The 123290-nt window shown below is 51.1% G+C and overlaps 4 protein-coding genes and 1 non-coding gene across 21 annotated transcripts; 3 read left to right on the top strand and 2 right to left on the bottom strand.

The window, feature by feature from the left end:
* The first annotated feature begins 14462 nt into the window (after nucleotides 1-14462).
* On the top strand, nucleotides 14463-14534 carry TRNAE-UUC. Its single transcript has one exon. It is a non-coding gene; the product is annotated as a tRNA-Glu (tRNA).
* A 3118-nt stretch (nucleotides 14535-17652) lies between these two features.
* On the top strand, nucleotides 17653-29224 carry HPD (4-hydroxyphenylpyruvate dioxygenase). The gene is made up of 14 exons (XM_043441345.1): nucleotides 17653-17721; nucleotides 18028-18054; nucleotides 18589-18651; nucleotides 18989-19093; nucleotides 19845-19887; nucleotides 20080-20162; nucleotides 21510-21599; nucleotides 22973-23076; nucleotides 23704-23781; nucleotides 24950-25112; nucleotides 25243-25314; nucleotides 26712-26834; nucleotides 28653-28769; nucleotides 28845-29224. The coding sequence occupies exons 1-14, from the start codon at nucleotides 17719-17721 to the stop codon at nucleotides 28953-28955; spliced, it is 1182 nt and encodes a 393-aa protein (XP_043297280.1). The 5' UTR covers nucleotides 17653-17718; the 3' UTR covers nucleotides 28956-29224.
* A 3457-nt stretch (nucleotides 29225-32681) lies between these two features.
* Nucleotides 32682-56240, bottom strand: SETD1B (SET domain containing 1B, histone lysine methyltransferase). Of its 2 annotated transcripts, none has more exons than XM_043441323.1 (17): nucleotides 56019-56240; nucleotides 55337-55524; nucleotides 54997-55095; nucleotides 54059-54329; nucleotides 51906-52018; nucleotides 49705-50943; nucleotides 45210-46037; nucleotides 44487-44748; nucleotides 44076-44410; nucleotides 43884-43989; nucleotides 42726-43208; nucleotides 40212-41474; nucleotides 39177-39343; nucleotides 37546-37677; nucleotides 37340-37459; nucleotides 37118-37255; nucleotides 32682-35332 (listed from the first exon to the last, which is right to left on the bottom strand). In XM_043441323.1, exons 2-17 carry the CDS (start codon nucleotides 55508-55510, stop codon nucleotides 35159-35161), a joined length of 5904 nt encoding a protein of 1967 aa, XP_043297258.1. In that variant the 5' UTR covers nucleotides 55511-55524; nucleotides 56019-56240; the 3' UTR covers nucleotides 32682-35158. The 2 variants fall into 2 exon arrangements, with proteins under 2 accessions (XP_043297258.1, XP_043297268.1); XM_043441333.1 differs by lacking the exon at nucleotides 56019-56240 and adding an exon at nucleotides 55637-55768.
* A 235-nt stretch (nucleotides 56241-56475) lies between these two features.
* RHOF (ras homolog family member F, filopodia associated) lies at nucleotides 56476-80564 on the top strand. Of its 16 annotated transcripts, none has more exons than XM_043441486.1 (11): nucleotides 57219-57646; nucleotides 58463-58567; nucleotides 58670-58706; nucleotides 60518-60617; nucleotides 64308-64357; nucleotides 64831-64887; nucleotides 65503-66867; nucleotides 67184-67271; nucleotides 77403-77512; nucleotides 77602-77736; nucleotides 79016-80564. In XM_043441486.1, exons 7-11 carry the CDS (start codon nucleotides 66718-66720, stop codon nucleotides 79178-79180), a joined length of 648 nt encoding a protein of 215 aa, XP_043297421.1. In that variant the 5' UTR covers nucleotides 57219-57646; nucleotides 58463-58567; nucleotides 58670-58706; nucleotides 60518-60617; nucleotides 64308-64357; nucleotides 64831-64887; nucleotides 65503-66717; the 3' UTR covers nucleotides 79181-80564. The 16 variants fall into 16 exon arrangements, with proteins under 16 accessions (XP_043297379.1, XP_043297354.1, XP_043297371.1 ...); XM_043441455.1 differs by having other exon boundaries at nucleotides 64701-64887; XM_043441444.1 differs by lacking the exons at nucleotides 57219-57646; nucleotides 58670-58706 and adding exons at nucleotides 56476-56612; nucleotides 57027-57069 and having other exon boundaries at nucleotides 61052-64887.
* Nucleotides 78587-122824, bottom strand: TMEM120B (transmembrane protein 120B). Its single transcript, XM_043441354.1, has 12 exons — nucleotides 122600-122824; nucleotides 103200-103318; nucleotides 101103-101219; nucleotides 97964-98023; nucleotides 97268-97363; nucleotides 94129-94218; nucleotides 85659-85724; nucleotides 85089-85150; nucleotides 83949-84041; nucleotides 83091-83155; nucleotides 82683-82751; nucleotides 78587-82160 (listed from the first exon to the last, which is right to left on the bottom strand). The coding sequence occupies exons 1-12, from the start codon at nucleotides 122666-122668 to the stop codon at nucleotides 82047-82049; spliced, it is 1020 nt and encodes a 339-aa protein (XP_043297289.1). The 5' UTR covers nucleotides 122669-122824; the 3' UTR covers nucleotides 78587-82046.
* Between the last annotated feature and the right edge of the window lie 466 nt (nucleotides 122825-123290).

The following is a 123290-nucleotide window of genomic DNA, read 5'->3' as shown; positions in this document are numbered from 1 at the left end:
GTGTGTCCCACGTACTTAGGACTCAGAGGACGTGGACCGAGGCTTAGCCTCAGTTGTTTGACTGAGTGGGGTTTTTGCTCATTTGGGGGGTCTTGTTTGTTTGGGGGGGATTTGGGGGCCATCCCCACCACACAGTACCTGGGATCTTAGTTTCCTGACCAGGGATCAAACCCGCACCCCTTTATTGGAAGCTTAGAGTCTTAACCACTGGACTGGCAGGGAAGTCCAAGTGAGTGTTGAATCAAGGATTCTAAGGGAACCAACAGGGAGAATAATCTGCTCCTTCCCCATTCTGATTGTTCTGCAGGTTCAGCTTACCTGCGGTGGCCATAGGCAAGCAAGAGAGCCTTTGCTTTACAAAGCTGCCAAGATATAGGAGAACTTACATTGTTTGCCTCTTCCAGACATCCATGTCTTTCTCATTTTCATTTCAGGAGGAGGCCAGGAGAGATGGAATTGAGATAAAGACCTAAGAGCTACCTACAATACCTGGGGAGTCACAATCATACTGCCAGCCTCCAGGACTCTGCAAATCTTCCATATTTTCCATCTGCCCCAGCCTCCTGGGAACCGAAAGTCAATTACCCTCAGTTCCTGCATCTGTAAACCAACAGGCTGAACTCCAAGGTGTTTTAGTTTTTTCATTTTTGTTTTTTGGCTGCACTGCGAGGCTTATGGGATCTTAGTTCCCAGACCAGGGATTTAACCCAGGCCCTCAGAAGTGAAAGTATGGAATCCTAACCACTGGACTGCCAGGGTGTTCCCAAAAACAAAGCCATTTTTAAATGAATGGATTTCACATAAAAATTCACATTTTCAGCTTCTCTTGAACAAAATCTGGCGAAACTGGGCTGACATTCCTGCCGGGGATAAATGGCTAAAGCTGAATAATCATTGTCCTTGTTGCCAGGACGTGAACCTGTGACTCCACAATCCCACCCAGCTCTTCTCTCTTCTCTGTCACTCTCCTGGCTTCTAGGGCATTTGGGTTTCAAGTTTCAGAACTAATAATTTCTCAGACTCCTATCACTGTAAAAATCTTGGAGATCTCCAGATGCAGGGAGACACACCAGAAAAAAATAAATGAGAAATTTGGACTTGGAGTAGACAGAATGAATCCCAACTCTACCACTTACTAGTATGAACCACTTAGCTTCTCTGAGTCTCAGTTTCCTTAACTGTAAAATGGGTATAACAATAACACCTACTTCATAAGGCTGTTATATAAAATGCCAAGCATTGGACACATAGTCACTCCTATCCCTGTAGGTACAAGAGACTCACCACAGCTCTCCCTAATATTCAGGTATAGAGAAAGGCAGTTCAGAGAGATTAAGCAATATACTGAAGGCAACATAGCAAATTGAAGGCCAAAGCTAACTCTTCTGTTATCCTTGTGAAGAATGAAAGTCAGCTTTCCAAGCTGAAGGATAGCAGATGTTCAAAAGCTGAGGGACTCTGGATGATGGGGTCACAGGTTCAGTCTGGAAGGGATCAATGGCTGATCTTGAGTAACTTCACCCTCAGTTTATGCAAATAATGGAGCGACTGACATCATAGTTGTTTGGCCGGAGAGGAAAGAGAAAACCTCTTTGATGTGCGCTGGGCCTTGATGCTATAGCAGCTTCTCCTCCTCCAGGGCCGCAGATGGCCTTTGCCCTTTCCCTGGCCATGGGGGGCCTCCTGCCTCCTACACACCTCGCAGAGCAGTTCACACAGGCTCAGGAGAGGCCACTGTGAATTCTTCAGGAAGTTTGGGAGACTTTTTCTTAAGACACCAGATTACTTAAAATTAAATTATGTATATTAAAATTTACATTAAAAAGCAGAAAAATGTTTAATATACACTTACAACTAAACTTTCATGAAAACAAACAGACAAAATGTTCAAATCTCATCACTTCCTATTTATTTATTTTACTACATTTTCATCTTTTTTTTCTTGCCACACAGCTTATGGGATTTTAGTTCCCCAACCAGGGACTGAACCAGGGCACTCAGCAGTAACATCACAAAGCCTTAACCACTGAACCTCCAGGGAATTCCCGATTTTATTACATTTTAGTACTACCTAGACTTTTGTCTATTTTTCTGTGTGATATATTACTGCACGTATGGTTCTCAACTCCAAGTTCAAACTACCTTCTGTTAGCAGTTTGTAACTGGCCATAAGGAGTCCTTTTATCACAGAATTCAACACTGCTACAAACTAAAGCTTAATTGTTTTATTGATTGTCTAGGGCTAGAGCAAGCAAACTATATTAACTCTCAGTCCAAATATGAATGCTTGTCTCTTTCTGCTCATTGCCTGTTTTTGCAAATAGTTTTTGTAAATAAAGTTTTATTGGCACGCCATGATGTCAATTCATTTACATACTGCCTCTGGCTGCTTTTGAAATAACAGTTGCAGAGTTGAATAGTTTCAGCAGAGGCCATATGGTCTTCAAAGCCTGAAATATGTATTACCTAGCTCTTTATAGAAAATGCCGGCTAGAACCTGCTTTTGACTTTAAAAATGATTAAGTTCGGTCACAGCCTTCAAATACATGTTCCTCCAATGGTTGCTAAACTTCTTGACACCTTGAAATAAAGGGATTGGTTTTGTTTTGACAGGAGCAAACATAGTGATATAAAGGTGATCTGGCTCCACCTTCTGGTTCAGCATTTTCTAATCACAGTGAACAATTGATCACTTAGGCAAGTCTTCATCTTTCTGAGTCTTAGTTTCCTCATCCATAAAATGGGAGAACTAACAGTGAGCTGAGAGGATAAACAGGCCCAGTGCTTGGGAACGGCACACCCAGTGGGGAGAGGCAAGGAGTCCTGCCCACTCCAGGTGCAGGTAGTAAGGCTGGTCACAGAATAGGTTCTTCAGAAGCAGAGACTGAGACAGAGCTTGGGGTACAAGCTGTTTTTAAGGATGCACACCAGTGAAATGAACGTGGAGAAGCCCGACCGGGGAAAAGGGGAAGTCAGTGGTGGAGGCCCAACAGGACTTGATCAGTCCCAAAAGGGACTCTGGAGACAGACTTGCTGGTCAGAGTTGTCCCCTACTGAGCTGAAATGGCCACCTTTACTCCTGCCATGTTCAGCTACCACATGGAGGCTGCTCTGGGCAGAGGCAGCCTGGGGCAAAGTCTGCAACGGCAGGAGATCCCGTAGGAACTGACAGCCAGCCACTTCCCTCATCCCCCCAAGTCCTCCCTTGAAAGGACTTTCCATGCCCATCACAGAGGAAAATCGTCCATAGAGAATTTTAAAATAATAATCAAAACTGCCATAAGTCTGTTGACTTTATCATTTTGTGCCAGCAAATCTACATCTATAATTTTTTTTTGGGGGGGGGCTGTGCTGGGTTGCTATGCGTGGGCTTTCTCTAGTTGCTGGTGAACGAGGGCTACTTTCTAGTTGTGGGGTGCAGGCTTCTCATTGTGGTGGCTTCTCTTGTTGGGGAGCACGGGCTCTAGAGTGCAGGCTCAGTGGTTGTGGAACACGGGCTTAGATGCCCCGTGACATGTGGGATCTTCTCAGACCAGAGATCGGACCTCTGCATTGGCAGGTGGATTCTTAACTACCAAACCACCAGGGAAGTCCAATGCCAGCAAAGCTAATCAATATCAATGCCAGTTGCTGAACAGACGGCTGCCAACCAACGTTGGTGCTTGATATTGAATATGTGCTCATAGACAGTTATTGTTGTTGCTATTATATTCTTTGTGTCAGGATTAGTGGTTGTAAATGCCAGAAACCCAACTCAAAGGAGCTTATGCAAAGGAGGAAAAATTCTTGACTTACCCAGAAGTATGTCTAAAACAGGTCTCCTTCTCCCATCACTGCTTTCTCTGTGCCAGCTCCACACACAGGCACGTTTTCCCTCCATGGAGTCAGACATGGGCACCGCAGCAGCATTCCATTGGCTCAGCAAACCCAGACCTCACAGAGAGCCTCTTTCTCAAGCAAAAGTCCCAGGGCAAACCCACACTGGCCGGCTCTGGTCAGGCACCCAAACCTGAACCAATCGCAGGGATTCTCATTGGCCAGACCTGGCTCGTGCGTGCTCAGATGCTTCAGTTCTGTCCAACTCTTCATGACCCTATGGACTGTAGCCCACCAGGCTCCTCTGTCCATGGGATTCTCCAGGCCAGAATACTGGAGTGGATTGCCATGCCCTCCTCCAAAGGGATCTTCCCCACGCAGGGATTGAACCTGTGTCTCTTACGTCTCCTGCATTGGCAGGCAGGTTCTTTACCACTAGCACCACCTGGGAAGCCCCCCACACGTTCCCAAACCACATGGGCAGAGAGGGAGAAGGGATGGTTCCCCAAAGGAAGAGTGAGAGGCTAGAGGAGCAATGGATGCTGGACAGGCAAAACCAACAAAATCCAGGACAGCGCTCAACGCTCCAAAGCTGAGCACAGAGGACAGTCTTCTGTCCTGGGCACCTCAGATCCTGGGCGCCCATGGTTTGGGACACTGAGACTCAGGGAGGAGCTGGAAGTGACCCAAGATCACAGAAGTTACCAGGACTTCCCTGATGGTACAGTGGATAAGAATCCACCTGTCAGTGCAGAGGACCTGGGTTCCATCCCCGGTCTGGGAAGATTCCACAAGCCTTGTAGCAACTAAACACATGAGCCATAGCTACTGAACCCATCTGCTGGAACTACTACTGAAGCCCATGTCCTACAACAAGAGAAGCCACCACAATCAGAAGCCCGTGTACTGCAACTGGAGAGAAGTCCCCACTCGGAATTCTCTGGACCCTCCAGGCCATCACTGATACCTGGTGATACAGCTGCCCATCACCCCAAAGTTCAAGCATGTGGGCCCTGTGCCCCAAGAGATAGAGACAAGCCCCACCCAGCTGGCCCTGCCCAGCTGCACCAGCCCTGATAATAGCTGGGCACACTGGCCAGCCCACATGCCCTCTGTTCCCCAACTGTTATCTCAGCCCTTGTTGGGGAGTCTATGGAGCCTGGCAGGGGATGGGCTTTTGCCCCTGAATCCTCATTTGTTCTGTTTGGAGGCCTACAGTTGTAGATCCTAGAAAACAGAACACAGGACTGTTTGACTGTTTTGGCAGTCCAATTTTCAAATGAAACTAAAGTCTTTTAGTTTATTTACATTCCCCAGATATAATATTGTTGTTTAGTCACAAAGTCATGTCCAACTCTTTCATGACCCCATGGACCATAGCCCACCAGGCTCCTCTGACCATGGGATTTCCCAGGCAAGAATACTGGAGTGGGTTGCCATTTCTTTCTCCAGGGGATCTTCCCAACCCAGGGATCAAACCCAAGTCTCTTGCATCTCCTGCATTGGCAGGCAGAATCTTTACCACTGAGCCACCAGGGAAGACCCCAGATACAATAAAGAATCATAAATAGGCCACTCCAGTTCAAGCACAACAGTTATCCACAACTTTTCCCCACATTGACCTTGAGCAGTGAAGCCTTTAAAGTCTTGACAATGTTGCAACTCTGCTACAAAACCTTCAAAAGCTTCCCCATTGCCTCAAAGATAAAGCCCAAACCCCCTAACCTGACATTTGCAACCCTCCCACATTCCTCATAGACTTCCTAGGTAGAGCTAGTGGTAAAGAATCCACCTGCCAACGCAGGAGACACAAGAGACGCAGGTTACACCCCTGGGTCGGGAAGATCCCCTGGAGAAGGACATGGCACCCCACTCCAGTATTCTTGCCTGAGAAATCCCACTACAGAGAAGCCTGGCGGGCTACAGCCCATGGGGTCACAAAGAGTTGGACACGACTAAGCAACTAAGCACACACATTCCTTATAAGCATCAGTCAGTCAGTTCAGTCGCTCAGTCGTGTCCGACTCTTTGCGACCCCATGAATCGCAGCACACCAGGCCTCCTTGTCCATCACCAACTCCCGGAGTCTACTCAAACTCATGCCCATTGAGTTAGTGATGCCATCCAGCCATCTCATCCTCTGTTGTCCCCTTCTCCTCCTGCCCCCAATCCCTCCCAGCATCAGGGTCTTTTCCAATGAATCAACTCTTTGCATGAGGTGGCCAAAGCATTGGAGTTTCAGCTTCAGTATCAGTCCTTCCAATGAACACCCAGGACTGATGTCCTTTAGGATGGACTGGTTGGATCTCCTTGCAGTCCAAGGGACTCTCAAGAATCTTCTCCAACACCGTAGTTCAAAAGAATCAATTTTTAGACACTCAGCTTTCCTCACAGTCCAACTCTCACATCCATACATGACCACTGGAAAAACCATAGCCTTGACCAGACAGACCTTTGTTGGCAAAGTAATATCTCTGTTTTTTAATATGCTATCTAGGTTGGTCATAACTTTCCTTCCAAGGGGTAAGTGTCTTTTAATTTCATGGCTGCAATCACCATCTGCAGTGATTTTGGAGCCCCCAAAAATAAAGTCTGACACTGTTTCCACTGTCTCCCCAAATCTATTTCCCATGAAGTGATGGGACCAGATGCCATGATCTTAGTTTTCTGAATGTTGAGCTTTAAACCGACTTTTTTACTCTCCTTTTTCACTTTCATCAAGAGGCTTTTTAGTTCATCTTCACTTTCTGCCATAAGGGTGGTGTCATCTGCATATCTGAGGTTATTGATATTTCTCCCGGCAATCTTGATTCCAGCTTGTGCTTCTTCCAGCCCGGCGTTTCTCATGCATAATTGGTAACTATTAACTGTCTATACAGGTAGCCATTAATTGAGTCATGCCAGGCATCAAGCAAAGCACTCTGCGTGCATTAGCTCAGATGATTCTCATAACAACCCTACGAGGGAGGTACTACTGTAATTCCCATTTTACAGATGAGGCTCAGAGAGGTGAAGTGACTTGCCCATGGTTGCTCAGCAGGAGCCCCCACCTCTGTCTACACAAAGGCTTTGCTCCTCACCAGCCTGTCCACAAAGCCTCTCCGCAGACTTGCAGTGCTCCTACCGTCCCCCTCTTTTCCCCTCCTTCGCCCCTGCCAAGCCAGCCCTTCCCACTCAGCCACAGGCCAAAGGAAGAGGAAGCTTCTCCAGGGTCCAGGAGGCTGGTTTCCTCCTGCTGCTTGAAAACAGACTCAGGGGTCATTTCCGAAGCATTTTCCAAAAGCAGTGGCAGCATGTCAGGCAGTGGCTAGCATATAGACTTTGGAGAGAGTCAGGTGGTTATGGCAGTTTAGCCGCTAAATCACGTCTGACTCATAACGACCTCATGGGCTGTAGCTCACCAGGCTCCTCTGTCCATGGGACTTTTCAGGCAAGAAAACTGGAGTGAGTTGCCGTTTCCTTCTCCAGGGGAATCTTCCTGACCCAGGTATTGAACCTGAATCTCCTGCATTGCAGGTGGATTCTTTACCGCTGATCTACCAGGGAAGCCTGAGAGAGTCAGGTTTGGGCTCAATTCTCTGTCACTTTTTAGCTGTGTTCCTCGGACACCTCTCTAAACCTCCATTTTCCAATCTGTAAAATGGGGATGACAGCACCTACCTCCTAGGGTTGTTAGAGGATTTAATAATTAAAGGGCATAAAAGCAACTATATTCCAATAAAAATTAATTTAAAAAAAGAAAAAAGAAAGGTCATAGCATCTAGTGTGTTTAGCACAGTGTCTGGCTTATAAAACAAAATGACCAGAAAAATCTAAGTTTTTGTTGTTGCTGCTATTATTATTATTATTTTGAAAAAGTGCTCTGCCTCCAAAAGTGACAACTTGAGACAGATCACACTCCTTCAGCTGAAGATATTTTAAGTTAAAAAATCAGCTCCCCTTCTTACATACAATACCAAAAGCACAAGTGACAAAAGAAAAAAATAATAAGTCAGACGTCATTAAATTTAAAAAATCTGTGCTGCCTGTCATTCCATCAAGTGAAAACACAACCCACAGAGTGGGGAAAAAAAATTTGTAAATCACATATTTGATAAGGGACTTGATTCCTGATAAGGGACCACATAAGGAACCATTACAACTAAGTGACAGAGGACGAGATGGTCGGATGGCATCACTGACTGCATGGTCATGAGTTTGAGTAAGCTCTGGGAGATGGTGAAGGACAGGGAAGCCTGGCATGCTGCAGTACACGGGGTTGCAAAGAGTCAGACATAACTGAGCAACTGAACAACAACAACTCAGTAATAAAAAGACAAATAATACAATGAAAAAGTAGGAAAAGGATATGAGATATTTCTCCAAAGAATGTATGAAATTAACAATAAGCACAGAAAAATTTCAATATCATTAGCCACTAGGGAAACGCAAATCAAAATCACAATGAGACAGGGCCAAAACAAAAAAAACAAACAAAAACAACAACAGCAAAACTCTGGGAGACCAGTGCTATGAAACTCTGCTCAGCAACAAAAAGACACACAATCTATATAGAGCCAACAACATGGAAGACTCTCAAATGCATTATGTTGGATGCTAGAAGCCAGACTCACAAGGCTGCTTACTGTCTGATTCATTTATACAAAATGCTGGAAAAGGCAAAACCCAATCTGTCCACATAACAGAAAATAGATCCCTGACTGTCAGCGACTGGGTGGGGGAGGGATTAACTACAAAGGTACACAGTGGTGAATGGGTTGGTGGATCTGTTTTTGGGTAATGAAATTGTTTTAGATCTTGATCCTGGTTATAGTTATGTGACTGCATATGTTTTTAAAACTTACAGAACTGTGTGCTGAAAAGGGTGAATGTCATTCTTTATAAATTACATTTCAAGAACTACGATTCTCAAAAAAACATATTTACAATTCCTAAAGTCATGTAAATCATGCAAATATTATTTGCTGCAGAATCAGAATGGCAATTAGACCTGAAGAGAAGGAAATAAACTTTTAGGTCACAATAGCCTGGGGTGATCCCAAAAGAAGATTCCAAATGGAAATTGTTGAACTGGTTCTCTTTATTTAAATTCAGGTTCTCTTTATCCAATTCAGAATGGATTAACTTTGCTGCATACCTGAAACTAACAAAACATTGTAAGCCAACTGCACTCCAATTAAACTTGAAAAAATAAACTAATAAAGTCCATTCAATGGCTGACAATCATTGGCATGTTTTGCACTGTAGGAAACTGCCAGCATGTGGGCTCTTAGTTCCCTGACCAGAGATCGAACCTGTATCCCTTGCAGTGGAAGCATGAAGTCTTAACCACCAGATGGCCAGAGAAATCCCTCTTGATCTGTTTTTATAGTTACTTACTGTTTCCTTGTATTTAACTAATACAAGGACATTTAGGTTGTTTACAATATTTTCCACCGTGGTAGATGAACTAAGACAAATGAACAGCCTTATAAATGAGGGTAGGGATTCATGTGCATATTATCTAGAGCGTGAGATCTTGTACCTTTTTTTTCCCTCTCTTTTTTTGCCATGGACATCTTTGGATGTCTTGTGAAACCTCTGCATGGTATGATGTGCCAAAATTCCAGATTCTCAGAAGCACGCAGGTGATCTGCATAAACCACATTGTCCAGTTTAGACCCGATGAGCTTCTCTCATCAGTAATTTGTCAATTATTCCTCGATAAAGTTGGGGGTTGGAAGGGGGAGTAGCAGCATCTCTTCTGCTGCAGCCAAGCCAGACAGTCACGTCCCAAGTTCAAAAGACAACCAAGGCTTTCCCACACCCTTTTTGTCATGTTGGTCTTAGAATACAAGCCAAGTCCCACAAAGATGTGCAAATCATGGCACATCATGTCTAAAGGTCAGGCATATGATTTCACAGGAGCTCATTAGCAACCAAAGACTGTGTTTCCAAACCTCAAAAGTGCATCTCCATTTAGAGACTGCCTCTTTTTCACACTGTCTCTGTTAAAAAATATATTTATTTATTTGGATACACCGGGTCTTATTTGCAGCACGTGTGATCTAGCTTCCTGACCAGAAATCAAACCCAGGACCCCTGCATTGAGCGCTCGGAGTCTTAGCCACTGGATCACAAGGGAAGTCCCACGTTGTTTTTTTTTTTTTTTCCCAGAAGGAGCCAATAGACAAGGGCTCATAGGATGAACTGTTCTGTTTTCGATACTCAAAGAACTCAAATTCCAAGCTGCCCATATGGTGAAATGCAAGAAAGTTGTGTCCCAGTGATGGCTTTTCTCCTTGCAGCTCTTCCTAATTGTGACCATCCCTCTCGTATTTATGAAATTACAGTCATATAACACTTTGTATCTGCTTTAATCATATATCCATATGTAATAGCTATAAAATACACACACACACAAAGCCCTTAAAAAATTCCTCCCCGTTTGGCACTTTCCTGGTGGTCCAGTGCATAAGACCGTATACTGCCACAACTAAAGATCCTGCATGCCACAATAAAGACTGAAGATCTTGAGTGCGGCAAATAAGACCCGGTGCAGTCAAAAAAATAATTTTTAAAAAAATTCCTCTCCCTCCCTAGTCTTCCCTGATGGTCCAGCGGTTAAAAATCTGCCTGCCAATGCAGGGGACACGGGTTTGAACCCTGGTCTGGGAAGATCGCACATGCCTCAGGGCAAAAGAGCCCTGTGTCACAACTACTGAGCCCATGTGCTGCAACTACTGAAGCTCGTTCACCTAGAGCTCACGCTCCAAAACAAGAGAAGCCACCACAGTGAGAAGCCACGCGCCACAACTAGAGAAAGCCCCCTCACAGCAAAAAAGATGCAGCACAGCCAAAAATAAATAAATAATAAAAAAATTTTAAATAAATAAACTGAGGGTGCACCTAAAAAAAAATTCCTCCCCCTTTATTTTCATTGCAAATGTATTTAAACTCTTAGCAGTAAATTCAACCCTTAGAGTGGGGAGGAGAGAGGGAGGCTATGGCAGCCACAGCTAGAGCATCTCCCTTGCCCCTTTCCCTGCTCTGGTTTATCTAAAGCTTTTCTCCATTCTGGGAAAAGATTTGACATTTTCTTTCCACTTAGTGGAAACAATAATGCAAACTTTCAACATTTGGGGGCCACCTAAAGCTCACTTCTGGGAATGTTTGACCTCTTCTTCCTCCCATCTAGAGGAAAGAACAAAACACCAAAGGCATCGGGACTTCCCTAGGGGTCCAGAGGTTAAGAATCTGCCTTTCCACTGCAGGAGACCTGAGTTTGATCCCTGGTCAGGAAACTAAGATCTTGCATGCAGCACAGTAAGACCCCCAAATTTTTATTTTTTAAATAAATAAGTAAATAAAGGCATCACCCACACTGGGCTTCCCCACCTCATTTCAAGCCATCGCAGTCTCAACAAACCACGGGGATGCAGCTAGTCAACTCTCCTGGGACTCTATCTATTACTGTTGAATCCCAGAAGTAATTTTTACCTCTCACAACAGATTTGGCTGCAGGTAAGCTACTGTCTCACACCATAGGTAACTCCACAGCCATGCAGGCTTTGAAAGGCTGGTCAAGTATTCCAGGAGGCCATGCAGGCCACCCCAAGGCCTCTGGGCAGGTTCTGAGTGCTCAGCCAAGTCTTCAGAAAGGAGCTCAGGACCAAGGCCACCTAGGTCATGGTCATGAAGAAGAAGATAGCCAGTGCTTACACAGCTGGGAAACTCATATGCAAATCTTAGGAAGGACATTCCTTGCCACTCCATCCTTCCTTTCCCCAAACAATGCTTCCACCATCTTTCAGTGAGTCAGGGCCCATAGGTCGAATCCCACTTTGTCAGGGAGGGGTCCCAATGCCACCTCCAAGTTTGATTATGTACTAGGACCCACCATATAGTCATGCTTATGACTAAGACATATTACAGGGACTTCCCTGGTGGTCCAGTGGCTAGGACTCCACACTCCTAATGCAGGGGGCCTGGGTTCCATCCCTGGTCAGGGAACTAGATCCCACAGGCCACAACTGAATGTTTAGATGCTGCAACTAAAGATCCTGCATGCCACAATGAAGATGGAAGATTCTGTGTGCCTCAACTAAGACCTGCCGCAACCAAATAAATAAATATTTTTAAAAAATAAAAAAGGCATATTACAAAAGACGCAAACTCAGTCCAAGGAGAAGGAGTATGGGTGAGGTCCAGAGGATACCAGGGGCCAGCTACTAAGGGTCTTCTCCCAGTGGAGATCACTGGATGCCCTTACTTCCTCCAGCAAGAGATGAAGTGTCTACCAGGGAAGCGTGCCTGACCCTAAAACTCCAGTGTTTCTATTGGAGGCTGGTCTCAAAGGCACCCACTGCACAGTGGGTACCAAAATCCCAGGCTCCCAGGAGTGAAGCAGGTGTCTGGCATAAGCCATATTGTTTGCACAGTTTAGGCCCAGTGAGTGACTCTTACCATTTCTGGGGATAGTGGGGACCTTCCTAAAATACACGTGCCTCAGTGTCAATCAAGGCTCAACCTTGCAAGAAGGCCTTCCTACAAACAGCAGCCTTAAGGGACTTCCCTGGCCATCTAGTGGTTAGGATTCTGCACTTCCAATGCGGAGGGCTCAGGTTCAATCCCTGGTTGGGGAACCAAGATTCCACAGGCCTCGTGGTGCAGCCAAAAAAGGAAAAAAAAAAAAATAGCCAAGATTCTAAATAGATGATTATCAAATCTTCAGGATAATGGCTGGCTCAACTATGTTTAAAGAAAAAAATATATCATATCAGGGGCTTCCCTCATGGTTCAGTGGTAAAGAATCCGCCTGCCAGTGCAGGAGACACAGGTTCGATCCTTAGGCCGGGAGGGTCCCACAGGCTGTGGAGCATCTGAAGCCCTTGCACCACAACTGCTGAGGCTGTACTCTAGAGCCCACATCCCACAACTACTGAAGCCCAAGGACCCTAGAGCCAGTGCTCTGCAACAAGGGAAGCCACCACAGTGAGAAGCCCAGGCACCACAACTAGAAAGTAGGCCCCCAGCTCGCCAAAACTAGAGTAAAGCCTGCACGGCAGTGAAGAACCAGCAGAGCCAAAAATAAATTTTAAAAATTATTTTTTACAAAATGAAAGAAAGAAAATCAGCCTCAAGCCTGCTGGGTTCCCTCTCATCTACACACGAGGGCACAGTGGAGGGTGAGTCACATGAGGACATTTGAGTTGTGAGCTCCTTGAGCAAGCCATCTGGAACCTAGCTCCTAGCACAGGATGGGCATGAACTGGCCACTCAGGAACAAAGAGCCAAGGCAGCCATACCCACCCACTGCCAACCTTCTCCAACTGGGCCCAGCCTGAGACGGAGCCCCTGGAAGGGGGCCAGGGGGGCTCCAAAGACTGGGTCCTGCAGGTTCCCCTCCCCCACCTCTCCCACAGATGGGAGAGGCATGTAGGGGTGACTGAGACCCCACAGTGTTTATGGAAGCAAAGTCCAGGGGGTAGGAAGGACGAAGATACCAACCTTGGTCAGCAGAGCCGGTCACTTACCTTTGGCACCCGAGGCTGCTGCTGACATGTTTCCTTGATTCAGCAAACATTAACTTTGTGCCGAGGGCACAGGGCAGATCAGGTTCCAGGAGTGGGGATTTGAGTCGGCCAGTGCAAGCAAGGGGACACAGTGTTCCTCTGCACCTGGGATGGGAGGGTGCACTGAGACATTCTCCCGTGTGGAAACTTCTGGCCTGTGAGTGCCACTCTGGGCTCCATCCACTCCCGTTTTCAGATGGAAACCTAGACTCAGGGGACCAAGGTGGACCCAGAGGCAGACTGGCCCAGTAGGGGCAGAATAAGGAGGTGGGGCCACCTTGCCTACCTTCGTATTTGCCTAGGAAACAGAGAAAAGGGAAAAGATGTCTGGACTGGTGGGAGGCAAATAGAAGCAAATAGGCCAGAGCTGGGATCTCTGTTCTTACAGCTCCACAACCCTGGGGCATATGTTCCTTTTCTGAGCCTCAGTCTTCCCATCTATCTGGTGGGGGGGGATCAATATCTCTGGGGACTTCCCTGGCATTCCAGAGGTTAAGATTCTGCACTCCCACTACAAGGGTTCTCCAGTTCAAATCCTGGTTGGGGAAGCACATGCCATGCAGTGGTGCAGCCAAAAATAAAAAGTGTAGGCTCTGGAGTTAGAATAATCTGGCTCACATTCCAGTTCTATTCTGATTGGCTTAGGAAAGTCCTCTGATTGTCCCAGGTCCCACCTCCCAGGTGTTTGCTGACTAAGGCTGACCTGTGGCAGCTAAGCAGCTGAACCTCTGACTTGGAGCTGGGGAGTTCTGAGAGGGCTTCCTGGAGGAGGTGGAAATTTGAGAGTGGACCAGGGGACCTAGCAGGTTTTGCTGAGGAAGGTGGGAAGGGGTGCTCCTCCCTGGTACAAGCCTCTCTTTGCTTTCTGGTGGGGAGGGAAAGACAAGAGAGGCAGGGAGGGAGGAGGGGGGCAAGAAAGAATGAGGGGAGTAATGTCAGGCACCTTCTTGCTGTTTGGTCAGTTTTTCTTATCTGAGAAATGGAAACATTGGATTGAATGTTGGACTGAATGATCCTCAAGGTCATAACCTAGCAGGATTATCTGGTTTTCGGTATTTAAAAAAAAAAAAGAAAAGAAAAAAGGCAGGGAATTCCCTGGTGGTCCAGTGGTTAGGACTTAGTGCTTTCATTGCTGGGGCCTGGGTTCAATCCCTGGTCGGGGAACTAAGATCCTGCAAGCCAAAAAAATAGAAGAAGAAACAAACAAACAAAAAAAAAATTGTAAGGCATCTAACACCAAAAAACAAAAGCAAAAATAAACAAATAGGACCACATCAAATTAAAAAGCTTCTGCATAGAAAAGGAAACCATCAACAAAATGAAAAGGCAACCTACTGAGTGGGAGGAAATATTTGCAAATCACATATTTGATAAGGGGCTAATATCTAACATACAGGAAGAACTCACAACTCACTAGCCAAAAAAAAAAAAAAATTATAGGGCTTCCCTTGTGGTCCAGTGGTTAGGAATCTGCCTTGTAATGCAAGGGGCACTGGTTTGATCCCTCGTCTGAGAAGATCCCACGTGCTGGGACACAGCTAAGCCCATGCGCTGCAACTCCTGAGCCTGTGCTCCAGAGCCCAGAAGCTGCAGCTACTGAAGCCTGAGTGCCCTAGAGCCTGTGCTCCAGAGCAAGGGAAGCCTCCTCTAGAAGTCCATGCACTACAACTAGAGAGTAGCTTCTGCTGACCGCAACTAGAGAAAAGCCCACGCGCAGCAATGGAGACCCACCACAGCCCCCCAAAATAAATAAATCTTCAAAATATTTTTAAAACAATGAGCCATAAAAGGGAATGAAAATTTTGCCATTTGCAACAACAGGCATGGGTTGCAAGAGCATTATTCCAAATGAAATAAGTCAGAGAAAGACAAATACTATATGATCACTCTTTCTCTCTCTCTCTTTTTTTTGGCCGTACCATGAGGCTTGCAATGTCTCAGTTCTCTAACCAGGGACTGGATCCTCAGCAGTGAAAGCACGCAGTCCTAACCACTGAACCACGAGGGAGTTGCCGGTGATTTTTTTTTTAGGGTTATTGGTCTTGGCTTATGGTATTTGTTAACTTTAGGACAAAGAGAGCCGTAGGGCAGAGGTAGGGCTACATCCAGTGTTATAATTAGGATTAGTGTTAAAGCCAATGGAATACTCATAATATTCATAATTCATAATGAATGTGAAAAGGTAAAGAAAATCTAGGTGTGAATGTTCTGGATTTCACACCCAAGTTTTCTTTACCTGGCTAATGTGCTTATCCTCCTTTCTCTCGAAATTTACTTTTTTTTTTTTTTTTTTAGCATATGGATCTTAGTTCCCCAACTAGGGATTGAACCTGCACCCCTACATTGGAAGCATGGAATCTTAACCACTGGACCAACAGGGTAGTCTTCCTATGATCTCTCTTACATGCAGTATCTTAACTCATTATTGATAGTGGAATTTTTGCAGAAACTAACACCTGTGACTGGTGATTTGCTATGTAAGTGATACTGCTAGGTCTCCAGTCAATAAGGTTCAGATAACAAAGGGTGTATTAATACGCCTCTGGTCAATAATGTGTTAGAAAATACAAACAACAGAAAAACAAACAAAGAAAGCAAAACACACCATACACCAGGTTCGCAGACAGAGACCTGACCTGTGATTGTCAGAGGTGGGGGTGGGGGATGGGGCAGGGAGTGGGAGAAATTAGTGAACTTTTTTTTAGTTTAAATAAATTGGAAAAAACTATGAATGATTTGTCACTGGGGCAAAATAAACATTACTTTCAAAAGACAACAACAAAGGCTAATGCAGGACATTTGGGGAGCCAAAATGCAAGACAGTGGGTGAGGGGTATAGTCACAGGCTGAGACTGCCAACATCAGGAACCAGAAAGATTTTTTGTTTCAGGCAATGAGGATAGTTGATGAAGTCAGTTCCCTAAGAAGACAGCTCAGCAATGGGGTTTCTGGGGACTGAGGTGGAGTTAGAGGAGGGTGGGGGAGCTGTCCTGGAGCCCTCAGGTAAATGCCACAGCTGGCCAGCAGTCACCACTCCATGTTCCAGGGAACTGAGCTTTGAAGATTCAGGTGTGGGGGGTTCTGGGGAAGAACCCGGGCCTTCCTCCTCCCAGGGCATTAGCTCCCACATCCCACCCACTCCAGGCCAGGGGTAGGGCCACAACCTTTTCCCCAGTACCCAGGCTGGGACTTCCCTGTTGATCCAGTGCAGGGGACACAGGTTCAGTCCCTGGTGCAGAAAGATTCCACATGCAGAAGAGCCATGAAAGCCCATGAGCCGCAACTACTGAGCCCGAGTGCTACAACTACTGAAGCCCGTGTGCCTAGAGCCTGTGCTCTGCAACAGGAGAAGCCACCGCAGTGGGAAGCCCGAGCACCACTAGAGAAAGCCCACGTGCAGCAACAAAGACCCAGTGCGACCAGAATAAATAAATAAATAAACAAACAAACAAACTAAGTTTAAAAAAAAGGAGAGAGAAGCCAAGCACCACAACCAAGAGTAGCCCCTCCTTGCCACAACTAGGGAAAAGCCCATGCAGCAATGAAAGCCTAGTGCAGCCAATAAATAAACATAAATAAATAATACTTTTTGTAAAAAAAACCAGGCTGGGGCAACATCAAGCTCCCCTTATTCTCCATCAGTTCCTCCAACCCCAAAGAAACATAACTAATTATAACCAGCATTAACAGAGATCTTACTGTGTGTTATGTTTATCTCATTTAATGTCCTGCCACACTACCATTGCTCTCATCTTACAGATGGAGAGAATGAGGCTTAGAGGAGTTTGGTAACGTTCCCCAGTCACATAGTATATACTAACAGCAGCTCCAGGATTCAAACCTCCATATCCATGCCTCTAACCACTATGGAATGCAACCATTTTACCTAAATATAAAATGCACACTTGCTATACAAACAGGGCTTCAGGACCAGTCCCTAATGCCCCTCAAATTGCCCTTAATTATGAATTCTGGAGTCACCTCTGCATGCAAGCTGGCCTTGGCTTCTGGGCTTTGAATTCTGGAGGGCAAAGATAGAACGAAATCCCAGCACAGGGTCCTGGAAAGAACGTCGTGCCTTTGGCATCTGGGCCTGGCTCTGTGCCCCACTGGCTAGTGGCCTTGGGTGTGTCACTCCCCCTTTCTAGGCCTTGCAGCATCACCCTGTCCAATGAGGCTGTGGCTGGATTAGAGGTCTCCAGGCCTAGGAGCCTCCAGGATCAGCTCCCACCCCCAGGTAGGCCAGGAAGCCAGGGGCGGAGCCAGCTACATGTTAAATATTTCTGTCCAGCACCCGGCTGGCCTCTAGTCCCAGCCTTCTCAGCAGGAAGTGTGACCACGATCAATCATGGTAAGAGCCTGTCTGGGGTGACAACCTAGAGGGGTGGGATGGGGTGGGAGGTGAGAGGTGGGAGGGAGGCTCAAGAAGGAGGGGACATATGTACACCTATGGCTGATCCATGGCGATGTATGGCACAAACCAACAAAAGATTGTAATTATCCTTTGATTAAAAATACATGACTCAAGAAAGAAAAAAAAAAGCCTAAGCTTAAAAAAAAAAGAGCTTGCCTAGGGCCATGGCAGCCTTACGTGATGGTAGGGATCTGTGGTGAGATGTCCAAATGTCTGTCTTACTGTTCTTTTCTTTCTCCCTAGACAACTTACAGCGACAAAGGAGAGAAGGTAAGCAGGAGGGGAAATGTGGGGTCAGGGCCCTGGGAGCCTGGGATGTCAGCAAAGAGCAGAAGAGGAATAGCTTCAGTGGGTACGTGACATTCTGGATACAGGCTCAGGTTCATCTCTCCACTCCCCTGACCTCATCGTGACTGAACTCAACTCAACCTTGCCTTCCTAAGAAAAACTTTTACCTCTTTTTAAATTCCTGCCAATCCCTTAATCGTGTCTGGAAGTTCTTTCTAAGGTCTAATTTAAATCCTTGCTGCTGTAGCATAAGACTGTTCACCCTGTGAAACCTGGGCAGGCCTCCTCAGTGGGTGGGGCTCACCAATCCCAAGCCCACAGGAACTCACTTTCTACATGAGAACCCTCTTTCGAGGCTTGGCAAGGCTTCAGGGCAGAGGGGTGGGGTGAGGTGACTTGTCCTCACTTCTGGGATTGAGGGTGGCACAAGGGAGGGGGCTAGGGGACCCCTCTCCACTGACACTTTTCTAGACCCACTTCTAGGGACTCAGCCTCGCGCCTTCTCTCCTTCTGCAGCCTGAAAGCGGCCGATTCCTCCACTTTCACTCCGTAACCTTCTGGGTTGGCAATGCCAAGCAGGTAGACGCTGGGGCAAGGTGTTGGGATTGGGCAGAGGGCAGGCAAGGGGGCCTCCAGGACAGGGGCAGGCCTCCGGCCGGGTCTGTGATTGGCCCCTGGGAGGGAGGATCCTGGCCAGTGTTAGGAGTGTCCTGGGAAGGACAGTCACTCTTTGGATCCTAGTTACACAATCTGGGCTGCGGACCCCAGCGGGGAACTTCAGGGACATCAGCATGGGCCAGGGAGCCAGGCTTTTTTCCCAGGAGGAACAGTACCTGGGGCAAGGGGGCAGACATGCTGGGGAGGTGGGGGCCAGCACCTCACCCCTCACAGTCCTGCCTGCAACCCTATGATTCAGGCTGCGTCATATTACTGCAGTAAGCTGGGCTTTGAGCCCCTAGCCTACAAGGGCCTGGAGACCGGTTCCCGGGAAGTGGTGAGCCACGTGGTCAAGCAAGGGCAGGTGAGTCTCCACTCTGGACCCCCACTCCTCCAGGAGGCCCGTCTCTCCCCACGCTGGTCTCGGAGCTCCCTGGTAGCTCTGGCACCTCTGGGTGCAGCAGACCACGAGGTACTTCCTCCCTTGGCTGGGTGCTCTTCCAGGCTGCCTGGTGTGGTTATCGGAGCCTGTGCTGACATCAGCCCCCATGGGCACCTTTGTACGACATGCAACAGGGACCTTTTTGGTTTGGTCTCCTTCTCAGCCTGGCCCAATGCTGGTCTTATGGATGTTCGGGAAAAGTGGGCAAAGGCTTCCAGCATCAGAGCTGGAACTCCGAGCCATGCCCTGGTCCGTAGGTCCCTGGAGCTCTCCCCACAGGCACAGGCAGACCTGACCACCAGCTCATCCTGGGACCCCAGGTGGCTCTGGCACGGGGAAGCCCCCATTCCTCAGGACCAGAGGGGAAACTAAGGCAGAGAAGGGGCAGGAACCCAGGATTAAGAGTCCTTGGGAATTCCCTGGCAGTCCAGTGGTTAAGATTCTGTGCTTCCACTGCAGAGGGCATGGGTTGGAACCCTGGTCAGGGAACTAAGATCCCATATGCCACATGGCATAGCCAAAAAAAAAAAAAAGAGTCCTGCCTGGCAGGAGGAAGTGGTCCTAATGCCCCACCAGGGGTATCTTGCTGGTGGGCAGGGAGAGGGGCTGGGGGTACACCTCCACAAGTTCACCTGACCCACCAGCCACATCCCCCTTCTCCTCTACATCTTAGATTGTGTTCATCTTCTCCTCTGCCCTCAACCCCTGGAACAAAGGTGAGGGGGCCTTGGAGGGTTCAAGATGCCAAGGAGTGGAGATGTGGTACTGTGGGTGGGGGTCAGGGACACAGGGATGGGTTAGGGTTGAGGGAGGGGGCCTGAGCCCAGAAGGAGATGGAACCCAGAAGGCTGAGAGTACAGGGGAGGGGCAGTGACTCCAGCATCACCTGCCTCCCCTGCCGACCACAGAGATGGGCGATCACCTGGTGAAACACGGCGATGGAGTGAAGGACATTGCGTTCGAGGTGGAGGATTGTGACTACATTGTGCAGGTGAGACCTCACCTGGGCTGGTGTGGAGACAAAGCAGGGAGCCTCAGCCTGCCCTCTGTCTGCCACAGGGACCTTCCATCAGTCAGGGCTGGAGGGTACTGCCACGCTGGAGTGATGTGCCCAGATGCTGGCTGACACATACCTGAGTTCCAGTGACATTGGCCCCTTAGTAGCCAAGCAGTCTCTCTCCAGGCCTCAGTTTCTGCATCTGTAAAATGGGAATAACCACCCATTTCACTGAGTTGTTACAAAGAGGGAACGAGATCATAATTATCATTTCATAAGCATGATTCTGTACCAAGCACTGTATTCAAGAGGCAATTTAGGGACTTCCCTGGTGGTCCAGTGGCTAAGATTCTGAGCTCCCAATGCAGGGGGCCTGGGTTCGATCCCTGGTCAAGGAACCAGCTCCCACATGCCACAAGTAAGACCCAGTGCAGTCAAATAAACTAATTAATTCTTTTTTAAAAAGAGGCAGTTTAGAGGTTTAAAAGTGTAGATTCCAGAGGCAGACTACAGTGTCTGAATCTTAATTGCTATGTGACTTTAGGTGAATGACTTACTTTCTTTGTGTTTCAGTGTCCTCATCTTTCAGTGAATGACTCCATTCATAAAAGAGACAATAATAGTGCCTTTCATGTAATGCTGCTGTGAGAATTTAAGAGGTTAATACTTACAACAATGCCTGACATGTGATAAGCATAGACATACAGTAATGAGGTTTTGCTAAATAAACACACAAATCATGCATGTAAGGCAACTGGTAGAGGGTCTGACACATAGTAGGTGCTCAATAAATGCCAGCATGGAGACTTCTGCCTTCCAATGCAGCAGATGTGGGTTCAATCCCTGGTCTGGGAACTCAGATCCCACATGTTGTGGGGCAACCTACATGCTCCAGAGCCCGCCTATTACAAAGAAGACCCCATGGCAACTAAGCGGCAACTAAGACCCGGTGCAGCCAAATAAATAAATGTTTTTTAAAATAAATAAATAAATGCCAGGTGGTATTCAACTTATCCCACTACCCTTTTTCACAAATGAAGAAACTGAGGACTAGAGCAGGGGCAGGGCCACAGAGTGAGTGAGCACAGGACAGGCAGGACAGACCCCACCCTCACCTGGTTTGTCCCCCGCAGCCCCAGGCCTGTTTTCCAATCTGCCAAATGGGCATGAAGCATGAGTGTCAAGGGCAACAGCTAAAGTTGGTTGAAGTTCCTGCCTGGGGCTGGAAACACTGAAAGAAGAGGCTGTGGCAGGACCACACAGAGGGGATCCAGCAGGGGCAGCCAAAGGGCTCCCTGAGGCTCCAGCACTGACTGCCTCCCCACCCCATCTCCTCTGCAGAAAGCCCGGGAACGAGGCGCCAAGATCGTGCGGGAGCCCTGGGTAGAGCAAGATAAGTTTGGGAAGGTGAAGTTTGCTGTGCTACAGACGGTGAGTTAACTTTGGAGCCTCCACCTTGCCTACACCCACAGAGATGCCAGGACCCTCCTTTCCCAACCCCTGACTCCATTATACCATCCCAGCCTTGTGCCTCAAAGCACAAAAATTCTCCCTCGACCCCGATCTCCTGTATTCTTGGCTGGTGTGCAGAGGCTGAGGAGGGCTCCTAGTCACCCCTCTCTGGGCTTTCCTTCCTCCCCAGTGGGGGTGAGAGCATGGGACCGCAAGCAGCAGGTAGGGGCTCCGAAAGAAGGAGATGGGTGGGTCTGGGGAAGGAGATGGGATGGAAGCCCCTCCCCACTCAAGCTGTGTGACTTTGGCCAAATCACTTCACCTCTCTGTGAGTCCATTTAAATGAGCAAGGACCACCTGTGTGACCTGCCACACACTACTTAACAGTTCTGGGCCTGTTCCTTCAGCTGTGATCCCTCCCTCCGGTCATTTTAAGGATCAAATGAGATGATTCATACATAGCACTTAGAACAACAGCACTGGCAGATACCCAACAAAGCCTGTTTAGCACCTGAGACCATCATAGGTTCTTCCTCCTCATGATTTCTGTTTTTATTTTATTTTTTTTTTTTGATGTGGAACATTTTTAAAGTCTTTATCGAATTTGTTACAATATTGCTTCTGTTTTATATTTTGGCTTTTGGCTGCAAGGTATAAGGGATCTTAGCTCCCCAACCAGGGATCCAACCCACACCCCCTGCATTGGAAGATGAAGTCTTAATCACTGGACCACCAGGGAAGTCCCCCTCCTCAAGATTTGCTACAACTTAAGGATTGTTACGGTCTTCCCGGGTGGTGCTAGTGGTAAAGAACCTGCCTGCGAATGCAGGAGATGTAAGAGACGCAGGTTCGATCCCTGGATGGGGAAGATCCCCTGAAGGAGGGCATGGCAACCCACTCCAGTATTCTTGCCTGGAGAATCCCATGGACAGAAGAGCCTGGGAGGCTACAGTCCATAGGGTCCTGAAGAGTCGGACACGACTAAAGCGACGAAGCACACACACATGCAAAGATTGTTAGAGTGATTGAAAGGATCCTTCCATACAATTTAAACTAATGCCCTCGTCATTCTTCAAGCAGACAACATATTTGTATTGAGCACCTACAATGAGCCAGGACAGTATCATGAGCGAGACATCATCCCAACCCCCAAGGAGCTTCTGGTTCTGTGGGGAGACTGTCAAATTCCCAAATGTCAGATTGCAGTTCATTTGGGAAAGGGGAAGTGACTTGCCCAAGATCACACTTGGAGTTAGGGCCAGGTGTGGGCTGGAACCCAGGGCTGTGTGGGCGCCATGCAATGTGGCCTGGGTTCAGCAGGGATGGGACCTCAGGCTGTTTGCCATCCACAGTATGGGGACACGACACACACCCTGGTGGAGAAGATGAACTATACTGGCCGGTTCCTGCCTGGATTCGAGGCACCAGCGTTCATGGACCCCCAACTTTCCAAGCTGTGAGTGCCCCTTGGAACTGGGGAGGGTGGAAAGCAAGGCCCTGTCGTCCATGCAGGGTGGGCAGAGCATCTTGGGACCTGCTGGGGGAACCCCTGAGGATCCCCCAGGATTGGCTTGAAGAGGCAGCATAGAGGCGAAGAGCACGGGCTCTGGAACCTAGCTGCCTTAGTTCAGATCTCAGCTGTTACTTCCCAGCTATTTAACCTGGGCAAGTTACTTTTCTTTCTTCCTTGTTTGGCTGTGCTGGGTCTTCACTGCAGCTCATGGGCTTCTCTAGTTGTGGCTCGCAGGCTCCAGAGCACGCAGGCTCAGCAGTTGTAGCACACAGGCTTAGCTGCCCGGCTGCATGTGGGATCGTAGTCCCCACCAGGGATCAAACCTGCATCCCCCGCATTGGCAGGCGAATTCTTAACCACTGGACCACCAGGGAGTCCCAGCAAGTTATTTTTCTAAGCCTCGGTCTCTTTATTTGTAAAACGAGGCTAGTAATAGTATGTGAGTGGATGCAAATAAAGTGTCTATAGTAAGTGCTATGGAATAATGAGCAGTTATTGTTATTGAGGGGTAGGGAGAAGGAGATTTAGGGAGTAGCTTTCTCCTCACCCGCTAACCATTTCCCTCTCCAGGCCCAACTGCAGTCTTGAGATAATCGATCACATTGTGGGAAACCAGCCTGATCAAGAGATGGTGTCTGCCTCTGAATGGTGAGTTCCTGGCCCAAGCCCTTCCCACACTTGTGACAGACCCACTCCCCAGTCTTATCAGGAAATACAGCACAAGGTGGGGGAGGTTAGCCTGAGGTCACTGGTTCATCTGTTCTCTGTAAAATTGTCACCATGGAGATCTGGTGATTTAAGGCCCAAACTGACCCACCGATCCTCCCTCCAGGAAACCTTGGAGAATCAGCACAGGGGGTGTCACAGTTCAGGGAGGCTTGAAGGAAGGTTTTGTTGTTGTTGCTCAGTCACCAAGTCGTGTCCAACTCTTCACAACCCATGGGATAAAGCATATCAGGCTTCTCTGTCCCTCACCATCTCCTGAAGCTTGCACAATTTCATGTCCAATGAATCGGTGGTGCCATCCAAACATCTCATCCTTTCATGCCCTCTTCTCCACCTGCCTTCAATCTTTCCCAGCATCAGCGTCTTTTCCAATAAGTCAGTAGAGGAAGGCCACCACTACCCAAAGAGCTCATGGGTGCACATTAGAAGCAAGTACCCCTTCTCAAAAGCACCTCCAGGGGCTTCCCTGGTGTTTCAGTGCTTAAGATTCCATGCTTCCACTGCACAACTGGGCACAGGTTTGACAAACGGCGAACTAAGGGGCTTTCCCAGTGACTCAGCAGTAAAGAATCCACCTGTAAGGCAGGAGCTACAGGAGACAAGTGTTTGATCCCTGGGTCAGGAAGATCCCCTGAATGAGGGCATGGCAACTCACTCCAGTATTTTTGCCTGGGAAATCCCATGGACAGAGGAGCCTGGTGGGCTACAGTCCATAGGGTCACAAAGAGTCAGACACAACTGAAGTGACTGAGCACACACACACGTGCAGAGAACTAAGATCCCACATGTGCACAAAGTAACCTAAAAAATAAAAATTATTTTTTAATAAAATAAATGAATGATGCTTTTTTTTTAAAAAAAAAAAGGTCCTCCATCTGTTGGTGTGTCATCATGTATACAGATCTTGTTACCACATGCTTTACTTCCACCCAAAGGAACTCTGTCCTAAAATCTATGATGTGTGTGATGTGAAAGGCAGTTCCCTTTTTAATGCCTGCTCAGGGAGCAAATTCTGGAAGGTGGAGTAAGGGCAGAGGGCCAGTCCTAGGCTGGCACTCAGAGCCAGCGGGCCCTTCCGGCAACCCCACAGGTACCTGAAGAACTTGCAGTTCCACCGTTTCTGGTCCGTGGATGACACGCAGGTGCACACGGAGTACAGCTCTCTGAGGTCCATCGTGGTGGCCAATTATGAGGAATCCATCAAGATGCCCATTAATGAGCCAGCACCGGGCAAGAAGAAGTCCCAGATCCAGGTGGGTTCTGTCTCCCGCCCCAGGGACCTTGGCAGGGAAAGAGGGAAGCAGGGAAGAAGTGTGAGGGCTCTCTCAGCTAAGGCTCTTGGCTGGAGCCACTGACAATGGTTTCCTTGCTTCCCTCCTGCAGGAATATGTGGACTATAATGGGGGCCCTGGGGTCCAGCACATTGCTCTCAAGACCAAAGACATCATCACAGCAGTGAGAAGCCTATCCCTGGTCCTAATTCACCTCCCATTCAGCTCCAGAGCCAAACTCTGCAAACTGAGTCAGGGGCCAGGGGTGGGGGTGGCAAGTGGCAGTCCTGGGTCCCCTTCACTGGCCCAGACAGCTGATGGGGTTCCCTTGCTGGCTCCTGCCATTCATGTGCAGGCACACTGCCACCCCCAGAGAGTTCAGTCTCTCTGCTACAGAAGAAGCAAGTGCCAGAGTAACAGGAAGCCTGGATCTAGACTCGGTTCTACCTGTGACCTGCTGTGTGTCTCCAGGGATTCAACTTCCTCTCTGGGCCTCAGTTGTCTCAACTTGAAAATGAGGATATTAAGTCATAGGATCCAGTAGGTCCTTCCAGTCAAATTAAGTGTTCTGAGTCTATGGCTCCAGCCTCTGGGGAGGCTGGGTGACCAAGTGGACAAGAGCCTGGACTGTACCATTCAGTCCCAGCGCAACCAAGAATTCACTGCATGACCATAGCAACTTCATTTCATTCATTTCTTCATTTGCTCAATAGATGCTTATTGAGGGAACTTCCTGGTGATCCAGAGGTTAAAATTCTCTGCTGCCAACACAGGGGGCATGGGTTCGATTCCCAGTTGGGGAACTAAGATCCCACACACCATGTGGTGTGACATAAAGATTAAAAAGAAAAAAGGAACAGCTAGAACAGAATGAACAAAGGAGAGAGGGATCAGGAATGAGGTCAGAAGGTAGAAGTCGGCAGATGGTGAGAACTTTGAATTTGACTCTGAGACACCACGGTGGGGTAAGTAGAAGAGTGACATACTTTGACTAGTATTTTAATAAACTCCCCTGGCTACTCTGTTGAGAATAGATACTTAATCTTTCAAGGCCTCAGTTTTCCCAGCTATGAAATGGGGAGAATAATCATCCAAATGTCTCAGAAGATCACTGCATCAATGTAAGGAGACAGTACATAGAAAGTGCTTGAGACAGGCACATGCATGTGTGTGTGCTGTCCCTTTAGTCGTGTCCGACTCTTTGTGACCCATGGGCTTTAGCCCACCAGGCTCCTCTGTCCATGGGATTCTCCAGGCAAGAATACTGGAGTGGGTTGCTGTGCCCTCCTCCAGGGGATCTTCCCAACCCAGGGATCGAACCCAGGTCTCCTGCATTGAAGGCGGATTTCTTGTCACTGAGCCACCAGGGAAGCCAAGACAGGCACATCATGAGGTTCCATAAGTGTTAGTGATTGCAGTTCTTCTCATGAGACCCACAAGACCCAGAGGTGGAAGGGGATAAGGTCACATTGCATTGTAGCAGTTGATGGGGCTGGGAAAGGGACCTTGGCTCAGCACTTCTACCTGGTTGGGGGTGTTGAGCATGGAGGGAGGACTGACCTTGACCCTGCGCTGAGACAGATTCGCCACTTGAGAGAGAGAGGCGTGGAGTTTTTGGCCGTTCCATCTACATACTACAAACAACTGCGGGAGAAGCTCAAGTCGGCCAAGATCCGGGTGAAGGAGAATATTGATATCCTGGAGGTGAGGCTTAGGGCCCGATCCTGGGTCAGCCAAGGAGAACAAGCCCTGAGTTCCATCCTACCTCACAAACGTCATCTAAACCTGGCATCAGGCTCTGCGATGTGAGGGAGAGGGAGGAGAGTAAACCAGGGCCCTGCCATCATGAACTTGCATTCTAGTGAGGAGACAGATGACAAACAAATAAATAAGTAATACAAACACCATTACAGAGAGAGAGAGTTGGTGCTTAAACTGGCTATGACAGAGAGTGACCTGGGACTACTACATAGGAGGCAGACAGGGAAAGCCTCTCTGAGGAGGTGACATTTCAGTGAAATCTAATTCAATGGCCCCCAACCTTTTTGGCACCAGAGACTAGTTTCATGGAAGACAATCTTTCCACAGACCAGGGATGGGGGGAGATGATTTGGGAATGATTCAACCACATCATACTTATTGTGCACTTTTTTTCTATTATCATTACATCAGCTCCATCTCAGATCATCAGGCATAGATCCCAGAGGTTGGGGAACCCTGATCTAGATGATGAGAGGCAATTGGCTGCATGAAGCTCTAAAGAAAGAGCAGTCTGGCAGAGGAAATAGCAAGTGCAAAGGCCCTGAGGCAGCAGCAAGCTCTGAGTATCTGAGAACGGAAAGAGGGCCAGAGCGGATGAAGGGAAATGTTTAAGGAGTGGCCCAGGTCACAGGGGTAGGCAGGAGCCAACTCCTCTGGTAGGCTATTTAGGAGTCTGGATTTTTTTTCTTCTGTGGTCAGAAACCACTGGAGGTTTGGGTTTGGTTTTTTTTTTTTTTTTTGGAGGTTTTCTTGGCTTTATTTTTAACAACTTTATTGATATACAAGTCACAGAATATGTCATTTAAAAAAAAATTCAGTGGTTTTTGGCTATTCACTATATTATGCAACAATCATCAAAATCAATTTTGGAACATTTTCATCACTTTCAAAAGAGACCTCAGACTTCTTAGCCACCACCTCCCAATCTCTCTGTCTACCTTCTCCTCACCCCTAGCCCTAAGCAATCACTGATTTCTGTCTCTATAGAGTTGCTTTTTTCTAAACAAGTATATAAATAGAATCATATAATATGTAATCTTTTGTGACTGACTTCTTTCACTCAGCATAAAGTTTTCAAGGTTCATCCAGGACACCTGTGTCAGTACTGTGTTCCTTTTTATAAAACTGAATAATATTCCATTGGATGAAGAGACCACATTTTGCTTATCCATTCATTCACTGACAGATATTTGTTTCTACTTTTTGGCTCCTAGGAATAATGTTGCTATGATCCTTTGGATATGAGTTTTTGTGTGGACGTGTTTTAATTCTCTTGGGTAGATACCCAGGAGTGAAATTGCTGGGTCATATGGTAACTCGACTATTAACTTTCGGAAGAACTCTCAGACTGTTTTCCACAGCAGCTGTACCATTTTACATTCCCAGCAGCCACATGGGAGAGTTCTAGTTTCCACTGGAGAATGGAAACAGGGGAATGAGATGATCTGATTTCTAAAAGATCTCTGTCTGTGTGGAAGATGGATTGTAAGGAGACAAAAACAGAAGCACCGAAGAGCTGTGTGGGCGGTACTTGGGTGGTCCACACCAGCCTTAGGTGGCTGACACAGGGTCTGAAGTGGGGAGGTGCTAAGAGGACAATTGGGGGAATCTATTTGGAAGTGTCTGGAATTGCTGCAGAAAATGGTCTTTTCTTGGCTTTGGGGGTGCAGGAACCCCCATGGCCTTTCTAAGGATCCCACCATTTCAGGCTAGGGGGGCAAGCCAGCCTGCCCCTTACCTAGTCCCCTGCCTCCTACCTAGGAGCTGAAGATCCTGGTGGACTACGACGAGAAAGGCTACCTCCTGCAGATTTTCACCAAACCCATGCAGGACCGGCCCACGCTCTTCCTGGAAGTCATTCAGCGCCACAATCACCAGGTACCATTAAGGACTGCCTGTCCTCAGCAGGTGGCTTTCTGGGCTCCGCAGCTCATCTCCTTTATCCCGCCCCAGGGTTTTGGAGCCGGTAACTTCAATGCACTGTTCAAGGCCTTCGAGGAGGAGCAGGACCTGCGAGGAAACCTCACCGACATGGAGCCCAACGGCGTTGTTTCCGGCATGTAGGCGCAGCAGGTCCCGCAAGAGCCACGGAGGCCCCACCCACCTTCGGGGGCGGGGCGCACGGTGGACCACGCCCCCTCACCCTGTGACTCGCCCACTCCACTGGAGCTGAAGTGAGCCCTCCTTACCGACCACGCCCTTTAGGCCCCGCCCACCACCCGACTCCGGGACCCCTCCCACACACACTCAAGGCTCCGCCCACTACTTACCACGCCCCCTCGTTTGGGCCTCGACCTCTCCTGCCCTCGGGTATAAAGAAAAGCAGAGTCCAAGGCAGTGTCCACGCGTTTGTGTCGGGCTGGAGCAGTGACGTCCTTCGGCCGTCAGGGGGAGCTCAAGGCGGCAGCGCTGTAGGAGGCGTCCGCTTTACGGGTTCAGAAGCTGGGGAAGCTTAGGAGGCTCCTAGTGCAACCCTGTGCTAAGTAGGACCAAGTAGGTCGGAGGGGAGTTATGGAACCAAAGGGTGAAGAGGGCTTACACTCTAAAGGAAAACACAGACAATATCTTTTTGTGGTAAATGCTATTAAGAAAATAAAGCGAGTGATGAACTTGTGTAAAGGTAAGGGTCGGAGGGAGGGCCAATTTCGATCGAGGGCTCTCTGGGAGGTGATATTTGTGAAGCAGCCATGGGAAAATCTGGGGAAAGAGCATCCTAGGAGAAAGGTACAGCAAGGGTAAAGGCCCTAAGGTTCGACATCGCTTGGCAGCATCCTGTCCGATGGCGTTATGATCTCTAAGGATGAGCTGTCCTCAAATTTGCTGCCCTGAGCCCAAACTTCTGGACAGAGAGGTGTTAGCCAAAGGACTTGGGGGCATCATACTTGCTCAACCACGGGACTTGGTTCCTGATGTGAGAGCTGGTAGAAGGGGTCTGAGCCCTTCAGCTTCTGCCCTCTATCCTCAGTGATAAAGAATCCACCTGCTGATGCAAGAGAGGAGGGTTTGATCCCTGGGTCAGGAGGATCCCCTAAAGGGGGAAATGGCAACCCCCTCCAGTATTCTTGCCAGGAAAATCCCATGGACAGAGAAGCCTGGCCAGCTACAGTCCATGGGATCTCAAAGAGTCAGACACAACACAGCAACTGAGTACACACTCAGCAAGGCAGACCCTAGTGCCCCCAATCCCACTCCCAAATGCAGCGCCATTCCCCGTAGCCCTGCTCCTGGTGTGGATTCCATTTGGAAAGAGCCTGGTTCATACTCAAGTGTGAATGAATAGCCCTTGCAAAGTAATGATACAGTTGGGAAAGGATCTACTGGTCCTAAAACACTTGGAAGGAAATTTTTCTTCAAAACCAGAGAAGAGGAGATGGGGGCAAATAGGATCTCTTCTGCTTCTGATGCTTGACAGCCCTCCCTGAGGAGGAGTCAAATCAAAATTATAAGCCCAGTGTAAGAAAAAAAATTGGAGTTGGTATAATGAAGGAGTTGGGATGACATTTTTTTTGGAGGGGGTCAGGTTATAGAAAATCAGGCTTCTAGGATTATGAATTCAGAAATGGAAAGAACAGCAGTGAGAAACCCGAGGAACAATGGCAGGTGCCAGGCCAGTGCTGCTGGTTAAAAATACCCTCCCCCTGTTTTCCCATGGTTTATGCAAAGAAGGAAAATTCTGTGACACAGGAGGTTGCCAACTGGTGGCTCATGGGCCAAAGCTGGCTCACAGATGTATTTTATTTCATCTGCCTTGTTTCAACAAATTCAACATTTCAGAAGATCGGGATATTTCACATACAAATTCTAGGATTCTGGTTCTACTTGGAACAACTGGGCAGGTTTTTTTTCTTTTTCTTTTCTTTCTTTCTTTTTTTTTTTTTGGCTGTACTGGGTCTTTGTTATTTTGTGAGGGTTTTCTCTAGTTGCAGCAAGCAGGGGCTACTCTTCGTGGCAGTCGGTGGGTGGGCTCATTTCGGTGGCTTCTCTTGTTGCGGAGCGCAGGCTGTAGGTATTCAGTAGTTGCAGCACTTGGATTCAGTAATGCAGTGCATGAGCTTAATTGCTCTGAGGTGGGTAGAATCTTTTTTTTTGTGGGGGGGGGGGTAGAATCTTCTTGAACCAGGAATGGAACCCGTGTGCCCTGCATTGGCAGGCAGATTTTTTTTTTTTTTTTAAATACGGTTGTATTTATCCATTTGAAAAACTCCAATTAAGTTGAAGTTTTTAAAACTTTTTATTTTGTATTGGGATAAGGCCAATTAACAAATACTGTGATAGTTTCAGGTGGGTAGGCGGATTCTTATTCACTGTTTCATCAGTGAAGTCCAGTCAGGCCGTTCTGAACTTGCCTTCTTATGCAGAAACGATCAGCTGGTACAAAGCAGTTGTTGCCTCTTTAGATGGGGTGTGGGCAGAGCAGACCCACAGGAACTGAGCATAAACTAGGGGAGCCTGACTACGTGGGTTCACACATATATCAGGTGCTTGCTAGCTACGTGACCTTGGGCAAGCTACTTGGTCCCTCAGTGCCTCAGTTTCCCTCACTGGTTAAATGGGGACAATACTTACCTCCTAGCCCTTGCAGTACTGTGAGTTTAATGTCAAAGATGTTTCAAACTGTGGCTGGCACAGCATCAGGGCTATGTGCCTGCTCTTGTTATTTTTAGAGAGGGGTCTGGGTGAGGGGCTCTCGCCCGAGTCTACCTGGCACTTCCTTCCCCTCTAGCACAGCCCCGCGTGCCCTGTGCATGCAGATGTATGGAGTTGAGACTCCGTTTTTGGCCCCCATAGCAGATGAAGTGAAGAGAGGACTCTGCCTGTGGGACTAAGGGGCAGAGGGAGGGGTGGATGAATCTGAAGAATACAGTAGAAGAAGAACCATCAGCCTTGGGAGCCGAGGGGAAAGGAGTCTAGGATTTCCAGCCTTTGAGCTTAGGTAACCAGCGGCAGCAGTGGTGGGTGGGTGGGTGGAGGCATGGAATAGAAGTGCCATTGATCAAGGTGGAAAACACAGCAGCAGGTTGGAGGGGGAACATGAAGGAGACTGAGATTTGGAAGTGTCTTTGTTGAGCCTTGAACTGGACACCCTGGCGTGTTCCTGTGCTGCCCTGCAAGGCCTTACAGCATCTGCCTCCCCCATGAGGTACCTTTCAGACCTCATTTCCTTGCCTCACCCTTCCTGTCACTCAGCTGCTGCTATACAAGCCTCCTTGCTGGTCCTCAAACATACCAGGCAGGCTCCTGCCGCAGGACCGTTGCACTCACTGTTCCTTCTGCCTCAAACACCTTTTCCCCAGATCTCCACAGAGCTGACTCCCTGATCTCCTTTCTGCTTTGTTCACATGTCAGGTAAGTGGGCTTCCCTGACCATCCTATTTAAAATTTCATCTCAAAAAATAAAAAAGAAAATTTCATCTCCTTCCCCCTGAAACCCCCTTCTCATAGCTATTTTTTCTTTATCATAACATTTCTTTTTTTAAGGAAGTTGTTTTGGGGGTGTATGCTTGGGAAGATCCCCTGGAGAAGGGAAGGGCTACCCACTCCTGTTTTCTGGCCTGGAGAATTCCATGGATCACGGGGTCACAAAGAGTTGGACACGACAGAGCGACTTTCATGCTGGGTGTTAGTTTTGGCACATGGACTCTTAGTTGTAACATGAAAACTTTGGTTCCCCGGGCCAGGGATCAAACCCCAACCCCCAGCCCAGTAAGCACCTACTCCTTTTGAGCATGGTATGCCCCCTACAGAAAGAAAGGAGGAGGAGAGGTAGAGAGGAGAGCAAGAGAGACGGCGTATCTGTAAGAAAAGTCAGTATATTTATGGTTTGCTTTATAAAAGTTACTATAATACAATGGTACATAGTATTGAATTCACAAAAATATGAACAAATATTTACAGCAAGACACACCCACAACGGAAACACTTCTCTTCAAAACAAGTTACATACGATGAGAGTCTATATGCACAAACATCCCTAAAACTTATGGATTCTCTTCTTGGCTGGAGGAAGGAGGGAGGGAGGGACAAGAAAAAGAAAAAGCAGAAACCCCCAACTCTTGAAAAGCAAATTTGTTCAGTAAAAATGAAGGCATTGAAAGAAAAATGACTTGACACATTTTTGGCTATCACAAGCCATTTCAGGGATGGGACAGGGGTTCCTGCGGACAGGGAGGGCCCAGGCCCTTACTTGCCCTTAGGGAAGGCTGGTTGGGCAAGGTGAGGCCAGGGTGAGGGGTGAGGCAGGACCCCGGACCCTGGTCTCCTCACACCCGCTACCTCCACTTATTTTATGGAAGGAAGGGATAGACTGAAGCCAGCCCCTTGGGGACTGCAGAAGTAACTTAAATCAGCCATCTCTACAAACTACACATTTCCTCATGTGAAAAATAAATATTTCCTCAGTTGCACAATGAGGCAGAAAACCGCAAAAGGAAGAGAAGGTTGCCGCTGTACCCAGGTCCCCCTCTGTGTCTTCACGCCACCACCGATTTCATCGACCTTGAAACCAGTGGGCATAGTCTCAGAGAGGCGTTGGGGTGAAGAAATTAGAAAAAGAAAAACACAACAAAACCACCAACGACAAAAAAAAAAAAAGACAGAGAGAAAAATAACAATTCTTTGTACAGAATTTACATGATAACAAGCTTGACACAAGCTGAGATACCAGAGGCTCCGGGCCTGCATCCGCAGGGTGGCGCAGCCGCAGTGGGAGCGCTCCCATCTTGCTGAGGATGACTCTTGGTCACAGCAGTCACTTTCCATAAATTATTTACACGCCTGCTTTGCTTTCTGGGGTGCGGGGGACTTGCTTTGTGTGTGTGTGTGTGTGTGTGTGTGTGTGGTTTTTTTTTGGAAGTACAAAGAAATAAGCAAAAAAGTCTTCCCACGTGTTTCTACAAGAAACAATGTTCCCGAGAAAAAGTCCTTTATGGCAGCCTATGTACAGAAGTCGGTTCTGAACTTCAAAAACCTATTTTTTTTTCCCTTCGTTTTGATTTTATACACGCACAAGAAAAAAAAAATCCATGGAAAGGAACTTGGAAGAGGATGATGTAAAGGGTTAAAAAAAAAAACAAAAAAACACCTGTCAGACTTAGTTGTGAGTTTTTAAATCTTTTCCAAGATTTTCCTTTCTCTGGGAGAAATACATCTTCTCACTCCGAAAATAAATATGCTATTGAGTTCCTGGGGTGAGGGCTTGCTGGCAGGGTGAGTCAGGCTCTATGGGCTGGGGGTGAGCAGGTGAAGCTTATAAGCAAATTAAAAAAAAAATGCCACACGCATTCGGTCAGACACCCGTAGTGGCGGGACTGGGGGACCCGCCTTCCCTGGGAGGTGTATCTCTCTCCCTGGGTGAAGGTGAGGGCCGGAAAGAGTAAACACCCCCTTCCAGCACCCCCTGCCCACACTGGGGCCTCCTGGAGGCTCCCTCGTTGCTGGCATTTGAATGAGAAAGTAAACATTGAACCCAAGATTTTGGGGATGGCGGGTGTGGGGCCGCACGGAGAGCCCCGGAGGGGAAAGTCCTTCCTGGGGCCAGCTTGGCTCCACCACGGTCTGCTGGAGGGCGTTGGGGGGGGAGGCACCCCCAGACTGATGGGGAAGGAACAGACTGAGGAGGGGATGGGAAAGAGGGGGGGTCTTCTTCTCACTGAGTCCGCCAGCAGAGAGGGGGCCTTCCGTAGTGTTCTGAGGTCAAAGCCGCCTGGCCTGACCCCCTCCTCTGCAGCACCTGGCCTAGTGCCCGGGCCTGGAGGGTTCCAGAACGTGGGCCTGGGCCGACGCACAATCAAACTGAGGCCTCTGCAGCCCCCGCCGGGGGTCCCCACTCTCTGATTCTGCTTTCACATTTCAACGGTTAAAATGTCTTTTCTTGTGAAGAGGAAGAAAAGAAAAGAAGACAGAACAATGTAGCAGCATTCATGGGAAGAGGCTGACGGGGCAGGACAGGATGAGAAAACAGAGAGAAAGAGGCGGATGAAGGGGAGAAGGTGAGGGAAGACATTTACACCGGAGTTAAACCAAAGTCCCAAAAGGAGCATTTAAAAAAACAAGAATGAAGGAGACACGGGCTGAGACAGAGAAGCCCTTTCCCACTGAGGGGCCGGAGCTGCGGTGGGACCTGGGGGTAGTGTTGGGGGCGCCAGGCCCTGGCACGGCCACTGGGCAGAGGGACAGCACCTGAAATGGGGGTGGGAGGTGGGACCCAGCCCCAGAGAGCCGGGGTCCACACTTGGGAGCCGGGGTGGCTGACAACCCCGGGTGCCGGCCTAGTTGAGGGTCCCCCGGCAGTTCTCAGAGCCACAGAGGCAGGGGATCTTGACGTCCTCGATGGGGAACTTGTAGTCATAGGTGATCTCCTCATTGACGTTGATGTGCTGCTTGGAATAGATGACGATCTTTTTCTGCGACTCCACTGTGATCACCTTGGCGTAGCAGTTGGGCTGTGGGCGGGACGGGAGTGGGAGAGGTGAGCTGACCCACCCGGGCCCTCAACCGGGCCCTCGCGGGCTGCATTCCCCGAAACTCAACCAAACCCCGTGCTCAAGGCCTGACGCCCTGGCCCCACAACCCCAGTGCCCACTGGTCACCTGCTCTCGGCCTCGGCTCCCCTGTCAGGCAGAGAAGGACCCCTAGCTTCTGATGTTAAATGAGAATGATGATTGTAATAATAATAAATTATTTCCTAGGGAAATATTCTATTATCTTTTATACCGTAGGTGACCCCAAATTTATATTTCTAGCCCAGGCCCTACTTCAGAGCTCTAGAGAAGGGATCAGCAAACTCTGGCCCCCAGCTGCCTGCTCTTGCAAATAAAGTTTTATTGGCACACAGTTGCCCTCATTACACGCTGCCTTTGTTACAATGGTAGTTTACTAGCTGTGAGATGATCTGGGTCACAAAGCCAAAAAAGTTTACTACCTGGCCCTTTACAAAAAGGTTGGCCTGTGCTCCAGAGCCCCAGATCCAACTACCTTCTTGATATCCACCTTTGGAGACATCTTTGGCTCAGTGAACTCAAACTGAGGGAGTGGCCATTCCACTCACCCAGTCCCCCAAGCATTTCTCCCCTGCCTCGCCTCCCCTCCAGCAGCGCTGGATCTGACCTACCACACAGCGGGTTCCATCTACAGGGCCTCTCACCTCTGCCACCATGGGCCTGGACTCCAGTGAGTCCCCGCTGCCTGTCTCTGCTCTGAATAACTCCACTCCTGCCCCAACTGCCAGGAAGTCTTTCCAAAGGGACAGCAAATCCTGTCACCCCCGGTCAGTAGCCTGCCTCAGCTTTTAGAGAAAGTTCTCAGCTATACCTACAAGGCTGAGTGACTCAGCCACCAGTCACCCTGCCAACCTCCTCTTCTCTGACCCTCGGAGAGGCAGGCTTCTCTTCACTCACTCCTGCACCTGGGTAATCCCCTCTCATCCCTCAGGGTTTCACAGGAGACTCTCAGCGAAGTCCCCACCGGCCCCAGGGAATGACCAAGTCACCATGCTGTGAGCTGGCGTGTACTGAACGCCCACTGTGTCTGCACAGGCCTGTGCTCAGCAACCCGCTTGGTCCTCCCAACAACCTACGAGAAGGGACGATTATCATTCCGGTTTTATAGCTTGGGAAACTGAAGTAGCAAGACATTAAGCAACCTGTCTATGGTCACTCACTAAGTGGCAATGCCAAGACTTGACCCAGAGTCAGCAGTATCTGACCTTCCATCTGTGCTCGTCTCCATGAGAGGACCAACCTTGATATCAACATCCACCCCAACACCCCAGACTCAAGCCATGTCAGCTGTTACTAGCCCTGTATCTCTTTAAGTTAATTTAAGACTCAGTTTCTCAGCCACACTGGCCACATTTCTAGTGCTCAGTACCACATATGTACAGGAGTGGACAGCAAAGATGCAGAGAACTTCCTTCACCGTAGAAACTTCGACTAGCCGGCACTAACCCCAGAGGCATCGGAAAAACTCAGCAGGGAGAAGGAACTCTGCAATTATCAACCGTATGGACTGTGTCAGGAACATCTCTGGTCTCATTTGGGCCATTTGACAGATGGAAAAACTGAAGATCAGAGAAGGGCTCCTCAGACAAGGCCTCTCACACCGCCTCCCCCTCCCAAGGCCCCAGTCGTGGGCCCCATGTTTGGGAAGGAGGCCATGCTGGTTCTGCCAGCGGCTTCCAGGTCGTCCCGGCTCGCCCCCAGGGGCGTGGCCCCGAGCCGCGCACTCACGTTGCAGCTGTGGTTGATGAAACGTGCGAAGTTGCCGCACTTGGTGGCGTCGATGATGGTGTCGTGGTCCACCCGGAACATGTAGCTGCTACCGATACCCTCGTCCTCATAACGTTTCTCCCGCATGTCCGCGATCACCTGGCCAGGAAGAGCACTCAGTCTGGGTGGGGCGGGGCTAGCCGCGGCCCCGCCCCCACACCTGTCCTGCCCTGCAGTGCTTACCTGGCGGATGTTCTGGCCCACGTACTCGATGACCATCTCGTCGGCCGCGATGGGCTCCATGGCGAACAGGCCCCAGTCGTGAATGTGACTCTTGCAAAATTTGAGCTTTTTCTTCCGGAACTAGGGGAGGGACGGAGATAGGGGTAAGAGTCATGGCCTCCGGTCCCAAGGCTACCCCAGCCGCCCCAGGTGGGGTCCGGCCTCACCTTGAGCTGGTTGAACTTGAGCAGGTCGCTGTCACAACTGCCAGTGAAGGAAGACAACAGGCGCCGCTGCTCGGATCGCCTCTCCGAGCCTGCCCGTGTGGAGGCGTGCGGCTGCGCGGGAATGCTCATGCCCTGTGAGGGTGTGGCGGCAGGTGACAGATCAGAGAGGAGTCCGGCCGCCTGGGGGACCTGGTCTCACAGACCACGGTACCTGTGTCCCCACGCTGTCCTTGGTGAGCCTACCCTAAGCTCTGTGGCCCCAGCTTCCTTGCTCTGGGCGCACCTATGCCTGTCCTGTCCTAATCATGACCTCTCCTCCACCTGGGTACTTCCTGTCAGACTCTGAACATGCTCAAGTTCCTCTAATCTTAAATGTAACAAAACAGCATCCGCTTCACTCCGGTCATCTTTCCTCTTCTCAATTAGAGATTTGAAGCATCTCCGCTTCTTGGACAGACGATGGCGATCAGGGACTTCCCCGGTGGCTCAGTGGTAGAGTTCACCTGCTAATGCAGGGGACACAGTCCAACCGCACATGCTATGGAGCAACTAAGCCCTTGTGCCGCAGCTCCTGAGCCTGAGCCCAGGACCGGCAACTACTGAGCTCATGTGCCACTACTGAAGCCCACACACCCTAGAGCCTGTGCCCTGCAACAAGACGCCACCGCAATGAGAAGCCTGAGCATACAGCTAGAGAGCTCACCCTGCTCACCACAACTACAGAAAAGCCTTCATAGCAACAAGGACCCAGCACAGCCAAACATAATAAATAAATAAACACTTTTTTTTAAAAGTAAAGATGGTGTTTGTTTACCTACCCTAATAACCCGTGGCTTCATTTGAAATCACGACTCCTCCCAACACCCTTGCATCCCTTCCCTCTCTTGGCTTTCTTGGTCCTGTCCCCGCCATTAATACCTGGAGTTTCATTCCCCTCCAGGCGCTCTCCCTGGGGTCAGCTCATCCCTGCTGTGAGCTTTGGTTAACGCTTCCATCCTGATGATGCCTAAATTTAAATCCTCAGGCTGGAAATCCCCCTCCCAGGTTCTATACTGTACCCATACATCTAACTGTCTACCAGACCTTACTACCTGGATGTTCCACAAACCCCAGAACTGAAGCTGTCCCAACATGATGGTCCCACTTTCCCTCTCACCTCTGTGCTTGGTATCCAGTTACCCAGTGCCCCAGGCTGGACCCAGCAGCGTCATGCCATTCTGCCTCCAGTCAGCCCCCAGTCCCATCCATTAGACTTTCTAATGTTCTAATGATCCTGCTAAGTCTTTCAAAGGAATTCACTTTTCCCCACACAGCCCCCCATGCCCAACCTACCTAATTTATTTGCTAAATTTAAAAAAAGATGAAAAAAAAAAAAAAAAGAAGATGAAGGTAATTTCTGAAGATGCAGTTCAACACTGTTTGCATCCCTGATGAAGACCCTTCACAGTCTCTCCCCTGCCCGCCGCTCACCTCACCTCACCTCTCACACTGAGCACCCAGGGGAGTGGCACCGTGAGCCAGCCCCTCTGGTTCCACAACTGCTCTGGCTGCCTGGAGCCCCTTCTGGGAGGGCCCCCACCCACTGCCCAGCCTGGGAGGCTCCTGGGTGGGCGGGCACCTGATGGCCCTACCTGGGTGTCTGTGGGGGGCTCGTCAGTGCTGGCACGACTGCTGTTGAGGTATCTGAGCTTGTCCTTCTTGTCGATGGTATAGAAGCCCTCGCTGCGGGCACAGCCCGTCACGTGCTCCCGGATGCCGTCGTCCCGTTTCTTCTTCTTAGCTGAAGAGAGGCTGGTGGGTGGGTGTGGGTCAAGGGCCACATGGACATTCTTGGAGAGCCCCATCCTCCCAGGCCTGGTCTCATCCTCAGACCCATCTCCAGGACACTGATGACACCCAGCTCCACCACCCACACCTAGGCCACCTCCTTGAAGCTGCCCACTGCCCAACACCACTGTGGTCAGAACTCTTTCAGGTACCTAGCTGCATGGTCCTGAGTGTGTTTCTTATCCACCTTCTGCCTCAGTTTCCCCATATGCAAATCAGGATAATTATGATGCCCCCTGGAATGATTACAGATGCTTAGCAGAGTTCCTGACACAGAGTAAATGTTTAGTATACTAGTTTGGTACAGCAGGGATAAAGATAGCACCAACTTCATTGGGTTGTGCTAGCACCTGACTATAGGGGCATTGTGATTAGCGCACATGCTCAGATTAGCTCACGGCTCAGATTCTGGAGCCAGATTTGCCTGGGTTCAAATCTCCACTCAGTTATTTTATAGCTGTGTGACTTTGGGAAGGTAACTTAACCTCTCTGAATTCCAGTTTCTTCATATGTAAAATGGGAATAATAATAGCCCCCACCTCCCTAGGCTGTTGGGAAGATTAAATTAGCTGCTGAGGGGAAGCCAGGAAGAGTGAGCCCTCTGTCAGCCCCCGCTTCTGTTGTGTTGTACAATCACACCGTTACGTTTGGCCCCGAGACCTCTTAATTCCGGCACACAAGGCAGAGATGACTCCATAGAGAGCCTGGTGTGGTGCCAGCACATGGACACCATCCACAAATGGTAATGACACGCACCCTCAGAGGAGATGCCGCCCAGAGAGGTAGGGGCGGACCCTGTGTCCTGGGAGGTGTGGCCCCCGCCCCACCTGGCAGGATATAGGGATGGTAGACCCAGAGCGTGTCGTTGAGCCAGTCCATGCCATTGTCCTGCTGCAGCAGCCGCTCGTAGGTAACACACAGGAAGCGGATGTCCTCCTCGTCGATGCCACCATTCCAGATGTCATAGAGGATGGTCATCTCCTCAAACTCTGAGCGGGGCCGGAAGAGAGGCTGTGGTGGCGAGAGCTCGGGCGAAGCTGAGACCACCAGGTCCTCGTGGCGCTTCTTCGGTGGCCGGCGCCAGGACCCCCGCACCTTGGCCAGGTTCATGAACTCGTCGGAGATCTCGTCACGCCCACGGGGACCTGGAGGGATGGCCTCGGAGGGCCACTGGTTCTCTAGCTCCTTAAAGGGCAGTTTGGTGGGCTCAACAGGTGGTGGAGGTGGGGGTGGAGGGGGCTGGGGGGGCAAGGGTGGTGGGGGGGCCGGGATCCCCGCGTTCCGGAAGTCCAGGGTCACGGTCCGGGGATCATGGGTGCTGGGGAAGACAGGGGTCTGTGGCTGGCCTGGCAGAAGCAGTAGGTCCCTGCCCAGGGTGGCCCCTCCTGGCGGTCGGACCAAAGGCCCATCCAAAGTGAGCACAGCTGGCGGGGATCGCCGGGGCCGGCCCGGCTTCCTCTTGATGGGGGGTGGGCAGGGGGCCAGAGGGGCAGGCAGCAGAGGCGGCAGTTGGGTGGGGGCCCGCGACTGAGCCCGCAGGACGGGTACGGGCAACGCCAGGGGCAGGGGCAAGGGCAAGGGCAGAGGAAGCGGCAGGCCTGTTTCCAGGAGCACCGGGGAGGCCAAGGGGCCAGACCGATCGTCACGCCGGCCAGCTGGGAGGGGGCAGACGGGCAGAAGTAGGGGCCCCCCAGGCTCGGGGAAGGTGGGCGTGAAGCTAAAGTCCCGGCCAGGTGTCCTTGGGAGGCCCCCGCTGCTCAAGCTGGGGGATGGGGATGGGTAGGAAAAGGGGCTGCCGGGCAGCTGCGGGGAGCTCAGGGCCAGGCCGCCGCTGCCCACCGTCGGCAAAGGCTCCCCGCTCGGCGTGGCCGGCACCGCCTCTGCACTCTGGGACTTGCCCAGGCTGCCACAGAGGCTCGGAGTACGTGGGGGCTGGTCCTCATGGGGGGGAGGCTCCAGAGGGACGGGTGGGAGGGGGAGGTCTGGGGTCTCGGGCTCTGGTGGTGGGCTGGGTGGCCGGGGCGGTCGAGGCGGCGGCAATGGTGGCTGCAGTGGTAAAGAGAGCAGTGCTGGGGGCTCAGGCTCCGCCTCCAGGTTGTCCTCTGCAGAGCGGTGGGCAGAAAGCAGGCCTTAGTTATTGACTCAAACGGCCCTTGGAGCCCTCCTCATGCTACCCTGCTGTGCCCTGGGCACCCTTTAGGTATGCACTCGTACCCTGTGGATTCCTAGATACACAGCAGGATTTGAGAAATGTTGGTGGGAGTAAATCAAAAATGCAGGAGACACACCTGGCGCCCTTGACACTGTCTTTAGAATGGTGTTCCGGTGAGCAAGGAACATCCCGTGGACCGAGAAAATGAGCTCTGCTACTGAATAAAATTAAACAAGTCCCTCTTCTGCACGACTTGTCAGAGCCTTTAAGGTTTTCTCCTAGCACTTCTCTCTGCTGTCACCTAATATGTTTTCTAACTTATCGGCTGTTATCTATTAACCTGCCCTGAGTGTAAGCTCCAGGAGGGCAGAAATTTTTGCCTGTTTTGGTCCACTTTTGTATTATCAGTTCCTAAAACCATAAAGGAGACAGAAATAGGGGCTTTATAAATACGTTTAACAATTTGCAAAGACCTGTGGTTCTAGAGCCAAATAAAAAACTTAAAATACAACTGGTTGCTCTCCTTAAGGACTATTAGAGGTACAAACTAACCACATGTGGCTAAAGTAGTTTATATTAACTAAAATTAATCAACATTACAAATTCTGTCCCACAGCGGCACTCTCCCCCTTTCTCAAGCTCTAGGCGACGCTGTGTCTAATGGCTTTGGGGCTGGACAGGACACAGAGAACATGCTGATCACTGTTCAAAGTTCTCTTGGACAGCACTGCCAGAGCCTTTCACATGCTTTGTGCAGCTCCACCAAGATGGTGGAGGGGGCAGTGCCCACAGCCCTTTTTAACCCACCCAGCACCCTTCTGGTGAGAGGTACCCAGGGCCCAGAGGCCTTCTCTGCCTGCCTATCACTAAAAGACCATACACATCCACACCTCCTCTTTTGGAAGCATCTCATGGGACTAGCGGTCCAAGGACTAGACCCCAGGGAAATACAGTGAGGAATGGTGACAGCAGCAGACCTCCCTTTGGGGTCTAACAGGTGCCCAGCTTCTCCTGGCAAGTCACCTCACTCCATCCTCCCGTATGACCTTACGGGGGAAGCACCATCCATTGATCCCATTTTACAGATAAGCAAATTACTTGGTAAGTTTAAGTGACGGCACAAAGGAGCCCTGGTTCATTCTGATGGTTAAAGACATCTTGTTTCTATTCCCACTGCCTTCCCACGGGCTGCAAGTGTTACCTGGGGTGGGCTCTGGGGATGGCAGGGGCCGGGCCTCCATCTCTCCTGCAGGGGGGTCTGGAGACAGCAACCTGGCCCCTTCCTGGTTCAGGCCTGGTTCCTCGGGGGGCTCCTTGCAGCCAGTCAGCTCCCCGACACTCACAGGCAAGGGTGTCTCTTCCAGCATTGGGGTCCGCTCCTTAGGGGTCTCGTCCTCAGCCTCAATGTCCACCTCCTCTTCTGGGCCCCGTGACTCCGTTGTGGGTGCTCCTGTGACCACTTCATTCTCAAAGTCCTCGTCAGGAGCAGCGGCAGCCCTGCTCTCGTCTGCAGCTGCCTCCCCTTCCTCCTCCTCCTCTTCCTCCTCCCCAGCTGCCAGCTCTTCTTCATCTTCCGATGATGATGATGAAGAGGACTCGGAGCTTGATGCGAAGTCAGATGACTCAGAACTCTCACTGGAGGACTCAGCTCCAGGCTTAGAGGTGGCGATGCTCACCGTCTCCTCTGCACAGGGGACACGTCAGGGGCCCTGTTATTATCTGCTGTGCCTCAGCCAGAGGCGTCACCAAAGGGCTCAAAACAGGAGGCACTGGGGTGAACGTGGCCCTCGGGTAGGTGGAGGGGTGTGTGTGTATTAACTCACCACCATCTGTTTTTTTAAACGGAGGTGAAATCCACATGACATAAAGCTAACCATCTTAGGGTAGATGACACGGTGGTATTTAGCACCTTCACAATGTGGACAACTGACATTTCTATTTTGTCCCAAAAGATTTTCACAAGCTCAAGAAGCAGCCCGCTTCCTTCAGCTATCACTCCTCTATCCTCACCACCTGACCCCGGCAACCACTAGTCTGCTCTCTGTCCCTACTGCTGTTCAGTTGCTCAGCCCATGGACTGCAGCACACCAGGCTTCCCTGTCCTTCGCCATCTCCTGGAGTCTGCTCAAACTCATGTCCATTGAGTCGGTGATGCCGTCCAACCATCTCATTCTCTACCTCTGTGGACTGACCTATCCTGGACATTTCATAAAAAAGGAATTACACGGCAGGCTGTGTTTGTGTTTTAATGACATCACACTTCATAGTCAAGAAATCCTACCCCTTCAGTACTGCTGACTGTTGTGCAGGCTCTGCTTTCTGCAGAGGGACCCTGGACTGGGCCAGAAGCCACACTCACCTCCATCTGAGTCCCCTTCTTCCTTCTCACTCGCCTCTGACAGGGCTGTGTCCTCGTCATCATTCTCAGACTCATCCCGGTCATCGCTGTCTTCATCATCATCATCCTAGGGAAGAGGGATGCTGGACAGGTGAGCCGAAGGGCTCCCTCACCTGGCCCAGCTCCCCAGGCCTCCCCAAGCCCGAACAATACCTTATCTGACATGGATGAGGTTGAGGAGGAGGAGATCTGGCTCCTGGGGCCCTCCTCCCCCTCCTCCTCCCCCTCCTCCTCTTCTTCCTCCTCCGTGCTTTCTCGCTCCTCCTTGTCGGAGGCTGAGGACGACGGTGAGGTGGTCGAGGAGCCCGAGGACGAGGATGCTGACGAGGATGATGACACTGACAGCGACTCCTTCTCATCCTCCTCCCCGCCGCTGTCCAGCTCCAGGGGCCGGGCTGGCCGCCGCCGCACACCCACACCCTTGGGGTCCCGCTTGGTGAGCTCACAGGGGGCATCGGCCATGTCCCGGTCCCGCTCGCGCTCGGACTCTGCAGGGAGGGAGGGCGGTCAGGGCCGGGTGGGGGTGCGCAGGCAAGGAGGTCCCAGCTCCCGGCAAGGCCCCACCTTCATCCTCCTCATCCACAGAGGTGGAGGGTCGCAACCGCTTCTGGTCACCAGACGAGGCCGTGTCCGGCGGTTCCTTCCTCTTGACCTTGAAGGAGGGCAGACGGATGGCCCCACGCAGCCCGATGCCCAGGCCCAGTCCCTCGTAGCTCAGGCCCTCGCCCTTGCCCCAGGACTCCAGCAGGCAGGAGGCAATGCGGTCCTTGGGCTTCGGCCTGTCCTCATCTTTGTGCTCACCCGACTTCACTGGGGTCAGTGAGGCCTGGGGTGCGAGAGAGGAGGGGAAGGTCAGTGTGGTTAGAGTACAGCCACCAACCCTGTCCCCCGAGTAGCCTGCCATCCTTTCTACAGTGACAGCCATGCACAAACTGGGCACTTCCTTTCCTGGAACCTACTGCATTTCACGTCACTACTCAGGACGCCCCCAGCGCCATACTCTGCTTCCCTGACCCTCAGCTTCCTCATCTGAGAAGCTGTTACTATGGCTGCCCACACATGGCAGGGGCTCTGGAGTTTTGGAGATTGGAATCCAAGAGAAACACATAGTAAGTACACACTTGTGTCATTGACACTCCAGTTTCACAAAATAACACACACTATTCTGTTTGGGGGTCTGGGTGGTGGTGTTTCTGCTAAGGTGCCTGGGGATGACAGAGGCTGCCTGGCCAGGTCTCTGCCTCTGGCCTGCCCGCCCCCCACCAAGGGGACGTGCTGCCCACTCACCTTAGCCATCCGTTCCTTCTTGTCCCACCACTCATCGAAGGCCCTGAAGGCCACCACCTCCACCATCTTGCGGTTCAGGTCCCGCTTCATGATGGCCTTGAGCTCTTTGAGCACCACCAGCAGGACGCCGTCCACAGTGGCCTTGTGTGGGTCCTCCTGGCGGGGCACATAGCCTGGTGGTGGCACTGATGGGTCAAACTTGGGCAGGGGTGGCCAGGGCTGCCCGCGGCCTGGGCCAGTGCTACCAAGGGAGAAGGGGCCCCGGTAGGGCGGCAGGTTGACAAACTGCAGTCCAGCGGAGGCAGCTGCGGCTGCGGCAGCCATGAAGGGGGGGTAGGGGCAAGCGCCCTGGCCCGTCATCAGACGGCTCAGCATCTGCGTTTGCATCTGGAAGGACATGGGCATGCTGCCCCACTGGCCCCCCAGCACGTGGCTCATGTCCACCTGCATCACAGGAAACAGCCCTGGTGGGAAGGGCGGCAGTGGCGGCAGAATGGGTGGGGGTGGGACACCAGGCGGCGGGGCTGGCAGCGGTGGTGGGGGCACCGTCACAGCTGGATGGGCCGGGGGTGGCGGGGGCGGTGGTGGCGGCAGAGGTGGGGGCATGGGGAAGCCGGGCTGGGGTGGGGGTGGGGGTGGGGGTGGGGGCAGTGGTGGGAAGCCAGGGGGCGGGGGCAGTGGCAAGGTTGGGGCCAGCACAGAGGCAGCTGCCACGGCCCCGGCCCCTGGGGTCACCACCATGGGCTTGGGGCAGTCAGCGCTGGTGATGGGGGCCGAGGGCATCTCGTCATCTGAGATCTCCATGTCCTCCCCTGAGGACTGCTGCCCCTGCATGGAGAGCAAGGGGAGAGAAGTAAGGGGGAGCCTGGGAAACCAGGCTCCCAGATTCCCCTTCCCAACACCAGAAGGTCAGAGAAGCACCCTTCTGCAAGACTAGTGAGCAACGTGGCTTCCACAGTCCTGATCCTGGTCCCTTCCTGTCCCAGCCGTGTGGCCTTGAGCAAGTCATTTAACCTCTTTAAGCCTCAGTCTCCCCATCTGCATGTTGGGCATCACAGTACTTGCCTCATGGGGTTATCATGAAGCTTCATTCATTCATTCATTCAACAAACATTTGCTCAGCACCTGCTGTATACCAGGTATTGTCCAGGTGCTGAGGACACGATGGTGAACAAGGCAGACAAACTTGCTCTCTTGGAGCTGAACTTCTAGAGGGATAAAGCAAAGGTTGACTAGGATGAATGTGAAATATATAGTCCTTTGTGGAGAAAAAGAAAGCAGAGAAGGGGGCAGTGAGGCATGAAGAGGAAAAAGATTCTGTTTCAATTTGAAAGATTGTTTCAACTTGTATTCAGAGAAGATAATACTAAAAGTTAATAACATTTCTATAGCCCCTCCCTGCTGGAGGAGGAAATGGCAACCTGCTCCACTATTCTTGGGGGGAGAATCCCATGGATAGAGTCTGGTGGGCTACAGTCCACCCGGCTGCAAAAAGTCAGACATGACTAAAGCAACTTATCACAGCACATAGCCCTTCCTACTGGCAGGCACCTTTCTAAGCACTTTATGTATGCTCATCCAGCTAACCCTCAGAAAACCTGCAGCGTAGGTGTTTATCACCAGTTTTATTGATGAGAAAATTGGAACACTGAGAGCTTGAGTAACTCGCCCAAGGCTGCACGGCCACTGAGACAGAGCCTGGATTCCAACCAGCAAGTGGCTCACCGGCCTCTATTCCCAGCTGGCCTGCAGTCTTCACTGTGGCAGAGAGGGCCTGGCAGAGGTGACAGAAACAAGGGAGGGAGAAGCTTTAGCAGGAGTCAGGGTGCATGAAAAGGAGATAAGTCTGTATGCTTTCCTTAACTATTCCTTTCACATAGTTTTTGTACAGGCTGTGGTGGGGTTGAGTGTTGTGAGCACACAATGTCTCGTGTTTCTTATCTACACCATAACCTCATGAGGAAGGGCTCTATTCGTCTCTTGACAGGTGAGAAAACACCCTCAGAGAGACACATGTAAATCACTGGCCCAAGAGGCGCTGGTCAGAAACAGAGCTGAGATTGGAGCCCAGAGTGCCTACTGAGTGAGGGGTCGGGGCTGCCGTGGGAATCCAGTACAGTGGCACCAGGTCAATGGGGGAGCCAAGTGTGACCTGGCTGTGAAACAGCAAGGTCCTCTTTACATTCAGACCTGGGGCTTTGGGGAGCTGGGTGCACAGGCCTGGAACTGGAGCAGGGCATGGTGTCCACAGGGTAGAGGTGGAGCAAGAAGGCAGAACAGGGGTTGGGAGAGGAGGAATGGACTGCCCCCAGGCTCCTGTGTCAGGACCAGAGACGAAAAGGTGGCTCAGGTGCCATCTGGGGAGACAGGGCCTTTGTCGGTTGCCAGAGACAGGGAGTGCATTTGAAGGTTGAGGAGGTGAGGGGTCCGTGCAGGCTAGAAGGTCAAAGGTCAGACCTACAGGCGAGGGAGGGTTCAAAGGGACATGGAGGGGCAGGGAGAAGAGGAAAACTAAATCCCCGGCAGCAGAAGGAAGCTCGGGCTGTTACTCTGTCCCCTCTACAGACACACACACTCTCCCTGCCTCTCAGGGTCCCATATACATGCTGAGAGGGAGGCACAGGCAGGCTCGCAGCCTGATACTCAGGGACAGCGCCAGATCAGTCCTGGACAGCGCCCAGCAAGGCAGGCGCAGCACGCAGAGGGTTAACCCCGGCCCCGCGGCCAGCCAATCACAAGGAGACCTGGGTCCGCGCTCCAGCTCGAGGCCCTGCCCCTCCCTCCGCCTCTCCCGTGTCCGGGGGGCAAGAACCGGCGGGAACTAGCTGCTGAGCGTTGGGCATCAGTTCGAGCAGTTCCTGGAATTTCTCGTGCAGCACCTCACTTAAGCCGAGACGGCATGAGGCGGATACTCTCACTATCCCACCATTTCACAGATGATGAAACTGAGACTCAGAGAGGGAAAGTGACTTCCCTAAGGTCACATAACCAGTAAGTGACAGAGGTGGGACTCGAGGCTCAAGGCTTAAGGCCTGGAACCGGAATTTCTAACCACCAGCTGCTGTGAAGATAGGGAGTGCCCCTTTGCGCTGCTCTCCCGCCTGGTCAGCCTAGGCTGGGATTCCTTTAGGTTCGGTCCGGAGGGGCCCGGGAGCCGTTCTCCAGACTGCCGGCAGGGGGCTCCCGAGGGCCACCTTGGAGGTTGTCCGTACTCCAGGGCTTCCCTGGACTGATGTCCCCGGGCTTCCAGGACCACCGCTCTCTGGGCCTCAGTCTCCCCTTTCCTCCAGTGCCCCGGTGGGAGAGCCCGTTCCCTCCAGCTACTCTGGGCTTCCTAGCCCTGGATCAGCAAGTGAGCATGGTAAACAAACATCCCCTATCCTAGGGAAGAAAGGAGAATGGCAGAGCCAGCAGCACCCCCACCTCTACACACCTGTCAACTCTCCCTGTCTGAACCCCTTAGCGCCAGAAACCACTTGCCAGATCGGCCCAGAGGCCCCAGGAGCCCCGGCCACCTGCAGTCCCCTCCCAGGCAAGCCAAGTTCCTCTCTGTTCCTCCCTGAGGCAGCCAAATCGGCCTAATCAAAGGACCTGGGAAGGAGGGAGGGACCCTCCTCCCCGCCACCCACAGGGGCACAGAGCTCCTTCTATGCTCCTGGCTGCTCATGCCTTTCAGGCTCACAAGTTCCAAAACAGGTCTCCAGGAGGGCCAGGGCAGGTGCCTGGACCAGGAAGGGGGAGGAACAGAGCCAAGAAAGATGACTTAATCCTCCCCACAAGAAAATGTGGCAGGCAGCATCCCTCACGCTAACCCTGAGGATGGAGCTTGGACAGAGAGACCCCAGATGAAGATCTGTGGGTAGGCAGAGGGTGGGGGTGGGGGTGGGGTCAGCTTTGCCTGCTTCTGGCTGTGGCTCTCCTCTTGAAACTCTTGGAGCCAGGGGAGAAGGAAAATTTCAATGCCCTCCTTGCCCCACGTGGTTTCCAGTCCCTTCAGAGGGCACCAGGTACTAGGAGACAGAGCTCCAGAGCTCCCACCTGACGCAGCTCAGCAGAACACTCTGGCTACTCCCTTTCCCCAAAACTGACTGTCAGGACTAGTCTTGACCAGGCCCTTGCCACCCAACAGAGGAGAGGACCCAAAACCATCACTTGTCCACACTCTGGGATCACAGCAGACTTCAACCAAAGAAGCTCAACTCAGACTTTATCCCCCAGAAAAGTCCCAACTTCCCATAACCTAACATGGAGAGCAACAGATCTAGGTCAAGTTTCTCTTTTCGCCAAAGCTGCTAGGGAGCTCAGAGCCAAACCAGCTGCTCAGTCATGGTCCCTGATGCTTTCTGCACATTCTTTTTATTGTTGACCTGTTCTTTAGGCTGTCCTAGCCCTGCTGCTTCTGTGTCGTAGTTACCCTCAGGGAGGAAAGAGGGTGCCACAAGACAGACCAAAACCAAGCCCAGACAGAGACAGACAGACAGACACAACGTGGTACCTCATCCATCTTCTCTGAGGTTGGGGTCCTGTCTCCAGCCAGGTCCAAGGCCGCCTCACTTGTCTGACCCAGAAGACCGGTAGGGTCTGGCGGACCTGGCTCAGGTGGGGGCCGAGGCCCCAGGCCCAGATCAAGCTCACCATCCTCATCTGAGTCAGGCAGTGGCGTGGGGCTGATATCCTCCAGGCCAGTGCTGGAGGGGCGCGAGGAGGGTGGTGTAGGGCCTCGAAAGCCTGGCTGAGAGTTAGTGCCAAATGGGGCCAGTGGGGAAAGCTGGGAGGAGGAGGAGGAGATGGGGCTGCCCTCCATCTGCAGCTCTGTGTCTGAGTCCTGCTCCCGAAGGAAGGGCAGCTTGGTGCGCTGCTCCTTCAGCAGCATCTCGATCCGTGAGTCCAGGCTGTCATGGGGCTTCTCCGGCCCTGCAGGCGACGACTCCAGCGTAGGCGTGCCGGGGCTGTCACAGGGCTCGGGACTCCAGCCGAAGGTTGGCCGACCACCCAGCTCTATGCTGTTGGCCTCAGGGGGCGGGGGTCCCGGCGGTGTGCCAGGCTTCTCCTTTGTCAGGGGATCGGCAGGTGGGAGGGGTGGGGGCACAGGTGCTCTTCGGAACTCGCTGCTGTCACGGGCCCCAAAGGGGGTTGTGGTGGTGGGCTCCTCGGGGGGCGGGGGGAAAGGGGGCACGGGAGTCTGATATGGAGAGAAAGCCGACTTGAAGGCGACTCCGGGCGCAGGGGTTGCTTGGGTGGGCGGTGGAGTGTGGGCAAACGTGGCTGAATCCTGTGGTTGGGCCTTGAATGGGGGCCCGCTGCTGCCCCCACTGCCGCCAACCGCCCCGAATGGGTGGTCCACTGAGCTCCGGAAGGCGGCTGCGGCCCCCGCCACCGCAGTGACCGCAGACGAGTTGTGGACATAATGGTGCTCGTGGCGGCGGTTGTAGGCATCTGTGAACTTGCTCTCATGGCGCCGAGCCTTGAAGGTCGTTGTGGGGTCCTGGCTGAAGAGGTAGGAGGGCGTGGGCTGGCGGCTGGAGTAGCTCGAGTCCTGCGAGAATGGGGTGCCCAGGCGTGGCGTGAGCGGTGTGCCCTGGCCGTAGGAGTTGGGTGTGTCCAAGCGGCAGCTGGAATAAGCTGTGTCCTGGGAGAAGGGTGTCCCACCACTATTGGGGGTGACAGAAGATGAGCCGGAGCCACAGCCTGCAGACAGGCCACCGTCTTTGAGGCGCTTCAGGGCATCTGACAGCTGGAAAGAGAGGACGGAGAAAGGTCTGAGATTGCTAGGGGGAAAAACATGCACTAGAACGGGATGGTTTTCCCCTCTCACTGCATCTGCCTGGGAGCTCGGAGCCAAACTGGTCACTCAGCATGGTGAACGGAGAGGGGAGGGGAGATTAAAGAAGAATGTCTGGATGGGCCTCACCTTCTCTAATCTTGGGGTAGCCAATTATCCTCAGAGAACCTTTCCTAATCCCTGAAACAGGGTAAAGATAAGACTCTGACATCTTGGTTTGCACTGGGATTTCCTTCCTGCCTCAGGCCGTCAGAAATCAAAGACCTGCCAGGCACAGGTAGCTGAGGCCAATTATGCTTTTGGAAGTGAGGGGGTGGCCACCTTGTTCCCCCAGCCTCTCGATATTTTAGGCTTTAAATAGTGTAACATGGTAAAGTGCCTGACAGACAACCCAGCTGATCAGCGAGTAAGCAAAGACTTTTCACTTGGGAAAAGCTACTCCTGAGAGTGGTCTACTCGAGAGAGGGTGGTCCAGGTGAGTGTTCTGGGGGGCAGTGGTTGGGGAAGGAGGGGAGTCATTCTTGCTCTGGAAGGAGAAACCTGAACGAGGCTTTCGTTGGCAGGGGTTGGGGGGTGGAACGGAGGGGTCCATGGGACGCCAGACAACAGGATCCTGAACACAGCAGTGTTTCAGGATCAGCGTGGAAAGCACATGGACTCTGATCTGTGGGAATCCCAGCGTGTTCAGGGAGAGAGTGGGGGGCCAGGCCATAGGGGTGCTTCAGCAGACAGGGCTTTTAGGACCCTCCCCTGCACCCCACTGGAAGCTGTGGTCAGCACAGCCAGGCTCCTTTCCCTTTCCCTCCTGGGTCCTGGTGTCCCATGCTGGAGCTGGTGAAGTGGGGTGGGGGGCACACTGGGGAACTGGTGATGGGGTGGGGAGGTGGGGGAAGGCCTGACAGTCACACACCCACCTGCAGGGTCTCATTCACGATTGGAGAGACAGCGTCCAGCTCACCCACTGGCAGGGTTTGGGGTGTGTATCGGCCCGTGACCAACAGTTCGTAGAACCGCATGCGGGTTTCCCCTGTGGAAAAGGAAAGGGAGGGAGGCCTCAGTGAGGCTCCAGGATGGGGCAGCCCCCACAGGTGGGCATCCTTGTGGGTCCCTTTGTACCTGGGACCCCACACCTTGGGAAGCTGAGTGACCCTGACCGAGTTCCCACTTCTCTCTTTGTACCTCATTCAGGAGGTACAGTCTGTTCAATGAAGCAGCTAAACTGTATGATTCTCTCATCCTGAGATTCAAGAGTTTAATGTCTCATGACACTGGGACTCCCCCAAATATAGACATGCCACCCCCACCACAAAGCCCCTTCCTGTCACCTGGGCCATGCAAGCCATTACCACAGTCAGGTAATCCCCGTCCTTCTGCCTTCCCATCTAACAGCCAGGGTCCAGTAGCAAGTGAAAAGGAGACCCAGTGACACAGAAGTGACAGTTTGTTGTGAACCCTCTCAGGTGACAGACAGAGTTTGTAAAAGCACTCTAGGACTGACTTACTGTGAACTCCACAGGCCTCCTCCCAGTCCCCAGTCCCCCAGTTGGATAACCCTCCACCCTAGTTCCTCCCCATCCCCAGCCCCCCTCCAGTTGAGAGAGGCCTCGACAGAACAAGGGGCCAGATTATCGATATTTATAGAGCCCTCTGAGGCAGCTGCTTACATATGCAAAGGAGACACATTCCTTGAGCTACTCTTTACCGGTCTCTTTCTTGAAATACAAACTTAGTGGCAGTCTCTAAGGGCCTTTTTTTTTTTTTTTTTTTTTTGCAATTTTGGTGAGGGCTGACTGCTCCTTAAGATAAGCCTACCACCGCCCAAGGGGTCTCCCTTGACAGAGACAAAAGTAGGAGGGGAGGTGAAGGGGGCTGTGGCCTGTGCCCTGAGGCGGCTCAGACCTGGGACAGGTTTGGCAAGAGTTTGTAGGGTAACTGTGCCCAACCAGGAGCAGCCTCCTTCCACACCCCTCAGCAAAGACTTAGAGACTCACTTGACATGTATTCAGTATTTAAGGTAAAAAAGAAGATTTAGATTTTCAGGTCTTAGGTTTGGTATGCCCCAGTTGCCCCTTAAATTCCATGCTCACAGAACCCCTGGAAGTTACCCACCTAAACCCTCCCAGGCAGGGTTCCCCGGGACCCCCCCAAGAGGGGGGGGGGCAGTGGGAAAGACCCCAACAGTGTCTGCCCAGTCACCTCTGGTTGGACCTTAGAGCACCTGGCACTTTCTTCTATATTCTACAGGAACTCTAAGTGGCCACAGGCAAACTTTAGGGGATGCCCTGGAGGTCCGGAGCCCCCCAGCCAGCACGGAGCAGAAGCCTCCCAGGACCCTGAGGGTGGGAGGTATGGCTTCCCCAGCCCAGCTCTCCTAGCAGCTCAGAGGCTCAGAGCGAGCGAAGAGCGGGATTCTGCTGCCTGGGAGGTGATACTGTCTCTTTAAGAGAGAGGAGGGAAGACACAGTGTCAACCCTTGAACACCCAGAGCAGCCCGCCCAGCTCTATCGGGAACATTATCAATGAAACCACACTCCGGGCCCAGATTGGTTCCCACTTCCAGGGGAAGGGGGCGACAAGAGGGGGAGGGGCACTCCCCAGGCCTTTAGGAGGACTTTTTTAGTGGAGAGACCTACTCTGCAAATTTAAAGGCGGCTTCGTGGCTCTCCCTCACCGCCCCCCTCACCCTAATAAACAAACCCTGTCTTCTCTCCTAACACAGACAGCAACACTGGGGACTGCCTAAACCCAGGCCACCAGGGCTCCAAGAGGGGCCCACGGGGGTGTCAGCAGTGGGGAAACCTCCAGGTGGTCCCTAGGGGTGCAGTGGCCAAGGACCGGCACATTTGGTAAATTACAGTTCCGTCTCCTAGCAACAGACAACACATTTAGCTCCACGTGACTCTACCCTCAAGAGGGGGGCAAAAGAAAAATAAGGTTGTAGGGGGGTACCCAAGGAAAACTGAGGGGCTCCCCAACACTGCAAGACGGGCCCTGGGAGAGAAGGGGGTCACACTGACAGGTCTTGGGGCTCCTCGGCGGTAGCTGTCCTGAGCGGGCCTCCACTCACCTTTGGTGTCCAGCTCCACGTGGATGATATTACCCATGACCGAAGTGCTATGCAAGTGCTGAACGGCCTCCTTGGCTCCCCTGACCGTGGCAAAGACCACTTTGGCAATGCCCAAGTGCTTCTTGGTCTTGGGGTTGTACAAAATCTCCACCTCCTCCACCTCCCCATACTTCTTGCACATGTCCCTCAGGAAGTTTTCACGGATGTTATCATTCAGCTTGGCAAATGTCACCTGCTTCGGAGGCACCGGGCCCACATAGAACTCATCGATCTGGCAGGGTACGAGGGGGAAGGGAGTTTGGAGAACATTGAAACCGAAGGGAAAACAGAACATTTCCCACTCGACCGCTCTTTGAAAACAATGAAGGATAAAAAATTTTTAAAAAAAATTTTTTTTTTTTTTTTTTTAGGAAAAAAAATGCACGCGGGCGGGCCCGGGAAGCGGAGGATTAAATCGTTTGGAACGTGGAAGTTCTCTGGGTTCGAAAGGAAAGGGGAAAAAGAAACAGTTTCTCTTTCCCCACCCCCCCCCCAACTCTGGCCTCTTCTCCCTGCTGCCAGGGCAGGGAAGACCCCTCGGGCTAGAAAGCTGTCCCCCTAAAGCCACAAAGCTGGGAATGGGGGCGGGTCCCAGGGCCGAGCTCCTGGGCTGGCAGGAGCCAGGTGGGGACTCGGAGCCCCCAGCTGGGCAGGCAGGACACTGTATCAGCTCCTTGATTACAGTTTCACCGAGTGTTAGTCTGTTTACAGTAGCCGAGAGGGGACACCCCCTCTCTCTGCAACCTCCCCCTCCCGGCCAAAACTTCCTCAGCCCCCGGACGGCGGGAATTCAGAATCTGGCTGGGCTTGGTCAGAACTGGCGTTATTTTCGAACTCGGGGAGTGGGGGGGAGGTGGGGGTGGAGAGAAGGGGCGCGGGATACGGGCGAGGGGTCCTACCTTGAATTTGGGGACCGACAGCTCCAGCTCCTTGTTTTTAGTCCAGATGCCGACCACCCGGGGATCTTCCACAATTTCCACCGGGCGATTGCTGGACATCTGTGGAGAGGAAAGGGGGGCGGAGTGGGTGGGCTGGTCCCACTCCCCAGGGTCAGGGACAGGAACCCCCCCCTTCTCCAGGCACTTGTCAAACTCCAGGACTGGGGACCTGGCTGACAGTTGGCCGGGTGGTCAGGAAGGGGGGGTCCCCGGGCCGCTCGGACCACTCAGCCCCCACCCTCTTCGGCACGGCTCGGGGTGGGGGCGGGGGGGCCGACAGGGAGGCGCGCCGGCTACTCACCGCAAAGCTGAAATGCTGCCCATCGTAGCGGTACAGTTTATGATGCCCCTTTTTCAAAGCCGGGTCAATCATCAACTTGTAACTTCTCCAATGGTGGTTCCTCCTCTCGCCCGAAGGGCCGGGCTGCGGCGGGGGCTGCTGGTGGTGGTGGTGGGGGGGGTGACTGTTCTCCATGCCGTTAACCCAACCTGAAAACGAGCAAGTTGTTGTCGTCTCCGCCGCGGCTGCGGCGGCGGCGGCCGCTTCTACACACACGCTAAAGAATCAAATCGTCCAGCCCCCCACCCCCTCCCACCTTACCAGCGGGCCCCAAAAGGAGCTGGCTCCCCCCAAAAATAAGAATGGAGCGAGAGAATAACCCTTCCGGAGAATTAGGCGCCCGCCCGCTCGGCCACCGTCTCGGAGCGGCTGCGAGGGGCTCCCGGGGGCCCCTGGTGCGGACTTGCGGGGCCCGGGGCACCCGGAGGACGCGGGCTCCGGCCCATGGTGCCCGCCCGGCCGCCCGGTCGCCCGGCGTGGCGCTAGCTCGCTCGCTCGCTCGGCCCGGCTCGGGCGCGGGGCTCGCGCGGCAGGCCTGGCGCCGCCCGCCCGCTCGCTCGGTCGGCCGGAGCAGGGGCCGGGGCTGGGGGCTCGGGACGCCCGGCTGCCGGCCGCGGCCTCTCCCTCCCCGAGCCGCGCTTACATCCCCGCCGGGCGCCGGCCTCCCTGCGCCGCCAGCCAGTACATGGTGTCCCCCGCGGGAGCCGAGGCCGGGGCGGCCGGACGGGGGGCCGGGAGGGGGGAGCGCCGCCGCCGCCGCGGCTGCCGGGCCCGGAGCTGCTGCCGCCGCCGCCGCTGCTGCTGCTGCTGCTGCTGCTGCCCGGGAGGCGGCTGGCGGCGGAGGCTCGGCTCCCAGTAGCCGCACATCCCACAATACACCGCTAAGGAGCCCGACCCGAGCGCTCACCCTCCTCCTCTTCCTCCTCCTCCTCCTCTTCCTCCTCCCCTCTCCTTCCTCGCCGCTTCCCCAGGCACTCTCCCGGCGGCGGCAGCTGCGCCGCCAAAGCCCCGGGCCCCAGCGGCCCCCCACCCCTCACTCGCGCGCTCCCACACTGCCTCCCTCCTCCCCGGGGGAAGGCCTTTTAATTTATTTATTCTGCTGGGACTTAGGTGGGGGGCTTGGCGGCGGGGGAGGGGGGGTCTCCCCGGGCTCTACCTCCCGCGGCTGGGGCTACCCTCCGAGCCGCGGCTTGCGCCTCGGGCCTCAAAAACTGTTTCCAAACTGCCAAGACCGGAGGTGGGCGCGTGGGGGCCCAAGGGAAAGGGCTGGGTTTTGGGGTGTATGATTGTGTGTTTGGACGGCTGGAGCCGTGAGGGGCGGCAAGGCGGCCCCAAGACAAGTTGCAATCGAGGTATCTCGGCTACGGCTTCCTCTTCTGCCCCGCGACCCCCTCCCCCCGGAGCTGAGCTGGGGAGGGGAAACCAGGATTTTAACCAAATTAGCATTTACATTCCTGGGAGGAAGCAGCCCTGGCCTGGACCTGGGTGATAGAAGCTTCTTTCTGTTTTTATTTTTGGAGAGGAGTGCCCTTGTAATTGTCGTGAACACACGCTTCTCCCTCCGCACCCCCCCCCCTTTCCTCCAGCCACCGGCAGAGGAGCGAGTCCCCCTTTTTTGCATTTATCTTTCCTTCCCCTTTCTTTATTAAAGGTCCGGGAGTGGCGGCGGCCAATCAGCGCGCGGCTTCCATTTTGTGAGTTCAACTCCGAGGCTCTCGGGCTTCGCGAGGACGCGTTTGCAGCCCCCTCTACCTCTCCTGTCTGGCGGCCGAGGAGAGGGAGCCGCCTCGCTGGGGCTTGGTGGTAGTGTATTTCATATTGGGGCTCTTTTCGGGGTTTGTAATTTGGCCGTGGGTAGGTAATTGGCTGGAGCAGGGCGGCCGGGCGCGGCAGCCAATCAGCGCGCGGCTTCTATAGGGCTTGAGTTATTAGACGCTGATCTCAAAACATCCTTCATCAGACACCAAGGAGAGGCCAACAGATGAGGGGAGCCATTTTTCTGCAATGGAATTAAATGGCCAAGTGGGTTTTTCCTTTGTTGCAAATGGGGAATGTTTTTCCTTTGACTCCACCATCCCGTTCAGGACGCCTCAGTGTTGTGTTTAACATTTGTCAACAAGCTAAAGGACTCAAAATTGGAAGAATGAAGAAGACTTTAAAAAGATCTGGATTTTTCCTTATGACTTGGAATCCATCTTTGTCTTGTATAACTAGGTCATAGCACACCATTAATGTCAGCAGTTTAACAATTCTGAATTCCAAAAAACCTAAGTAAATTACATATTTAATTTTTTTTTCCTCTTTTTTTTCTTGGGGGGGTGGGGGGGGCTTGGAGCTGTCTTAATCTGTATTCTCTTAACTGAACAATAAATTTTTATATATGTAGTTTCCTCTATTAAACACTTAAAACTGGCCATCTTATTAACTCCTTCTGCTCTCTTTTTAACAAGGTAATGTTTTAAATGTATAGTTTTAGGATTAGCGAAATAGCAGCAACAAAAAATTGTAAGCAGTCGTTACTCTTAAGTTTTTAAAAACCTTTTATATTGTAAGTACCCAATCCATTCTGTCCTTACGCAGTGCAGTTTTCATGTTAATGTTGCTGAGATGTCCTTAATTTTCTGAACCTTCATCTGCATGTATGTCTTTGTCGCTCTTGTCTAGCATAAGCCAGTTAAAATGCTTTTAGACGATTTTGCTTTTATAAAGCTAGGTTTTAGAGTTAAGCTTTTGAAAATGTTTACAGCAATAAATGCTAGTCAGCTTTCTTCCCCGTAACAGGTACACTTTCTTTGAAAATCTATCTATTTGAAGAAAAACAGACTCTGTTTTTCTCGTCTTTGTTGGGGAAGGGGGGGTGTGAGGGAAAGGAAGACCTCTTTGTGTAAAGAGACTAAAGCCGTCACAGGAAACTAGATTAAAACTGGAAAACAAGTCCTAGCTGGTTCGAGCCAAACACCATCGTTAACTCGGGGGTAGTTTCTATGGTGGTTGGGATGGCCGGTGCCTCTTTTGCTTTTTGTTTGATTTGACTGTGTATTTTCGCCTTTTGTCTCTTAATGACGGTCACACCATTGCTATATCCAGAGCAGTAAACAGTCCTCAGCGAAGCCGCCTTTTGCCAACCCAACCCTGGAAAGTTTGCAGAAGTGGAAGGAGCAGAAAATGCCATGAGAGTGTAACTTTAAAAAGGTAACAACAACAAAAAAGACACCACCATTACCCCAATTATTTCCAACTAAACAATCTCCCTAAAAGATTTTTTTTTCCCCCCACAATAACACCTCCGCCCAGCTTGATCTTCCAGACTCCATGGCACCGGGCTGAGCGGGTAAGTAAAAAAAAAAAAAAAGTGTCTTTTGCCCCTTCGAGGAAATGTTTTTTCGAGAAGGCCAAGCGCTGCAAATGTTTAGGAGGTGAGGGGAGAAGGAGGTTTCTGGAGCTTCATGTTTGGCAGCCGGATCGGGGAGGGTGGGGGCACGAGGAGGGCTCTTCAGACCCTTTGCCCCTTTTGCCCAGGAGGCAAGAGGAAGGTCTCCCCAGCGACTTGGGGCATCCGTGGAGCCGCCTGCGCTAGTTCCCCCTCGCTTTTCTAGGTTTGAGCCTTGATAGGGAGAAGAAATTGAAGTGCTTTGGGGAAGGGGGTCACAAAAGCTGAGGAAGCCTCTCCTTCCGGGCCTGAGGCCTCTCTTCCTTTTGATGGTGGGGGTCTCGCCCTCTGAAGCCGGCTTTTCGGGGCTCCTGGGCGCGCCTGCGCTTCCTAAGCAAAAAAGGACAAAAGGCCGGCGTCCATGTTGGCACCATGACGCAGCATCTCTCCCGCTTTGCAGCCCGAGCGCTGCCTGTGCTCCCGTCCGCGCTCGCTCCTCCCTCGCAAACACGAGTTTTATTTTCAGGTTCAGAGCAGAGCCGCCGGCTGGGCTGGGGCCGAGGCTGGGGCCGTAGCCAGGGCTGGGCTGCGGGGTAGCTAATGGCGGCCGCTCTCTTCCTTCCTCCCTCCTTCCCCGGTTGTCGTTGGGAGCCCGGAGCAGGCGGCGGTCCGTCGGCCGGGCCGAGCCCCGAAAGTCCGCAGGGCACAGCGCCCCGAGTCGGGGATTGGTCTCCGAGGCCGTTTCGGGGGCCGCGGGCCATGGGGGGCGTCGCGCGCCGCGGCTCCCGCGCTCGCATCCGCGGGGCGAGGCGGCCAGACGGGCGCCATTTCGCGCGCGCGCCGCCCGCGGCTCGGGCGGTGGCGGCCGCCGCGCGCCAGGCGGGAGGAGGGAAGGAGGCGGCGGGGCCGGAGCGGGGGGGAAGGGGAGGGGAGGCCGCCGCCCGCGTTCCAGGCCGCTGCCTGGGGGTATGCCCCCGGGCCTGGGAAGCTTAGACGAAGACCGCGGGCTCCACAGCCTCCCTGGACCCCGCGCCCTACTCAGGAGCCGCCGCGGCCACGAGGCCTCCCTCCCGGGCGGGGCCTTTCTTCTTTCCTCCCGTCCGGGAGCCAGTAGCAAAGGGCCACGGGGCCGTTCGAGGCCGCCCCCTGACCCCGAAGGGCTGCTCTAGAGGCTGCGGAGTTTCTCCCCCAGCGGCCCTGCTCTGACCCCAGGCCCTCCCTGCTGCCCACTCGAGCCTCGGCGCCCACGTTTGGCCCCTTAACGGCCCCCCTTTTTCCTAACCTCCCTTTTTGATAGCCGAGCCCGAGGGGCGGGTGGGCCCCTTTTGTCCCCTGCTTTGAGCGTGAGGCCCTCACGCAGGCCACAGACGTCCCGAGGTGGCCATGAAGGCAGTGCTGGCCACCGGCGCGCGGGAGGGTAGGGTTGGGGGTTGGGGCCTGGGAAAGCCGAGCGGGCCTTCCCCGGGATCCCCCGAGGCGGAGGGCTGTGGGGTAAACCCTCGCACCTCCGGCCATTCCTGGGGGAGGGGATGCAGACTGGGCGGGCCTTTGGAAATGCAGATAAGTCTCCTCCCGCAGCTCGGCGCTCGGGCTGAACCTTCGTGACTCATCCGCGCCCCCCCCCCCCCGACTCCTATCCATTTTACAGTGAGGACCGCCTTGGCAGCTGGGAAGGGGGTTCGGCATTTGTAAGGCTCTTCTTCCCTCAAGGAGATCCTGCCCGATTTGTGGCCATCGACGCCCTAAAAAAACCCTCCCATTTTTCCCTTTAGGCTCGTGACCGGAGAAGGGGCCCGGTACCCCCATAGTGGACGGCCCTCCTTTGGACAGTAGAAGCAGGTCTAGTCTGACTCTGCCAGTCCTCGCATTAAGGTAGGTGTGAGCCCTTTCCCAGCCTGCGAGGGCGATTTGGGGGGCTTTGGCCTGGCGCCCAGGGAGGGCGGGCACCCCAAACCCGCTAATCTGGTTCTGCGGCCCCTCCCCCACACAGATGTGTGGGACTGTGTGAAATCGGCCGCCTGCTGGGCCTGCTTGGTCCATCCATCCCCGCCTGTCAGCTTCTGTTGTCAGGAGTTTGGGGCGTGCAATTCTCTGCCGTATTTAGCAGCCTAGGAGAGGCTGCACTTGCGAGTATTTCCCAGTAGTGTGTTTTGTGGTGGGGGAGGGCCCTGGATACCTCTTCTGAAAGGCAGAGTCGGCTGCCAGGAAACCGGACCCAGCGCTGGCCCTCCCTTCCGGCCCGCACTGGGGGTGTGTGGGGTGATTGTATGGAGCTGGCCTCTTCCTTTCTAATGTCTGGCTGCTAGGGAGGTGAAGAACAGAAGGACCTGAGATCTGGGCCAGTTTTCTTTAAGAAAGAAGTTTCTTGACTCGTCTCCTTCCAGGAAATTCCCACGATTCCATCTCACCCAGCCCCCTCCCCCTCAAAGCCCTGTTTCTAGAATTGGACAAACCCAAATTTGAAACCTGGCTAGCCGTTTTACCTGCTGTGACCTTGCGTAAGCTGCGCAGTCTCTCAGCCCCAGTTTCCCCATCCGCACAACTGGGTCAGTGATTGTCAAAGTGTGCATCCGATCACACGGGTGGCTCATTAAAATACTCCGAGACCTCATCCTTGAGTTTCTGATTCAATCGGTGGGGCCTGAGAACTCGCATTTCTAGTAAATTCTCAGGTGATCCTCATGACTGCCAGGTGGAGACAGATTCTGAGAACCTTTGTGCCGGGTAACACCTTGGGGTGTTGAAAGGACCTGAACTTGTGCACTTGAAGCCCCGGCCTCATTTCTCGGTGCAGCGTCATGGGCTTCCTAGTAATGGCAACTCCCATTTTCCTAACACAAGCTGATCGTGAGGGGTCTCCTGCCCTCTTGAGCTCCAGGCAGCTCCGCAGCTGGAGATAGTGTGGCCCTTGATCTCTGACCCCTCCCCCACGTGAGCTCTAGTTTGTGATTACTTTGATGAACCATTTGGGTCCCTGCTGATGGCACAGCTTCCCCTCTTTTGGGTTCAGGCTTCCCAGTCTGATCGGCGCTTTTCACTTTTATCCCATCCCTCAGTGTGGGGGCTGAATTGAGGATTGGGGGAGCCTTAGGGTTTGACCCAGAGATTTTGTTGGGGCATTGTTGGTGCTTCATCGAGGGAGGCTGTAGGTCCGACAGCTGTGGGCTTGATTCTCCAGGGTGCAGGTGACCTTGGGCGAGTCTCCTGTGTAAAGTGATGATAATGAAGCCTGCTGTAAAGGGTGGAGGGCAGATTAAGTGCGATTAAGGGGTGCCGGCCTCACGTTCTGGCTTCACATTAGTTGGCCTTCATTCCTAGGTGGCTGGGGGTGGGGTGGGGGCTGGGCCATCTGTAGGCTCCTCCCCCACCAGCGCACCCCATAGCACGTGGCCAAGCCTCTGGGCAAAGGGGAAGACTGACTTTCTGCCGGCTGGGAGCCAGCACTGTTTTTCCCCCAGTGTGTGAGTTGGGGTGGTGGCCCTTCCTCAAGTCCACAGGCTGTTCCATAATGGGTCCTGATTTAGGGGTTAACCCCCCCCAACTGGGAGAGTAGAAGTGACTCACTCAAGGTCAGGAGGCCACCACGGGCAGTCAGAGTGAGGTTCCAGGTGTCTTGACTTCCAGCCCAGTGCCTGTGTCCGTGGCACCCCCTCGCCCCAGCTGTCTGGGTTATTTTGGTCTTCTGCCCGTGCCAGCTGTCTGCTGGCATCACTGCCCGGGAGCCGGCGAAGCTGTCTGGTTGAAAGTAGCCAGCATGGTACTTGTAGTTCCTTCTGGCTGCCGAGTCTTGACCGCATCGGGGTCTTATCCCAGATAAGCTGGATTTGGTCCATCCTGTCCTTTGCTCCGGTGAAGGGGGTGCAGCTGACTACACTCGGCGCTAGACTCCCTTTCCCCTACCCAGAGTGAGCACTTTGTAAAAGCTGGTGAGGCTCAGATTATTAATATCCTATACTATGAGCCTCTTCCCGCGTTCCACACTTGTCCCAGTCCTAAGGCTTAGATTCTGCTCTGCCATTGATGTGTTCATTCAACTCCCTTCGATCCTCAGGTGATCTTTCTGCCACCTGATGGTGTCCTCCATCCTTTCTGATCGAGTGCTTGGGGCTCCGCGGAGCAGGGGTCTTTACCTCCCGTGGGCACTGGATGGTTAAATAATTGAAATTCCTCCCTCTCAGCAGCCGCCTGAAGGGCTACTGTCAGTTCCAGTTCCTCCACTCCCGCCCTCGGACCAATTAGGGAACAATGAGGGCGCTCCCCTGGGGTCGGGCTGTGATTCTTGGAAAGGGAGGGGTGTCCGGGAGACCTGGAAGGATCATACCCCCTTCTCGCTGCTTTTTCTCTCCCTCTTGCCTTTCTTTGTCCCCATGCTGGTATCACCTCCTAGGTGAAGGGAGAGGCGGGGCAGCCTATCAGTCCTCAGATGGTGGTTCCTCAGTCCTCAGATGGCGGCCCCGCCCACCGGTCACCCAGCGAGCTCGGGGCGGGGCGTTCCTGGCGCCCAGCCGGTGAAGCCTGCCTGGAGAGGGCCACGCCAGCGGAAGGGCGGCCCGGCCGGAGGTGGCCGGACCTGCCTTACTACTGGACGCCAGGGCCCCGCCCCTTCCGGCCCATCAGCCAACAGGCGCCGGCGTGGAGTACGACCTTTCGGACCCTCTGGGTGGAGACTGAGCGTCTGCCTGGACTGTGGAGGGCACCCGGCCATCTCAGAGGCCGCCTGGGTCCAGTGCTCTGTCTCCTGCCCAGTGACCTCGACAAGATCCCACCCCTCCAGGACTCGTGGTCTCCCCTTGTGTACCAGGAGGAGGAAGTTGGCGGATAACCTCTTGAGCTGTTTCTGAGTTTGAAGTTATGAAAGCCGCTTTTTTACTCTGGCAGTCACTCCCTCAACCCTGTTACCAAATATCGAGACTGGAGGAGAGCCCTGGCACAGGAAGAGACAGCTTTGATCCCCCAGGCCACCCTGGGCCACCTCCCATCTCTGAGCTCAGAGGATGGCTCCATTAACTTCTGTCCCACATGGAGTGGATGACCCCTCAGGTGTGCCGTGACCTCCGACAGTGTTCCCGAGGCACTAGGGAAGTGGAAGCCATAGCATTGCTGTTCACTTCCCTGTCCTGACCTGTGCTGGCCAGACCTTGACCCCACGAGACAGAAGTGTATCTGGTCCTACTTCTCTCCTGGGGTCAGTTGGCCTCACTAGACACCCTGGGCTTCCCAGATGGCTCAGACAGTAAAGAAGCTGCCTGCAATGCAGGAGACCTGGGTTCAGTCCTTGAGTTGGGAAGATCTCCTGGAGAAGAGAACGGCTACCCACTCCAGTATGCTTGCCTGGAGAATCCCATGAATAAAGGAGCCTAGCAGGCTGCAGTCCACAGGATTACAAAGAGTCGGACATGACTGAATGACTTAACACTGGGAGAGCCCCTAGGCCTAAGTGTGAACACAAGTCACTTCACCCCCACAGATGTCACCTGCGAACTCCCCTAGGCTTCTGTGTCCCAACAGTTCTGTGGCAAGAACCAGGTTAAAGAATTTTTTTCTTCTCCCAAATCTCTCCAGGAATTCCTGGTGAAGTGAAGAATGGCCTGGGTCCTCAGATCGTCTTACAGGTAAGGGAGTAGGGCTCCGCGGGCCTGTGGGCATTTCCAGTGCCTCAGCTGGCCTGCCCTGGCCCAGCGCCTCTGGGGAAGCTCTGAGCAGCTGGCCTGGCCACTGGGTATTTTTAGCTACAAAGCCAGCCCCTGCACCACCACTGGAGCCAGGTCCAAATCAAACACACTCCCTGCTGGGTGGGGTTGGGGCTCTGCCAACCTCTTGGCCAGGCAGGGTGGGTGGGCAGGCTGGGGCCAGTGTCAGCTGTCCTGCCTGGGTCCAGGCCAGGCTGGGAAGACCCACTTTTCTCCTCTTGGCTCTGCGTTATGTCATTGTTGTAAGTTGAAATTCATTTCATAGAAAAGGTAGAAACTGAGGTCTGAGGACTTTGAGGAAAGTCAAGTGGCCTCCCCCTCCCGACTGGAGCGGTTACCACAGTGTGCTGAGTGGGGTGACCCTTCTAAGTGAATTCTCCCAATGACTCTCCCAGTCACTCCCTGAGCTTCAGGATCCCTGATACAAGGTCAAGCCTGCAGTTGGCTCAAAGGTAAGTGACCCTCCCCTTTCTCCCAAAACCTTCCATCCTTCCACTCCCTGAGTGATGCTTTTCCCCTCCTCTCCTGCCAGGGCCAGGCTGCCCCAGTTCAGAGATGGCCCCAGCTGTGGCCTCACCAGCCAATCACAGCTCCTCCTTAGTCACCAGAGAGAGCTTTGGCTTGGGTTTTCTGTTCAGAGCCTGTCTTAAGCCTGGCAGCCAGGCTTCCATGGTCTAAGCCTTGGTTTCCTTGACAGCCATGTCTCGCCTCTCTCCTAACGCCCCAGCCATTGCCAAACTTGATGGGGTTTTCCAGCCACCGTGCATTTACTCAAGCTGGGTACCCATCCTACTTCCATTGACCCTTCTGCCAGCATTGCCAAGCTTAGTTCATGTGCTACCCAGCTCTCAACCTCTGAATCCCACAGGGGCTCTGGTGTCTAAATAGTTCACATCTTGCAGACTTTTAGACTGCTTCCCCCAAGACTGAGTTCCTCAAAAGCAGGAACACAGTTGCCTCTCAATAAACTTGTGCTGCAAAAAAATGAATGAATTGCTGTAAATTTGTCTAGGGGTTCTTGAGGGCTCTCCACTTAACAGCCTGGATCTGGGCTCCTCTCTTCCCAGGTCTGTGCGCTTTGAAAGCTTCCAGGGGCAGTCTTTGCTGCCATCTGGTGGTCAGATTATGCCTTGCAGCCGCCGAAAACGTTGACCTGGCATTTATGGAACTGCCAGGCTGGCAGCTTCCTCTGGAAATAAAGTTTACCTGATCCTTGCTGAGTGCTTGAAAAATGGGGAATCTTCGGGGTGGGGGCAAGAAGATCCCGAGTTGTGCCAGCTCTTCTCTGAGGAAACTATCAGAGGTCCCATCCTAGCTGGGAAAGACCCTGCTTTCTCACCTAGCCATGCCCTGGTGCCTGCCTGGTACACGCCTGCTCCTGGGGATCCCTCTGCAACTCCGGACCACTGGCCTAATTTGTGCAAAGCACAGCCCAAAGTGCAGGGAGGGATGGGGGCAGGGTGGTTTCCTCCAGCCTCCCTGATAGTACTCATCCAGAGTAAATGCTCAACAAATATCCGTTTTGGTCATGGGGTAGGAGGGTTAGGGAGACAGCTTGAGAAGGGTGGGGCATTGTTCTGGCTCCGCTCACCTGTTCCCAAAGTCGCGGCGCCGATGCCATCGCCCGGCAGAGGGCGCCAGACCACCACCTTTGGGAGGTGGGGTGATAGGTAAACGGAACTGATATTCCCCAGCCCACACACAGACTCCCAGACGACCTGATCAGGTGGGCAGACTTGACCCTCATGCTAAGATCTTCTTGGGCACCACTGATGCTATCTTCTGGGGGAAATTGCAGTCAGAGCGGACTTCCTCAAGGCCACATAATTGGGGCGAGGCGCAGGTGGAGGGGGGTGTTTCCTGGCTCTTTAGACCAAGGTTCTTCAAACTGGCGTGTTGGGGGACATCCTGCCAATCAAAAGGCTGTGATCCAATGGGGGAGGCCCAATCGGCCAATCAGAGGGTCCCTGCCCGAAGACAGCCTGCCAATCAAGGATGCCGGGTGGGAAGGGGCGGAAACGATCGGATTTTGCCTATGAGGGGCGCGCAGGGGAGGAGACGGGAGCTGCCACTGCCGCCGAGCTCTCCATTTCTCAGTTGCCTCAGTTTCCCTGGGAATGAGACAGGTCAGCCTGGTTGGCTGCCTGGCGGAGGAGGTGCCGACTCCGAGGGCGGGGCTTCTCAGCCCCGCCCCTGGGCCAGTTCCCACCCCGCCTCCGATCGCTCAACCCCAGCGCTCTACCCGGTGAGCGGCTGGCTGCCAGTGCTGCCGGCGAGTGGCTATGGACGCTGCTGGGGCCCCGGCCCCGGCCCCGGCCCCGACCGCCGCCCCGGGCTCAGGCCGGAAGGAGCTGAAGATTGTGATCGTGGGCGACGGCGGCTGCGGCAAGACTTCGCTGCTCATGGTGTACAGCCAGGGCTCTTTCCCCGAGGTGAGGCTTGCCGGGGGGCTGCAGACAGGTAGGCTGGGGGCGGGATGAGGGGAAGGACTTGGGACCACTAGGGGCGACGGACGGACCTCAGCCTGCGCCCCGAGCCCGGACCCCGGGTCCCTGGCATCCTGATCACGATGAGGCGGCCGTCACCCCGGGGCGCCCCCTCGGGAATTCCAGAGTCCAGCAGAGTGGGGGGTGGGGGGGGTGGGGCTGAGCCAGATGGGGTGAAGATGGAAGGTAGGGGTGGGGGTCCAGCTGGAACCTGGGCACCCGCTGCACCCCTTAAGAACAGACACGACCCCTTCTCCGACAGCACTACGCCCCATCCGTGTTCGAGAAGTACACAGCCAGCGTGACCGTGGGCAGCAAGGAGGTGACCCTGAACCTCTATGACACCGCCGGTGAGTGCGTCTGCGCGGCGAGGGTCCTAGGGTCCGCCTGCAGGGTTTCCCCCTGAGGGGAATCCCCCCGCCGGGCCATCCCGCCCGCCCTCCTGCCTCTCTGGACCGCGACAACCCGTCACTCCTGGAGAGGCGCTGGCTGGGAGCCCGTTAACCACTGCCTGGCTGGGTGGTGCTGGAAGCCCGACAGAGTCGCCCCATCTGTAAAAGGAGGGTATTTGGAAGAGGTGAGCTTCTGGGCCGCCCTCCTAGTGCTGATGTTCTGAGGGCTCACAGCTTCGTTCCTCTCCTGTGGTTCTAGAAAACCGTGGGTTTTGCTTCTGTTTACCGTGGTTCCAGGATGTGTGTTACATGCTGTGGTCTATTAAGATTCCGTGGGCTGCTGATCTGAGTCTCCTGCTGCTAAGGATTCGTAGGCTGCATTTCTGGGTCCTATTTTGTAGAATACTCTGGGCTTCAGATCAGAGCCTGTGAACTCCAGGAATCTGTGGCTGACAATCCTGAGACTCTAGGGCCCTGTAACTATAAATTGAGTCCCGTGTTTCTGGGATTCCATGGACTGTGGTGCCTGGCTCTGGAATTCTGTGGTCTGTCATTCTGAGCCTGTGATTCTCAGATTCTGTGGCTACACTTCTGTTTCTTCCTGGCACTGAAGAAGGAGCAGAGCTCTAGGGGTTGTAGGTCCAAAATAAGGTTCTTTCTGCCACCTGCAGCTCCCAAGGCAAGTGTATATATGCTGATCCCATCGCAGTCTTCGGCGTTCCTGTTGTTGGGGGATGGTAGGAGGAGTATAGCCAATGGAAAGATTCCAGTAACACTTGCTGCTACTGGTACCCTTGAGGAGCTTACCTCGTGCCCCAACTCCCTTCTGGGCTGAATCAACATTGGGGAGCAAAGGTTAGGATCCCCAGTTGGGGCCTCACCCAGCCTCTGTGACTCTGCATTTAATGACTTGTGTGGAACCATGTCATCAGGTGTCCTGTTAGCCAAGCCTTGTATGTATAAAGTGAAATCTTCCAACTGCCCTTGGATGAGACCAAAATCGCCCACCCGCATCCCTAGCTCCTACCCCACTGTGCACCTCTTCATAAGGTAACCAGTAACATCTGTCATTCCACCCTGGAAAGGCTCAGGAAAGGGCCTCTCCCAGACCCAGGTCCTTCTGTATTCCTGACTTTGTAAGTGTGTCCCCCCTCGGGTGGCCCCTAAGGAGCCTCTCTTGTCGGATGAGGACCGTGCAGGGCCGCCTCCAGAACAGGGCCAGCCCCGTGAACTGGAAAAGCCAAAGGCCTCTGAGGAATTCCCAAAGGCGTGGCCCCAAGAGCAGTGGTGTGTCTGGGGCACTTTCAGTTTCACACGTTTCCTGTCCAGGACCCAGGTAGGGGGAGGTTCATTAACTCCCCTCTGGGTGGAGGGCTAATGGGGCAGGGAGGGTCAGAGCAAGGATTCAACCTGCTCCTCGTTCCTCTCCTCTCAGGCCGCCTCCACTCAGATCCTTGGGGCTCACTGTTCACCGCAGCCTGCCCCAGCAGACCCAGTGAGGGACCACTTCTGGTCTTTCTCGCCTAACCCAGAGGAAGATGCTCAAAAGACTTATCAGAGTACATTGTCATGAAGAGGTTCTGGCAAGCTTCTGCTTAGTATAAGGCAGGGTTTTCACTAAGAGCTCGTGCCAGAGGGGTGGGGAGAGCGCTTTCTCAATCATCAGAAGCAGTGACCACCCAGGGCAATGATGACCTGCCCACAACTTCCTGCCACATGCTCTGGAGTCCGACCTGGGCTTTGATGCCAGCTTTCATGGCTATATGTCCCTGGGGACACCTGGGCCTCAGTTTCCTCCTCTGTGTGTGTGTGTGTGCTCAGTCGTGTCTGACTCTCTGCGACCGCATGATCTGTAGCCCGCCAGGCTCCTCTGTTCATGGGATTTCCCAGGCAAGACTACTGGAGTGGGTTGCCATACCCTTCTCCAGGGTATCTTCTTAACACAGGGATCTAAGATATGTCTTTGCGTCTTCTGCGTTGGCAGGTAATTCTTTACCGCTGCACCACCTGGGAAGCCCCTTCCTCCTCTGTAAACACGGCTAAAATAGTTGTGAGGATAATGTCAAAATCATGTGATGTACAGTGCTTAGCACAGGGCCTGCCTCTTCCAAAGAGCTCACTGAGTGTTATTGGGAGTTTTTTAACCTCCTCCCATTCAGGCCCAGGCCCGAGCCTAAGCCTGTTCTTTTGAACCCCTGGCCTGTAGAGCTCTGTGCCAGCCCCCACCCACGCTTTCCCAGCAGGACTGTTCCAGGCGGCAGAAAAGCAGAGCTGGTGTTTGAACCTCTCATTAATGTTCTGGGGAAGTAGGCTGGCCTTACAATCAGTGGGACAGCCCAGGAGAGATATTCTAGTGGGGAGAGATGTGGCTGCTCCCTCAAGAGTGTCCTGCTGTGTCTTGGAAAGCCCCATTATCTAGAGGAACGTGAAGGAAAGGCTGGGTCATTCCTCTTCCACATGCCAGTGCCCAGCACAGCACTTGTCCCAGAGCAAGGCTTGTGGAACGAATGAATGAAGAAGAATCCTGGGTACATAGAGATCTCTGGAGAAGGTCCTTTGTGATAAAGATGGTGAGATTGGTCGCTGCCTTTGGGGTTGACAGCTATCAGGAGAAGGTGGCAGAAAAGATGGCCAGGTGACCAACTAGAGGAAGATAGAGACTGAGAGGGTGATGGGAGTGGCCAAGGTGGAGATGAGTCCAGTAAAGGTTGCTGTAGAAGGTTCTAGAACCGACGGGCCAGACCCAAGGTGAGGGGTGGAGGAAAGGAGAAAGCATCTTTCCAACCAACCAGTGGTACCCAGAGCTGTGGGATGGGGTGGCCCCTGGGAAGCAAAATTTCTCTATACCCAGGACCCTGCCCACCGGGGTCTGTGTGGGAGGACAGTCTGGCTGCTTGCCTCCATCCGCCGGAAGCAGTTATAGACACCGCTGTAGCAGATGGAGGGGCAGTGAGGGGGACGGAGCTCCCAGTGCTCAAAGGTGAAGGGGGGGCGGGAGCTGTGAGCACCCATCGCTCTAGCTGCTCATCTGCCGCCTCAGAGGCCGGAAACTGCGGTGAAGTATGAAGTTTCCTGGGCAGAGAGAGGGGAGGTGTGGGGTGAGGTGGGATGTTAAGACACCAACCAGAGACAGAGTTATCTGGGCTTTGGGGTGTGGGGCCCATGGGTGGGGCAGGGTGGAGTTGCCCTGGGAAGTGGGGAGCTGCGGGCCCCTTCCCAACCTGAGACGGGAACAGTAGGACAAGTAGGGGGCAAAGCAAGTTGCTAAGACAGGAATCGCAGACCACTGGGGTGTCTCGGAGTCAGGAGCCCCAGAGGCGGGGGAGCTGACCCTGCAGGTCCGTTCAGAGCAGCGTGGGCTGAGTTCCAGGCCCTGGGCCACCCGAGCACCAGCCGCTCCTTTCTCCGGGGGAGGAAACACAGGTTGGGGAGGCCCCAGCAGCGCTAGTACAGAAGTGGGTTCCTCTTCTGGCAGCTTCCCCTTCTCACACTGCCTGCACCCCTACCCTGACCAACACCCCAGCCAGAGCTGGGAACTACGTGCCCGGTGGGTGTCCTCTGGCAGATTTGGGGACTGCTGTGGCTCCAAGGACACCCTCTCCCCAATCCAGCACCAGACATTAGAGACCATGCCCCCAACACGATGCCTGCCATGGCAGAGCTTCCCACAAAGGAAATGCCCTTGCGTGAAGTGAGAGTCTCGCCTCACTTCCTCTGCCCCACAGCACACCAGCTTCAGGAAGACGGGCAGCTTCAAGGGGCACTGTGGCCCAGAAAACCTTCCCTCGCCAGAAGCAAATGCATCTTGTTGCACATAACTCGGGGCCTTTTATTTGTTTGTTTCTCAAATTTATATGGCTGTGTTGGGTCTTAGTTGTAGCATGAGAACTCTTAGTTGTGGTATGTGGGATCCAGTTCCCTGACCAGGGATCAAACCCAGGGCCCCTGCATTGGGAGCACATAGTCTTAGCTACTGGACCACCAGGGAAGGCCTTCGGGGGCTTTTTTTAACCTCGAAAGCCCATCTGCAGAGGCCAGAGTGGAACCCTGTTCATCTCTTCTGAACAGATGACTTGCCCCTTTAAGCCTGGGAATCACTGTGGGTAAATGGGAAGGGTCATTGTATCACCTGTGGCTGGGAGGCCCCCTAGAGTTTGTGGGTCCAAAGATCCGGGGTTAGAATCCTTTACCCAGGCCCTTGTCCCTTGTGAGTTTCTATTTGAATAGTAACCACACCTTTGGCCAGCATTGCTCAGCCTCCAAGTCCTTTACTTCCAAGATCAAGGACAGGGTTATCACCCCCTTTTCCAGATAAGGAAACTGAGGCTCAGGCAGGGGAGGTGCCAAGATCATGGAACATGAGTCAGAGTGGATCTTGGTTCTCCTGACTCATACGGGAGTGGTGTCCAGGATACTCCACTCCCAGAGAAACGAGGTTGGCAGCACCTGCAAGTCCATCCCCTGCGGGCCTGGTCCCTGCATACTGACCCCTGGGGAAGCTGATCCAGACACGGTCAAGCCAAGAAGGCAACCCAGAGGAGGTGCTGAGATCTGGGCTGGCTACCCATCCTCTCCCAGAGTTCCTCCTTTGTTGGCAGCCTTTTCTTCACCTGGTCGGGACTGGGGCTTGTAGAATAAGGACAGCTTCCTATCCTCTGGGGTGCCCTGAGAAAAAAGCACCCCAGTAGCCCTCCCTATGGTCCTCTATCCTTTACGAACCTTCCTTTTGGCTGTGTGATGTTGGGCAAGTCACTTCACCTCTCTCTGCTTCAGTTTCTGCATTTGTAAATTGAGGGTAACAATAGCCAGTAGTGGGAATTCCCTGTCGGTCCATTGATTAGGACTCTGAGCTTTCACTTGCCAATGGCCTGAGTTCGATTCCTGGTTGGGGGACCGAGATCCCACAAAGCCATGTGATGAGACCAAAAAAAAAAAAAAAACCCCCAAAACCCAATTGCCAGTAGTGAGGAATCATAGTGAAGATTGATGAGTCTATGCATACAAAAGGCTTTCAGTGGGGCCTGGCATGTGATGAGTGAGCACTGCCGATAAATACTGTTGACACTAACCATTTTCACTATTATTATCACAGGCCCACCTACTCCTCACATGTCCATTTCACAGATGAGAAAACTGAGGCCCAGAGATGAATTCCCAATTGAAAGGCTTCCTGGGAGGATTGGAGTTTTTAGAGTGGCTGGGCTGGCAGCTGACCTTGGAACTGGGGACTGAGTTGGTGCTTCAGCTCACGGGAAACCTGTCTATGACCTTGAAATCACCCCCAGCCACGTGGGCTCCTAACAGGAAGAATTTGCCCCACCCAGCTTCCCTCCTGAGGTGACTGCTTAAATTAACACAGGGGGGACTTCCCTGAAGGTCCAGTGATTAAGAATCAATCCTTCCACTGAAGCAGGGTGGGAGTGGGGGGCACGAGTTTGATCGCTGGTCGGGGAACTAAGATCCTGCAAGCCGAGCAATGCAGCCAAAAACATTTTTAACACAGGTGATGGACATGAAATGCCCTTGCAAGCCTGAAAGCCATAGAAATTATCATTACACTTTATTCACCCACTCATTTGTTTGTTCTTTCATTCCCCCAAATGTTTACTGAGCTTGTATGTGGACCCGTTGATGTAACAGTGATGTGTACAGAGATGGCCCCCATCTCAGGGTCTTATGTGTTCATGGGGAACACCTCCCTCCTCAAAAAAAAATCATGATGTCGGGTAGTGATGTCCTTTCTAGGAAGAAAATTAAAGCCATAGTTGGTCATGGGACAGATGGCAACGACGCTCTTATTTCAAAGCAGTCTGGAAAGCTCTATAGGAAGAAGTGACATCTCTGCAGAAGCCTGAAGGAAAGGAGGGAGTGAGCCATGCTGTTACCTGAAGAGCATTCTAGAAGAGGGAACAGCAAGGGAGAGGCCCCTGCCAGGAGCAGGCTTGGTCTGACTTCCTCTTTCTACCAGCCTGACTTCGGCCTCCATGGAGCCTGCTGCAGTCAGCTCAGGCCCCAGTTCGCTCAGCCCAGTGGCACCTTCTCACCTCCCTGGTCCCTGCCGCATCTGACCAGAGTTGGACGACTTCGAGACAGCCCACCAGCCAGTAGTGACTGGACACCTACCCGGTGCCAGGAATGATGTTTAAGGACAGATGTGGTCCCTGCACTCCAGGTGCTTACAGTCTCCTGGGGGACAGGTAGTAAATGAATAAACTTGTGAGTACAGACTGTGGCCAGACAGGGCGGGGACGGACTTTGGTGAGGGAAGGCCTCTCTGAGGAGTCAGCTGGGCAAGGTGGGGAAGACGTCGGCACAGACATCAACACGCAGCAGTCCCATCTCACAACTGCCTGTCTTCTCCTGCCGTGTTTCTAAAAGGGAATCTGAGTGTATTTCAGGCCTGGAACCGGTTTGTGTGTACTACCGAGCAGAAGAGAGCACTGCTATGTATCAGCAGAAGGAATGCTGGCCTTGGAACTGAATGAACCTGGATTCAGGCCCGGCTCTGATTCAGTGACCTCAGGGGGGGGGCGGTCACTTCATGGCTCATGTTTCTTTATATGTAAATAGGAGGATTCAGGTGTTCCCTGGCTAGCACACCAGGTGTTTGTTGTAAAGATTTCTTTTTAATTTTTTTAATTTTTAAATTTAATTTTCTGGCTGCACTGGGTCTTCATCGCTGGCACAGACTTTCTCTGGTTGTGGCGAGCAGGGGCTACTCTCTAGTGGGGGTGCCAAGGCTTCTTGTGACTCGTTGTGGAGCATAGGTTCTAGGCGCTCTGGCTCAGTAGGTGTGGCACACGGGCTTAGTCGCCCCGAGGCACGTGGAATCTTCCTGGACCAGGGGTTGAACCTGTGTCCCCTGCATTGGCAGGCAGATTCTTAACCACTGGAGCACCAGGGAAGTCCATGTTGTAAAGATCTCTTAATCATTTGGAGGCAGAAGCCCTGTAAGAAGTGTGTGAGGGGACATCCTCGGTGGCCGAGTGGTTAGGATTCTGGGCTTTTACTGCTGTGGCCCAGATTCAATTTCTGGTCTGGGGACTAAGATCCCACAAGCCATGGATTGTGGACAAAAAAATAAATAATTAAACTGTAATGCGTAACGTGGCATTATCAGTAAGTAGAGGTACAGAGAAGGCAATTATCTTGACAAAGGAAATAACTATGGACAGTGAGCTGAATGTTTAAAATGTTTGGAAGCAAATGATGGGGAAATGAGGAAAAAGCATTCCAGGCGTAATATGAGAGCTTGATGAGTTTGAGAAACAGCAAGACTGGACCGTAGTGAGTTGGGGGTAGGGGCACAGGAGGGAGGTGGGTGAAGCCAGGGTTGGTAGGCGCGGAAGTCAAGTCAATAACCAGGAGAGTCTTGGATTTTCCACAAAGAGCAATAGGGAGCCATTGAAGGTGTTTCAGATGAGGGGAGGGGCATGATTTTACTTGTTACTACTCATTCAGGGGCTTCCCAGGTGGCGCAGTGGTAAAGAATGCATTTGCCAATGCAGAAGGTGGCAAGAGACTTGGGTTCTATCCCTGGGTTGAGAAGATCCCCTAGAATAGGAAATGGCAACCCACTCCAGTATTCTTGCCTGGAAAATTCCATGGACAGAGGAATCTGGCAGGCTACAGTCCATGAGATCGAAAAGAGTCGGACACGACTGAGCGACTTTAGTGCGTGAGCGCACACACAGACAGACACACACCACACCACCCCCATCCATTCAGCTGCCAGGTGGAGAATGGGCTGAGGAGTAGCAGGAGAGGAGGAGGCACGAGAGGCGGTGACGCCGGAGACTGTCGGTGGCTTGGATGAGTTAATCACTTGGAATGTAGCCAATGCTACATTTGGAGAGTCTGAATTTTTAATGTTAATTAACTAAAGTAGCCAGGTGGGGCTAGCGGCTACCCTATCGGACAGTGCAGGTCTAGAAAGATGTTCACAGAGGTCAGGAGAGGGGATAGTTTGGGGACGTGTGTGGAAAAGGGAGGAGATTGGCTACAGTAGCATGTTGGCCCGTTTTCCACCATCTTAAAAGGATTTCTCCTGCTTTCTGGCGATGAGGGCAGGAGGACCCGAGTCTGCAGGCACAGACTGTCCCTCCCTTACCCCTTCTCCAGTGCTGAGGGGACATGGGCTGAATGACCGCCTAGACAGTCCTCCTGGACCAGCATCGTTAGAGCTGGGCTCCTGACCACTGCACACTGTCAGGGGGCCCTGGGTTGACGGGGAGCCAGTGGGAAAGATGGCACCTGTGCCGTCACCAGCAGGACATGGCCTGTCTGTGCTCTCCAGAGAGGCCGCTTGTCCAGAGAGGCCTTGGGCAGGCAGGGGTCAGAGGGCAGGCTGGTGTCACCCTGGCACCCACAGGCTAGAAGGCAGGATGGGGATTCCTGGGCTTGGTGTTCTATGTTCCCTGGAAGGAAGTCACTGCCTGAGTCTTTCTGCAGAGGTGGCCGGGGGTCACCCATGGGCCTGAAAGACTCTCACTTCTCACTCTGGGAGTTTTTAAAAATTCCTGAGCCAGGGAGGGAGGTTCAAGAGGGAGGGGACATATGTATACCTATGGCTGGTTCATGTTGATGTTTGGCAGAAACCAACACAGTTCTGTAAAGCCATTATCCTTCAATTAAAAATAAAATTTTTTTAAAAATTACTGAGCCATGGGGACCACATGCAGTCTGTAATCCCAGGCCTGCTTCTGAAACAGAGAAAAAAATTCTGCAGGACATTATTGGTGAGATCCAAACACAGCTAGTAGATTGGATTAGAAGAATACAGTCTCAGTGTTGGTTTCTGAGTTTCATACTTGTACTGAGCTAAGTGAGAAGACGTCCTTGTTCTTAGAAAAACCGCACGGGAAATCTCCGGAGTTTGGGGCGGGGGTGGGGAGAAGCAGCAGCCAGCCAAAGGTCTGCAATTACTTCTCACGTGGTTTAAAGTGTTTATATACAGATAAAGCAAGTGGACAAAACATGAGGCCCCAGTGAATACGGGAGCAAGGGAGTTCTTTACACTCTTTTGCAATTTTTCTGTAAGCTTGAAACTGTCAACAAATAATTACTAGGTCTTTTTTTGAAAAAAAAAAAAAAAAACAAGCCCACTGTTACCCAAGCCCAGGCTTGGGTCCTGATTCAGTTGGTGCTGGGAGGGGCTGATATAGCAGAAGCCATCAGTTCCCCTGGTGACTCATGTGGTGCAGGGTTGACAACCAGCGCTGGGTGGGCCCAGGCAGGCCAATGCCTGTCATCTCCAGCAGTCCCCCCACCCTCCTATTAGCATGGGCCAGAATGGCAAGAGGAGTGTAACCAGAGACCATGCCCCTCTCAGCCTGCGGCGGCAGGAGCGCCCTCCACGGTTAACTGCAGTGTCCTGGGCCCACCCAACCCCACTGGTCTGAAACCTCGGGAGGGGAAGGGTTCGGTTGCTTCAGAGTCTGAGCCTTAAACCTGAGCATCAGGGATGAAGATGGAAGCGAGGGGTGGTGATCATCACCGACATGAGTGCTAGCCGTTTCCCAGCACTGACCCTTCAGCCAGGCCCATCTCTGAGCGCCGCAAGAGCACTGCACAGCTTTTATTTTTGACTGTGTTGTGTTTTTGTTGCTGCACGGGCTTTTTTTTCCAGCAGGGGCAACTCTTTGTTCCAGCGCGTGGGCTTCTCACTGTGGTGGCTTCTGTTGTTGGGGAGCACAGGTCCAGGCCATGTGGGCTTCAGTAGTTGCAGCTCCCAAGCTCTAGAGCACAGGCTCAATAGTTGCGGTACACCGTGCACGGGTTCAGTTGCTCTGAGGCATGTGGGATCTTCCCGGATCAGGTATCAAACCTGTGTCTCCTGCATCAGCAGGCGGATTCTCTACCACTGAGCCCACCAGGGAAGCCCCACCGCTTTTATCTCGTGTAATCTTCCCTACGGTCCAGGACTGTGGGCTGTCTCCTCTGTTTTACAGCTGAAGAAATCAAGGCCCAGAGACACAGAGTCAATTGCCCAGGAGACCTCCAACCTCTAACCCATCTGAGCCCAGGCAGGGGACTCGGGTGGAGAAGTAAGGGGTACCTCCCTGACCCCCACCTGCTGTCTGGTTTCAGGGCAGGAAGATTACGACCGGCTGCGGCCCCTGTCCTACCAGAACACCCACCTCGTGCTCATCTGCTATGATGTCATGAACCCCACTAGCTACGACAATGTTCTCATCAAGGTGAGGCCCTGTCTCCCAGCCCCACCTGCCTCTGGAAGTGGGGCCATAGATGGGGCCCTAGCCCTGATGCCTGCCCTCCCCTTCCACAGTGGTTCCCCGAGGTCACACATTTCTGTCGTGGGACCCCCATGGTGCTCATCGGCTGCAAGACAGACCTGAGGAAGGACAAGGAGCAGCTGCGCAAGCTCCGGGCAGCCCAGCTGGAGCCCATCACCTACACACAGGTGACCAGGGGCTCCCCCCACCCCACCCCGAGGATCCCGGGTTCGCATGCACAGCCATGGCCAAAAGCCTCCCAGGCCTTTGGCCTCTGCATCTGGTGTGCCTTAGTGACCTCTTGGGAGCTGAAGGCAGCAGGATTCTAAGAATCATATACCCAAGTGGTCCTAAAGAACCTGCCTGCCAGTGCAGGAGACATAATAGATTCAGGTTCAATCCCTGGGTAGGGAAGATCCCCTGGAGGAGGAAATGGCAACCCACTCCAGGATTCTTGCCTGGAGAATCCCATAGACAGAGGAGCCTGGCAGGCCACAGTCCATGGGTTCGCAGAGTCGGACATGACTGAAGTGACTTACCATGCACACATGTGTATCTGCCATCCCAGCAGCTTGTAGGATCTTAGTTCCCCAACCAGGAATTGGACCTGGGGCCATGGCAGTGAAAGCACTGAGTTCTAACCACTGGACCACCAGGAAATTCCCTCAGAATAATAATTTTTAGATATTAATACTGATAGACCACTTATCTGAGCACATTACTTACCTCATTTAATCCTTATTACCTTGAGGCAGGCACTGTTACTGCCCCCCACCCCCCCACCCTTTTACAGAGTAGAGATTGAGACTCAGACAGGTTAGGTAGCTTGCCCAGGGTCACACAGCTAACCTGAATTGGAGCCAAGATCCCACCCTAGTCACTCTGGCCCCAGAGCTGAGCCTTTGACCACCATCCTGTCCCATCGCCCCAGAGGCCTGGACAGGCAGGCCTGTGTTGGAAAGCAGGGCTCCTTTCAGGAACCTGACCAAACCCTGCAGCCTTCTGGGTGAGGCGTGGCAGAATAAAAGGAACACAAAGGAAAACGAATAAAGTTTAATCAAAAGGAATAGGCATTAATAAATTTGTTAGAAGTATTTTTCTTTCTACTCTAACAGCCAGCTCAGTTGCCTAAACTGTGCTTCTGAGACGAGCGGGGAGAGAGGCATGTGGGAAGCCCTTATGTCTTGAGGCCTTCAACACTTCTCACCAGACTGGCAGACACAACAGACCACCCCAGTTCCTGGCTGAAGTCAGCCCGTCTCCACCTCAGTTTGGGGAGAGCGTGAGGTGGAGGCCAGGACGGAGTTCCCAGCAGCCACAGCCCGTGGGCCACACCAAACCAGCCCTTATGGCCCACCTGCACACCCTGGAGAGGGCCCTGGCCCCAGGAAGCCCAAAAATTCATGAGTGGGGTCTCACAGGAGGCGCCGCAGGCCCGCGGTCTAATCTCTGCCCCTCCCCCACCAGGGCCAGAGCGCCTGCGAGCAGATCCAAGCCGCCCTCTACCTGGAATGTTCTGCCAAATTTCGGGAGAATGTGGAGGACGTCTTCCGGGAGGCCGCTAAGGTTGCCCTCAGTGCTCTGAAGAAAGCACAGCGGCAGAAACAACACCGGCTCTGCCTGCTGCTCTGACAGCTCCCGGCAGGGCATGCGGCCCTCACAACAGAACTGACAGGCCCCAGGCCCCCAGGCCCACGCTGCTGCCTGGACCCCGCCCCTGCCCCAGCTCTCGAAGGGCACTTGGCGTCGGGCGCCTCTAGGACCTAGTGTCTGGAGCCTGTGGCCAGGCTCTTGGAACATTCTGGAACTCTCCTTTCCCAGCTGGAGCTCTGACCACAAGCTCCCCTCTAGCTTGTGTGGTCACAGTGGTGGTGAGGGTGGGGGTTGCTGGACTCGGTCCCTCTGTACCCTGGAACCAGCACTTATCCCCGGCACTCAGGAGTGCCCTCGTCACAACCAGCCCCAAGCTGTGTGTCCCCCCTCTGCACACCCAACAGGTCCTCCAAGCCCATGCCTGAAACGAGAAACAACATCTGGTACGTGGATAAATGTGGACTTGGCAGCCTTCCACAGGGCTCCCAAGCCTGTTCTCCCAAGTCACCCACCTCCCTGGGCCCCCAAGATAGGCACAGTCGCATCCTCCAGCTTCTCACTTCCTCCGCCCTGGAACTCGGGCACCACGGTGGGCCTGGGGCCTATCAGAAGAACACAGGCCTCAGCCCTGGACATGGGGGCCCTTCCTCCTCCACTTCATACAGAGGACTTCAGTCTTAGCCTTCAGCTTGGCCACCATCTTTCCAGAGCTGGATGCACAGGGGGGCAAAGAACCTCTCTCTAAATACAAGAAGTATTCCCTAGACCATCTATTTGATCCCTGCTCAGCGTCTGTGACCCTACCCCAGCCACGACTTGCCAGAAACCCGAGATGAAAAGTAACAGCGGCTCTTGAGTGATCTTGGGCAAGTCAGGTCTCTCTACAGATTTCTTTACCTGCAGAAGGATGGCACTGGCTTGTCACAAGGCTGCCCTCTGTCCCAAACAGCCCCCCCCTGCTGCTGAGGTGTGGAGACCACACACCAAGGCCATCCTGGCCTCCTGGGAGATTAACCCCCAGCACACCTTCACTGAACCTCCTGAAAGGTCTGGGGTCCCAGGTGATTCTGATGCCCCAGAGATTGTGAGCTGGTGGTTCCTGAATAAGCCGGGGAATCAGCTTTACCTACTATGAGATCATGGCGTCAGGTGGTTCCTGCCCTCCTTGGTATCTTCTGCCTCTGCCCCCTCCCTTGCCTAGTGCTCTGGCCTCCACTGGGCCTGAGAAAGAGACATAAAACTTACCCTACCCCACCTAGGTTTCCCAAGGCCCTGCCATGCCTAGGGGGAGTCAACAGAGCATTCAGTCCAGAGCTTCGTGGACAAAGAAAGAATGGTCTAGGACAGAGGAGGTCCACAAACTAGTCTATGGACCAAATCTGGCCACTGCCTATTTTTGTAAATAAACTTTTATTGAAACACAGCCACACCCATTCATTTATGCATTGGCTGCCTTTGCCCTCCAACGGCAGACTCGTGTGACACAGACCATCTGGCCCTCAAAGCCTAAAATATTTGCCATCTGGCTCTTTACAGAAAAAAGTTTGCCAACTCCTAGGCTGGGGCAAACCCAAGTTCCTAAAGGGCCAGATGGGAGACCCAAATGAGTGAAGTAGGGTAGGGATGAAAGGAAGTAGCGGGGCAAACTAGAAAGCAAGCCCCCACCCTAGGCAAGGCAGCTCAGCCCAGCCAAGTGCTGCTCTGTGGGAATGTTTCTAGATCTTTCCATCTCTCTAGGGAAAGTAGAAATCTGGATTTTTCATGTGGAATCTTACTGGAGGGAGGGGAAATACTGTATTTTGAAAATTTAAACTCCTTCGAGGGCCAGAGCATGACTACAGACGCCATCTGAATTCTGGCCAACAGAGATTTCTAGGTAAGTTGTTAAGGGCGCCTGAAGCCCATATGAGGAGAAAACGCAGAAAATGCAACCAAACCTTTTGGCTTCTTCACAGATAGCGAACCTAATGTGAGGTGACCAGCAGGCCTGCCACGACCTTCAGAGGGTGACCTCCACAAAGTGAGCCTGCTCAGACTTGCCTCTCCTCCCCCCTACATTCCAGAACCTCTGAGGTGAAGGGGGGAAGCCCGGAGCACGGGGGACCTCCATGCTGGCTGAAGTCCCAGCCAAAGCTGAATCTTGTCCCCACTCCCTGAGTTACTCACTGCATGAATCTGGGAAGGTGGGCTGAGGAGTAGGGGTCAGGAAGCAACCCCCCCCCCAAGAGTGGACCCAAACTTTGTCCGGGGTGGGGGTGGTGGGAGGGAAACACACCCACAAACCAGCCAAACAGTGCAGGGGTGCCCTCTGGTGGTGACCCTCGGAGAACTCCCCTGCCTCAGGCCAAGCCCTGGCGGCCAGCGAGCGGGAGACTTGGGAAGCACAATAGCAGGAGGCACAGACCCGACAGTGGTTCTCTGAGAACTGAAACACCCCGGAGGGCGCCGGAGCTCACAGCAGAAGCGGCGCCCGGGGCGGGAGGCTCCAACCCCAGCGAGGCACGTCCGAAGCCCAAACCTGAGGGGCTCAGTGACAGGATGGGGAACAGAGGGGGTCCCTGAGGCTTAGTTCCCCCCGCCCCCTCCCAGGAAGACTAACCCAGTCTCGAGAGAGCAGCGGGGGAAGGAGGGCAGCAGATTCTAGGGAAGGGGGCAGGCGATATTAAATATGTCATAAATAGGGAGGCTGGGGCCGGCTAATACTGCGCCGACAGGCTGGGGTCACATTCCTCTTGTCCAGCTGGGGACCGGGCCTCGGCCCTGCTCCCAGCGATGCACTGGCCCCTGAGGTCACCGCTGCCAGTGGTCACTGGCGCTGTTGGGGAGGAGATGGGCAGCAAGGACGCCGCCTGGGATCCCCTGCAGTCTCAAAGTCCGGGGTCTCGAGGGGCGCCAGCCCCGCGGCTCACGGCTTCTTGGCCTTGCTTCTGTTCTGCTGGAGCTTGGTGTGCACGACTTTGAGTGTGGTCAGGAAGTTACCGAGGAAAAGGACGAGGAACGTCAGCGCCAACACGAACACCTGGGGGGGGTGCATAGGAGGGGGCGCCCCAGGGTTGGGGAGGCAGGCAGAGAACAGAAGGGAGAGAAGGCAGAGGCCAGCACCCACTCAGGTCAGCTCTCCTTGTTGAAATGACAGCCGCCCCCCGCAACTCCACACACACACCAGTGCCCCCTGGGACCTCAGAAGCCCTAAGCACAAGCTCCCTGAGAACTGCAAGGTTTGCCAGCAGAAGGCAGGGATCTGAGCCAGCTGGGTGAGAGGTGTAAGTCCTCTGGGTCAGGCAGTGTCCTAGGGGGCTCCCCCCTCGCCCCCCGACCCCCAGCGCAAACCTCCTTGGTGTTTCTCAGACCTCTGAGGAGCTCCCAGGGACCCCCAGATTTCCTGCCCCAGTCTCCTAGGCCCCCAGAGCAGTGAGCTCTCTACTGCAGGTCCCCACAGAGCAGGGGGGGGGGCCCGGGGAAGGAATTCTCCCCAAGCGGCTCCAACCTTCCCCAGGACACACACACACACACACAACACACACACGTGTGAGCACCATACCTGCCATTCTTTGCATTCCTCGTGGCTGGAGAGCTCAAACAATGTGACGGCATTGTAGAGCTGCCAGAACTAGAGGGGAAGCAGGCACTGCTCAGCTCACCCGAGTCCCCTTGAGACCCAGGTGGGAAAGCCCAGGGGGCAGGGGCAAGCCCCCTCAGCTTCTGCTGTTAACTGCCCTTGAGATACTGACAACCCCCCCCAAATGAAACTGGGGCACCCAGCCTGGTGTGGGGCATGCGGGTGCCCAGGGCCAATTCCAGCTCCTGCCTTTGGCCTGCCGGGACCCAGGGGCTGTCCCAGCCACAGGACCCCAAGGGCCCCAGCTCACGGATGGTTGGTGAGAGAGGGAGAGGACTTAGGACCTTCTATTCCTGGGAGGGGGTACCCACAAACTCCAGGAGGACTCACATGGCCACAGAACAGGAAGGGCAGAAGGAAGGTGAGGCCTCGCCACATCCAGGACTGAAATCCTTCTGTGGAGAGGAAGGAGGGAGCGAGGGGCCTGGGTGAGGTGGCCCGGCCCTGCCAGTCACTCTGCGATCTGGCGGGATCACCTCCTCCAGGTGGGTGAGTGCTCACTTGTAAAATAACCCAGGGAACACACGGAGTAACTGCCACCAGGCCTGGTGGCCCTCACGCCTCACGTCCCTGTGACCCAAGTGGGCTGACCACTCTTACAGGACACTGACATGCCAGCACTAGGTTTTTCAAAATTTGCAGAGGATTTTGCATTTCATAACTGGCTTTGGCATGCTTCATTTCAATCGAGTCTTGACAAAATAGGGCCTACTGTGCAGAGTAATTCGATGGAAATGACCACTTCAAAAGACAGAAGATTTTTATTAACAACACGTTCCCCTGAAAGTTTAAAGGAAGGGTCTCTGAGTTTTCCTGATGGAGCACCCACCCCGATGAGTTAAAGTTAAGAACACATAAATTGCACAAGTGTAAAAACCCTAGACTAGACTAACATTATGTGCGTCATAAAACACAGACAAAAAAAAATAGACTTTAAAAAGGATAAGCTATAGGCGCTCAGCCTCCAGGGCCTGGCACACAGCTGGACTTGCGTTTGTCAACTGCAATGGAATCCACAATGAATTACAAAAAGCAACTGGGATGAGGTCAGCAAGCCCTGGCTTTGCATGTGGCAGGTCCTGTCAGGTTCTTACCGGCACCTGGTCCCCGTGACAAACGCGGGGCAGAGTCTGGGGGAACAGAGACGGTCAGTGCTTGTCACCCCGCCGACAAGGCCAGGCTACTCACCCACAGTGAGGTCCAGGTGATTCCTCTCCCCCAGGGCCCGCAGTCGGTAGAGGCAGCCTCTCTGGTAATAATATTGCAGGAACTGGACACAGCCTGTAGGGGGAGCACAGCGCCCAGCTCAGGGACTAGGGGACCCAGCAACACCTCCACCGCAGGCCGGCAGGTATCCACTGCCCAGGGACCAGGGGCGCCTGGGTACAACCTCCTCCCACGCCCAACACACACTGCACCGCAGCACACCACACCACACCATACCACACCCACACACCCACGTCTGAACCTAAAAATGAAAAGGCAGACCATGCCACGCCACGCCACACCACACACACACGTCTGAACCTAAAAAACGAGAAGGCAGAATTCTGTGTGTCGACATGGGAAAATACCCATCATAACTGTTAAAAGAATAGAAACTAGGTTATAAAAAAAGCTATGTAGAAGAATCCTATGTTTGTAGATTATATGTAATACAGCATTATAGGTGTGTATGTGTGTTTATGAATGAAAATATCTGGAAGGACATATATCTGTTAACACCCTAAGGATGGAATTATACATAATTTTCCTTCTTGGCTTATGTTTCTAATCAGGGTTTTATTTTAAAATTAAATTGTATTTTTTCGAATAGGTAAGGTGTATTCAGCATAAAATTCAAGGGGAACAAACAGGTACTTGATGAAAAGTAAAACTCTCTCCCTGTCTTTAACCATCCAATTTCTGTTCCTCAGAGGTAACCCCTCATTGTGTACAAATCCAGAGCAATTCTTAAATAAAATAAGAAAAAGAACATAAATGTCCATTTTAAGGGAAACAGAGTTGATGCTCCCAACACCACCCAGTTCCTGAAGGGCACAGCTGGTCAGATTCTGAACCGGGGAAGAAAAAGGTAGTGATTGGAGTTCCAGGGGTTGAACATTCCTCTCCAGGGGCTGGGGGCTGGACAGCAGCATGGGGCTGATGGAGTGGTGGGGAGAGATGGCGGACAGCTCCCTTCTGGATTTCTGGGACCCTTCCCTGCCCAATCAGGGACCTCCCCCAGTCTCATCTCCCTTTCACACAAGACACACTCTTCACACAACCACCTCCACCGGTGAAAGCCACACCGTGCCCCTCCCCAGAATCCGAGCAAGAGACACTCACTCTGAAAAATGGAGAACGCTAAAAACTGATTGCGAAACTTCTGATAAATTAGTCCGTTAGGCCTGCAGAGAAGTGGGGGGAAAGCAAAGGTGAGGCCCCAATCTGAAATCATTTGTTCATCCCCATCCCATCTCTGTTCCAACCAAAAGAGACAGAGAGAAAAAAAAAAACATTTTAAACCAAATTTCTACCTTCTTTATCATCATGTTCCTGGGGCTGGACCAGGTAATTTCCATCATTGCTTTAATCCATTCTAGAACCAAGGGAGCCGGGGTAGGCATCTTGAAGACCAAACGCCCACCGATTCCTCCTCCCTCCATCAGTCACAGTCTTGTCCCTGTGCTTGTTCTGTCCACACTTGCTCCCTGTCACCACAGTCAGCAGCCCTTGGAAAAGTCCCCAGCTGGCTTGGGGTGGCCCTGCAGCCCCTTTGTAAGCTCACACTTTTACTTCTCGGCCCAAACGTCAGCCCCCAAATCCCCTGCATCTTGGGCCCACTGCCAGTCCCCATCCACTGGCTCCCTGCGAAGAGTGAGCACAAGTCCTGGGGCTCAAGCAGGAGACACTCACCAGGTCAGCATCACTCCAGACAGGAACGTGGACACGTAGTGGTGAGACACCCACCAGCCTTTAATTCTTGAGAGAAGAGAAGGAAAAGAGCTCAGGTGGGGAGAGAAAGCAAGCTTCCCAGCCTGTGTCGGGGGAGAGGAGTGGTCTGCAACCCAGAGACAGCTTCCTGGAGCAAGAAATGAACCCAAGCCAGGACTTTTGCCCTCTGTCCTATGAGATACACAGTCATACAGAGACCCAGAGAGGCAGTTGGGCCCCCAGCAGCTCCCCAGTACCCTCAGAACACCTCCCTAACATCCCCAGTACTCCAAGACCCGCCTCTCTGCCCCTCCTCACCCCCACTCTCAGAAGTTCCAGGTAGCCTTTTCCTTGAACCAGCGAAGCCCATGGCTACCTCAGGGCCTGTGGCTGAATGGTGTTCCCCTCAAATTCCTATGTTGAAGACCTCTAACCCCAGTACCTTAAAATGTGACTATATTTGGAAAGAGGACTTTTAAAGAGATAATGAAGGTTAAATTATGTCATAAGGGTGGGGCTCTAATATGATAGGCTTGGTGTCCTTAGGAGCAGAGGAAGAGACTGGAGCGGAGTGCATGCACACAGAGAAAAGGCCCTGGGAGGAGGCAGGGGCCGTCTGCAAGCCAAGGCGCGGGCTCAGCGGAAACCTGCCAGCACCCTGATCGTGAACTTATAGCCTCCAGAACTGTAAGACAATACATTTCTGTTGTTTAGGTCCCCTAGTCTGTGGTATTTTGTCATGGCAGCCTGAGCAGACTAATGGGGCCTTCAAACTTGCTGTTCTCTCTGCTCCAAGATCTTGGCCAGCCTGGCTCCTGGTCCAAATTCAAGTTTTCGGACCAACGGTCACCTCCTTCAAGAGGCCTTCCCTGACCCCCTTATCTGAAACAGCTAGACAGCCCCACTCTGGATCACGTTACCCTGCTTTATTTTCTTCACGGTGCTTATCACTATCTAAAATTATCATTCTTTCCTTATTTGTTTCTGAACCCCCTTCCCCACTCAAAAGAGCAGAGATACTGTCTGTTCATCTGTATCGTGACACCTGGCTTACAGCAGGTGCTCAACAAGCATGTTGAATAAACACAGAACACTCGCACACGTTTACACAGAGCTGTAGCTATCTACGTTAACCCACACAGACACAGAGGAACCACAGACTGTACACGAAGTGCCTCGCTCCATCCCAGACACAGCTGCTCTCTGGGGGCCCCAGGCTCATCTGCTCCTCTGTCTACAGCAGGCCCTCGCCCAGCCCTGGACTTCACTCATCCAGTCCATAAGCTGCCGGGACCCCGTGGTCAGTATCCAGCTCTGGGACTTCCCTGGCGGTCCCATGGCCCATTCCTCACTCCCAAAGCCAGGGGCTCCTGTTGGATCCCTGGTCGGGGAACTAGATCCCACGTGGCGCAGCTGAGAGTTTGCCTGCTGCAACTAAAGATGCCCCATGGCAAAATGAAGACTGAAGATCGCACGTGCTGCAACTAAGACCCAGGGCAGCCAAATAAATAAGAAGAACCCAGCGCTCCCCTGGCTCAGCGCTATCACTCCAAAGAGGGGCAGGGAGCCTGGCTGTCACCCTCTCTCCAGTGTCACAGGCAGTCTTTATTCTTCGAGGTCCCAGAGTGTGTCTGAGGCCTCTGCCAGCCTCCCCAGCCCTTCTCCAGGAGCTCAGTGATTAGAACATGATGAGGCAGCAATCTGCTTTGCCAGATGCACCCTGGGACACCAGGGACTGCAACACGGGAAGCAGCCATGCGGGAGAAGCAGTTAACCTTCATCTTTCCAGAACTCTCTCTTGGGAGACAACTGGAGTGGGGGCCAAGTGGGGAGATGGGCTCCAAATGGAGGCACCTGAGGATCTGCTGGTTCAGGGGATGAGCTGATGGATTAGATGCTTTTCTTTCTTTCTTTAAATTGTTTTGGGCCGAGCCATGCAGCACGTGGGACCTTAGTTCCCCGACCAGGGATCAAATCCCTGTTCCCTTACATTGCATGCTCAGAGTCTTAACCACTGGACCACAAGGAAGTCCCCTCTTACTGCATCGGACCTTAGCTGTGGTATGTGGGATTCTAGTTCCCTGACCAGGACCGAACCTGGGCCCCCTGCATTGGGAGTATGGCATCTTGGTCAGGGAAGTTCCAAGAAGTCCCTTTTATTAAATTTAAAACAAAAAAAAAAATTTTTTTTTTTTTTAGACTTTAACTAAAATCATCCTGCGACTTGCTTCCTTGTCTTGACTCCAGGCCTGTATCTACAGACCTGCCACTGACTTCTTAAACGTGACATGACATTTCAGGATGTGTCTGCTCTGCCGTAGCCTATTCAGCCATTCCAGAACTGTCCCTGTCATCCTTCATGTTGCCAAAACATCCTGTGGAAGTCCCCTGTGTCATGACGCTGTTGCTCCATGGCAGCTACCAGGAAGTAAGTAGGCAGGACGGCTGGCTCAGAGGGCACGTGAGTAGTTATTTCTCAAATTACCTTCCAAAACAGCGATTCCCAATTTACACTCCCATTGGCAGTAGAGACTATCGAGTTCCCCAAACCCTCACCAACACGGAATACCTAATTTTAAAATTTCTCCCAATCTCATGTGAAAATTGGTGTGTCATTGAGATTTTTGTTTGCACTGTCCTAATAAGTGGATTTGTCTCAAAACCTTCCCCTGGACATAAACATTGTAAGAGCAGGGACAGCATCTTACTCCTCTCTTCTCTTTGTAGCCCTTCAATGTGTGTGTGTGTGCGCTCAGTCACTTGGTCCTGTCTGACTCTCTGCGACCCCATGCACTGTAGCCCACCAGGCTCCTCTGTCCATGGGATTTCCCAGGCAAGAGTACTGGAGTGGGTTGCCATTTCCTTCTCCAGGGGGTCTTCCCAACCCAGGGACTGAATCCTCATCTCTTGTGTGTCCTACACTGGTAGGTGGATTCTTTACCACTGAGCCATCTGGGAAGCCCTTCAACAGTTCTGGGAAGGAAGGAAGGAAGGGAAGGAGACAGGAAGGAAAAGAAAGAAAGAAAGAAGAAAATAAATGAAAGAGACTTCCCTGGCAGCCTAGGGGTTAAGACTCCACACTTCCAATGCAGGGACTGTGGGTTTAATCCCTGGTCAGGAACTAAGATGCCACGGGCCGCACGATACAGCCACAAAAAATGTCTGATCATAAGTTAGGTGTTTGGGCAACAGTCTGTGGATGCTTGAGTGGTTATGAGGAGAAACAAGGTTTTAGGAGGCTTTTTATTCCTAGCACTAACAGCACCTGGTAAACAGTAGGTACTCAATAAATGCTGAAATGGAAAAAGTGATGTCCAGGAAGTGCAGCTGGTATAGATGCCACCAGGACAGACTAGACGGGAGACTGATGCAGGTGCCACGTGAGTTCACGGGACAGGATGGGACATCTGTCCACTTGCTGGTTCCCAATCTCCCTTCCCCGTGTCCCTGCCCTGTCTGTCAGGGTCTCTGAGGAACCTTGGTTTCTGACCCAGAAGATAACTGGCCCTATCCTTAGACCTTCATCTTGAAGAGCAACCAACAAGTCTCTGCAAGCCCTGGAGGCCTGGCAAGCCCCCTGTCCTCTGTCCTACCTACCAATGGTCCCTAGAGAAATACCCGCTCCCTGTCCAGGAGGGGCCGGAGCCAGACACAGCCTCCCGGCAGCAAGCCTGGCTGAGCAGCAGCTTCCAGTTTCACAGTTCACTGTGCCCACAGCCCAGCGCTGACAGGCGCCACCAATAAACACAGCTCAGCGGCACTGGGAGAGGCTAAAAATGTCCTCTTTCCCAGCGTGCATTCGCCAGCCCCATTGTCTGTCTGCATACCCCAGGGCTCTGGACTGGTGCTCCGCACGTATGAGTGTGCGTGTGTGTTTGTGTGTTTATATAACAGTTTTATTGTGATGTCAGTCAGACACCATACAATTCACCCATTTAAAGTATACAAGTCAGTGTACTCACAGAGTTGTGCAAACATGACCACAGTCAGTTTTAGGACATTTGTACCACTCCAGAAAGAGACCTTCACCCTTTAGCAGTCTATCTCTAGGGTCTGTTTTGCCCCAGAAACGAAGCCTGCAGGAGCTTGTGGCCTTTTAAATGAGCAGACAGTAGGTACGCCAGGAAGGCTGGCACAGTGCATAGCCCGAATGTAGTACGAACAGCATGTTCTGCTATCTGGGGATTGTGCTTGGAGAGCTCCCTACAGGACACCTTAGCGTAAGATCTGGGCACCAGTCACTAGTCAACACCTGGCTCTCTCTGGCTCTGAGTTTCAGGTCACCTGGGCAGTTCCGGGAATGGCTTCTATACCGAGGCTCCCTCTCTCCTCTGCCACCCCTACCCCTCTGTATCCTAGGAAAGGCCCTTACAAAAACCAATTCGTTCTGGGCACTGGTGGGCTGGCGTGCCAGAAAAGGCAACGTGATTTCTGATTCATTATTCATTCTATCCCAGAACTACTGCAGAGGACATCTGCTGTTTTGTCTGTTAATCACTCCCGTTCTGGTTCTCCCCTTTGTCTTTCCTTGGAGGAACTACCTCACCCCGACAGTCAGTCTGGGTGGTGGAGCTAAGATAACTGGGCACATGACCCAGAGTCAGCCGATGGAGATGCTAAATCACTGCAGCCACAGTGATTGGTTCAGCGATGAGCATGTGACCTGAGCCTGGCCAATTAGAAGTCTGACTCAAGACTGCCCTGGACTAGTAGAGGAAAGATGCTCTTTTCTCTGGGATTGCTGATCCCTGTAGGGTGCTGGGCTGGGCTGCTGGGAGCTAGTGCAGAAGGTAGCAGGAAAGGAAAAGGGAGAAGGAGGAGGGCTGTTAAATTAACATTGTTTGAGCACTCTGGACCTCCCGAACTATTTATATGCTCCAGTAAATACCCCTTCATGTTTACTCCTATCAGGTGGTTTTCCATCATTTCCAAAACCTGGAAAGGAAGTTGACTTATTTATGGCTCTAACTGAGCTAAGGAGCTACATCTCACATGGGAAACATCAGACATAAACCACAGGTAGCTCCATCCCAGATGCGGGCGTTTCCCCTACACACCCACCTCTCTAAGCCTGCTTCCCCCCAACACAACCCTAATTCAGGTCTTGGATGCAACTGGAAACAGGATAAAAGAGGTTCCATCAGACCAAAACTGGGCAGCAAGCCTCCAGGAAGTCTATCTGGCTCAGGTTCAGCTGTCTCTTCAACACCAAGATGACCCCAGTGAACTTCCTTCACTACATAGCTTGGGTTCAGTTCATTTCTACACAGACCCTGGGGCATTCACTGGGTACCCACTCTGAGCTCCAGAGCTGGCCGTGGGACACTTCAGAGAAAGGCAGCCTTCACCCCAAACTGGACCCCTGCCTCCTCCTTCACTGTGCTTTCTTGAACTGGTTTCTTAGCTATTCCCTAACAAGGGCCAAGTGTGAGGGGAAACCTCACAGGCATCTCCCGTGCCCACCCCAGGAGAAAAATCAGCTCTGAGAAGAAGCGGGGGGAGGATGGAGGTAACTATTCAAGAGATGTCGAGGACAAGTCACAAGTTTTAATCACCCAGCTTTGGTCCACCTGCTATGCCTCCCCCTCCCACAAGTTGACCACAACTCCCGTAGTCATTCCAGAAAATAAGACGTCCGTACAGGCCCACCCCACTCATCCCACGGTCCCCACCACCAACACATCCAAATATGTGCTGAAGGCCAGACTGGGGAGGCAGGCCTGGGGGAATGTGATTCCTGAAGCAACTTGACCTTCCTGAAGCATACTTGCCATGAATGGTCTTTTAAAGAACCACTATGAGTGCTCCCAAAAGGCTCCACGTGGGAGCTATCTTGGAGTCCCTAGCTCAGTGTCTGGTACTTAAAAGTTGCTCAATAAAAGTGTAATACGGACTTCCTGGTGGTCCAATGGTTAGGACTCCGCACTTCCACTGCAGGGGGCACAGGTTTGATCCCTGGTCAAGGAACTAAGATCCTCCATGCTGTGTGGCATAGCAAAATAAAATGTAAAATACATAAAATAAACGTGTAATAAGTGGCAGGTCGGGGACAGATTGGACCACACACAAAGCTTTGCGTTACCAGCTCAGTGACAGTCCTTCCTGTTGTCCCATCAGAGCACAAGCCCTAGGGAGGCCCCAGAGAAGGTCCCACTAAGGTGTCAGGCAAGTGAGGTGGCTCTGGAACCCTACTTTCCCCCTTTAGTCCTCCTCCCTGTTTTCTGGGTGTGCTCCACACTTACAGGGACCTCGACTCAGACCTGTCCCCTTCTCTCAGGGAAACCCCCCACCCACAGTTTGTCATATAAGAAAAAAGGACAAGAGTAACTCTTATTAAAGTGTTAGTGACTGTTAGGGATGTAGCATGCCCCCGAACACTCTTAATATGAGTCCATCAGGAGGAGGAAACTCCCAATACCAAGCCCAGGGGAGCACAAAGAGAATTAGTAACAAGAAAGCTTGGCCCATTGCCCTGGGCCCATTTCCCCACTATGTACTACCCTGGGTCCCCTCCAACCATGCCCAAAAGCAGGAAGATACAATCACTAAAATTAAGGAAAACTACAAATGTTATTGATTTGCTAGGATTTTCTACTTCAGTGTTTCCCAAAGCATGGGGCATGTACCACCAAGTTTTAGATGCTATCTGAGTGTAATGCTAGATGATACTGAATCACGTGGTGAGAAGTCATCCGTCCTGTTCTTTCCATTCTCCTGATTAAGTCAGGGAGACAGTCTTGGTTAAATGCCAGGACATCTTTAATATACAAAATCCCCTGCTCTTGGGCTTCCCATGTGGCTCAGATGGTAAAGAATCTGCCTGCAGGGCAGGAGACCCAGGTTCAATCCCTGGGTTGGGAAGATCTCCTAGAGAAGGGAATGGCAACCCACTCCAATATTCTTGCCTGGAGAATGCCATGACAGAGGAGCCTGGTGGGCTGTAGTCCACGGGGTCACAAAGAGTCGGACACGACTGAGCAATTAACACATATATACATACATAGAGATCTGCTCATCTCCCTTTTTACACATGTACACACACTTTAGAGAGATAGCAGGCCTCAGGCTCAGAGCCTTCAGGAAGCAGGAATCATTGACTTCAATAAATTAGACAATGAGAATGAAATTCTATTTTTACACTATTTCCTCTTTCCTGCAATTGATGCTGGTTTTCCACGTATGGTGGTGAAATAAAAGTTTCCTTTTAAAATAAATTCACATTTAGTGCTCGCTTTGGCAGCACATATACTAAAATAAATTCACATTTAATTAAAAAGAAAAAAAAAAGAAAAACAAAAAGACGTGGATTTAAATTGTGAATAAACTATCATCCAGGTGATGCTGGAGACGGTAAAGGCTGAGTGCAGTTTGAGAAACACTGATCTTTTCTAAAGGGCTGCATGCTACAGGACTGCATACCTAAGAATAGCTGATTCCCCTGGTCCTTACCTCTCAGCTCTATGTTCAGGGTAAGGCCCAGCAGGGTAGGGATATGCCATGAGAGACCACTGGCAGAGAAGTGAGAAGGTAGCAAATTATTTGGGGGTTTGGCAAACACCCCAATCTTAAATACACAGCTCCTGGCTGTTCCTTACCAGCCCCCAGGAAGAAGGAAGTGGGGAGGGTCAAGAGGTTGTTACTTTTTGTTTCAGGAAAAACAGGGACAAGAATGGTATGCAGGGGTTCAAATGGACACCCTCAAAAGGCATCAGACCTATGGGAAATGGGTCCTACAAGTGGCAAGTCGTGGGTCTTGACTCAGTCCTGATACTCTAATCTCTCTGTCAGGGACTTTCCACTTTTCTCACCAGAATCCATTCAACCTTCTGGTGACAGTAACCTAACTTTCCTCTCCTGACACTCAGCTTTGAGGTGTTGGTTGACAGCCCTGGGGGTGGACACAAGGCTCAGAGCAGTACAGTCTCTGGCCACAGCGATCGGTTCAGAGATAATCAGTGAGTGCCAACAGGACCCAGTGAGACTCCTGGGAGAGAGGAACATGCCTTATTTTGCTGGGAATGCTAGAAATGAAGATGTGAGCCTGGAGCTGCTGGGTGCTCCTCCCTGAAACCTGAGACTAAAAGAACACAGTGGAAGGTATGGTTGAGAGATAGAGAGAAACTGGGTCCTGATGACACTGTCTGAATGCCTGGATTAAGCCTTACCTGAACTCAGCGCTAATGGACCCATTCCTTGATATGAGAAAATAAATTTCTTATTGTGTTAAACTCATTTATTTGAGTTAGGGTTTCTTGTAAGCAAGAGACTGACCATTGCAAGTGAAGTTGCAGCAGCAGACACTGTTTTCCTCCTCCCTGGTTCTCAAGAGTCATGAATACTCCACCCCACAAGGAGGAAGGGGGTGCAAGGTGAGGCTGAGAGCTCTCACCTCCATGACAGATTTCCCTCTGGCTCCCCCGCACCACCCCACAAAGCTGGGCCCCCCCGTTACCTCGAGCCGTTGCTGATAAGAATGCTCTCCCGAATTGTCAGGGTGCAATAATACCATACGAGCAGGAAGTTAAAGACTTCATCTGTCACCCTGGCATAGAGAAACAGCCCCAGGGAGGGGTACAGACATGAGAAACCAGGGACAGCTGTCCCCCCACCCCACCCCACCCCCGGCACGCACACAACTGAACAGCAAACCAGGACAAGTCCCCAAAGAAGGAATGACATTTGAGTAGGGCCTTGAAAGTTCAATATATGGAAGTGTGTTTTCCTGAGTGTTGGTAATAACTAAATTTGGCTGTGGAAATGGATAATTGTATCTATTATGCTCACTTACATTGTTCCTTTTTTTTTTTTTTTTGTTCCATTTTTTATTTTGTAGATAATTACAGTGTAAATGCTACAGGTTGCAATACTCTGTGAGAGTTAAGCCTCCCTTAACTGACAGCAGTTGGAGGATAAATACCGCCCACTCCCTCACCCCTGAGGGGGGATAACTGAGGCCCATCCATTGCTGTCCCCTACTCCCCAGCAGCACTGAACTCCAGATGCCCACAGGATAAACTACTTGTCTCACTTCCATTCCCCTACCAGTGTTTCCTGGGATCACCTCCTGAATAAATTATTGGCACTCAAATGCTTGTCTTGGGGGATTTCTTCTGGGGGAACCCAAAGAAAGACAGTATTACTTCCCATTTCCGAAACTCAAAGACACATGCTCCTTGGAAGAAAAGCTATGACAAACCTAGACAGTGTATTAAAAAGCAGAGACGTAACTTTGCCAACAAAGGTCAATCTAGTCAAAGCTATGGTTTTTCTAGTAGTCATGTTCGGATGTGAGAGTTGGACCATAAAGAAGGCTGAGAGCCGAAAAATTGATGCTTTTGAATTTTGGTGCTGGTGAAGACTCTTGAGAGTCCCTTGGACAGTAAGGAGATCAAACCAGTCAACCCTAAAGGAAACCAACCCTGAATATTCATTGGAAGGACAGATGCTGAAGCTCCAATATTCTGGCCATCTGATGTGAGAGCTGACTCACTGGAAAACACCCTGATGCTGGGAAAGATTGAGGGCAAGAGGAGAAGGGGGCATCAGAGGATGAGATGGTTGGATGGCATCACTGATGCAATGGACATGAGTTTGAGCAAACTCCAGGAGATAGGGAAGGACAAGGAAGCCTGGCAGGCTGCAGTGCATGGGGTCTCAAAGGGTCAGACGACTTAGCAACTGAACAACAACTTCCCATTTTACAGATGAGGAAATGAGGTTCAGAGATGTGCTGACCATCCAGCTCCCCACCCTTGTCCTTTTTTAAGCCATTGAAGGTGTAGTCAGCTAAACAGTGTTCCCCCCGGCTCAAATTCAAATCCACCCAGAACCTCAGAATATGACTTGATTTGGAAACAGGGTCTTTGTAAATATAATTAGTGAAGATGAGGAGATAATGGGTTACGGTGGGCCCTAAACCCACGGACTGTGTCCCTATAAGAAGACCAGGAGAGAGATACAGGGCCACAGGGCAGATGGCCATATAACGACAGACTAGAGTGAAACAGCCTTAAGCCAAGGGAACGCCAAGGATGGCCAGCCACTACCAGCAGCTGGGAGAGGCAAGGAAGGCTCCTCCTCTAGTCTTTAGAGTGAGCGTGGTCCTGCCAACCATGATTCCAACCTTGATTTCAGATTTCTGGCCTCCACAACTATGAGAAAATACACTTCTATTGTTCTAAGCCACCCAGCTTGCGGTGCCTTGTTACGACAGCCCCAGGAAATGAATACAGAAAGGGATGGGAGACACGGTGATGCCAGGCCCTCAGTGAGCCTGAGCACTCAACTGCACACCACAGATTTGTCCTCTGAGGGCCCCAGAGGTTCGAACACCAGGAAATCTGGTTGCACGTCAAGAACTTCTGCCCCCTTTCTGGGGGCACATGAGCAGCCTCTGCCCTCCAGGGAAGCGGCCCAGGCCCAAGGCAGCAGGCGGGCACGGGCTCAGGGCCTGAAAGAACCTTTGTTTGGACACTCAAGTGGGCAGCCCAGCAACTGGACTCCCAGCCAAGCGCCTGCCAGGAAATAAACCCTTGACACGTGGGCCAAATGCCCAAGCCACACTTGGCCGCCTCCCCTCAGGGCAGGAAACCCAGGGCCAGAGCAGGGGGAAACAAAACCCCCTGGGGGATCGTGGCTTCGGCTCACCTCCCTTGTCCCACTCAAATGGAGCAGCTGACCCTCTCGACTGTGCCACTGGGTGCCAGGCGCTGGGCACAGCCACATGCGGTGTTAATGCACTCAGCTGTCACAACACCCCAGTGAGGCAGGGCCTGGTGTCACCCTCATTTTACAGCGGGGGAGACTGAAGCACCCAGAGGCAACCTGCCCATCCGACAGCCAGTAGGTCTCGAAGACAGGATTCAGACCCAGGAAGTCTGTGGTCTCTCTCTTTTTCTTTCCTTCCTTCCTTCCTCTTTTTTGCTCCCCATCCTACCCCCCACCACCTTTACTTCTGTAACTGAGACACAATCCACATACAATAGAATTCACCTTTTTCAAGGATGCAAGTCAGTGTGTCTTCAGGATATTCACCAAGTTGTGCATCCATCATCACTATCTAATTCCAGAACATTCTCACCACTCAAAAAAAACAAAAACAAAAACCCACACCTGTGGCCCTTAGCAGTCACTCCGTATTTGCCTCCCCACCACCCCCTGGCAACCACTAATCTGTTCTCTGTCTCTATGGTCTTTGCTTATTCTGGACATTTCATATGACTGGGATCATACAGTAAGTAACCTTTTGCCTCTGGGCTCTTTCACTCAGCATCATGTTTTCAGGGTTCATCCATGTTATGGAATGTGTCAATACTTCAGTCCTTTTTGTGGCCAAATAATATTCCATTGTATGGATGGACCACACTGGGCTCCTTCTTAGCTACTACGTTATAAGGCCTTTCTAGCAACCATTTAGTAGATATTTGTTGGATGGCTGTAAGGCAGACAGAACTGCTATTTCCTGTATGAAATGGTCCTTCTCTACCCTATACCTCATCACACCAAATGCTGGAGATGCAAGAGAAACCCTGGATCGTTCTCTCATGGCCCTCCTCCCTTACCCCTGCACACACACCACCACACCCCATCACCTGTAGTGAAGGAAAAATCGACACGCCACAGCGCCCAGGAGCAGAATGATGGTCAGGTAGAGCTTGAACTTCTCATACTCATCCTTGTAGGCAAATCTGCAGCGACAGACACCCCCAAGAAAGGTCACATCATTATAACCCATCACCCCACCAGATCCCTGACCTGCTAGATCAAACTAAGAGAGAGATTTCGAATTAATGGTGATGATCGATAGGGAAAGAGGGCCAGTGTGCAAGGCTTCTTTTGTCCCTGGACTCCTGGGTTTAAGGTTTCGAGCCTGTGATGGGCAGGGAGCTGCGACAGGGTCTCCTCCTCAACCACCTACAGAAGTGGAAAAGCCACAGCTCCATTTTCCCTGGAAATGGGATAGATCTGGGTTAGCCAGGACTGCCTACGCCCCAGGAGGAATGTGTGTGATAAGGCGTGGAATGCGACAAGCGGCCATTTCTCATGGGAAATTGGCGGTCCAGTCCATACCATGTACTGACTCTGTGAAAGGAAGGAAGGAAACCTCCCCCATGTGGTCTACATACTAAGGAAGAGACCGCTGGAAAGACCAAAAGCCAGAGTCCCAGCTATGAACGTTTTTTTTTTTTTAATGCAAAAACACTAGCTTGGTCCCATCTCTCTTAAGCTGGAAGAGCAAAATGCCCGGATTCCATAAAGTCAGGTGGAGGGGTGTCTGGGATACTCACTTGGCCTGGTTGCTGAGAAGGGTCACGTTCACATTGCCAAGAACCAGATTCAAGTAGAGCCTGAAAGGAAAGACCTGTGAGGGTCACCATGTTAACAACCCCAAGAGTGGTCCCCAACCAAAAATATTCAAAATTAATAAGCAGGGCAAGTGCTTCCCAGGTGGCCCAGTGGTAAAGGACCCACTGCCAATACAGGAAACAGGGGCTCAATCCCTGGGGCAGGAAGATCCCCTGGAAGAGGAAATGGCAACCCACTGCAGTATTCTGGCCTGGGAAATCCCATGGACAGAGGAGCCTGGTGGGCTACAGTCCATAGGGTCACAGAGTCAGACATGACTGAGCATGCATGCACAACAAGCAGGGCACTGAGCATAGATGTTATAAAATGAGGTGCTAAGCTCAACGGTAAAGTTCTCACATCATATGAGAATGAAAACGATTAACTAGAGAACATGGCAACTGTCAGGACTGTCACAATTAACCCATTTCTCCCCATTTTAGCTGGCTTACAGACCATGTTTCCCAGCCTCCCTTGCAGCTAAATATTTTTAAAAATAAAATAAAAAATAAAGTATACAGCTTAGTGGTGATTATTTTGTAATATACAGGAATATCAAATAGCTATGTATACCTCAACCTAAAAAATAAATAATAAGGTGAGCTTATAAAAAATGTTTACATTAAAAACAAATTATACAATTTAATGGTTTCAAGTATACTTAACAACGTTGTACAAACATCAGTGTCACCCAATCCCAGAACATGAAATTTCAACAACCCAAGAAGAAGTCCTTACCCACTAGCAGTCACTCCCTCAGCCCCTGGCAACCACTAATCTACTTTCTGTTTCTATGGATTTGTCTATTCTTGACATTTCGTGTAAACAGGCTCATGTGATACGTGGCCTTTTGTGTCTGGCTTCCCCGCTGTGAACGTTCAGCACTCATTTCCACTGAGTGTATATACACCCAGGAGCAGAATTTCTGGGTTGTATGGTATGCATGTGTTTGGCTTCACTAGGAAATGGCAAACATTTTTGTAAAAAGGGATCTGCTTGCCCTCCACAGCCTGACTCTTTCCTGCTTGCTGAGATGCAATGGTGTGACCCAGCTTTGGCCATGCAGATGAGAACTCCTCCTAAAGCAGTGGTGAGTAGTAAGTAAGCTGCAAGGACCAAGTTCCTAGGTGACCTCAGGAGCCCAACATTCTTGGCCCACTCACCTCTGGACTGTTATGTGTGAGAGACAAAAGCCTTGCGTGTTTGAGATACTGTGCCATGATGCTTCTGTTACAACAGCCTGTACTCCAACATGCTATGTGCATGCATGCTCAGTCACGTCCAACTCTTTGCAACCCCATGGACTGTAGCCCCCCAAGGCTTCTCTGCCCATGGGATTTCCCAGGCAAGAATACTGGAGTGGGCAGCCATTCCCTTCTCCAGGGGATCCTTCCAACCCAGTGTCTCCTGCTGCTCCCGCACTAGCAGGATTCTTTATCACTGAGCCACCTGGGAAGCCCCTAACATGCTAATTAATAAAGGTGACAATAAAGGGTTAGGAGGCCTCAGGGAAAGACAAGTTAATTCCACAGAGGGAGAGAGGGGTTTAGAAAGACTTCACTGAGGTAGTAACACGTGAACTGGGCTTTGAAGGATGCATAGAAGTTTGAGAGGAGAAAAGGTAACAGAAAAGCCTTCTTCCAGCTATGGGTAAAATCTAGGGGGACTTCCAGTCTTGTGTATCTAGAGCAGAGGTGTCAAAAAACCATCTATTTTTCTCACCTAGCACATATTCCCTACCTCCTGGAAGGGCAGTATAATTTCCCTTCAGAGAATCACTTTTCCCCCTAGGCTCTAGGGTAAGGCACATGACCCAGGTTCCCCCAATCAAAGCGGTGCAACCTCCTGATTGGGTCAATCATGATCATGGAACACAATCTAGGCCAATGAGAATCAATAAGAGGACTTTTCCCAGAACTCCTACAGAACAAAGAGGCTTTCTGTAGTGGATTTGCTAAGCGGGTAGGATGCAAACCCAGAGCTGCTGGGGCCAGCTTGTGGAGGAAGCCTGCCTGAGAATAAAATTCACACACTGCAAAACAGAGTAAAAAAAATAAATAAATAGGGACACAGTTTAACAGCATCCAGTCCTACCTAGAGCTACACCTGGACCTTTTAGTTACATGTGTCAATAACTGCCCTATTATTAATTAAGCAACTTTGAGTTGGGTTTTCTGTCGTTTGTATTCCAGGGATTCCTAACTAATGTAAACTGGACAGAGGACTAGGGAGGCTGGAGCTGGGAGAGTGAATCTGACTTTAAAAGAAGGTCATGCTGTTTCATTCTGTAGAAAGTTATCACCACCCAAAGCATGGAGTTTTTAACCAAACACAGCCAAAAAGGAGAAGACAAGAGGAAGGCCTCTGGTAGAAGGCTCTGACTCAAGGCTGGGTCAAACCGGGAAGAAAGTCAGGGTGCTTCCTGGGACGTGCGTTTAGCCACCCATGTCAAGTCACAATATAATGCCGTAAGGATCTCTCTCTCTACAACAAGGTGGCAGAGATGTCACTTGAGGAAGGAGATGGGACTTCTCTGAAGGAGGAAGATGGAAAGAACACAAGCTCTAGAGTCAGAATGTCCAGTGTTCACATCCTGGTTCAGCCTAAGCCGGTCTGAACCCTCAGGGCAAGATACTTCCTAATGCCACTTCTCTGAACCTTTAGAACAGGGATTCCTGGATCTCCCTCACCGGGTTGTAGAGGGTGAAATGACTGACGTCAAGACAGCCCCCCTGCACAATGCCAGGCATACAGTGGGCCCTCAATAGATGTTTGTTCTCTTGAGAGAGAACACATTTCCTCTTGATCCCAGGTGACATCGGGCAGATGGCAGAGGCTGGGAACCAGATCTTTTGTCTGGTTCCTTGAAAAAGCCCTTCCAGGAATGTCGCTGCCACACGGAGGGGCTGAGGTCCCCTCCTGGGTTCATGGAGGGTCATGTAAGGAAGCTTCCTTCCCTTTCCTGCCCTTGTTTCCTCCTCAAGCCCCAGCAGGGAGGTCAGAGGCACACAGACCAGGTGCTCCAGGCCTGGACATCTGCACACAGTGTTGGGGGTGTGAGGGCAGGTCCCCAGCTCCTACCCATTCTTCTTGGGCAAGTAGGCCTCCATGTCAAAGAAGACGTTCTGCCGCTCCTTGATGTTGGCACCCATCTGCTGAACGAGCTCCGCTTCCTCCCGACTGGCATGGCGTTTGTACCTGAGGTCAAAGGTGGGGGCATGAGATAAGCGTTACACAGACTGGATGAAGAATCCAGAAGCTCTAGGCACTGCCCCCCATCTTTCCATCTCAATGCTTCTGGCAACCTCAGCTCTCCAGATGTACTCTCTGGGTTTGATGCTGGCTCCCTGCCAGCCTTGGAAAACATCCTTTAACCTCTCTGCTTTATTTTCCATACCTCAAAAACAGGGATAACATCAGACCTACCTTGTAAACGATATCATTGTGAGGATACAGTGAGTACATGCAGTGTAAAGCATTTAGAATACCTGACATATAGTATGAGCTCCAGGGATATCGGCCAGCAATACCACTCTCCACGCTATTCTATAGGAATAACCTGAGGGTTATGAAGAGTGCAGGCAGGAAGAAGGCTTTGAAGTATTAGCAGTCGACCAACCAAGGTCTGACTGTTGTTCTTTGGTGAGATTTAATCTCAAAACTAGAAAAACAAGTCATAGTCACAACTCATGGGTCAACTAACCTAACTCATGGGTCAACCTTCCAACCCAATGGTTCTCAACTGGGGAAACTTGGGATGGGAGTTCTTCCCAAACCAAGAAGACACTGCCTGGGAACATTCTGGGTTGTCAAGACAGGAGTGGAGAGTTCTACTGGCATCTAGTGGGTAGAGGCCAGGGATGCTGCCCAACATCCTACAATGCACAGGACAGCCCCCAGGAACAAAGAAGCATCAACAGTGCCAGGAATGAAAAGCCCTAGACAGATAAAAGACTGGAGTCCTATCAGTAAGATAGGTTTTTCCAAGAGTGGTGATGTCATTATGTGGAACCATCCACACTCTTCACCATGACTAATGGGCCTCCATGTCCAGAATCGTCAGTCAAGGTTAGGAGTATAATCAGTAACCATTCCCCAAATTTTCTACAGAGGAAGGGAAGAATCGCTCAGGAATCATAAACTGGAATGGAGGCCCAGCTAAGCGACCAGGGACAAGGCACTCATAGCCTGTTTTCCTGTATCCCTAGGGGGTCATAGCATCCACTGGACTCCTTCACTTGCAGGGAATGACAGCACTTTCCAAACCATAAAGACATAGGACTAGGAAGTGAACAGGTGATCCTGGCCTTAGGTTGTAAGGAAATGAACTAGGTTGTAAACTCAAGTATATCCCCACCAGGCGTGCCAGACCTCTCACCCCCTACACCAGAGACCTGGTGGGGTGAACTCCCTTTGTCTGGAGAGAAGGATACTTGCTATTCACCTGCCCAACAGGACTTCTCATAACAACTTTCCTGTGGGAACTATGCCTCATCCTCTTCCCCCTCCCAAGTAGTTCAAGTAAGAGCTGTCCCATCCCCCAAGTCCATAAACTGAGCATAGGACCAAGTCTTATATAAGCGTTAGTCACTCAGTCGTGTCCAACTCTTTGCAACCCCATGGACTATAGCCTGCCAGGCTCTTCTGTCCATGGAATTCTCCAGGCAAGAATACTGGAGTGGGTTGCCATTTCCTTCTCCAGGAGATTTTCCTAACCCAGGTCTCCTGAACTGCAGGAAGATTCTTTACCATTTGAGTCACCAGGGAAGCCCCCAATCTTATATAAACTGAGTCTCAATGATTGGTTCACAGATGGTCACATGATCAGTTCCAGCCAATGAGACTCATACCCAGCACTTGTGCTGAAAGACAAGTTCTCATTCTGCTGGGGTGGCCAAGCCAATAGGAAGAAAGGCTAAGAGGATAACAGCCTTGCACTGCTGGTGGCTATCTCAGTGACCATCTCAGCCACAGAGTGAAGCCAATCTAGAGGAAGGCAGAATTGAGAGGAAAAAAACCAAATTCCTAAAAACACCCTTTGACCCCCCTAGATCCAATGATGCTTGAAGTCACTTCTGGTTTTTTTCCATTAAAATTTCCATTCTCTGCTCAAGCCAGTTTTGAGTTGAGATTCTGTCCCTAAAAGCCAGGGGGGCCTCTGAGTTGCAGCCCGCCTACCTCTGGAGCGTGAGTTTCAGGTCCTTCAGTCGCGTCTTCTGCTTGTTGATGGAGCTGCTGCACGAAGTCTGGAGTGCATTCAGTTCCTCCAGCTTCTGCTTGTAGATCCTGTGAGTTTCCTGAGGGATAGAAGAGCAGGGTGTGCAGGAGAACATAAAGGGGTTATTTTTCAGTCTGCTTGTGTCGGAGTATGTTATTGTTCAGTTGCTAAGTCCCATGTCCGACTTGACTTTTTTCGACCCCATGAACTGCAGCACGCCAGGCTTCCCTGTCCTTCATTATATCCCAGAGTTTGCTCAAATTCATTCAGTGATGCTACCGTGTCATCTTCTGCTGCCCCCTTCTCCTTTTGCCTTCAATCTTTCCCAGCATCAAGGTCTTTTCCAATGAGTCAGCTCTTTGTGACTATAGAATCCAGTTTGACAGTTAAGATGATACAAGTACACCTATCAAAGATCTAACACAAAACTGGGACTGGATTTGGGGAAGGCAGCACTAGTGTAATAAGGAACTGCTGTTTTTTTCCTGTGCAGGTTCTGTCTTTCCTGATGGGAACAGAAACCAAACATGCCTTTGAGGGGCCAGCCACCTCTTGTCAATTCTTGGTCCAGGTGGTTTGAGTAGAGCTAACAGTGCCCATGTCAAGGGAGGTCATATGACCCAGGCCTGGCCAATCAGTATTCTCCAATCCCCCCAGCAACTGATTGGTTCATAGGGGGATGCATGGCTCAAACTGAGCCAATGGGAGTCAGCTCTGGGACTTCACCTACAAGTATTAATTTAGAGATGCCCTCTTTCTCCTGAATTTGTTAATCTGGTAGAAGGCACACCTGGGGCTGTTGAGTGTGGAGAGCCTGCCTAAGAATGAAGCTGGGAACTTCCCCGGGGGTCCAGTGGCTAAGACTCCATGCTCCCAATGCAGGGGGCCGGGGTTTGATCCCTGGTCAGGAAAGTAGATCCCACATGCTGCAACTGCCACAACTAAAGATCCCTATGTCACAATGAAGATCAAAGATCCCATGTGCCACAACTAAGACCTGATGCAGCCAAATAAATAAATATTTTTTTAAAAGAAGAATGTGCAGATTTTTCATGAAAGAATAAACTAAGACCTTTTCCATGTCAAAAAATAAAAATAAAATAAAATAAATAAATAAATAAAAGAAGAATGAAGCCAAACAGGAAAACAGAATTGGGACACGGTAAGAGACAGCATTCTTATAACATCATTTCGGCACTTGAATCTAACCAAGTCTGAATGCAATGCTAACACTCTTAGTTACAGGAATTAATAAATTCCTTTCTGGTTAGTCCAGTTTGGGTTGGGTTTCTGATCTTGGCAATGAAGACAGTTCTTGCTAAGACAATTAAGAAAAAGACATACCTCCTCCCTTTAAGTCAACCCTCCTTATCCCAGGCACAGCCACTCCAATACACTCAGTATCTTACTCCTGGAAATAACCATTCAGGACCACAAGGCCAAAGGAAATACAAGACAGTGCTCCCCAAGGCAGGGAGAATGGAACACAGTATCTTCTCAACATTGCTGCCACAGCACACCTCCCCCTGGGTACTGCCCTTTGCAGGAAAACAACCAGTTTCCTCCAGAGTCCTGATAATCTAAGACAAACACCAACAATCTGGAGAAAACAATATGAGGGTACAGGGACCATAAAATTAAAAACAATAATCCAATGGCCATATTTAAAGTGGCTGTTTGCTTGGGTGGTAGAGAACTGTATCAGCAGAGAGAGAGGAAAAAGGGATGGGCAGTGAGGCCCATAGCCTAAACTCTCATGTCTGCCAAGCAGGTTCCTAGATATGAAAGTTAAGCCCGAAAATAAGAAAAAAATGAAGGCAATGAAGTGAACAGATAACACTTAGGAGCAACATGGAAGAATGCTCTGAGCATATTTCCTTTGGCCCCCAGTTGAGAGGGCTCAGTCCCCTAGATTTACACAGTTTCCTCATTCCGTCCTTCCTGAGCCCCCAGAGAGGAAAACTGTGTCTCATTTTTTAAAATTTAGCTTGTAATTTTTAAATAATCTCACACTTCTGAAAGAATTGTAAGAGTGCAAAGAACTCCCCTACACCTTTTGCCCAGATTCACCGACTATTAGCATTATGACATATTTGCTTTCTTCTCACGTGTGTGTGTGCGTGTGTGAATGAGTGTTGTGTGTGTTCTTTATCTGTATCAGGCATCAGTAAACCCACCGGCCAAATCTGGCCACCTGATTTTGTATGGGCAGTAAGCTAGAAATGATTTTTGTCTCGTTGCAAAAGATCAAAAGAAGAATGTTTCGTGACATGTAAAACATACATGAAATTGAAACTCTGGAATCCATGAATAAATATCCATTTCACTGGAGCACAGCCATGCCCATTCATTTATGTATCGTCTGTGGCACCACAACAACGGAGCAAGAGCAGCTGTGACAGAGACCACATGGCCCGCAAAGCCCAGAATCCTCACTTCTTGGCCTTTCTGTTCTAAATCATTTGGGAGTTACTTGTAGACAATAGGCTTCTTTACTCCTAAATACTTCAATGCATATTTCCTAAGGACATGATATTCTCTTATACTATTAAATATGGAAAATGTTACTTTGATACAATACAGTACTGTGACCTCAAATACCATCCAAATTCAAGTTTGGATGCGAACTCTCTTTTTTTAATTTTTATTATTATTTATTTATGGCTGTGAGGGGTCTTGGTTGCTGCATGAAGGCTTTCTCTAGTTGCTACAAGCAGGAGCTACTCTCTAGTTGCAGTGCTCGTGTTTCTCATTGAGGTGGCTTCTCTTGTTGTGGAGCCTGGGTTCTAGAGCACGGGCTCAGTAGTTATGGCACGCGGGCTTAGATGCTCCTTGGCATATGGGATCTTCCCATACCAGGGATCAAACCCGTATCCCCTGCACTGGCAGGCGGATTCTTAACCACTGGCCCACCAGTGAAGTCCTGCGAACTATCTCTGGATGGCAATTTCTCCCCAGACCCTGGGCCCAATTCCATCTTATGCCTTGTATTGTTGTTCATATCTCTTTGGTCTCCTTTAATCTAGACCAGCTCCTCAACTTCTGTCTTGGGAATATCAGCGTTTCTGAAGTGTTCAATCCAGTTGTTTTGGAGAATGTCCCTCTGCCTTGGTTTGTCTGATATTTCCTCATGATTGAATTTTGAATATGCATCTAGGACAGACATGCCACTCAAGTGTCTCCCATGAGAAGGGACGTGGAGTCTGTGATGTTAACTCTGATTGCTTGGGAGAAATGGTGGCCATCTGCCACCATTCTCCACTGTACAGTGACCAGCTTCCTACCTGTAATGAATGAATAGTCTGTACAGAAAGAGGCTTCAGCGCCAAAACAGTCCTCAATGTTCAACCAGTGTCTGCGGGTAAGAAAGGCAACTCTCCAGAACTGGACATAGAGGATGGGCGCAGAGAGACCCCCAACTACACAGACTTTGAGAAAGTGAAGCCTTTGGATTTGGAGTCCCCAGCAATGGAAGGTAAAACACCACACCACCTCCTGGCACTCTTTGGTGTCAGGCCCCCGTACAGTGAGATAAGACCCAGACTGCAACATCAACAGACAGATGCTCACCAGGCCCTCTTCAGTTTGAATTAACATTTAATTTTACAAGTAAACATAAGGACATTATCCTTGTTAAACATTAAAACACTACAGCTACAGCTAGAGTTGACTTTGAATAAACTCCTATCCTGTCTTCTCCCCCTTCTCCAGAAGTACCCACTGTTACCAGTTTCTTCTAAACTATATTCTATGTATCTATGTATTTCTATGTTCCACATAGACCTGTTTCTATATATATATATATATATATATATATACACACTTAACATATATGAGAAAAATGTTCACTGTTGCAAAAACTAATTGTCCCTAATACTTATTCTCCTTTGTTTCCTTTTTTTTTTTTTTTTTGTTTCCTTTTTTTAAATAATGAGTTTTGAGTATTTATTACATCTCAGTTTTTTGTTTTTTAGCCCCACACCATGCGACACATGAGGCATGTAGGATCTTAGTTCCCCATTCAGGGATCAAACCTGTATCCCCTACATTGGGAGCAGAGAGTCAACCACTGGACCCCCAGAGAAGTCCTCCTTGGCTTCCTTTTAATAACAGGACCCCACCAAGACATAGCCAGCACATGGCTGTCCAGCTACAGACACTTCCCAGCCTCCTTTGCAGCTAAGTGTAGGAATACAACCAAGTGTTAGCCAACAGGTTGCAAGCAGAAGTGATGTAAGTTCTGAACTACATTTTTTTTTTAACCACCACACCTGCTATTTCTAGCTATTCAGTTTTCACATGTCAAGGCAACCACATTTTTCTAAGTAATGGTTTGCCCTCCACTCTTTCTTTCCCTGGCTGGCATATGGCAACAACGGATCCAGTTACCTTGAAACCGGAAATGGAAGCTACATGGTGTGAATGACAAAGCCCACAGTGCCCTCCTCAGCCAAACCAACCTGGATCTTGTTTTAAAACATGACCACCAGTCCTTTAGCACTCCTCACATAGAGGAGTGGTATCTCTTTTCAGTCTCCTTAAATACAAGTAGGCTTGTGGCTGATCTGACCAATAAAATATGTCAGAAGTACCCCCCCAAAACAAACAGCCCAATTAAAAAATGGAAAGAAGATCTGAATAGACATTTTTCCAAAGAAGCCATAGATCGCCAACAGGCACATGAAAAGATGCTCAACGTCACTAATCATAAAGGAAATGCGAATCAAAACCACAGGGAGATATCACCTCACACCTGTCAGAACGGCTATCATTGAAAAGACCTCAAATAACAAATGCTGGCAAGGATGTGGAGGAAAGGGAACCTTTTTTGCACACTGTTGGTGGGAATGTAAATTGGTGCAGCCACTGTGGAAACAGTATGGAGGTTCCTCAAAAAAACTAAAAATAGACCTACCATATGATCCAGCACTTCCACTCCTGGGTTTGTATCTGAAGGAAATGAAAACACTAACTCAAAAAGATACATGCACCTCAATGTTCATAGCAGCATTATTTATAATAGCCAAGATACGGAAGTAACCTAACTGTCCATCAGCAGATGAATGGATAAAGATGTGGTACACACACACACACACACACACACACACACACACACACAGAGGAATACTATGCAGCCATAAAAAAAGAATGACATTTTTGCCATGGATGGACTTGGAGGGCATTATGCTTAGTAATATGTCAGACAGAGAAAGAGAAATGCTATATGATATCACTTGTATGTGGAATATAAAAAATACAACAAACTAGTGAATATAACAAAAAAGAAACAGACTCACAAAGAACAAACTAGTAGTTACCAGTGGGGAGAGAAAAGGGGGAGGGGGCAATACAGGGGTAGGGGGATTGAGATACAAACTACTCTGCATAAAATAAATAAGTTATAAGGATATACTGTACAGCACAGGGAATATAGCCAACATTTTATCAAAAATAAAATATAACCTTTAAAAACTGTGAATCACTATATTATACACCTAAAACATATAATATGTCAACTTTATCTCAATTTTTTAAAAACGGCAGAACTGACACTATATCATTTCTGAGAAAAACTCACAGAGGGCCATAGGGTTTGCACCTTATTTGCTGGAACACTAGCTTCTGGAACAAAAAGTTCCATGACTGAGGCCACCATGCTGCGTGGAAACCCTAACCACACAGAGAAGCCACATGACGGCAGTCTGATCAACAGCCACAACTAAGATAAGTCTTCTTGTCATTCAGTTCAGGCAGATATGAGGGTCAAGAAACCTACAGATAATTCCAGCCCCAACCATTTGCATCTTCCCAGCTAAGGCCTCTGGCCTCGTGGAACACAGTCAAGCCATCCCCACCATGCCCTGCCTAAATTCCTGACTCCCAGAATCCTTGAGCAAAATGCAATTACTGTTGCTTTATGCCAATGGATAACTGGAACACTCAGCACCCGTCTGAACTACTATGTGAGAAAGGAAGACGCTATCTCATTTAAACTGTTTTATTAGGGGATCTCTTGCTACAGCAGCATAGCTTATACCCTAAAGCACACACTTTTGATTTTTTTTAAATATACTAACAGTATCAGAATATAGATATGATTTCACAACCTTCTTTTCTCACTCAATAGTATGTCTTATAGATCTACCCACACAAGAATACATACATAGGGACTTCCCTGGTGGCTAAGACTCCACACTCTCAACACAGGGGGCCCAGGTTTGATCTGGGGTCAGGGAACTAGGTCCCACATGCCACAACTAAGATTTCACATGCCACAACGAAGATCAAAGATCCCGTGTGCCACAACTAAGACTGGCAGAGCCAAATTAATTAATTAAAAAGAAGAAGAAAAAAAGAAGAATATATAGATGTGCTTCATTTTCAGTCCAGTTCAGTACTTCATGCTATGAACATACAACAGCTTATGTAGCCATTTTCCTATCACTGGATACTTAGCTTGTTTCCAGTCTCTGACAATAACCAACAATGCAACAACGATTAATATCCTTGCACAGTCTCCTTGGGCACACACACAAGTGTCTCTGGGGAAGAGAAGTGGAATTGCTGGGTCATAGGGTACAGGCTTGTTTTTACTTTTAACCTATCTTGGCAAACTGCCCCCAGAGTGTCTGTGCCAATTTATGCTCCCACCCACAGCATATGACAGCTGCCCACACCTCACCAACTCTCAGTGCTATCCCCACTGACTTTCTTAAAGGCGCTTCCTAATGCCTGCATGGGCTTCCCAGGTGGTGTAGTGGTAAAAGAACCCGCCTGCCAATGCAGGTAGACCTAAGAGATGCGGCTTCGATTCCTGGGTCGGGAAGATCCCCTGAAGAAGGAAATGGCAACCCACTCCAGGATTCTTGCCTGGAGAATTCCATGGACAAAGGAGCCTGGCAGGCTACAGTCCATAGGGTTGCACAGAGTCAGACATGGCTGAAGCTACTTAGCACACACACATGCAATGCTCCATACTTCATGCAATGCTGAAGCTCCAATACTTTGGCCCCCTGATGTGAAGAGCTGTCTCATTGGAAAAGACCCTGATGCTAGGAAAGATTGAAGGCAGGAGGAGAAGGGGGCAACAGAGGATAACATGGTTGGATGGCATCACTGACTCAATGAAAATGAGTTTGAGCAAACTCTGGGAGATAGTGAAGGACAGGGAAGCCTGGTGTACTGTAGTCCATGGGGTTGCAAAGAGTCAGACACAACTTAGCGACTAAACAATAATGCTCCACTGGTGGTATTTTCTGCCCACTCTTAAAACATCAGACTGAAGTCCATGGTCCTTCTCATAATTGTGTCCCCAGGCACATACGGTCATTCCTGACTCCTAACAGTTCTCTGTCTTTCTCTCTGCCATTGGCTAGAGCCATTTCCTAGGGGAGATCTGATACTGGAGACCACACCTCCTGTCCACCCTGTCCTCGGCCCCAGGCTCAGCATTTGTCAGCCTCGAGGACAACGTGAAGTGGAAACAGACCCTTAGAGTGACACACTCTCTGTTCCCAGGGCATTCCTCACCCACGCCCCGCCTCTGCTGATTCCATCTTGTGCCAGTCACACAAGCAGCGGGCAAGATTATCAATTCATCTCTTGGATTCTGTCCTTTTTCCAGACAGTTGTCTCTCAGTCTTTTTTCAACTGTGGTAAAATATATATAAAACTTACCATGTTAATCATTAACATTTTTCTAATTGCAATAAAATACACATAAAACTTACCACCTTAACCATTTTATGTGTACAACTCAGTGACATCAAATATGTTCACATTATTTGCCATCCATCTCCAGAACTTTTTCAACATCTCAACTAAAACTCTCAACCTGTGACCCAGTAACTCAGTTTCCTGTTCCCCTCAGCCCCTGACAACCACCACTCTATTTTCTTCTTTATTTATTTTTGGCTTTGCTGGGTCTTCACTGTTTTGAACAGGCTTTCTCTAACTGTGGCAAGCAGGGACTACTCTTCGTTGCAGTGCTCAGGCTTCTCATTGCGATGGCCTCTCCTGTTATGGAGCACAGGTTCTAGGCAACTGGGCTTCAGTAGTTGCAGCTCGTGGGCTCAGTAGTTACAACTCGAGGGCTTAGTTGCTCTGAGGCTGTGGGATCTTCCCAGAACAGAGATCAAACCTGTGTCTCCTGTGTTGGCAAGTGGATTCTCACCCACTGTGCCACCAGGGAAGTCCTCTACCACTCTACTTTCTACTTCTATGAATTTGACTCCTCTAAGTACCTCATATAAGTTGACTCATACAGTATTTATATTTTTGTGCCTGACATTTAAACACAGCATAATGTCTTCAAGGTCCATCCACACTGCACAACATATCAGACGCTCCTTTCTCTTTAAGGCTAAACAATATCCCACAGTAAGTATATACCACATTTTTTTTTTCTGCCTTCATGGAGTTTATGTTCTTATTCAACAAAATAAGTACATATTAATAAAATGTAGAACATATTGGATGTAACGAGTGACAAACCATCCAGACTTGCCTAGTTTTAAAACTGAAAACCTTAAGTCTCAGGAAAGCTCTCAGTTCCAGGCAAACCAGGACGGTTAGTCATTCTGGTGAGAGAACAAAAGGAGTAAGAAAAGGAGCAGGGGGGACCGGAATGCGTGTGTGTCCATTTTTAAAGGAAAATCAAGGAAGGCTTCACTGAGAAGTCAGTGTCTGAAAAACAAACTCAAGAAAAGAAGAAAGGGTGAGCAGCACACAGGTGGTGGGGGGAGAGCATTCCAGGCGGAGGGAACAGCAAGTCCAAAGGTCCTGTGGTGAGAGCCTGCCTGGTGCTTGCAGAGAACAGTGGGGAGGTCAGTGTGGCCGAAGCGGAGTGGGCAGGAAGGCGATCAGAGCAGAAGGCATCAGATCATCACTAAACTGAGGGTCAGGTCGGGGAGCAGGGCTAAATAAGATGAGGAGTTTTGAGGGGAATCTGATTTATTTTAAGACTCTGTCCTGCTGCTCACTGAAATAGACTGAAAGGGATGAAGGCAGAAGCAGGTGAGAGGCAGTCACAGCTGATATATACCACATTTTATCCACCCATCTGTCGATGCACACCTGGGCTGCTTCCATCTTTTGGATGTTGTGAATAATGTTACTATGAACATGGATGTACAAATATTTGTTCGAGTCCCTGCTTTTAATTCTTTGGGATATGTGTGTGTGTGTGTGTGTGTGTGTGTGTATTCAGAAGCAGAATTTCTGGATCATATGGTAATTAATCACACGGCTTAATTTTTTTTAAAGAACTGCCATATCATTTTCCAGAGAGGCTGAACCATTTCATGACAGCTGTCTCTTGATGGGACTGTCTTTGCGGTGTTTCTGGGAGAGGGCGGGGGTGGGGGGTGAGGAACACAATTCCTGTCTTCCCTCAGAGACCCTGCCCTCCACTCGTGAGGCTATCTCCAGAAAACCCTCAACTGGACGTGTGCTTTGAGATGCTTTTTCCAGGAGTGAGCCACACAGAGGCAAGCCAATCCTGCCTTTCAACCAACCAGCCCCTATGGTCTTGAACGCAACTAGTCGCCAGATGGAAGCCTTCTGTTGTTTTTGCCAGCTCGGCAGCTATTCCCTTTCTGGTTAATTCCCTGCAATTTCTTTGGAGATCCTCCCTCCCTGACAGTGAGATCTGGCTAGGAACAGAGTGGACCTTGCCCCAGGTTCCAGGGCAAATGACCCAGGCCTGGCCAATCAGAACATCACCCTCTTGACCCAGCTGGTTGATTCAGGGACGAGCACTCAAAACCAGCCACACTCAGCTGTGGGGCTTTCTATCAGAACTGCTGGAAAAAAGGGGGAAAAAAGAAACTTTTTTTGCCACTCATTTTGAAGGTAGCAGGATATGAGCCCAGAGCTAATGGGGCTGCCAGTAGCTGCCTGGGAATGAACCCAACTGTGAGGAAAACAGGATGGAGGGGTAAACTGAGCCCTGATGGTTTCATTTAAGCTCCTGGATCAGCTTATATCTGAAGGGGGCACACCTTTGAGGTCCTAATTAATGTAAGTGAACAAACGCCGTTTTATTCTGTTTGGCTTTGCCAATTTGGGTTGAGTGTCTCCATTTAAGAGGCCAGTGTCAGGGACTTCCCTGGTGGTCCACTGACTAAGACTTTGCACTTCCAATGCAGGGGGTCCAGGTTCGATCCCCAGGCAGGGAACTAGACCCCATTTGCTGCAATTAAAAGTTTGCATGCACAACTACAGATCCCACGTGCAGAAAGGAAGACAATATCCCACATGCCACAACTAAGACCCAGTACAGTCAAAATTAATTAGCTAATTTAAAAACAAGGCAGGGGTCAGAATCTAGGTTAATATGCCAAAGAACAGAGCCTCCCTTCTGGGAAAAGTTAACCACACCAGGTAAGAAGAGAAGCCATAAATCTTGGACTCATTACCAAGCTCTTGCCCTGGACACTGTCATCGTAAAGGTGCCAAAAACTTAAGAGCTTGATGGATAAATCCTTCATCAAGCCAGTAACTAAACAGGCACTTTAAAATGCGTATCTCTGAACAACCAAACTGGGTGTTTTTCTACCAAAGCAAGAACCTAAACCATTATTTTTTAACAATTTTATTCGGGTATAACTTACATGTCATAAAATTCTCATTTTAAGTGTACAATTAAGTGATTTTCATACATTTATCAAGTTGTGCAACTATTACCACGTCCAGTTTCAGAACTTTCCATCACCCAATAAGGTCTCTAGTGTTTATCCACACTCACTCCCCACTCTTCCTTCCTCCCCGCTCCTGGCAACCACTAACCCACCTTCTGACCCTATAGATTTGTCTTTTCTGGGTATTTCATATCAATGGAATCACATAATATGCAGTTTTGTGTCTGGTTCTTTCACATAGAATAGTGTTTTTGAGATGTATTTCTGTTGCAGCATGTATCCACTTTTTTATTGTACCTCAGCATTTATACCGTATTTTGTTTATTCATCTACCAGTTGTTGGATATTTAGGTTATTTCCAGTCTTTGGCGATTACGAATAAGGCTGTCATGCACATTCGTGCACAAGTCTTGGTAGTAGATATATATTTCAACTTCTTTTGGTTAGATACCTAGGAATGAAACTGCTGGGTCATATGGTACATGTACATTTGCCAACTTTCAAAGAAAATGCCAAAATACCAAACCACTATTTTTATTTCTAAACTTGGCAGCAGTGGGACTTTCCTGGTGGTCTAGTGGCTAAGACTCTGCACTCCCAATGCAAGGGGCCCAGGGTTCAATCCCTGGTCGGGGAATTAGATACCATATGCTACAACGGAAAGACCCTGCATGCTGCAAGTAAGACTCAGCGCAGACAAATAAATAAATAAGAAATATAATTTAAAGTAAATAAACTTGGCAGCAGTGGACTGAAGCAAAGGAGCACACTCACCAAAACCTGGGGAGTCAGGTGTATGCACCCAATGCAGGGAGCACCAGCTTACAGAGCAGATGACTGACTCCCACTGCAAGTTGCTACCTCCCAAAATAACCCGGAGTGCTGGGGGCACCCGAGCAGACAGGCAGCTGGCAAAGAAAGGACTCTGTTCTGCTGCTCAGAGCAAGTCCCAACCCCCAGCTGTCTAGCTCAAGACCAAGCAAAGGAAAGAGAGACTGACTTGATAAAATACCTAAAGATAGAGCTTTGGGGTGGGGGGTGGGGAAGGATAGTTACAAGGCAAACACTGCCAGGAAACAATCAAATGCTGACTATATAAATGTAATAAAAATCCCCAAGAGAAAGTACAAGCACTGTATACTGCTCGGTTCTTCAGTAAACGAAATTTGCATGGTCATAATCACATAAATGACTGAGTCTTTTTTTTTTTTTTGGTTTTTTTTTTTTTAGCTACACCTCTCGGTATGTGGAATCTTAGTTCCCCAACCAGATGTTGAACCCGTGCCCCCTGCAGTGGAAGCGCTGAGTCTTAATCACTGGACCTCAGGGAAGTCCCACTGAGCCTATTTTTATGAATAAGCCTTTTGGTACTGTTGGGTAGCTTTTTGGTCTCCTGCTCATTTGATTATGAAATATTTCAGGCATATTGAAAAAGACAGAAAATCCTTAATAGAAAATAAACAACATTAATACCCACATTTCTCACTCTCAGTTTAAGAACTAATAGTGCACAAATTGTTGAAAGCCCCTACGTATTCTTCCTACATAGCATTCCCATCCTCTGCCCCCAGTGAGAGGAACCCCTAGGCTGGTTATTTCCACCCCCAAGCCCACCGCAGATCAATCCTGTCTTCTTCTGTGCCCTGGAGAGGTTGACCCCTACGGACTGCATCTCCTGGGCTCCCTTGCCCTGCCTCCTACTTAGCCAATGGGGGATGCCAGGACAGAAGACTGGGGGCGGGAGGAGAGGCAGACTGGAGTATTGGTTCCCCTGCCTCCTCCTCACTTTACTAGGCTTTTGATGCTACAGCTCCAATCCTGCAGCTCTCCTTACCCTGCAACAAGCTCCAGTGACTGCCCCTTCCCTCTGTCCCTTAAGTATTAAGATGGTCCCAACTCCAGGGGCCTTGTTGTGTCCAACTCTTGGCAACCACATGGACTGTAGCCCGCCAGCCTCCTCTGTCCATGGAATTCTCCAGGCAAGAATACTGGAGTGGGAAGCCATTCCCTTTTCTAGGGGATCTTTCTGTCTCAGGCATTGAACCTGGGTCTGTCGCATTGCAGGCAGATTCTTCACTATCTGAGCCACCAGGGAAACCCCTTTAAACCGCCACACCTCTGTAAATAGCCTCGTCCTTAAACTCTTTTCAGAGAGATCCATCAGGAAGAGTCATTTGCTTCTTGCTAGGGCCCTGCCCAAATCTCCATTCTACTGAATCTGACCCATATCACTCCCTTGCAAAAGTCTGAATTTGTACTGTATAGACATGTATCAGTAAGCAGAACATAAGTGTTGTTTTGAATGCTTTAAACTTTATTATACATGTCATACTATATATACCCGCTTAGCAACTTTTCACTCAATGTTGCTTTTCTCTTTAAAACATTTACCCATGTTGATACATATGGTTTTAGTTTATTCATTCTGATCTTCATACCACACTCTACGGATGTTCAGTGGAATTATCCATCTTGATGGACAGTTAGGTTTCCAGATTTTAGCTGTTACAGAATGCTTATACACATTTCCTATTTGACTTTTTAACTATGTGGCTATGTATTACTTATAAAAATATATGATAGATCAGAGACAGAGAGAGACAGACACACACTAACATTGGCCCCGTTAGCTGGGATGCCCATAGCTCCTTTTCCACATATCTGATTGCCATTCCTTTTATGCCATGTACAGGAGACACAAACAGTTGAGTTTCCGTTGAAGGATTTGGAGATCTGCCACCTCTCCTGTCCTCTGAGGCCACAAACTCTGCCCCAGTGGGAAGATGAGGTTAATGATTCCAGGTCCCAGCACGGCTGTGACACATCTGGAGATGCCCTCTTAACATAACTTGACCGAGTCACAAAACCTGAGTCAATATTTATTGCAAGAATTGATGTCAATGAGACTTCCCTGGTGGTCCAGTGGTTAAGGCTCTGTACTGTCACTACAATGGGAATGGGTTTAATACTTGGTCAGGGAACTAAGCTCCCATATGGCATGGCCAAAAAAAAAAAAAAAAAAAATTGCCAGAATGGAATCATGTGCCATTTTCAGACAGGGCTCTGGCCTAGGAGCACTGCAAGCTGGTGGACAGCCCAGTAGATTGCCGAAGAGTCATGGCCACCACAAAAACGTGGTGGCTGATAGTTGGGGCTGGTGCTAAGTTTTCAAGAGATTGCATTTATACAGTTCTGTTTCTAAGGAACTGACTTCAAACAAAGATTTCTGAATGCTGAGTATACTGAACTAAGACTCACTGCCAGTGGAAACACTACAAAGATGACAAGTTGACTTCACCTAAACTGTATCAGTTCTACACTGGGAAAGATTCTGAGTCATGTGCCAGGATCAATTAGTAATGTCTGTTATAAGAACAGTAGGTGGAGGTATAGGCAAGCATGTCAGGCATTTGGGAGGCAGGTGACATAAAAATTAAGTGATTAGGCTTGAGACTCAGACTGACTTCACGGGTACAATCTGCCACTTCTTAGTTTCCTCAATTGTGAAAGAGATAGGGCATGAGATATATGTACTAGGCTATATGCTGGTATTTTTAAATCAGTTTTATAGGCATAATTTACATACCAATTCACCAATTTTCAGGTGTACAATTTAATGAATTTCATTATTAGGCAAATATATACAGTTGTGTAACCACCACCACAATGAAGATATAAAACAAAGGTTCCCTAACTTTGTTGGTTTACCACACCCTTAGTGTCTCTTTCACAGGGTCCTTAGGCCAAATAATTGGAAGAAGAAGTGAAAGTGAAGTCATTCGGTCGTGTCCAACTCTTTGTGACCCCATGGACTGTAGCCTGCCAGGCTCCTCTGCCCATGGGGATTCTCCAGGCAAGAATACTGGAGTGGGTTGCCATTTCCTTCTCCAGGGGATCTTCCCGACCTAGGGATCGAACCTGGGTCTCCCACATTGCAGGCAGAATCTGCACCCTCTGAGCCACTAAGGAAGCCAAATAATTGAAAAGTATCTATGTCCTAACAACTCCGTAGCCTCTTGGAGAAAAGAGAATATGCAGAAATTGACAAGGGTATTTTTATTTCATTTTGAAGTAACCAAAATTATATATGGACGTGTATGCCTGTCAGAGTCGGACACGACTGAGCGACTAAACTGAACTCAACTGATGCCTGTCAGGCTCTGCACAAATTCTCAAACCTTAGGAATAGACTGGACACTGTCACCCTCATTTCTTGTTCTAAATTGATTTTCACATAGTACTTGTTTATAATCAGCACCAAAAACCCAACTTCACAAAGATATGACATCATTAAAAAGAATGTAGCATAATCTAATGTGTAGCTGTGAACTACTCCATTAGCAGTTTAAGTGGCGCGTGACAGATGTCATTGTCTTTCTCTTGAAAATTTAAATTATCCCATAGTGCCCCTGTGAGCTTGCTGCAGCTCCTTGGAGGTGACTTAACACAGTTGGTGAAACACAGATATAGACTGTTTCCACAATATTACTCCTAAAAAGATAGCTGTCTGGCATCCTTCTCTGTTTTTGTTTTTTTTTAACTACCAGTACTTTGATTTTTCCTTCATGGGACCACCCCTCTCCCACTGTTATTTCATGTGGTTTGAGCAGCAGTCATCCCAGCCCTGGGCAACAGAGGAGACATGTTAACCAAGACCCAGCCAGCCAATCAGTGACTCAGGATCTGGTTATGGGATAATCACATGACCCAGGTAGGGCCAATGAGAGTCAGCCCTGGGACTCCAGCTAGAATTACAGGGGAAAGATGTTCCTTTCTGAGGTTTGCTCAGCTGGTAGATGTCAGCCTGGGGCTGTCAAAGCTCATCTTTGCCACAACATGGGAGAGACTGTTGAGAACGAAGCTGACACAGAGGACACAGACACACATGCACATGTAAACATCATTGGAGAACCTGGATCCAGCCCTGCCTGAAGCCATTTGCCACTGGATTTCCCAATACATGAGCCAATAAACTATTTTGATTTTTTTGGCTTAAAACTGGTTGAATTGGATTTCTGCCACTTACAACTAAGAACCCTTACTAATGCTTCATGTTAAAGCACCAGAGAAACAAAATTAGTCCCCACAAGTCCAAAAGTTTCCTTCTAAAGCCAAGGGTCTCAGGATACTTTTGGAGCTCAACCCAAAAAATACCTGATGGAAACAGCGGGCCTGGGGTCAAATTCTGGCTCCATGAATTTCAAATTACATAACATCTCTCAGCCTCAGTCTCATCTATAAAGCCAGGTTGTTGTTTAGATTAAATGGAATAATCCAAGTATCATACAGTTAGTTCTTATTGTTGCTGCTATTACTGTCAGCCTTTGTTTGGTAGATAAAGAAACTCAAGTTCAGAGAAGCAGCTTGCTAAAGGTCAGATGCTAGACAGCAGCAGAATTCAGTCCTGAACCCAAGAATTCTGACTCCCTTGTCTATAGTTCTTTCCACACAACCCACTTCTAGGGGAAAAGAGGCCTAGAAAGTAAGGCAAGATGTGAGAGAAACAAAAGTACCTAGGGCACAGACCTGCCTTGAGCAGTGGTTAAGAGTTCAGACTCTGGGGACTTCCCCGGCAGTCCAGTGGTTAAGACTCCACACTCCCAATGCAGGGGGCACCAGTTCAATACCTAGTGTGGGAACTACGATCCTGTGCATGGCCTAAATAAATAAAAAAATTTTTTGAAGAGTAAGACGTTGATGTTCACCTGCCTGGATTTGAATCCTGACTCTAGTACTTATACTTCGGGGTTTATTTTTCACTCTGTAAGATGGGTATAACAGGCTCTATTTCAGAGGGTTTTAATTAAATAATATTGATCTTCCTGCTTCCAGCCTGTCCCCCTCATGCCTATTCTATACACAGCAGCCAAAGGAATGCCCGTTTCATTGGTAATAAAAACCAAAAATCTCTGTAATGTCCTGCCAGGCCCCTGCATTTCCGAGAGGTCAGGGTAAGGGAAAGGCCTCTTCGGGCTACCCCCTTCCTGGGTGCAGAGGGATGAGGTCAGGTTTCCAGAGAGGTAAGACAAGAAAGGCTCATTAAATCACCTGCCACCATGTCTGTAAGTGACCTTCTGCGGTCACACCACAGGCCACAGGGCCAAACATGCGCCAGTCTCAGACTAATGCTCAATCAGCCAGCACACCCGAAACCCCAACCAGCCAAAACCAAAGTCCTCATAGCAACTCAGCCTTGCCCCTGAGTCCAGGGAGGCCCTGGCAGATGTAAATCACAGACAAAAGAACAAAGATCCTTTCCCCTAGAAAGTGCCAGAGATTTTGACATTTTAGGGGTTGTGGGGGGGATTCCAGAAATCTTTCAAATCCTATTGGGTCTGAAATTAGATTTCCTCTTTCCTCCTTCCACTGGCAAAAGGGAAGTAGAGGTAAAACACAGAGATATTCTACATCATCCCAAGAAAGACAATCAGAGAGATACGAACATAAAACCCACAAATCCCAGATTCTGAAGCAGATATAGGTGAAGTAAGATAGACTGGGGTTTTCTGATGGGAGAAAAAGACCCTTCCTATCATTAACCTTTTTAGTTCCAGTCAGCACCGAGCCCCCACCCTGTATACCTGTTGTGACCTCCTTGCTCCCCGACAAATGTCTCATATTTGAAAGTTCACCCAACACACACACAACGACAAAGTACACTCTACTTATTACATGCCTATTTCCAGAGATGTTCACCTCAGGAGTTCGGAGTTCTCACGCGTATTATGGGGGGTGAGGGGAGGGATAAGAAGTCGGACCTAGTCCATTCCACTTGCCCCAATGCTGAAGACCTGAGCAAGGGACATCACGGTTTCTACCCAGTCAGTTCTTCTACAACCCTTGCTGTGTACCAGGGAACACAATCCAGGATTCATTTCCAATTCCTCTCTGTCCCCCACACACTTGAGCCCCAGAGACACCAAGTAAGAACATAACAACAAATCAAACGTCTCCTTTGCAACCTCTGCCTGCCAAGACTAGCTATCTAATTGCTGTTAATTGCATTAATTGTGTAGCTCTGAAGAGTTAAGACTCTTCCTTCTAGCTGAAAGCAGGGTCAAGGAAAGGAATTATGAACAACAAAAGCTCCACACAGCAAAACTCTTCTCTCACGCCCGACCCTAACACCCTCCATGGCTCCACAGTTGGACATAACTGAGAGCCCAGCAGGACAAAGCGGTGAGAAGCAGCTGAGTGGGGACTTCCCTGGTGGTCCAAGGGTTAAGACTCCTCGCTCCCAAGGCAGGGGGCCTGGGTTCAGTCCCTGATTGGGGAACTAGATCCCACGAGCCACAACTAAAGATCCCCCACATACTGCAATGAAGACTGAAGATCCTGAGTGCTGCAATTAAGACTTGGCACAGCCAAAATAAAGATAAATACTGAGAAAAAAAAAAGAAGTAGCTGACTCTTCTCCACGGCAGGAGAGCCAGAAGGGTCCCCTGGGAACCAGTTCTGGTACCTTACTCTCTGCTCACACCTAAAACAGCACCCCTCTCCCTGCCTGGTCTCCCCAGCACCCCTTCTCTATGCTTCCGGACCTATGACCCATCTTCCCTCTAGATGGCTCTGGAAAGGCCCATCACAGACACCCTTCCGCATCTCCCCTCCCTCCCCTACTCTGGACACAGTAAGAGGCTAACCAAACTGCAGACAAGAGCTTCATGGACAAGCAAAATGTCACTGCTCCCTGCTGAGACTAGGCAGAAGTGGGCTGGGGGTGTTCCATGTCATTTCAGGCAAACAGAGCCCAACTCTGGGGAAAAACAAACACAGTCCGGTAGCCTGGGAGGGAACAGCCCCATCTCCCATAAAAAGATCCAGGCATCTCTTTTAGCCAACCCCAAGATTTCCAGAGACCTCTCTAGTCATCAGGATAGGCAGCTGAGGCCTCTGTGAACCTCCTATCAGGAACAACTCCTCCTGCCAGGGACCCTGCAGCAGCAATGCCAATGCTGTTCTTTCAAGGGGCCTCTCTTACACCCGACCTCACCCCACCCAGCATAAGGCTCTGGGCCAAGGGTGAGGGCTGGGAGCAGCCTCTATATCACTGGGAGGCAACCCAGCTGTCAGAAGTGACAGATGTCATCCACGACGCCAAACTCGGCCTGCAGCAACGTCAGAGACGGGACACAGGAGCCCCAAAGGCTGAGGTCAGGGGTCTCTAACCCCTAAGCAAAGCCTGCGTGTTCAAGGTGAATGACTCCCAAGCACATCTCCCAAAATGGAGCGTCAGAGGAGAGGGCTGACCCGCCACAGCAAAGGGGGAGTGGAGCCGCCAAAACCCGGTGGGCGGCGGTGGGGTTAGGGGAGACCCCTGAGAAGGTAGGCGCTGGGCTTTCTCTTTTGAGTCCCAGAACATACCTGGTCCCTCCGGCCTCCCCCACATGGACATGCCTGGAACTTCCCCTCAGAGGTCACAGATCAACTTTCTGCAGCGAAGGAAGCGCGCGCGGCAAAGAGCCGGTGAGAGGGCGGGGGGGGGATGGGGGGGCTTCCACCCGGCGCCCCAAGTAGCTGAAAAACTGAAGTCCTGGAAGATGGGAGGGGGCTGGCCCACGCAGACCACCGGCAATCCGCGCCCCACCTCCGCCGCAGGGCCTGGCCCGGGGCAACCTCTGGGCCTTGATGGTTCCCGCGGCCGGGGCTGGGGGAAGCAGGAAAGGGAATACCCGGCACTTCAGGCAGCAGAGTTTCGGGGCCAGGTGGCCCGGTCCTACCTGCAGTTCCTGAAATTCTCCCTCCAGCTCGTGCCACTCGCGCTCGCAACGCTCCAGCTGGCCGGACATGGTGCAGTGGTGCGAGGCGGCGGCGGCTGCTCCCGCAGCGTGGCGCGGCAAGCCGCCCGCACCCCACGCGTGTCCGCCGGCCGGCCGCCTTCCCAGGCACCAGCTGTTCCTGCGCAGCCCGAGCCACGCGCGCACCTGACGTCACAGCCCTGGCCCCGGCGCCCGCCCCACCCCCTCGCCTGGAGGCAGCCCCCTGCGCATGCGCACGCACCTCCCCGGTCCCGCCCCCGCGCGCCAAGCGCCCGCGAGGGGAATTGTTGTACCTTTGCGGGACTTGGCTGGGTCTCTCTGTGTCCCTTTAGAAATGCTTCGGCCCTTACGGAATCTCTCATGCCTAGCTGGGATGGGGAAGTTGTCCGCAAACCGCATTTGTAGAGCTTATTTTACCTAGATTGTGTGTATTTGGGGTGTCTGGGGTCGGGGGGAGGAAGGAGTTTGCGGGGAGGGAGCGTTGCCTTAACGGAGCCGAAGCCAGCCACGGCCTGAAATGCTAGAACTGACATTGACCATCCAGCAAGGTCGCCGGTCAGGGCGGGGAAGCGCAGAGAGGGCCCTGTCATCTCATATTGTCATTATTTATTGCAACTAATACATCCTAGATCCTGCCCTCTAAGGCTCTGGG

This window comes from Cervus canadensis, chromosome 1 (assembly GCF_019320065.1).
Source record: "Cervus canadensis isolate Bull #8, Minnesota chromosome 1, ASM1932006v1, whole genome shotgun sequence".
In the NCBI taxonomy this organism is placed as follows: domain Eukaryota; kingdom Metazoa; phylum Chordata; class Mammalia; order Artiodactyla; family Cervidae; genus Cervus; species Cervus canadensis.
The sequence above is the reverse complement of the archived record's forward strand: the minus strand, read 5'-3'. Positions and strand labels throughout refer to the sequence as shown.

Coding starts and splice junctions, on each gene's coding strand:
- HPD (XM_043441345.1), top strand. Junction 21,600..22,972: donor AGTTTGCTGTGCTACAGACG/GTGAGTTAACTT, acceptor TGCCATCCACAG/TATGGGGACACGACACACAC. Junction 25,315..26,711: donor CCAAAGACATCATCACAGCA/GTGAGAAGCCTA, acceptor GCGCTGAGACAG/ATTCGCCACTTGAGAGAGAG.
- SETD1B (XM_043441323.1), bottom strand. CDS start 55,510: ATGGAGAACAGTCACCCCCCCCACCACCACCACCAGCAGCCCCCGCCG. Junction 41,475..42,725: donor ATCCCCAGAGCCCACCCCAG/GTAACACTTGCA, acceptor ACCGCTCTGCAG/AGGACAACCTGGAGGCGGAG. Junction 35,333..37,117: donor TCATCAACCACAGCTGCAAC/GTGAGTGCGCGG, acceptor TCCCGCCCACAG/CCCAACTGCTACGCCAAGGT.
- RHOF (XM_043441444.1), top strand. CDS start 66,718: ATGGACGCTGCTGGGGCCCCGGCCCCGGCCCCGGCCCCGACCGCCGCC. Junction 67,272..77,402: donor GAACCTCTATGACACCGCCG/GTGAGTGCGTCT, acceptor GTCTGGTTTCAG/GGCAGGAAGATTACGACCGG. Junction 77,737..79,015: donor AGCCCATCACCTACACACAG/GTGACCAGGGGC, acceptor CTCCCCCACCAG/GGCCAGAGCGCCTGCGAGCA.
- TMEM120B (XM_043441354.1), bottom strand. CDS start 122,668: ATGTCCGGCCAGCTGGAGCGTTGCGAGCGCGAGTGGCACGAGCTGGAG. Junction 103,319..122,599: donor GAGAATTTCAGGAACTGCAG/GTAGGACCGGGC, acceptor TCTATCCCTCAG/GAAACTCACAGGATCTACAA. Junction 94,219..97,267: donor CGATTTTTCCTTCACTACAG/GTGATGGGGTGT, acceptor TCTCTATGCCAG/GGTGACAGATGAAGTCTTTA.